Source organism: Rhinolophus ferrumequinum, chromosome 9, assembly GCF_004115265.2.
Source record: "Rhinolophus ferrumequinum isolate MPI-CBG mRhiFer1 chromosome 9, mRhiFer1_v1.p, whole genome shotgun sequence".
Taxonomy (NCBI): Eukaryota; Metazoa; Chordata; class Mammalia; order Chiroptera; family Rhinolophidae; genus Rhinolophus; species Rhinolophus ferrumequinum.
Window position 1 is genome coordinate 7,812,102 of NC_046292.1, and position 139,016 is coordinate 7,951,117.

Below are 139,016 nucleotides of genomic sequence, written 5' to 3' on the forward strand. Positions count from 1 at the left end.
TGAATGAGTGAATGACCCAGCAGTGCTCAGGGAGGAGAGAACCATGTTCACCTCAGGTCCTCCTCTCCTCTCACCCCTGGATGATGCCAGTCACATGCCCACAGAAGCAGCTTAGTACATACACATGGGATCTGTGTCTCCCTGTCTTTTATTTTGTGGCTGGTTAGATGTTTGGGACATCTTTTCCCAGCTATATCCATTTAGATTTTCTTGGAGCATCCAGTGGAGAGAGAACCACAGCCCCCAAGCCAAGCCGTGTTTGGGGATAGGGAATTGCTCAGTGCCACTGCTGCGACGGGCAAAAGGTCATGCACATCCATGACAAGCCACAGGAAGAGAAAGGATGGAAGGGAGACATCCAGGAGAGAAAATGGAAAAGGAGAAAATAAATGCCTGTGGTACTTATTTTTCATTGCACCTACGCTATAGCAAAAATAATGGAAATCAAAATAGAGGGTGAAAAAAAATCACCCACAATCCTAACACCCTCCACAAGTCATGCTGTGACATATTTATTTGTGGTGACAGGCCCTGGGCAGAGGCTATGGGCAGTGGTCCCAGGGACACAGAGCAGGGGATTGGGTCCCAGGACCACCTCTGAGTTCTCAGCCTCCCTGCAATGTGCCGAGTGAGTCAGAGCAGAAGCAAGACTGGCATCCTCTTAGGTCCCATCTGGAAAATGGGACAAAGCAGCCAGAGCCTGAAAAACACAGAAGCGGCACACCCAGGAAGAGGCAGATACTGAAGTGGGTGAGAGGGAGGCAGGGCGGGCAGGGGTTAGACCTGGGGTTTTGACACCAGACAGGGAGTCTATCTCAGCTCCACCCCTTCTTGGCTGTGTGAACTTGGGCAAGTTACTTAACTTCTCTGAGCCTCAGTTTGCAAAATGTGGATGCACTTACAAGGTTATTGTAGAGAGTAAATAATGTAATAGTTACACTTACATATTTAGATATATAGTATATATAAATACAGGGGTGCCAAAAAATGTATAAAGTGGACACTTTGGTCAACGTTGCTCAAGCAGTAGTTCGCCATCATCAGAAGTGTCTGGACACTGATGGGAACCACTTTGAGTGCCTCTTGCAATTGCAGAAGTCAAACGTGACTTGTTTCAACTTCTGTTATCGGAATATATTGAGTATTACAATTTTAATATAGTTTTTTTTCTTAAAATGTGTATACATTTTATTGGCACCCTCTGTATATATTTATGTATAACATATATATAATTTAGCACATCTGTATATCATTTTGCATATGGAATAAACCTTCTGTCAATGACAGCTGCTATTACTACTACTACTATACTATTATTGTTATTATTATTATGTGAAAGGGAATAGCAGAGCAAACAGGTGAAGGAAATCAAGAATGAAAATACTTTTCTTCCCCGTGCTTAACCATCGTTTTGAACCCAGGAGACAGGGGAGGGACCTTCTTTCGAACATATTCAAAGCACAAGAAAATGAGTGTTTTACAGAAGAAGAAAAAGCATTGTAACTTATCACACACGCACACAGATTTGCTTTAATGAAAATCAAACTAATGTGAACTCTAGCCTCCCAGTGCTGCTCCTGGCACATTTCCCTCTGCAGGGCTTTGCAGGCAGAACTCTCACCTTGGTCTAAAATCCGCCAAGTGGGGAACTGACAGTTCAGAAAATTGCGAACGCCCTGTGATTTAAGGAAACACACAACATGGGAGGTAAATAAGCTCCTGGTTCTCTCTGCCTTCCATTTCTTCAGCAGGTGCCACCGTTGAAGGAGCAGGCTGGCCCAAGGGAGCACCGCCGTGGGACGAAAGGCAGGCGGTGTGGAGGGCGGGTGGCACAGGCTCTGTGGTCCAAAGCCCACATCCTCACCTCCTGGATGTGTGTGACCCTGAACCGATCCCTCGACATCTCCAGGCCTCCATTCCCCCATCTGTAAATGGCACCACAAGAATCTCTACTTCCTAGGCTGCTGGTGTCACTAGTGAGCTAGTGTGTGTAAGGCAAGTAGCACAATGCCTGGCAGGTAAGATGCTCTCACAGTGAACGCTGTGAGGCGCCCCTCCAGGCCCACGGGCACCACCCCCTTCCTGCAAAAGCCAGTGGCTTCTGATTGCAGGTCCCTGACCCATGCTTCACTGCCTGCATGAGCTCTTCCAGATCTCACAGGCGTGTCCGACAAAGTTGGTGGAGAAATACCCAGCCCCTTTGCCCCTACCTAGGGCACCTTTGGGGGCTGCTCTATGAAGGCTCCCAGGTTCCCAGGGGAGTGAGCCCAGTTGCCCACAGTGCTCATCTGCTCATGAACACACCCTGTGTTGGCTTCCTTCCCTTACCTCTTTCAACTTCATTTCTTCCAACCAGCATTTCCTAGGATCACCTCCAAATACACTATTTGCACCCATGTCTCTGTCCCTGGGCCTGCCTCTGGGGACACTCAACCTCAGACAGTGCTCAATGTCAGCTATTAAAATAGTAAGAAGTGGGGTGGGCGGTTAGCTCAGCTGGTTAGAGCGTGGTGCTGATAACACCAAGGTTGCTGGTTTGATCCCCGCATGGGCCACTGTGAGCTGCAACCTCCTTAAAAAAAATAAATGGTAGGAAGAATGTGAGCAATAATGTAGTTATACCTTGAGCCTGAGGTCCCAACAGAACCTCTAGTCAATGTCCAATCTACAGCTCAAGAGAGAAGGCGAGAGAAGACAACTGGGGACTGTCCCCAGAGCCCAGATGGAGCTTTTCATTATTGTTTGGTTTTGATTTTCCAAAGATTTATAGAAGCTGAAATAAATTGGTCAGACGTTGGTTGGGGGTGGAAATGAAACCTATTTGAAGTGAACCTAAGCACATCTCTGAAAGTGTTGTAGACAGGAGGTCTTTAGAACGAGATCTGTAGTCAACTTTTCCTCCGTCTTTTGGGAGCTGTGTTTCCTAAGAACTACTGACTAGTTCCATTCCGAATCTGTCTGGTGCTTCCGGGCAGCTGCAGAAAGTCACTTTAAAGCTGATTCTTTAAGATATGGCTTTCTGGTTTGTTCTTGCTGGTGAAATCTTGATTGTACTGAGGGGGAACAACTTTCCCTGAAGGCCATCGAGATTTCAACAAGTTCTGAAGATGGTGCCCTCATTTCTGGCTGCAAGTCTTCACTAGGAATGTTATTGCTCGTTCACTATTTATCACATATTGATTTGGGGTCAAGGAGGGGATAGACATGGTGCTGGGGGCTTTTTGAGTGCCTGTCAGCCAGAGGAAGATGGTAGAGATTGGTTTCACTCGAATTTACAAGGGACTGTTGGGGAAGAAAAGAATGTGTCTGGGCAGATAGCTGGGAGCACAGACATTTGTAGGGTTGGTGGGGAAGAGAGAATCTGTGTAAAGGTTGAGAAGGAGCCAATCAGGAACTGGAAGGCATGCAGACAGAATGACTGGTAAAGTCAGAGGAGGAAGAAGAATTTCAAAGAGGTGGGGGGCAGGGTAGCGAGATTTTTCACTATAAAATTGGGTGGGGGAGTTAATGATTATACACACTGTTGATGAAGACATGAGGAAACAAACACTCTCTAACATGACTTGTGGATGTAATTTAATGTACTTTTTCTGGAGGGCAATTCAATAATATGTATCCATAGTCTTTAAAACATGTACACCCCTCTTGAGTAATTTTGTTCTCAGTCATTTATCATTAGATTTCGCTTCTAAGATGTCTTCCTAATTTTGTTTCCAATAGGGGAAAATTGGGAACAATTTACAGTTATTCTAAAAATAAAATAAAATAACCCCAACAATAGGCATTTGGTTCAATAAATTATGGTTTTATCAAGAATGCAAAATGCCAGGGAGCTGTGTACATTGATGGTGTGAATGTTTATTGATATGAGGGGAGTTCCAAGATGGTGGAGTAGATAAACACTGTGCCTGCCTCCTTCCATGAACGCATTTGAAATTATGTGATTATAGAACAATCAATCTGGAGAACCATCTAAAGTCTGGCTGAACAGATGTTTTATAACTAAGGATATAAAGAAGAAGTCACAGTGAAATTGGTAGGAGGGGTAGAGATACGGAACTGGCTAACCCTAAACCTCCACGTGGTGATTGAGAACCAGGAGGGATATCTCCCCTGCAGAGCTTCCCCCCCAGAGGAGCGAGGGACCCCAGCCCTACACCAGCCTCCCCAGCCCAGACTACTGGTGCTGGGAAGAGAAGTCCCCGCAACATCTGGCTGTGAAAAAACAGTGGGGATTCCTACCATCCAGGTGGATGGAAGGCAGTGGGAAACCCATGCATCCTCTTTAAGGATGCACAGACTCGCTCACTCTGAGGCACTCAACTTAGGCTCCAGCAAAGGGACAGTAACTCAGGGGGTGTCAGAGACATATGGGGGCAGACTGAGTTGTGTGGCTTCTGGACAAGGGTTGGAGGATATCGGCATTTTCCCTATAAGGGGTCCTGCTCCTGTGCAGGCAGCAGGCTGGTGCTATCTCTCCTGTGTTGAGTCCTCCTCCTACGCTATGGCCAAATCTGAATCTCATTTGTCTGGTGAGCTCTGAAGCTCTGCCCTGCTGACTCACTGAGACTGCACCCCACTCAACGCCTGAGGCACTTTCTCCAAGAGCAGCAAACCGCATCCAAATTGCACTCTTTCTTGGAAAACTATCAGAGTCCGACAGACACCAGGCAGGTGGCAACTGGCATCAATGTGCTCTGAGACTTTTGCTGAGTAGTTTCAGACTCAGCACTGGCACCAAAGCAAAATTTACATTATCCTGGCAACCACACTCTCCTACCACATACGGTCACCTGGCCAAGACTGAGGGACATAGCAGATTTACCTAATACACAGAAACACACAGAGTGGCAACCAAATTGAGGAAACAAAGCAATGCATCCCAAATGAAAGAACAGGAGAAAACTCCAAGAAAGAACTAAACGAAATGGAGGCAAGCAACCTACCAGACACAGAGTTCAAAACAATGGTTATAAGGATGCTCAAGGAACTTAGTGAGAACTTCAACAAAGAGATAGGAAGCATAAAAATGGACATAGAAACCATAAAAAAAGAAACAGTTAGAAGTGAAGAATATAATAACCGAAATGAAGAATGCACTAGAAGGAATCACCAGCAGACTAGATGAAGCAGAAGGTTGAATCAGTGATTTGGAAGACAAGGTAGCAGAAAACACCCAATCAGAACAGCAAAAAGAAAAAAGAATCAAAAAAAAAAAATGAGGATAGTTTAAGAGACCTCTGGGACAATATCAAGCATAGCAATATTTGCATCATAGGGGGACCAGAAGGAGAAGAGGGAAAGCAAAGGATTGAGAACATATTTAAAGACATAATGATTGAAAACTTTCCTAACCTGGCAAAGAAAATAGACATACAAGCCCAGGAAGTGCAGAGTCCCAAACAAGATGAACCAAATCAGGCCCACGTGAAGACATATTATAATTAGAATAGCAAAGGTTAAAGACAAAGAGAGAACTCGACAAGCAGCAAGAGAAAAGCAACTAGCAACTTATAAGGGAGCTCCTATAAGACTGTCAGCTCAGAAACTTTGCAGGCCAGAAGAAATTGGCACAAAATGTTCAAAGTGATGAAAAACAAAGACCTACAATGAAGATGACTCTACCCAGCAAAGCTATCATTTAGAATTGAAGGACAGATAAAGAGCTTTCCAGACAAGAAAAAGCTGAAGGAGTTCATCACCACCAAACCAGTATTACAAGGAATGTTAAAGGGACTTCTTTAAGATGGGGAAAAAAGATCAAAATTATGAATAATAAAATGGCAATAGCGGGCCAGCCTGGTGGCTCAGGTGGTTGGAGCCCTGTGCTCCTAACGCCAAGGTCGCCAGTTCAATTCCCACATGGGCCAGTGAGCTGTACCCTCTACAGCTAAGATTGTGAACAATGGCTTTCCCTGGAGCTGGGCTGCCCTGAGCAGCCGGAGGTTGGTGCTGGCTGCTGTGTGCTGCCGTGGGCTACCGTGTGCTGCCATGAGCCAGCGTGAGTGGCCAGCAGCCGGCGAGAGCTGCCATGAGCTGACCAACGACTGGAGACCGACTGCCTCAGCTGGGGGGAGCGCAAGGCTCATAATACCAGCATGGACCAGAGAGCTGTGTCCTGTACAACTAGACTGAGAAAAAACGGCTTGAACTGGAGTTGGGGGGAAGCGGAAGAAAGGGGGAAAAATGGCAATAGCTACATATCTATCAGCAATTACTTTCAATGTAAATTGATTAAATGCTCCATTCAAAAGACATAGGATGGCTGAGTGGATAAGAAAACAAGAACCTTACATATGCTGCCTACAAGAGACTCACATCAGATTGAAAGACACATGCAGAAGGAATGTAAAGTGATGAAAAAAGATATTTCATGACAATGGAAATGAAAACAAAACAAAACAAACAAAAAGCTGAGATGGAAATATTTATACCAGACAAAATAGACTATAAAACAAAGGCTAGAGGCCGGCCCAGTGGCTCAGGCGGTTAGAGCTCCATGCTCCTAACTCCAAAGGCTGCTGGTTCGATTCCCACATAGGCCAGTGGGAACTTCTTGAGTGTCGAAAGGGATGGTGGGTTCCACCCCCTGCAACTAAGATTGAACATGGCACCTTGAGCTGAGCTGCCGCTGAGCTCCCAGATGGCTCAGTAGGTTGGAGCGCATCCTCATCTCAACTACAAGGTTGCCGGTTCGACTCCCGCAAGGGATGGTAGGCTGCACCCCAAGCAACTAACAACAGCAACTGGACCTGGAGCTGAGCTGGGCTCTCCACAACTAAGACCGAAAGGACAACAACTTGACTTGGAAAAAAGTCCTGGAAGTACACATTGTTCCCCAATAAATTCCTATTAAAAAAAACACAAACAAACAAAGGCTATAACAAGAGACAAAAAAGGACCAAGTTATCCCACTTCAGGATATTTATCTGAAGAAACCTAAACTCTATTTTGAGAGACATGTGCATCCACATGTTCATTGCAGCATTGTTTACAATGGCCAAGATGTGGAGGCAGCTTGGGTGTCTGTTGATGGAAGAATGGATAAAGAGAAGGTGGTACATGTACGAGTATACAATGTAATATTGCTCAGCCAGGGAAGGGAATGGGTTCTTGCCATCTGCGACAACAAGGATGGACCTGGAGGGAACTGTGCTGAGTGGGGTGTCAGACAGAGAAAGACGGATGCAATGAGATTTCGCTTATATGTGGAATCTAAAGAACAAAATAAACAAACAAAACAAAAACATTCGTAGATACAGAGAATATTTTGAAGGTTGCCAGATGGGATGGGGGATGAGTGAAAAAGATAAAGGGATTAAGAAGTACAAATTAGTTGTTACACAGTAATCCTGGGGTTGTAGGGTGTAGCATAAGGAATATAGTCAATAATATTGTAATAATTATGTATCGTGTCATATTGGTACTAGATTTGCTGGGGTGATAGATGAGAAGGGGTTGGAGGGCAGGGTGTAAAAGATGGAGTAAGTACCGACTGATAATTACGATATAGTCATGGGGATGTAAAGGATAGGGAATATAGTCAATAATATGGTAAGAACTATGTAGAGTGCCAGGTGGGGACTAGACTAGTCTGGGGGATCATATCTTAAATTATCCAAATGTCTAGCCACTGTACACCTGAAATTAATATAAAATAATATTGATGTCAACTGTAATTGAAAATTTAAAAAGGGGGGGAAGGTGACAGGGAATAAGAGGTTCAAATAAAACAATAAGTCATGGGGATGTAGCGTACCACATAGGAAATATAGTCAATAATATTGTAATGGCATGGTATCAGATGGTTGCTGGACTTCTCACGGTGATCACTTCTTTAGGTATATAAATGTTGACTAACTATGGTGTACACCTAAAACTAATATAATGTTGTACGTTAGCTATATTTTAATAAAAATCTTTTTTTAATGTTTATTGACATGTGTGACAATATAGCAAATGGGAAAACAAGTCATGACTACAATCTCGATGTTTGTCTGCTTTTTTGTAGATACTGATTAAAAGTCTTCAAGAATTGCAACACCATAACTATAGGGGTTCCTCTTGGTGATGGATGGTGAGGGTGTCTTTGGTGGGGATCAGCTTTCATGTCCCTAATGCCACTTTCAGGTGATGCCCTCCCAGACGGTACCAGCATCCTCAACCTCCTTTTAATGTGCCTGCCTTCCTGCAGAGGTTGGAAAACCCAAGGAAAAATCACCGTGTTTGCCAGACTCCCTTGCAGCTCAGTAACCTCAGTGATCTTGCAATTAGTAAAATACTGCTATGGACTGAATTGTGTCCTCCCAAAAATCTTAGGTTGAAACCCTAATCCCTAATGTGATGGTGTTTGGAGAAAGGACATTTGGAAGGTGATTAGGTTTAGAGGAGGTCATGAGGGTGGGACCCTCATGATGAGATTAGTGCCTTTATAGGAAGAGACAGAAGCCAGTGTGCTCTCGAGCTCCCTTTCTGCCGTCTGAGGGCACAGCAAGAAGATGGCTGTCGGCAAGCCAGAAAGAGAGCCCTCACCAGGAAAGGAATCAGCCAGCACCTTGATCTTGGACTCCCCAGCCTCCAAAACTATGAGAAATAAATGTCTGATGTGTCACTGGCCCAGTCTATGGCATTTTGCTCTAGCAGCCTGAGCTGACGGATACAAATACATTTCTGTTTTCTACATGGCAAGCGAGACTTCTGATGTCCCATTCCCTTCTACTTCTTAAAGGTAAACTTCTCTTCTTGTCTAACCACTGACCTCCACAGGGCTTGGCTGCTTTGGCTATTGCTGTCTGGTGGCCATAGCCTCATTTATGGGGAGTTCCAGTGACCAGGAGTCGGAGGCAGGGCTCAGGGCCCCAGTGTTGCTGGTGTGGATGGTGACACCCACACCATTCTGATTCAGCAGCTGGGTCAGGGGGGCAGTGGTGCTGGTCAAGGTTGCAGTGGTGTGGATCTAGTACCAGCAACTGTAAGAGCAGCCCTTCCAGCTCCACAAGAGGCTTCCTGACCGTGGAAGTGACAGCCTTCCTGTTGGTGTGTGGCTGTATGAATCAATCCTGAAAGTTCAAACTGGAATCTGGGCCTTCAGCCCCCAACGACTCGCCAAACATCCCTTCTCCACTCCGAAATTGGCCTGAGCGTCCTCATCTCATTTTGTCTGGCAGAGGCGGGAAGAACGGGGCCCCTCCCTTCCTCTCTACCCCATCTATTTTTATGGCACAAACTCCAAATCCGGCTTCCCTTGGGACCTTCCCTTTTGAATCCAAAAATGTCACAGTCATGATTACTCCTGTCTCATTGTGTTCCAGCCATAATTAGTCCTAATGCCAGGGGATCCTTCTGCCTGACCAGGACGAGTTGTCTACAAGGGCCTGCGAATAGAGAAGGTCGCAAACATCTTATTTCAAAGATCCAGACCACCATATCTGGATTTTTCTGATATTTAGAAATGATCGTGTATTACTGATAGAATAAAAGAAATTTCAGAAATAAAGATGTAACGTGTAAAGACAAAATAAGAGGCAGCATGGGAAGCTGTGGTAGGGAGGGGAACATGAGAATAAACTCTACAAATGAGTTCACTGCAAAGAGGTAGTTGTGTTTGACCTCTGGGTCCTTGGTGAGTCCACTAGGTATGTGCCATCTGATGCCGTAGCCATTGGCCACACGTGGCTACTCAGCACTTGAAAGACGTTTAGTCCAAATCAAGATGTACTGTGAGTGTAAAATACACACCCGATTTCAGAGTTGGTACCAAAAAAATAAAAGAGAATGTGAAATATCCCATTAATAATTTTTATATTGATTACATGTTTCAGGCTGAAATGATAATACTTTGAATATATTGAGTTAAATGAAATATGTTATTAAAATCAATGTCACCTGTCTCTTTTTACTTTTTGCATGTGGCTGCTAAAAGGTTTTACATTCCGTATGTGGCTGGCATCCCATTTCTATCGGATGACAACTCCCTTGAGCATCTCAGGGGACAGAGAGGGGCTAACACCTGAATTTTGGGGTCAGGAAGTGAATATGTTAAGGGGAGATGAAGGTGGTGGGGAGAAAAGGTAGCTTTTTCAGAAATTGGCAGTAAATTAAAGAGAGAACGTGGTAAATGGTTTGAGAGGAAGAGATGGCCCAGAGAATATATTTTAGGGCAAGGAGCCTGGTGATGCTGGCTGAAAATTAGGCTCCCAAAAAGGGAAGGCAAATGTGCCAGAGAGAGGAAGAATATATGAGCCAGTGCAGAGTGGGGATGGATGTCGGGGAAACTCCACTGGGGGGGACATTTATGGGCATTATTCCCTTAACTGAAAGGCAGGCTGAATAAAACAATACAATGTGCGCAATATGTTATGTGGAATATCCGCACAGACAAAAGACTGGAAGTAAATCACCAAAACTGCTAGCACTGTCTGGGGAGCAAAATGGCCATTTCCCCCCAAGTGGGTTTTTCTGTGTCTTTCCCGTCTCCATTGTACAGGTATTGATCTTATAATTAGAAAGCTAATAATTTTTTTCTTTTAAGAATCCAAGAGGTCTGGGAAGCTTTTGGGTCAGAGGATACACAAATGGCAGTTATTCTGAGTGCCCTGGCATTCACCCCAGGCCCCACCCCGGCTTCTGGAATCCAAATCTTGGGGTGGGGGCTCCCCAGTGATTTTAAAGGGAGCTGGGCTCGGAGTCTTTGTGACCTTGCTGCATAGCCCATAAAGCTGCCTGGAGGCACACCGAGATTTTGTGATACACATGTGGGCTTTGGTTCCAGACCACGCTGCCATCCGTCTCTTAGATCAATGGCCCCTCCGGGCTTGCTGGCTCAGCAACCGGTTCTCAGGCAGTGGCAAAGAAGTGTGGGAGGGCTGCTGAGACTCAGAGCCTCCCAACCAGACCTGAGGCTGAGGGGATGGGCTCAGCCATCACTCTGGCAGGGCCCTGCACACCACAGGTGCCCCAGGATTGCTCGTTGCATTCAATTCCTCAAGCCCTCTGACCCCGATCCCCTGCTTCTTAGCAAGAGCTAATTTGGATCCTCATGGTCCACTTTGAGTTCAGGATAAAATGAGTTCACAACTAATTTAAGGAGAGCGAACTACCATGTTTCCCTGAAAATAAGACCGGGTCTTATATTCAGATTTGCTCCAAAAGACACATTAGGGCTTATGTCCAGGGGACGTCATCCTGAAAAAATCATGCGAGGGCTTATTCTCGGGTTAGGTCTTATTTTCGGGGAAACGCGGTATGTGCCCAGCATTGGGGAAGCACTGGATATGCCTCATCCCACTAAACCTTCACAATAAACTTCTAGATGCCTGTACCTATTACCATCCCATTTTACAGATGAGGAAACTGAGGCTCAGAGAAGGTAAGCCCCTTGCTTAATTCCACTTGCCCAAGAGAACGAAGGCCGAAGGCTGACAACTAAGTGGCAAAGTCAGAACTCAAAATGAGGGGTGTTCACTGCAAGGCCGATCCTGCTTTCTTACTTACCTGCCTCAGCCCTCAGTGTGCATATCTGAGAAGCAGTGTTTGGACTCAAGGGCAGAGCAGAATTTTGCATCTCTCTCTCCATCAGAAAGGTAGAGAGTGCCTGGAGCTGGCCTCCTGAAGAGAGAAGCTCAGGGGAGACCCTTTAAGGTAGGGATTCCTGAGAGGAAGCCCGGAAGGCACTGTGTTCAATACAGCATCATTTGCAACTTGTCAGAACTTGCCAAATGAAGTACAAAATAAAGCCCCAAATGACAGAATAATGAGCAATTCATTTGAAATGTAAAACAAATAGGTAAATCTCTGGTGAGAAGGCAGAATAAATGGCATTTGGATGACATTTGGTGATTAAATTAAACAGTAATGAACTTGCGAATAATGTGCCTAGAGATGGCTGGCAAGGGTGATTTGTTTTTTTCCCTAAAGCTGAGAACTTTGAGCCCCAGCTGTGCTCAGTTCTCCTGTCTAGAAGCCTAGCTGGAGGTCAGAGGCTCTGTGAGTTGGAGGTGGGCAACTGACTTATTCCACTAGAGACCCAGCCTGGAGAGCAGGGCAAGCCTTGTGCTTCAGGGAGCCAAGCCCAGGTCTGTCGGTGCCAGGGGAACCTTCGAGTTCACCTAGTCTACTTTTGTCATTTTATACCTTGGGAAGCTGAGACCTAGAAAGGTCAAGACACTTGTCCAAGGGTGACCAGCAAAACCAAGACCTTGGTCTTCTGACCCCCAGCACAGAGACCTGCCTACTACTATATCTCCTCGTAAGCCCTGTAGTAGCTTGTCTCCAGAGATGACCCCCGACCGAGTAAACCACACATTTCAATATTCACACCCTTGCGTGGTGCCTCCCCTTGAATCTGGGCTGGCCTGTGACTTGCGGTGGACCACCAGAATATGATGGAATTGATGCTGTGTGACTTTCAAAGCTAAGTCACAAAAGCCTTGTAACTTCTACCTAGGACTCTTAGAACACTCGCTCTGGGGAAAGCCAGCCACCATATAAGAAGTCCAGCTATCGTCCATGCTGTGAGGAGGCCCAAGCTAGCCACATGGAGAGGCTACATGAAGAGGGAGTAATTGCTGGGCAGCACCCAGCTCCTCTAGAATCTCAAATGAGGCACCAGACATGTGCATGAAGAAGCCATCTTGGAATCCAGCCCTGTCGAGCTTTCAGATGACTCCAGCCCCACCACCATCTGGCTGTAACCACATGAGAGACCCCAAGGGAGATCCACCCAGCTGAGTCTCGTCAACCCACGGAAGTGTGAGAGTTAATGATACATTGTTGTTTTAAGCTGCTGTGATAGTTAATTTTATGTGTCAAGTTCACTGGCCTAAAGATGCCCAGATAGCTGATAAAACATTACTTCTGAGTGTATCTGACCCACCAAGCTATAAAGTTGGGTGTGGACAGCAATACTCCATCATCAAATGGAAGTGGTATGTATGAGATCAGGCCTGAGCAGGCCCTGAAGGCACCAATGCTTATGGTCCCTACTCCTGCCACATGACTTCTCTCTCCCCACCTCCCTCCAAACTTATGGCCCCATGAGGAGTTCCTTACGATTAGCTGAAGAAAAGGAAGAACAAGGGGAAGATGGTGGAGTAGATAAACGTTGTGCTTGCCTTATCCCGTGAACGTATGAAAATTACAATTATAGAACAATCAACCTGGAGAACCATCTCAAGTCTAGATGAACAGAAGTTTTATAACTAAAGATATAAAGAAGAAGCCATGCTGAGACTAGTAGGAGGGGTGGAGACGCGACATGGGCTGGTCCTACACCCACCTGTGGCAGTTGAAAATTAGCAGAGACATCTTGATCACAGAGGTTCCCCACGGAGGAGCAAGGGACCCCAGCCCCACACCAGCCTCCCCGGCCCAGAGTACTGGTGCCAGGAAGAGGAGCCCCCACAACAACGGGCTGTGTAAAACGGTGGGGATTCCGACCATCCGGGTGGGATGGAAGACTTCAGGAAATGCAAACATCCTCTTACGGGTTCTGTGCAGGCACTCACCCTGGGCTCCCGTGTAAGGACGGTGACTCAGGGGGTGTTGGAAACATACGAGGAGAGACTGAGTTGTGTAACTGGAGGAGCAGTTGCCATTTTACCTGTGTGGGGTCCTTCTCCCATGCAGCTGGCAGGCAGGTGCCATCTTTCCTATGTTGAGCCCCTCCCCCATGCCTATGGCCAAAGCTGAATCTGATTGGCCTGCTGAGCTCTGCTCACCCCACCCCAGTGACTCACTGAGCCCCTGCCTCACCCAACTCTTTACCAAAGGAGGCTTTATCAGTGGCTAGAACTTACAGGAGCCTGCAGGAAGAAGCAGGCCTCAGGGTGTCGTGCCATTTTGCGGAGCTACTCCAGGCCACGTACTGGTGGCAGACATCCTTGGTTCACAGTGTGGCCTCTCCCACATGCCGCCAGGCACAGCATAGGCAGCGGCCAACCATGGCTCCTACCAGATACTCTCCGGCCAGTCACAGGCAGGGACTGATCAGTACCCCTCCTAAGAGGCCCTAGAATGAACATACTTGGAGACTGGCTTCAGACCACAGCGAAGCTCCATCCGATTAGCTCCATAAGCAGCACACCCAAAGGGTGGTCTCAACAGTCACCAGAGCCCACTGGGGCGAATCCCACTCCACAGGTAAGTGCCCTGCACAGCATCCTGTACATTGTGCTAGAGGGTGTTGTGCTGAGTGGAGTATGTCAGACAGAAAAAGACAGATGCAATGTGATTTCACTTATACGTGGAATCAAAAGAACATAATAAACAAACAAAACAGAAACAAACTCATGGATACAGAGAACATTTTGATGGTTGACAGATGGAAGGGGGATTCGAGGGGGTGGTAAAAAAGGGGAAGGGATTAAGAAATACAAATTGGTAGTTACAAAATAGTCATGGGGATGTAAAGAGAAGCATAGGGAACATAGTCAATAATATGGTAATAACTCTGCATAGTGCCAGGTGGGTACTAGTCAGGGGGATCACTTGTTAAATTACATAAACGTCTAACCAGTATGCTGTACACCTGAAATTCATATAAAATAATATTGAATGTCAGCTGTAACTGAAAAATTTAAAAAGAAGGGGAGGTGAAGGGCAATAGAGAAAAAGAAGGAAAAAAAGCATTTTTGGAGGAGAGAGATTTAAAAAAGGAAGAAAAGTCTCAGGCCTGGTTTAGAGATGGTTCAGCATCATATCCAGGTATCACCAAAAGAGGACGTCTGCAACACTCCAGCCCCTCTCTGGGACATCCCTAAAGGACAGTAGTGACATGAAATTCTCCCGAAGTGGGCAGAATTTGGGCAATGCACCTGGTTGTTCACTTTTCTTGGAAGGAGAAGTGGCCAGAAGTGGTTCATGGGCTGCAGCCAATGGCTTAACCGGATGGATGGACAGAACATAATTGGAAAACCGGTGACAATGCATTCTGAGGAAGAGATATGTGGATAGACCTCTGGGCAAAACAATGTGAAAATATCTATGTCCTATGTGAATGCTCACCTAAATATCACCCCAGCAGAAAATATTTTAATAGTGAAGTGGGTAGGATGACCCTTCTGTGAATACCAGTCGGCCTCTTTCCTCAGCCACTCGTGTCACCTCCCAGTGGGCTCATGAACAAAGTGGTCATGGTGGCAGAGATGGAGGTTATTTATGGGCTCAAGAAAATGGACTTCTACTCCCAAGGCCGACGTGGCTACTGCTGTGTGTCCAACTGCCAGAAGCAGAGACCCACACTGAGCCCCCAACATGGCACCATTTCCCTTGGAGATCAGCCAGCTACCTGGTGGCAGGTTGGTTACATTGGACTACTTCCATCATGGAAGGGGCAGTGTTTTGTCCTTACTGGAATAGACATGTACTCTGGATGTGGATTTGCCTTCCTTGCATGCAATGCTTCTACTCAAACTACCATGCATGGATTTACAGAATGCCACACCCACTGTCATGGTGTTCCACACGGCATTGTTTTTCACCAAAGAGCTCACTTCATAGCAAAACAAGTGCAGCCATGGGCTCAAGGGCACAGAATTCATTGGTCATGCCATGTTCCCCACCATCCTGAAGCAGCTGGTCTGATAGGACAGTAGAATGGCCTTTTGAAGATTCAATTACAGTGTCAGCAAGGTGGCTGTACCTTGCAAAGCTGGAGCAAGATTCTTGAGAAGGCTGGATATGTTCTGAATCGGCATCCAATATGTGTAGCTTTGTTTCCCCAATAGCCAGGATTCACGGTCCAGAAAACAAGGAGTGGGAATAGGCTCTTCCTGCCTCTGAGTTAACAAAGAAGGGAGTCAATTGATCCTGACTACCAAGGGGAAGTGGGACTGCTACCCCACAGCAGAGGTAAGGAAGAGGGTGTCTGGAGCACAGGAGATTCTTAGGATGTGTTACCATGCCCTGTGATTCAAGTCAATGACAAACTAAAACACCCCCGTTCAGTCAGGACTATGAATGGCCCAGACCCTTCAGGAATATGACCACGACCAGCTGAGGTGCTTGCTGAAGGCAAAGGGAATACAGAAGGGGTGGTAGAAGAAGGTACTTATAAACAATATCAGCTAGGACCACATGACCAGGTACTAAAAAAAGGACCGTAATTGTCATGAGTATTTCCTCCTTATTTATTATGAATACATGTGCATATATACATATTTAAGCAAGTATCTTTGTTTTCTTTCCTCTCTTATGCTCTTATCATGTAATATAAGATGTACTGACTTTTTGTCAGTATTCACGTATTATTCATTTTACATCATAGTATTTAAAATACTGTTTCACGGTATGATAGGATGTCAGGTAAAGAATAAATATCACTCAAGGACTTTATCTCCTCTTCTGAGGAAGGAGTTAGTGTGTTTCCAGTTGTACGCAGCATAGTTCTATCTTGTTAGGTGGAATTATGATCTTGTTATTGCCTTTATTTGGCAATTAATATGGTTTAAGGAGATACGAATGGGTGCCAAGTTGACAAGTGAACCTATTTTTTCTTCTATTTTTTCCCAAATTAATAGAGGACCTATCAAGTGTCTTCTTGCTGCCTACTTTGTAACCTGTCTCAACTGGATGGTCTCCAAGGCCCTGGAACGTAACAGCCCCAGTTTGCCTCCTCTCAGTGCCCCACCCCTTACGGCACTTATCCTGGCTTCCTAGCTCGCCAGTGGCTCCAGCATCCATGGGGACACAAAGAACTGGAAGAAGGGACAAGGGAGTAGGGAGAGTAGGCTTCCAGGACCCCAGAAGAAGAGGTGGACACCCCATATTTACAGCCCTCCAGGGTCCCTGGCAGCAGCTGCATCTCCCAGGCGGTTGCTGGGATCAGCTTCCTGATCCAGGAAACTAATTTCTCACTTGGAAATCAAGCAAGACCTCAGTTCTCATTTTGCCAGAAGCAGCAGCCAGATGGCCGCACCGGGCAGCAGTCACTCTGTGCTGTAGGAGCGAGGCAGCTCCAGGACGTCTGTGTTGGGCCAGCGATAAGTGGGTATTCATACTCCATCCGTTTTAACCACGACCCCTTACATTTGAAGCGAGACTCTTTCTGAAAACTTTCCAACCCCAGGAACACTTCTACTGTGTTTCCCTGAAATTAAGACCTGACTGGACCATCAGCCCTAATGCGTCTTTTGGAGCAAAAATTAATATAAGATCCAGTCTTATTTTACTATAATCTAAGACGCGATCTTTATAATATAATATAATATAATATAATATAATATAATATAATATAATATAATATAATATAATATAATATAATACTGTCTTATATTAATTTTTGCTCCAAAAGATGCATTAGAGCTCATTGTCCAGATAGGTCTTATTTTCGGGGAAACCTGGTAATCTTCCTCCCTGCCCCTTGTGACCACCCTCTTTGGACAGATGCTATTGGTACCTCACCCATGTCCCTCGGCACTCACCTCCATGTGCCAAAGCTGCTTACTGCAAACGCCTGCCACCCATTCCCCAAGTCCCGGGAAGCATAGCGAGCACTCCAACTGCACCCTGGGCACAGCCTCCACCAGGTATCTTTGGTGGGTCAGTGGAGGTGGGGTTAAACCTGAACTCTACATCTCCCATGAGAACCACCACTTCCCAAACCTTATCAACACTAACATACTCAGTCTCATGAACCTGACCCCGAAGCTCATAAACCAGGGCCAAAGTGGAGGCCATCTCTCTGTTCACTCATTCATTCATTTAAGACACTTTTACTGAGCACCTACTATATGCCTGGTAATGTTATGGGTACTGGGAATACAATAGTGAACAGTACACCCTCAATCCCTGTGCTTTCTATGTGAGCTCGAAGATGAGTGAGTGTAGCAGAGTCTGGTTAGGCGATTACCAATCTCCTTTCCTTTTCCTGGGCACACAGGAAAACTACATTTCCCAGCTCGCCTTGCAGTCGGGTTGGGGCCTAGTTGGAATCTGGCCAAAGAGATGCAGGCTGAGTGTTGGGTGCCACTTCGAGATCTAGCCATAAAACCCCCAGCGTTTTCATCTACATTTTCTCTCCCACTTCCTCACTGGCTTCAGAGGCACAAGTTTAAGACACAGTATCACGAATCAGAAGGAGCCAGGATGTTCTTATTTCCTGAGTGTAGAAGGGCAGCCAATGGGCATTGGCCAACCTACATGGACTGCAGCTCGAGTGAGAAATATGGCTTCCTTGTGTTAAAGCCACTGGGATTCAAGACAGAGCCTCACCCATTCTGACTATTAAAATAGACTGGTGGCTGAGTGTAGGAGGACATATTTTCCAAAGATGGATAAAATGATATCTCCCATCCCACATGATCTTCTTGTAATGTGACTTTGACACTCTTCCCATTGATCAATGGATTCTATGAGTTCTACTTCCTTGAGTCTGGAGGACTTTTATGACAGTTTCAACAGAAGCAATGTTATATGATTTCCAAATCTAGTTCATAAAAGGTGAGACAGCCTCCACCTGGTTCTCTTGGGTTGCGCACGCTTAGAATCCAGCCACCATGCTGTAAGAAACCCCAAGCAGGCTGTGGAGAGAGCCACATGGAGAGAAAACGAGGCCCTGGGCCCACCCCCAGGTGTCAGCCAGCACCAACGCATCAGGCACATAAGTAGCCCATCTTGAAGGTGGATGTTGCAGCCCTAGTCCAGCTTTCGCTGCTGATGCCACATAGAGCAGAGATAGACTGTCCCTGAGCCCTGCCCATATTGAACAAAATAAATGCTGTTATTTTAAACCACCACATTTTGGGGTGATTTTGTATGCAGCAAGAGATAACAGGAACACTGGAGACATGACCCCAGAAAACTCCCCACCTCACCACTTGAATTCCCCACGAAACCACCACAAACAAGTTACAGATTTTTTAAAATAATTAAAGCTGTTATTTGTTGAATCGTTACATGACAGGTCCTATGCAGGTGTTTTATATGTGGTTTCTTATTTAATCCTCCCAACAACCCCAAAGGTAGAGTGTATTATTATCCTTATCTTACAAAGGAAGAAACAGGCTCAGAGAAGGTCTGTAATTTGCCGAAGGGCACACAGCTACTGAGGGGGAGATCCTTAAATCCAGGACCCTCTCACACAACTCCAGAGCCTGTCTGCGAGTGGCTGCCCCTCACAGCCTCCCAATACAGGTAAAAATACGAAGCAGATGCTCTGAGATGGTCCTGATTTCATAGTATCGCATGCCTTTCAGTAAAGGCAATTGTGCAAATGTACAGATAAATTGATTTAATTTTTACATTTAACATACTTTTCCGTAAATCACTATCAAATACTATGACAGCTCTCTGGAGGCAGCCTGCATATGAATCCTGGCTGTGCCACTCACTAGCTGTGTGGTGATCATCTCTCCATGCCTCACTTTCCCCATCTGTAAAATGGAGATGATTGCGGTGCCAACCGCATAGGGTTGTGGTAAAATTAAATAAACAAGTAGTACATGCAAAGCCCTAGGACTGGCACGTTAGCAATTGTTTGACAAGCCCGGAGCCCAGGCTTCTTCCTGATGCACAGCCTGCCAGCTCGAGAGAGAGGCCAGCCTACGTGCCGTGGGAAAACCAGTTCCAGAGGCCCCTATAAGGAACAGCCGCACCCAGAGATGGCCAAGAAGAGGCAGCAGTCAAGGCCCGCTGATGAGTAACTGGGCTGGGAGCTCGGGCACAGACAGAGCGAGTGGTGCAGTCAGCCCGACAAGGGTTCAAATCCCTCCTCTGCCTCTTATTGAATGTGTAACCTTGGGCAAGTGCAAACTTCAATTTTCACTTCTATGAAATGGGGATAATAACATTCGTTTAAGAGACTGTGTGCAAAGTCTTTAGCACATAATGAGTGCCGTATTATTATTGCTGCTGCTGTTATTGGTGTTGGCCTAATGAGCCTAAAGGAGAGGTGGGCGCTGTCCCTGGTTGTGAATTTTGTCACTTGGAACAGCTGTCTCTCCCAGCCCAGGGACTCCATTGACTTGTGTCCAGCCTCCCACAGGATCTCTGACCCAGGGATGAGAAGACCAGGGTTGGAGGGGAGGCCAGCTGCAGATAGAGAGCCAAAGGCAGAAGCTTCTAGAGAGGCTTGGCCAGGGGGAAATAAGGACACTGAGTTTGGACAGCAGTTTCAAAGAGTCACAGTTACCAAGAGACAAAATAATGTTTTCTTCTGGGAAGCTGGGTAGCCCTTGTCCCCCAGCCCCTTTCCCCAGATGATGCACACGTTCATTCCTGCCCCCCACCCTCGCTGAGAACGTACCAGGAATGAGTCAAAGAGCTGCCTGGGCTTCTCCATTGAGACTCGGAGCCGACGGCGATCTCAGTTTTCCCAAAAAACCTAGAGGCTGCTGGGTAAGGAGGAAGAGCCAAAGCGGGGAGTTTGGGGCCTCTGACTGCAGGTCTGTCTCCACCCCCTGAAGTTGACATTCCTAAACTGGGGGTGCTGCTCCTGCCCCCCACCTCTAAGTGGGAATGTTGTGAGGCTACAATAACATAATTGGGGTGAAAGCCTCCTGGGGTGGAGGCGTTCCAGCCCTCTTAGGCAGTGTGGCATTGAGGTACCTTCTGCGATCATAGCTAACAACTCCATGAAGGCATTAGGCTCCTAAACAGAGCTATCACTAAGGCACTTTGTGTCACTGAACTTACCTTGCTCCCCTCCCCCCAATAATAGGAAGGGATTCCCGAGCAAACCCCTGGGGAGCTGAGAGTCCTGTCTGCAGAACGGTGGGACTCTCCTTTCCTCTTTCCCTAAAAGAGACTCTTGACCTCTCTACTCAGTGGCTCCTTCTTGAACCTAGAAATTATGGGAAAGGAAAAAAAAGCATTCCTGCTAGCCAATTTCCAAGCACCTTGCATGAATATGAGAAACAGGAAGATTCTTGCCTACTCTCATTAGGCCACAAATGTCTCTTTCCTGAAGTGCCATTAGCCGCCAGCACAGAGGGCTCTATGTTCTGACCTCAGGGCCTTTGCACATGCTTTCCGTCTGCCTGCATGCTCTTCCCCCAAGATATCCGCACAGCCGCTTACCTCTCATTCACTCAGGTCTCTATTCAAATGTCTCCTTAAAGAGACAGCCCCCAACCTCCCTCCTAAAACAATCTCCCCAGTGCTCTTTTTCTCCTTATCTCGCTTAATCTTTCTTCCTACTTCTCATCACTGTTTCTCCTTACATTATATATTCATTGGTTTGGTTATGGCTCATCTCACCCACTGAAGCCTAACTTCCCAGGGGGCAGGAACGTTGTCTCACTCGCGACTATTTCCAGCACCTAGAACAGAGCCAGGCACAGAGTAAGTGCCCAGCATATGTTTCTTAATGAATAGGTGAAATAGATATTTATGCTTTTTATTCTTTCCTCAAGAACTTCCTGAGCGGCCTCTGCCCAAAGCACTGGAGATATAACAGTAATAAGACCCACTTGTGCCCTCAGGGAGTTCACGGCTCAAAGCACGAGCACAAAGACGGGAAACTGGACCTACATTTAGCAACTAACACTCATATCTGCAGCCCTGACGTCTCTCTCGACTTCCAGTCTCCTATATCCAGCTGCCTGCTTGAAATTTTCAGTAGGCTGGGAATTCAAAACAGAAATCTCAATTTCCCTCTACACCTGCGCCATCCGTCCTTGTTCCCTGTTTCAGGTGCTCAGGCCACAAGGCCAGGCAGCAGCCTATATCCTCTCTTTGTCCCACCCCCTGCATCCAATTAGCACGTCCTGTCGGTTCTGTCTCCAAAATACACCAAAAGCAGTTCTGACTGCTTCTTCCTATATCTCTTTCCCTACATCCCTTTTCCAAGTTGACTCCCTAAATGCTTCCAGCTCCACTGTCCACCCAACAGCCAGAGGGATCCTTAAAAAAAACATACATCAGATGATGTGACTTGCCCCCCTTCAATGAAAACCCCCAATGGCTCCTGCACGTAAAAAAAAATTCAAACTCTTTGCCTGGTGAGCGCTCCGAGTCCACGCCACACAACATTCCATGTCACTTCCCACCCTCGGCCTCCACTGGCTCCCCTGACGCTCCCAAACACCCTGCTGTGCTGCTTCCACCTCAGGCCCTTTGCCCTGGCTATTTCCTCTGCCCAGAAAACTCTTCTCCAGGTCCTTGTAAAGCCAACTGTCTCATCTTTCAGCTCTCAGGTCTAATGTCGTGTTCTCAGGCAGCCTGCCCCTGACTACCAGACACGCCCCACCCCACAGCCAGCCACTTCTACCCCAAGACCCCGCTGGCTCCCGACGTCACATGGAACCCCATCTGAAAGGCTCATGTTGACCTGCGTGTTTAGAACGTGTGCATCTCTGCCAGGCACTGGGATGGGAAGCGGGGCAGAGCAACCAGGTGGTGGGGACGTTGTAGAAGGAAGATGGAGACTCCTGCGTGGCTTGGTTGAGTCTCAGGGAACTGGGGTTATCCAGGTTGGGAGGAGGCCCCGTGAGCAGGAGTCTGTGTGGGTGTGGAAGTCAGGGAAACTCAGTTTCTTCACCACATGGATTACAATGAGAGAGGGAGAGGAAGGGTCGGGGGAAGAGACAGAGAGGCAGAGACACAGAGAGACAGCGACAGAGAGAGAGGAAGGAGGAGGAGGAGACGGGAAGAGACGGGAGGAGATGAAATTTGTTGATATGTCTAAGTCTTATGGTCAGTTAACAGATTATAGACTCAGTGACATCTCTCCTGGGTAGGCAGGGGGGTGCAACCCCCAGAGGAAGGTCCAGGCCCCAAGAAGTAGCTTCCAGGAACTGTTGCCCCGCCCCGAGCCATCTGTACTCCATTTTACAGATGAGAAAGCTGAGTGAGAATCAGAGAATTTGAGTGCCTTGCCCAAGGTCACACATCCTTTACCTGTGGGAGGTAGTGTCTAGAGCCCAGGTTTCTGACTCAAAGTCCAGCATTCACTCAGGGGTGAGAGAAGGGATGGAGAGAGAACCTCTTGGGGTTATGATTTGAGGTGACCTGCTCTTGGCAGCCTAAGGCCCTGGACACTGTGGTCCCCACAGGGGCTGGGTCCCTTTGGTCTGTCCTGCAGCAGGTGCCACCTCTGTGTTAGAGTAAGTTAGAGAAAGGGGAAGTGGGACAGCATGATGGGAACCAGGAGGAGGTTCTGGCCTCACTTCCATCCTGTCTCCCTGTGTGACCTTGAATAGATCCCTTCCCTTCTCTGACAGTCAATCTTTCCAGCTGTAAAATGGGGAGATTTCATTAACAGACATCTTCTTGCTCTCAGACTTCAAAAAATGGTCCAATATCTTCAGTTGTCAAGGGAAGGACTGAGGCCCAGAGAGGGAAACTGTCTTATTCAGGGTCACACAGCTCTTAGTGGCAGAGCCAGTTGTGTATATTTTAGTTTCCAGCTGTCTGGAGTTTGCTGATTGCATCTTTCATGGTGTCATTGAACATGTCCCCTTGTCCCTACAAAGTGGCAGCTGATCTAGAGGCCTGAAAGGAGTCAGGTGAGATATTTCAGCAAGAACGTGTTGAAGCTCAGCACCTGGCTAATGGACTGAGGGTGTTCCCAGGAGGCGGACATTTCAGTCTTAAAGCCAGGACAGTCTTGGGCACATTGGGATGACATGGCACCGTACTTGTCACGAAGTGAGTGCTTATTAAATATTTATTGAATGCATTCACGCAAACTGGAGATAGGTATGTCTTGTTTGATCTACACAGCATATAATTGAACGTACTTTAATCAGATAAGTGTTACAAACCAGAGTATCGCATATAAAAATCTGGATTCCTGTTTTCTGGGGAAGTTCGATGACGTCACCACCTGGAGCCTACATTCCACACCGCTAGCCGTGAACCTGAGGGGTCCATGCTTGCTGCTCAGATTCCACTCATCTCCCTACCTGCTTGGACCTGGAAGGTGTTTGGTTTCTTTTTGGGGTCTGATGGCCTAGAGGTTGGTCACACAACCTTTTGAACCAGATAGACTTGGGTTCAGGTCGGGGCCAGGACACCTACCAGTTCTGAAACCTTGGCTGGTTTCCCTGATGCTGGACCAGAGATGGGCCACGAGTCCAGTCACAGGCATCCTTTCACAGACCAATTCTGAGACACCGCTGCACAGCCAGAGCCGGGCCAAACCCAACCCTCGGGTTTCTCCCAAGACCCTGTTTCTCCCCAATAAAGTCTGTGGCTTTATTCCCAACACTGCCCAGGCAGTGGGTTTGCAGCTGTGTTCCCAGACTCCAAATAGCTTTTCTTGATGGAGATGGCAACCAGCCCTGCAGAGGGACCTCGGGGACAGAATCAGAGGCACAGGAGGGGTCCCCCGCTGCTCCTTCTGTCTCCTCTATACACCTCTGCCTCCTTGTGGTAAGGGGTTACCTGTGGTGAAGGTGCTGGAATGGCCCTGGCTGAGGCTTCACCAACACCAGGAGCAGGCCCAAGACAAGAGGACTTTTAAAGCCGTCAATCATAGCGAAGTGCACCAACAGCTCAGATGGAATAGAACGTTTTCCCAACTATTTCTTAAAGGACTTTTATAATTTTGCTCTTGCAATTGTTTGGTTACCAGGAAATGATTGAACAGGCAGTAGGCTTTGTCTTCTCATGCATTCTCTTGCCTACCCCGGATTTCTTACGAAGGGAGAAAATGTAGCTGACAACTTACCACCATGGGTATCGACACCTTTCTGAATACCAAATGTGATAACTACTGCAGTTGACCTAATGTTACATTGTGTAGACATTTAACATGTATTCATTTCAATTTCACAGTTTTCTTTTCCCAGTTTGTAGCCAATAAATATTTTAAGGTCTCAGATATTTTTGTAGGATCCTTAAAAGTTCGTAGGCCCAAAGAGCCAGGGTGACCTTGAAAACAGGACTGAACCCCCTTGGGTCTCAGTTTCCCCCTCCTGCTCTGCAGGGGCCCTGCCAGCCATAGGTGAATCCTGCAAGAGCTGATCCGCCCCTGGGAGCGACATTTTAGACCCACACGTGGTCAGGCCAAGGCCAAAGCCAACAAAGCCTGCAGCCCCGGGATGGAGATGCTCAGATCCACATGAAGACAAAGACAAAGACCTCCCTCTCACCCATGAAGAGCAAAGCAATAAAAAATGTTATTTAGCCAGTCGGTTGATTTTCATTTGTGTGGTTTGGAGTGCATTTTCTAGTTAATGAACCTGCCACGTTTATGATCACCCTGATTCAACTCAATGGAGAGAAAGGGGGAAAAGAAAGAGGGAAAGGCTGCACTATTTCCCCAGCACAGCAGGCCGCTGACAGCTGCAGGTCTGGGCAGGGCAGGGCTGCACAGCTGGAGCCAGAACAGCCTGCCAAAGGGAAAGCTCCCTAGGGAAGCATTTGTGCATACGTGTAGCCTAAGCGCTCTGGGTTAGACGTCAGGAAAAAGTCCCTAGCACAGGGCATTTGCTGAAGGGAGGCCCCCTCCGACCCTCCAACCCCCAACTCCAGGTATCTTTCCTGGGTAAAGGTGACTGGGTCTGTCACCTCCTCTGCCAGGCAGGCTGGAGGATGCCAGCTGACAAGTGCTCTGTACCCTAGTTAAGTAGGTTTGGGGAAAAAGGCCAAAGAGACTGGGACATGCCCAGGGGAAGATGAGAAGAAGGGATGCCCTTGGGTCCTGAATGATCCATGACAAATGGGACCAGTGGCTCTGGCTACACACACACACACACACACACACACACACACACACACACGGTCCCTCTTCTTCCCCCACCCCAGCCCAGGAGGTAGGAACCCCAGGCCCCGACCTCTGGGGAGGACCTGGGCAACTGCCCCAGCAGTGGCCATCCCCACTACTGGTCATGATACTGGTTATGAGAAACTGCAAGGGCAGCAAACAGGAGGCGAATTTGGAAGGCCACTGTGGAGGTGGGCTTCGGCAAGCAAGCCCCTACCCAAGTTGGAGAAACCCCACTTCCTCTCTGAGTTCTCCCTTCAGCATCCCCACGCCCCTCTCACCTTACCCCAGCCCCAGCTAAACTATGCCGTGGTGCCTCATGTCTGCCTCCATCCATTCACACATATTTATTTGCATCTACTACATGCGGGCACCAGGTGGAAGGGAGACAACAGTGACCCAGGCAGACCTCAGCCCCTGAGCTCTGGGAACTCACAATGCTACTGGAGAAATAGCTAAGTAGGACAGTCCCAGAGAATGACCCAAGCTGTGATGAAGGGAATACAGGCTGCCCAGGAGCACAGTGAGTACGCCTCACCAGAGCTAGGGAGGGAGTGTTCAGGAAGACTTCTTGGAAGAGGGGACAGTTCAACTGGGAAGGGAGGAGGGGATTGAGAGGACGGTTCGGGCACAGCATGGTACCCCTCTCAGCTCCACCAGAGCGCAGGGCGGGCAGAGACTGCCACTGATGGACCGGGACGGGGACTCCAGAGCCCCAAAGGCTGCCTTGGACTGCAGCTCCTACATGGTCCGCGGGCATGAGGAGGGGAAACAACAGAGACAGTCTGGGTGCCCCATTGCAGGCTACCAGGGCCTCAAGTCTTCCCCTTTCCACTGCAGCATTAGAAACTGAAAACAGCCAGCAACCGGTCCTCCCAGGGATTTGCATTTTAAGAGGGATTAGAGCCTGAAAGGGAAGTAAGCTCCTGCTCTCTGTTCTCTACGCCAGGGAGTCTTGTGAGCCTTTCACCTCAAGCTTCCTCTGTCTTCCCCATTCTGGTCCAGACCAAGCACCCCCACACCCATCCTACGGGGTGATCACCATGGTAACCCCCACACTGGTTCTCCTGCCCCTGCCATTAGCCTGGAGCACACTGGGTCTTACACAGCAATCCGAGCCTTGGCTGAGCCAGCATGGAGCTCAGTATCCCCCAAAGGCTATGGTGGGGGCAGTGGGAGGGGGGACACTGGCCTTCCAGGGCCCAGCTCTCTGATTTGGAGGGTGGGGTCAGGAAAAGAGGAATAATGGATTAATATGTCCTCCAACCTGGTAAGACCTTCACATTGTAACAGAAGTGTCTAGAAACAACAACGCCTTAACCCTAAAGAGAGGAGAAGGAGGCAAAGTGAGGAAACTGAGACCCCGAGAGCTGGCGGGGAACCAGCCAAGGTTTCAGGACTGGTAGGTGTCCCGGCCCCAATCTGAACCCAAGTCTATCTGGTTCAAAAGGTTGTGTGACCGACCTCTGGGCCATCAGACCCCAAAAAGAAACCAAACACCTTCCAGGTCCAAGCAGGTAGGGAGATGAGTGGAATCTGAGCAGCAAGCACGGACCCATCTGCACAGACAGCCAAAAGTCTGCTTCAGGTTCACGGCTAGCGGTGTGGAATGTAGGCTCCAGGTGGTGACGTCATCGAACTTCCCCAGAAAGCAGGAATCCAGATTTTTATATGCGATACTCTGGTTTGTAACACTTATCTGATTAAAGTACGTTTAATTACATGCTGTGTAGATCAAACAAGACATACCTATCTCCAGTTTGCGTGAATGCATTCAATAAATATTTAATAAGCACCTACTTCGTGACAAGTACGGTGCCATGTCATCCCAATGTGCCCAAGACTGTCCTGGCTTTAAGACTGAAATGTCCGCCTCCTGGGAACCCCCTCAGTCCATTAGCCAGGTGCTGAGCTTCAACACGTTCTTGCTGAAATATCTCACCTGACTCCTTTCAGGCCTCTAGATCAGCTGCCACTTTGTAGGGACAAGGGGTCATGTTCAATGACACCATGAAAGATGCAATCAGCAAACTCCAGACAGCTGGAAACTAAAATATATACAAGTCAGTTTCTTCACCTCATCAATTACGAGGAGAGAGGGAGAGGAAGAGACAGAGAGACAGCGACAGAGAGAGAGGAAGGAGGAGGAGGAGACGGAGAGAGAGGAGTTACCTTCCCATAAGCCTTAGACATATCAACAAATTTCAACGTTTAGATTATCCTATTAAATTATTTCACAAACTAGTGACAAAATTTTAAAAGACATGTGACCCAGGGTTGCAACAGACGAGTCACTATGGGGAATTAAATTGAGATGCAGAATCGAGCTATGGAGAAGATCCTCCCGGGATGCAAAAGAAAAAGATCGGGAAGAGAACGATGAGAGAAGGGATTGATTAGACAAAGCATTACGTCTTTAACCTAAATATAACGTGTGTTCTCGAAGAAAACAGAACAAATGGGGCAGAAGTCATAATCAAGGATAAAGTAAAAGAATACTTAGTTGGACTAAGAAGCCACCTGAATCAAGATGGGCAGGACCCCACAGTGTTCCAAGTAAAAATACAATAGAAATAATCTGAAACATTGCTGTTAAAAAATGTATGGGGGGGCGGACGCGTGGCTCAGTTGGTTAGAGCGTGAGCTCTGGGCAATAGGGTTACCGGTTCGATTCCCACATGGGCCAGCGAGCTGCACCCTCTGCAACTAGAATGAAGACAACGAGCTGCTGCTGAGCTGCTACTGAGCTCCCAGGTGACCAGAGGGCTCAGTTGGTTGGAGAGCGTCCTCTCAACCACAAGGTTGCTGGTTTGACTCCTGCAAGGGATGGTGGGCTGTGCCCCTTGCAACTAAGATTGAACAATGGCAACTGGACTTGGAGCTGAGCTGCGCCCTCCACAACTAAGACTGAAAGGACAACAACTTGACCTGGAGCTGATAGGTCCTGGGAAAAACACACTGCTCCCCAATAAAGTCCTGTTCCCTTTCCCCAATAAAATCCTTTAACAAAAAAAATGTATGGGCCAGTGGGGGAAATTTGAACATTGACTAGATATGATATGAGGGAATTATTTCTTAGATGTGGTAATAGTATTTGTGGTTATGTTTTGGGGAAGAGTCTCTATTTTTTAGAGATAATGCTAAAAATATCTTCAGATTAAATAACAACATGTCTGCGTTTTGCTTCACAATAATATAGTGGAGAAGTAGGTAGGACTATACATAAAACGAGGCTGGTCATGAATCAATAATTGTTGCCTCTGAGTGATGGATAGAGGGGAGGTTTATTATTATATTGCCTGTCCTGTTGTGTCTGTTTGAAAGGTTTCCATAATAAAAAGTAAAAACAAGCAAACAAAATGGGATTTGGGTTGAGAACTTTCTAGGCGAAGGATATCAGCTATGACTAAGGCCCTGAAGCTGGTGTGACTTTGGCCACTTCCAGGAGGCCAGTGTGGCTGGAGCATAATGGATGATGGCTCAGAAAATCAGCAGGGGTCAGAGACACAGGTGTCTGACCATGCAGAGCCTCGGGGCCAGTGGAGAAGCGTGGCGTTCCCTCTACTTGCCGGAGGAGCCATCGAAGAGCCGTGGGCAGGACATGGTAGGGTCTGATCTAAGCCTCTAAAAGGTCCTTCTGACTAACAAGTGGGTTACACACACAATGGAATATTACTCAGCCATAAAAAGAAATGAAGTACTGGTATATCCTACAACATGGATGAACCTTGAAAACATGCTAAGTGAAAGAAACAACACTGAAAGAAACAACAGGGCTTACCCAAGTGCTAATCTGAATATAATCAACTGTCACTGAATTTATACAATGCTGACAATGGTGGCTGCATCCTGTCCAGGAAGATAGACAGCAGGGTGCCCTGGACTCATCCAGCAAAGCATCCCAGCAGAGACAGCAGGTTTCACCCTGAGTGTTTCAGGATGGAAAGAATGCAGCCTAATGAGGTAAAGGCAGGAAGACAGCAGCATGGTGGGGCGGGGGTGGTTACCTGAGGAGCTGAGAGTGGGTACCAGGACTCCCCCACGCCCACAAGAACTGCCCAGCTTCTCTGGGGTCTCCCAGGGACCCCTAGGAAGGCGATTCTAGTGGTTTCAGCCCTGCCACTCCTCATCTTTGGGGTAACGTCTTGACTCCAGAAGGCCCTGTTACAATGCACAGTTCTTACCAAAAAAGACAAAGTTGTTGACCTCTCACCTCTCACCCTTCTCAACACAGCAGAGAGACCAGGACCCTGGAAAGCTTGGGGTGATGGGCCACCACCATGAGGGTCTGACACCAAAGATCAAAATTAAATTACAACTTTGCCTCCAGCCTGGAGCAGAGTGGGGTTCCTTCACCAGCCCCTCGGCACCCTTCCCCTCACCCCATTACTCCCAGCCCCCACAACGGCCACCTGAGGCCAGTCACACACAGGCCACGGCCTCCTTCACTACACCCTCTGCAGGACCCACTCTGCCTCTAGGAAATCAGCGAGCCCCTGGCCCAGGGGCTCTGAATGCCAAGGAGGGGGCGATGGGCCCAGCTGGTGGGCATTTAACACCAGTACTTATGGCCACGGGCAGCCTAGGCGGCCCCACCTTCCCTCAGGGACAGAGATCCGATCCCAGCTGGAGGCTCTGACACTCAAGTGGAAATCGTTGCCATGAGAAAATCCCGGCGCCACCATTTCCTCGCTGCAGACCCTGCATGGATGGCTTCACAGCAGCTGCTGGCTAGAGTTGGCTGACTGGAAACAGGCAGAGTCAGGTTCAAATCCCAGCTCCACCATTATGAGGTGAATGACCTTGGGGAAGTTGCTTCAATTCTTCATGCCTCCATTCCCCACCTATGAGAAAGGGATAATAATAGTTCCTATCTTCCATCATTACCTGACCTGGCCTAAAAGAAGTGTTGAATACATGCTGATAAAATCAATAAAGGAATGGAAGCTGGTATGCCAGTCGGGCACTTTCCGTCACAAGCAACAACAGCCCAACCCAAGCTACTACATGGGGAATGGGTAGTGAGCAGCTCCAGTAACTGAAAAGTCCAGGCATGACAACACTGGCTTCAGACACGGCTGGATCCAGGGACGGATGTCCTTCAACCTCTTGGGTCTCTCTCTCTCTCCACATAGCAGGGAAGAATGAGTCGACAGGAAGCTCCAGCTTACATCATCTCAACAAGTGACTTTAGAGGAAAAAAAGGATGCAAAATCCCAGAGAGGAGCTCGGATTGGCTCAGCCTGGACCTCATGACTGTTTGTGTAAGCAGGAAGGGGTCCAGTGATGAAAAGCTTCCCACCACCAAACGGAGTGGACAGGGGGATGTTTCCTCAAAGGAGCGGGGTTCTGTCATCGGAAGAAGAGGGAGAAGTGATCCTGGGCAGATACAAACAATGGATACATCAGGGATTCCCAGCTGCATGACTGGGTCGCTGGCCAGGGCAGGGCTGCAGCCTGTGACCACAGGGGAGGAAAGGAGAAGGAGGAGAGGAAGAGAAGAGAAAGAAGTGGATAGGCAAAAACGGAAAGGGGGAGGTGCCTGGACCACACAGGCTAAACCTCTGAGCTCAGCATCCAAACAAGCCCCCAAAACACCCTGTTTGGAGGAGGCTAACCCACTCTAGGCCCAGTCCCCCTTGCCACAAGTAATCCCACGCCCCTTGCCACGTGGTTGGTTTAGAGAAACCAGGTCTGAGCTGATCTATTCATGTCATTCCCCTGGCCACAGGTTTTGGCTCTGAAGTGGGCACTTTTGCTGGAATTCTGGGCAGACATCGCACTCCTTCGGTACTAGGAAGCATGGAGGGAACAGTGCAGGCCTTTTGCCACCATGAGGGAAGCCATTCTCCCGTCAAAACTAACACCAGGAATAGAAAACAGTGGAGATGGGAAAACAATTGGGCAATTGATGACACATTGACCTGCTGAGCCAAACCACCCTCGAGACTGACTTTCCGCAGGACTCCGAGCAACGCAGCTGATAAATCCCCTTGATGGTTTAAGCTTCTTTGAGCTGCATTGTTTTATTCCATTTATGCAGCAGCAGCAGAAAAGCTGTGGGGAAACTGGAGACCAGCCACCATGCTCCCCCTGAGTTCTCTATCTGCTCTGCCTGATACCAAAGGCAGCCAATGGCTAACGGGCATCGTGTTAGTCAGAGATCGCCAGAGAAACAGAACCAATAGGATGTGTGTGCGTACATAGAAAGAGATTTATTTAAGGAATTGGCTCCCATAATTACGGAGGCTGGCGAGTCCAAAATCTGCAGGATGGGCCAGGAGGCTGGATGGAGACCCAGAGAAGAGCCCATGTTGCAGTTCAAGTTCAAAGCTGTCTGCTGCACAATTACCCTTTGCCTGGAGGAGGTTGGTCTTTTGTTCTAGTTAGACCTTCAACTGATTGGATGAGGCCCACCCACATTATGGAGGACAATCTGCTTTACTCAAAGTTCATTGATTTAAATACCAATCTCATCGAAAAATACCCTCACGAAAACATTCAGAATAATCTGGACACCATGGCCCAGCCAATTTGATACATAAAATAAATCATCACAGGGTCTCTAGATGCATCTCATTCAACTCCCTCATGTGTAGACAAAGAAACAGAGGTGCAGAGAAGCCCAGTGGTCTGTCCAAGGTCACACAGCAATGTAGCAGAAGAGTCTGGCTGCCTCTATCTTGACAGTCCCCTCACTCCTGTTGTGGCTCCTGGGAACCCAAGATCAGACGACAGCAGAAGCCTCAGGCAGACTAGCCACATTGCTGTCCCAACACACCTGAGTAATTGACCCAGGAAAACAAATGCTGGCTGGCGTGAAATTTGCATATTATTTACATGTTACTCCCTAAAGTTCAAAATATACAGACATTCTGCAGATGCACCTTTTTGCCTATGGCCTCCTACCTTCAGCTGCATCTGTTTGGAAGGACCCTAGAGAACATTGGTTCTTCTGGACTGGTCACCTGCCCACCTGCGCACTGTCCTTTCCCCCTCACCTCTCACATGTCTCCCGACCCCCACCAGGGGGCTGCATGGGCCACAAGGTCAAGAAGTCCTTTCTTTAACTGATCCAGGTCTCCCACTGCGTGGTAAATGCACCACTGCCCATGTGGGAGCATCTTCAGATGCTGCACACATGGACATTTTTTATTTTAATAGCCATGTATTCATTTTTATGTTGCTTTGAATTTATGACTCGGGATGCTGGTTTGCCACTTATGGCGGTGATATAAAGTTTCCCTTTAAACTAAATTTAAGTTTTTTTTTTTTAAGTGAGTCAATGGAAATAAAAATAGTAAGTAAATAATAGAACAGGCAGTATGGCCAAAACAGGGCTGAAAGGACAGATTTTAGAAACACTGAACTAATCCAAGTGTCTCCTGCCACCATGTCGACCCACGTCCATTTGGCCTGTCCTCAGTGGAGGTGAAGGCCAAGGGTTCATATTACCGTGTATTGGGAAGAAGTGTTGACTCCCCTACCTGTGTCTGGCTTTGAGACCCCTGACCCAGGCACGAGGGCATGCCGGCCACCTGGGCCCAGAATGCTGTAGGCCCTAGGGAAAATCTTCTGGGACCCAAGCAAGCATCTCTGCAGGACCCACTTCCTCTCAAGCCTCCCAGAAGCAGAGTCATGTTTCCCACTTAGACCCCCCACCAACATGGAAGGAAAACCATACATAAAAGCCTTCAAGGTAATTAACATCCTACTCATTTCACTCAGTTGCGCTACCCTCACCATTAAATAAGCTAGCTAAGAACTCCACTTGAAATTAATAACTTGCAAATGACCCAAGAGCCCTGGTTTCATACCTTCTTTAAAAAAAAAAAAAAAAAAAGAAAACTAAAAAAAACCCAGAATTTAAATGGAGAAGCAATTTTCATTTATAAGCCAGTATCATTATTCATAACTGGAGAATTGCAAGAAGTAAAAGTCTTTTCCACTTAATTAGAATCTTGAACATCCCAGGAAAAGGAGGAGACCATACGGAGCACAGGGGATAAGGAGACAAGAGGTAGGAATCAAAAGGGGAAAAACCCTCCCGTGCAGCGGCAGGTCTGCACAGCTGCGAGAGGAGCAGGACGCGGGGCCTGTGCATCCACGGCAGCCAGAGAATCCAGTGCTGGCATCACATCACGGGCGAGGATGGAAGGGGAGAAATATGCAAAGACGCCAGTGTGTCATATCCATGTCCTCAAGACACAAGCGATAAAAGCTTAGCTGCAAGGGAAGCCGGAAGGGAGAGCAGAGATAGCAAATGGAGATGCAAAGACCAAATTGCAAGCCTCACAAAATAACTGGGCAGCTCAGTGAAAGACAGTGCTAGGACTCAAATCTAGGTGTCCTGGCTCCCAGACTGGGATGCTTGCCACTGTGCTAAGTCGTCTTAGGAAACAGCAGGAAAGTCCCTGTAGCTCAGGGCTGGAGGCCGTGCTTGGCACAGGGCAGGACCTTCGTGGAGAAGTGTCGGATGGAAATGAAGAGTATTGAAAGGGGGACAGGTAATGCCTGTCTCTGCCCATCTCTCCCTGTTCCATCAGGTCCTGAGGGAACTTAGTCACACTGCTCTGTGCTACACATTCAAACACACACACAATATGGGTGGGGGTGTGACTGGACGGGCTGCCCCGCGTTCTCACCCCTCACCACAACCCCGCCTCCTCTTGGGACCTGTGAGTAACAAACCATGTTTTTAATAGCAATTGCCTCCTGATCTACTGGTCTCACAACACCTAAATAATAAAAAGCTATATTTTGAAACACCCCTGAACCTCAGTTTCCCCATTTATAACCTGGGTTGCCTTCACCCACCCTGCCTCACAGGGTCTCAGCGGGAGTCAGACATGATCAGGCTCTAAAAAGCCTTGAAACTACAGAGGGCCCTGCAGACGAGAGAAGGCATATCCGACCCTAAACACCACCATCGGAAGGCCTCCTGACCATACCTCTTTGGAACAGGTAGGGCCAGAAGAATCAACCCACTTTCCAGAAAGGGAAACTGAGGTACAGCAGGGTAAATGACTTACCTAACGAAGCACAGCCAGTTATCCAAAGATCCAGGACTGGAGATCAAGACCTGGGAGAAGATGTAATCCAGACCAGCTGGAGTTAAACAAGGAGAGGACTTTGGAAGAGATGGAGCAGTGGGCATACAGGCGCACGCTGCACACGTGCCCAGCATGTATGCACGCGCACGGGTCCACACCCTCTCTTTCTGCCAGCCCTGGCAGAATTAAGAATGCACTCAGTGTAGAGGACGGGCTATACAAGTACTGTGTCACTCCCACGCCCTCCTTGTCCTTGGACACAATTGGGAATCTCTTTTAGGTTCACGATTAGGCTCCTCCTCCAACTGGCATTGTTTCGGCGCCTCACCACGTCTCCTTCTCCCCAAGCTTTTCAGTCACAGCCGTCTCAGCCCAGTGAAGCCTGACAAGTCCTTCCAGCAACGTGTATGTCTCAGGCTGACCTCCCCAGATAAAATAAATACCTTTATGAAGTGATTCCAGGTGATTCAAAGAGTTCTGCTCACAGCAGCATTTCCGCCATCTGCTTTCTTCCGAGATCACAGACATTTCTTGTCTACAATAGCCATTCAGACCAAGTCCAACGACAGCCAGGGAAGCCCATTGGTCCAAAGACCCCAAACAACTGGACCACAATGATAAGACACCCCCACCTCCTTCCCACCTTAAGTGTGTTGGAGGTCACGGAAAAAAGACATCCGGTCTCTTGAGTGGACAGAGCAGAACAACACTTGTAGTAGAATTGTCAATACATGCCATTGCCACTTACTACGTGCCAGGCACATTTCTAAGCACTTCGCCTTTATTAGCTCACTTAGTCCTCACACCAACTCTGTGAGACAGTTATTATTACTGTGCCCATTTTACAGATGGGAGCACTTGCAAAGACTGAGACATCTGATAACCAGAATCAGCATCTTCACCTGGCAATGATCATGGGAGCAGAGAAATGGCTGCCCCTTTAGGTGGGACATGCACACTCCAGTTTGCCACAGTCTGCACCTCCCCCTGACTGCTTGGCTCATTTAAGTGACTTGCTCCACCCCTGCAGGTGTCTTGAGTTTTCAACCCTGACACGGTGTTGCCTCCTCCTATGTGCTTTCTCTATCCTCATCTGGTTCTTAAAGAGTCAGGATCTGAGACCAGCAGATCCACAAAATCTCCACCCTTCTTCTTCCTTCAGACTGACTCCTCCTCCTTGTTTCATCAACCCTGCTAATGCCTGGGCTGAAAGGATTCTGAGAGTTCATCTGGTCCTAACCCAGCAGGTACAGATAAAGGGACTGAGGCCCAGAGAGCCATGAAATGCTGCTCCCCCCTCACCCGGTCCTCAAGCCCTGTCCCACCAAGAAGGTCCCCACTCCCCTTCCTACCTGTGGTGGGGAAGGTAGGGTGGTACTGTTCTCATGCCCATTTTACAGACAAAGGAACTGAGGTAAGATGCTGGACTCTCTTTGTAACATATGAGGCCGCTGTCACTTCTAAGCCTGAGCACAAGCCAAACCTGGTTCCTTCTTATCATTCCTGACTCTCTTACTAGTCCTTGAGCTGCAGGACCAGGTCTGGGCGTCCTCACCTTCGCCTGGGCACAGGCCTCAGAGAGCCTGAGCCTGGTGCCCCCACTGACCCTCATCCTGAGATTCGGGCCCTTCATTCTGCCTCCTCCCCTTCACACCCACCCCAATGATTCTCTCCTTCTGACCCAGGCAGGGCACGGTTCTGCCCCTAATATCCCAGCTGAAGAAGGAGCATCAGAGAGGCTAAATGTGACCCAAAGTCATGGCTACTCCTGACAGAGCTGGGATCAGCACCTGACCCTGACCTCTGACCCCTCTTCACCGTGTTTCCAGCTTCACTCTGCATTGTCCCCCACGGAAGCCAAGAAGGAACTCTGTGATGTCACTGTGACCATTCCCTGCCGCGGACCCCCCTCCAGGGACCCTGACCACCTGGAAGCCATCTCCTTTTCTGGGTAGGCAGTGGAGTCTTAGACCCACGCCAAGATGGTCATTTTCTCAGCACCTTTCATATATAGGTCCTGGCAGATCCCTGAGCTCTCCCTCCTCTCCTTCCTAGGGCCCTGGCTATTTCTTGATACCCCCAATGCTGTCCGTACAGCTGTGCAGATTGTGCACGTACAGCACAGACACATGCTGCCGTCTTATTGTCACTCACTAGGCATCACCAAACGTCCTACATGGTGCAGCTGCCAGCTGCAGGAAGTGCTGCCGCAGCCTGCCACTCTGCAGACCAGAACGCCTCTCCTTCCCCTCCCCGGCACCCCGCCGCCCCCAGCCCCAGGGCCACTAAACTCTTTCAAGCAACCAGGGATGGACCTCTGGGACTGGCAGGAAAGGTCCCCAGAGCAGGGGAAACCTTGCTTGGCTGTAATTAAACTCTGCCACCATGCAGGCTGCAGAAAAAAGGGAACCCATAATGGGATTAGAATTGTCATAAATTAAAATCATAAATTCAATAAATGCCTTATCAGCCTCCCGCTGGAAACGGCTGGCCCACAGCAGCTGGCTTTGATAGGCATAATGGAGGGGCCGTGGGAAGGCCAGTCAGTGCAGCCAGGCTGCCTGCAGGGCTGGGAGACGGGCCCAGCTGCCAGCCCAAGCTGATGAGGCCAGGCCTGGGGGCCCTGCTCCAGAGAATGCTGCTGCAAGGGCAGACCATGACAGCTGGTAGTGCTCCAGAACCAGCTGTGGCTCCCTATCACCCCATGATTTAATCCAGCCTAGCTCTTCACCAACTTTCTGCCTTAAAATTGTTGACATATGCCTCTGCCACGCACCACATGGGCACCCATTAGGTGGCCTTTGGCCTCACATAGGGGGCATGGTGGAAGGACATACTTTGACACAGCAAAGTTCTGGGTTTGAATCCTAACCCAGCACATGAGAGTGCCACGACCTTGGACAGGTGTCTGTTCGGAAGCATTCACCTTCACTCCCATCATGAGCGTACCATCCATCCACCTTTCCATTCATCCTCACACTCTACCTGTCATAATGGAGTTCTGACTGAGTGCTAGATTGTGCTAACCATGGAGGGAAACAGCTGTGAGCAAGACACGCAAGGTCATGGAGCTGACAGTCCAGTGGGGAAATAGACATAAACAAGCACTTCCATGAATCATTGATTATAATGGCAGAGGGGCCACAAAGGAGAAGCCCCGGAGACCCACCCGAGCTGGGGAGGGGAAGATGCAATGTGAGAAGGTTTTCGTAAAGAATTAAAGCTCGAGTAGAGATCTGAAGGATGAGCCAAGAGAATAGCGTAAGGGAGGCATAAAGAGCTCTCAACATAGGGAAGAGTATGTGCAAAGGCCCTGGGGTGGGAGCAGCAAGGGATGATGCTAGTTTTATGGGACCTGAAGTTTATACAACTTGGGTGAGGGGAGGGGCTTTTTAAAACAGAATGCAAAATTGGACACGAAAGTTAGTGTTTACTTAGAATGAATTAAAGTTCTAAATAAAGTTTAGAATGAAATAAAGTTAATGTTTATTTAAATGAAAAAGTATTACAAATTACACATTTTTAAATCTGAAAAATAGCACAAACATCACAAAATCCAGGGGGGACATATAATTTTATAAACTGCCTGACACACCTCTACAATATTTTCTTCTTACATTTTTGACTGCATACTATTGGATTCCTTCTTCATATGTCAAAATTGTATAACATCATTTTCCTGAGAGAAGATAGAAAGATAATGCCCCCAGCATGATTACGTGAAATACACACACACACACACACACACACACACACACACCCATATATTAACCTACATACATATATAATACAGCCATATATAGTAAATTTTGTTATATGGGATGCATAAAACATGTGGCTTATATCCCATTTTGTTATATGGGATGCATAAAACATGTGGCTTCACACACAGACATGCTCATTGTCTGTAGAGCTGCTACAAGTTTGTGCCCTACTGGAGTCAGCAGAATAATGGTCCCCAAAGATGTCTGTGCCCTCACCCCAAGAACCTGTGAACATGTTAGGTTACATGGCAAAGGAAAATGAAGATTGCAGATAAAATTAAAATTGCTTATCAACTACAATAGGGAGATTATCCTGGATTATCCGAGTGGGCCCAATGTAATCACAAGGGCTCTTAAAAGTGGAAGAGAGGGGCCGGCCTGGTGGCTCGGGCGGTTACAGCTCCATGCTCCTAACTCTGAAGGCTGCCGGTTCGATTCCCACATGGGCCAGTGGGCTCTCAACCACAAGGTTACTGATTCGACGCCCGCAAGGGATGGTGGGCTGCGCTCCCTGCAACTAGCAACGGCAACTGGACCTGGAGCTGAGCTGCGCCCTCCACAGCTAAGACTGAAAGGACAACAACTTGACTTGGAAAAAAGTCCTAGAAGTACACACTGTTCCCTAATAAAGTCCTGTTCCCCTTCCCCCCCAAAAAAAAAACCCATGACTAATTTGTAAAAAAAAAAAGTGGAAGAGAGAGAGAGAAGAAGGAGAACCAGAGAGACGGCAGGCAGCAGAAGGACACAGCCTGAAATAGATGGAGGAAGGGGCCACAAGACAAGGAGAGCAGGTAGGCTCTAGAAGCTGGAGAAGGTGAGGAAAAACTGATTCTCTCCTTAAAGCCCCCCAAAAAGGAATGCAGCCCTTCCAACACCTTGATGTTAGCCCTTGGTTTGAGGCCATTTTGAATTTCTGATCCCCAGAACTTAAGATAATGGCTGTGTAATGTTTAAGCCACTAAGTTTGTGGTGATTTGTTACAGCAGCAACACGAAACTCATACACCTACAAACACAGGAATTCTGATCAATTCCATTTCACATGATTACCATTGAAAAAGAAACACACATACACAGTGTGTGTATCTGTATATGATGCATTCTCCCATATGCTCCTGACTGGAAAGTACTCCTGTTTAGACAAGGCCTCGATGAGAACCCAATCTTCCACTTAAAACTCTCCACATCCCATGACTGACTTCCCGCTCCGCACATGTCAAACCTTCTGGGCTGGGCACCGAAGGACACGCTCACTTCATGCATCCACCCCTGGCCCTGTGTCTTCATGTCGTGACCTTGGGTGGGTCAAGTGCAGCGGGAGGGAGTGCTCCTTAACTAGGCTCAGAGACAATGCACCACATCCATAAATCCCATTGAACCCACACTAAATAAATCCCCCCTCAGCTTTGCCTTAGATGGATTCTAAAACTGCCCATGGCCCCTCCAGCGCCCCTTGCCCCAAGGGCAGGGGAAAGGTGGAGAAGTCTGAGTGGAAAGAGAGAATGAGTTGCAATGAGCATCGTCTACATTCGAAAATTTTACAAATGCCCTTGACCATGTGGGCCCTGTGCTGGAGGAAGGGGCCTGTGCAATCAAAGGAGCCCTGAGCCTTGAGTGCCGGAGCTTGTGGCAAATCCACAGTTGCCCTGTTGAAATAACGGAAAACAGATATGGTACCTGAAGCACAGAGAGTCTAGAGGAATGATGGGGGCACCGGGTGGGCCTGGGGGCGGGCCAGACCAGGCAGTGCCTTGTAGCTCAAAGCAGGGCCTTGAACCCATTCAATCCACCAGTGGTGAGCAGGACAGTGTCAAAGTGAGCTCACCGCAGCTGCTGGGTGGTGAGCAGGCTGGAGGAGAAGGAGCTAGACATGGGAAGGTTACTGCAGGAAGAGCGCTATGCAGGCTATCGAGGGGCTGAGGGTGAGCACGAGGAAGGTGGGAGAACCACTTAGAAGGTAGCAGCCACAAAACTTTGGGACAGTGTGGAGGTGGAGCTTAAGGAAAAGGCAATGTCAGGGGTGACTCCAAATTTCTGGCGGAGAGATGGGAGGACTCGAAGGGGTGAGGGCTCCAGGAGCAGGGGCTGTGAGAGAGAAGAGGGGACTCTGTGTGCCCAACTCCCCTTCCCATTCTCAGCCCACAGGACAGAAAAGGGAGTCTCGCCTCACTTCCCCTGCAGCCACCAAACCACCACACTAGGACGAGACTAAGAACGCCCCGCCATGCTGCCATGTTAACCACAACCTCAGCCCAGGAGGCAGAGAAAAAAACTTGCAGAAATAGAAACGGGGTTCTTTTCTTGTAGACAACACTCTCACAGCCTCTTAGGACACCCCATTCCCAAGCACGGTGCTTCTCCCCCACCTCTCCGGCCCCCCCCTTAGCCCTCTGGGGGTCTCCATCTCCCATACCCCAACTCCCAAGCTAAGGCCAGAGTCATTGCCAACGCTTATTAAGCCACTAATTAATTGAATTTTTTCCCCTCATTGCATGCTGTTAATTAGTTTCTTGTAGTAACAGAGACTATTATTCTTGGAAGTAATAACTTGGTCCAGCAGGCAGTTTTAATGTTACTTATAATTGCTGGAGGAGGTGGGGTCCTGGGCTTGGGTAGGCAGAGCTAATTCAGGGAAGTCAACATGATTCTCTTACCTAAAAGATGACTTTTAGTTTGTCTTACTGTTGTTCTGCATTTTCCAAAGTCCCTCCACTGGAAAGAATTATTTTTATAATTATCAAAAGTAAAAAAAATAAATAAACAAATTTAAGGCAGGGAAGTGTTTAGGAACATTGTGCCTGGGAGAATGGAGCCATCTCGTGCTGGGCTTCCTGTCTCCGACAGCTTCTGTTCCAGGTTGTCCTTTCTGTTCCCGTTCCATGATCCCGCCGCTAGTAAATACCAAAACCAGGGTGCCAGATCAGGGCTGTGACTCCCAGCCAGGGACCTAATGCTGACCCAAGCTGAGTTTGAAAAGAAAACAGCTGGGAGTAACATCTCCCCCAGATCGGAAATCAGGAGGCCATGATGAGGGAAGGACTAGAAACATCTGAAGTTGCTAAGACCCTCTTGCCTCAGTTTCCCATCTTCACGGAGCTTGCATTCTAGGGAAAGAAACAAAGATAGAAACAGAAAATAAACAAAAAGAAAACTGTGGGTGCAGAGAAACGTACTATAGAGAGACTGGCCGGGATCTCCTGAGGAGATGACAGTTAAGCTGAGATCAAAAGGATGGGGGTTGGGGGCGCGAAATCCCAGGCATACAAAACGGGTATACTAGAGGAGGTGTCTGTGTTTGTCTCTGAGGTGGGGCCTCAGTGCACTACCCCACCCCATGGCCAGAGTCCTGCCTCATCCTCATAGCAACGCCAAAACTCTCACTCACACTAGTAAAAGCATTGATTGACCTTAAGTGAGACCCCAATTAGCTGAAAGGTCTTAACTCCATCCTTAGCCTGCATGTCGGGGGGCGGGGAGCAGAACCCAATCTGATTCCCAAAATGACCTGTGATGTTGAAAAGTGGCCAAACAGAAGCTGGAAACTCCTGACTCCCCAATGGGAATTTGTTTTGCTCCTCCTCAGTTCTCCCAGGGTGAAGCAGCTGCTACCCAGGAAGACGGACATCCTGGCTGCTCCAATATGTCCCCACCCTTTGCTGCTGCTCCAGAGGACAGTACTAAGTCAAAGCACTTAGGTACAATAAATGCCTAACAACCAGCTGTCCAAAAGGGGGAAGGCCTGAATTGTAGCATCTGCCAATTTCCATGGTGTAACTACTCCCACCGTGGCCAATTTCAAACTACCCATCTGACATCAGCGAAAACCAAGTTGGAAAGAGTCTGCCCAGCACAACACAGCGTTAGGCGTGACCCTGGGCCAATTGCCTCCTCTGTAAAGTGAGGCTCGAATGAGATAGTTGAGTAACCATCACCCCCAGGAAGGGCCCCACACAGGTTGGTGTGGATAAAGTAAAGGTTTCCTTCTCCCACCCAAGGAAAGCAGAGTTGGGAAATATCACCCGAGAATTTAGGGATTGACTGTCTTGTTTAACCATCTGAACATAGATGGGGTGGGGTGGGCTTGAGGGGAAGGGGACAGGACAGAGAATGTCGGAATGAATTCCTACCCCCAGCCAGTGCCTAGAGTGTCACCTACTGGGTGGCAGCAGAGGGATAGAGAATGTAATATGACTTAGTCTCTCCAGGGCAAAGCCCACGCCTGGCTGGTCCACCCCTGTATGTCCAGACCCCAGCCCATTGCATAATAGAAAACAGCAGATGCTTAATAAATGTGTCCCAAATGAATGAGTGAATAAGAGTCCTCTCCAAATGGAGGGTGGTAGCCTCCTCCTTCTTTCAGCCCGTGCACATGCACAACAGGCATGGGTCACCAGGCAAGCAGCCCCTGGGACACTGGGAAAGAGTCATAGGTCCTGCAGATGGGCCTGTGGAGCTGTTGACAGCAGCTTAGAGACAGCCCTGTGATTAATCGCAGCAAATGCCCAGGAAATAAATATCCCACTGCCCTAGCCCTTCCCATCTCAGTCTCTAATATCCTTTCCACGGGAAGAGGCCTTATTATTCAGTGCCCGTGGTGACAGCTAACGAGTAAATCAGTGGCCTGAAGATTACTCCCTGGGGAAATTGGAGGTAGCTTCTGGTGAAGGCCATTCTGCAAGGGCTGTGTGGGGAATAGGACAGGTCACTTTGGGGCAGGAGTGGGGGCAGGGGTTGGGTATGGAGAGAAACTCCCTGCCCCTCTTCCTGCTTCCCACGGAGCTCATCTGATTGGGAAGCCCACCCCCGCCCCATGCCTGTGCTGTCACTTCCCAGGCTTTCATCTGACTGGCAATGCCCTCACCCTACTGCCCAGGCTGTCACTTGCCTTCCTGAGACAGAACCAGCTCACAGGCGAAATACACAGAGGCACAATTCCCATGAAGCATTGTATAGTCTTCTGAGCACTAGTCCTTTCCAGAGCCTGCCCCCCTCCCCAGGCCCTAAATCCTGGTTCCAAATCCACCCTCTTGGGCTGGAGGGGGTGAAATCGTATCTACCAGTTACAATGATGAGATCACATCTGCTTTCCCAGTGCCGACACCTAATTCTTTACTATTTGCCTGGCACATACCAGCAAGCTCGATAAATATTTGTTGAGTGAATAGATGAATAACTGCAGGCACGAAGAAATGGTTACAGGACAGAACAGGCATGAGTGTGCATTTCTCATCTGTTTCTGTGCCTCGTCATGTTCTTATCTTTCCAAGGACGCACTTTTCCTCACAGCAGCAATTTCATTCATTGGATCGCACTAATTTCTCGTCTTGCTTCAAGCATTACTTGGCTGTGCTTCTCTCCCTCCTATGGACAGAAGGAAGTCCTCTTCTTCCCTCCAGATGATGGAAGTCATAAGCAAACTGGCCCCTAAGACCAGCATAATGTCTTCTACATCCCCAGGTGGCCCCCACGAGACAGCCTTCACGGTCAGAATTCCGATGCTGAGCCAGGCAAGGAGACACTTTGGGGGCAAGAAACCTGTTGCCCTGAAACTGCATAAGGAGCAAAGTTCTGGGGACGCATGTCTACAGGGTTTTACAGAGAATGAGAGCCATGAACTTGGAAAGGGTTAAAGGCCCAGTTCCAAGCCCTTCCCAAGGTCAGCAAGATACAGCAGCACCAACCCCGCGGCCTGCCACTCTGGCAAATCCGTTTCCTAATTATATCTGAATTATGCAAATCAATACCAATGTCGATATACGATTTCCTCTAATAAGTTGAGAAGATGCAAGAAGTGAAGACCTGGGGAGACAGAAACCCATCTAATTAGGAATGAGTTTCTCTGTTTTTCTCTTGGTGGAGGGGACAAATGGCTGCATGACAACCCCAGAGAAGAGATGGTCAGGGGACGCAGCAGACAGCGGGCAGATGGAACATGAGGATGAGGTGTGGGCTGGAGGGGGGTGGGAGGTGTGGTCCGGGGCCATGGTGACAGCAGGGTGGCTGTAATACCAGTCACAGAACAAATATGTGATCTTGGAAATCCTCTTTCCACTAAGCTGTTTAAAATCCCCCAGAGCTACATGTTGGTGGCCCAGGAACACAGAGCAGGCACAGTCTCTTCCCCCTGGACATGGGCTAAGAAGGAAATAATGAATGAATGAATGAATGATACAGCTATCATACATTGGACCTTTGCTATGTGCCTCTGTGAAGCACTATATTTCCATGCTTTCACTGAGTCCTCAACACTCCGAGTTAGAGTCTACTATGAACCCATTTCAAAGATGAAGAGAGTGAGTTCAGAGAGGTGACATGTCCTGCCAAGGTCCCATAGCTGTAAGTAGAGGACTGGACATCAGCCCTGGTTGCCCACTGTACCCCTCTGTTTCATGAAGTGCACCTAGGGGACCACAGGCAGAGCATGGACAGGCAGAGTGTTGTCTGTGGAGGGGTGGAAGAGGGTACAAGGACTCCCGCCTTGAAGCCATGGGTGCCTTGGGCACAGGGACCCCCTCCTGCAGGCCTCTCATGCAAGGAAGAATCGCCAGGTCTGAGCTCCAGCAACAGGAAGGTCATCACGGGGGCTGGCTTAACTCCCTTTGGAGTTTATACCCCATCTCCTCCCAAGACAGAGACAGAAACACACCTGAAAAGCTCTTCGTGTGTTCAATTAACAAACATTCTCTAAGTTGAGGGCCTGGCATGGGGCATGATAGCATAACGGTTAAAGCCTAGCCTCTAGAGGCAGACTGCCTCTATCCAAGTCCCAGCTCTGCCACGGGTAGCCATCTGGCTTATGACAGTTATTCTCCAGACCTCAGTTTTTCCATCTCTAAAATGGGACTGGTGACAGTCCTTGATATATAGTAGGTGCTCAATAAATGGTGCTATGATGATTGCTCAGGGCAGGGCACCAGGTCTCAATATGAATGAGGCTCCTTGAGGAGCTCGTAATATACGGAGAATGGAGAAAAGATAGCACTGTGGTAAGAAAAGTTAAGAAGGGAATAATGGTAAGTGGTAAGTCAGTTATGGAGGTGAGTGAAGAGGCTATGGGAGACAAAGAAGGTAGCACTTACTCTAGCTAAGTGCTTCGAGGAAGCATGGGGGCAGTCAGGGAAGGCTTCCTGCAGGTGATGACACCAGGGCTGAGTCATGAACGATAAGTGGTGCTCACCAGGTAGACAAGAAAAGCAATGGCTTTGCAGACAAAGGGCTCAGCCTGTGCAAAGTCTGGAGACGTTTAGGATGTCTGCAGCAGGCAGAGGCAGGAGCTGAAGCTGGAGTGGTGGGCAGGGCCTTGCCTTGAATGCCAGGCTAAGAGATTGGGATTTCATCGCAGAAGTGCCACGAGATCCCGAGGAGGGACAAAATGAGTCTTGCACTTTGGAAGGGTTGCTCTGAAGCTGAGTGGTGGATGGAGCAGAGGGGGTGAGGCAGGAGGCTGAATCCTGGAGCCCAAACCCCAAGCTCCCGCCTCCCAGCCAGACTCCCTCTGTGGTGGCTGCAGTAGGAGCCAGAGCTCAGTGGGACCGGAGAACTTATTAATCGCTCCACAATGCCTCAGGCCATGGTTCATTTGCTGCTTTTCTTAGTCTGTTTTGAAACTGTGAAATGAGACCTAGTCTTCAAGGCAACCATAATAACCATCCTGATTCTGACATTTAAATTACAGATGGCATTTTCAATTAAACAGGCGCTCTCAGCAGGTTTAATTTAGCTATCAGTTCTGGTCTGTTCTTTAACTGCTTTTTTAAAAAAAAGGCCAGCAGTGAATTCTAGATCTCCTTCCAGGAGGAGGGAGGGTCTCCAAGATGTGACACCAACTCTCACCGTCTGGCTCCCACGGAGACTCATGCAGCCTCTTGTAAACAGTCACAGTCCACTGAATTCACCCTCATGCATACGCGGTACCCAGAGGTACTCATAACCGCACATGCAAACACAGACCAGCCTCCCAGCTACAAATGGAGGAGGTCATCGTTGCCACAAGTGTGCAGAAGCTGTGCCTCTCCCATCCGATCAGAGAAACAGTAAGAGGTCCTGGAGCCAGAGAAACTTGAACTAAGGACCACGCTCTACTACTAACTAGCTGTGTGACCTGGAGCAGCTTACATAACCTTGCTGAGCCTCATTTTCTCCACTGTAAAATGAGAATAAAGACGAGGTCATATTGGAATAATGTATTAAAGTGTCCACTGGTGCTGGCTGACATAAGTGCCCAATAATTCTTGTGCCTCCGTCTCTCCTTCTCTTAGACTGTGTCACGCCTGTCAACTTAAAACTCTCCTGTTCAGGATTTCCACTCCTCGGGTCTCTGGTCTTAGAGGTCAGCGGGCTGCTGTCCGTGGTCCTGAACCACACCGATTGCTTCCTCTCAGTTCCAGAGGTTATCTCCCTGCCCCCAGCTTGGTCATCTTGCTCTGAGAATCTTATCTCACCCAAGGCAGCCACTGCAGATGACCTGAGTGACAAAAACCCAAATTTTCCCTGAAGGTTCTGCCTTCCCATATTTCAAAGTGACAAAATCCCGGTTGTGGGGCAGAGGCACCCAAAAAACAGCATGACTAGTCCCTGACCCCCAGCCCCTATTGACACAGCAAATTGCCAGCTCCAGCCAAGCAAAAGTCCACCTGCAAGGCTCTGGCAGGTTGTGCCTGAGGTTTTTGTTGTCCCAAGTTGATCCCTGCTTTCTTCTATGTTCTGGACAGGGAATAGAAGGGCTGCCTTCTCTGGCCACAGTGTTAGCTGGTTCCACTATTTCAGAAGAGGCTGGCTTTGGAGAAGTGCAGGTGATCAGTTAGGGTGGATTTGCATGGACTTCCTGGTCCTCAATGTCAGACCAAGTTCTGATCGGACGGAATTAGGGCTGAGAGAAGGAGAAAGCAGAGGTTGTCACCCCCACTTTACAGTCCAGCTAACAAAAGCCCAGAGAAAACCAGAAATCCACCCAGTGTGTCAGGGTAGGTCTAGAGCTCCAGTCTACCCTAAGACCAGCAGACTGGTGAATGTTTTCCCAAAGACATGAGCAATGGGGGCAGGGAGATGTGCGACGTGAGGCTGCAGCCCAGAATCTGGCTGAGTGTTTGAGGCATTGCTAGATCCCCAAAGGAGGGTTTCATAAGAGAGAAAACTGTTCGGCTCTGGCAGAACCTCTGCAGAACACATATGGTCACAGAACACTTTCTCCACCACTTGCCTCATTGGTTCTGGCAGCACTTCCGTGTGGTAAGTACTCTGATCCCATTTCACAGGGAAGGAAGCTGAGGTTCAGAGAAGTTGAGTAACTTGCCCAAGGCTACCCTGGGAGAAGGCAGCAGCACATGGACTTGAGCTCTAGACGTGGAAAGTCCCATTCTCCTTGTCCTTATGCCACAGGCCACTTTACTCGGGAGGGAAGAGGATTTGGCAAAAGACAGGCAGTGCCAATGCCCTCTCAGGGCAAAAATATGGGGTAAAACTGAAGCTACAGGGATTCTGGCCAGACCAAGGAGACAGGTGGGTGTGTGGACCCACACCCATATATACCTCCGCCCTACACACTTTCAAGACTGGTACACCTGATCTCAGGTAAGGCTGAAGCGCCGTCTTCCTAGGCAACCCATCTACCTTCACCCTCTTGCTGTCCTTTCCAATAGTTCTAATCCGAGTCTTTAACCTCTGTCCCCCAAGCCACAGCTTTTGGGGCAGCTGATGTGTGCCCAATGCTTTATGTAGAATAAACTTAACCCTGTTGGGTAGGCATTATTATGGCCATTTAAGAAAAAAACAACTTTATTGAGATGCAGAGAAGTAAATAACTTGCCCGAGGCCACCCAGCTTGCTAGTGGTAAAAATCAGATTTGAATCCAGGTCCTAGCTGCCCTTTTTCCAACCATGCCCACTGCTCCAGGCTGCTGGCTATGAGGTGGGGGCGGGGGGGGGTACAGAAAAGACAGAGGGAATTCTGGAAAGGCTTCCTGGAGGCAGAGCACCTCTGAATTCCCTCTGACCCAGTCTGCACTCTGCACCAGGTACCCCCAACCCCTCCTCAGGTCCATAAGCACTAAAGATGCTTCCATCCCCTATGTGCCCCCTCCCTTGGGGAATGAACAGGCTGAGGAGGGACTGGGAGAGGCACGATGGAGAGGCACAGAGGCAGGGGCTGGTCAGGGCAAGAGGCTGAGACACAGGGCAGTGGGGGAGGGAGACAGAGGGAGTAAAGCGAGGAACCACTAAGAAAGCCAGAAAAGGAGGGATCCCAGGCCACACTTTGAAAAGAAACTTCCATCCTCAGCAAGGGCTCAGAGAAGTCCAGGAAAGATGGGGAGGTTATCCCCACAAAGCACCCCCAGCTCTGCCATGCCCCTCTCCCTCCCCTCCACCCCTACCCTTCTTCTCACACTTCTGATATGCCCCCTCTACCTTCCTCAGGTGCCCTTGCCCAAAGTGAAAATGACTCCCTCTCTCTGGATAGCCCCCCAGATATCCAAGAGATGGTAACGGGGAGCCCAAGAGACAAGGTTTTCTTTCGCACAAGGTCCTAGATCTGGGGACAGACAAAGCACGGCCAGGGCTTGGCCTTGCTGCCTCTTCCCCAAACCTCCATGGGCCACAGGAGGAAGCCCTAGATGCCCTCACTCCCTGACCTTCACAGGGCCTCTTGACCTGGCCCCTCTCCAGAGGCCTGGAATAGCGTCTATGTCTTAGGGGTAAATACTAATAAAATCTAACATTTCTCTTGAGCGTCAGTGGTGCCGGGGGCCCCACTGAGTGCTTTACACATTCAGCATCCAATTTCACTCTCAGGACCGCCCAGCAAGGTAGGTGCAATCTTTCTCCTTATTTGACACATGAATAAACTGAAGCTCAGAGAGGTCTGGAGCCTTACTCAGAGTCACACAGCCAGGAAGGAATGGAGCTGGTCACTCTGCACCCAGGCCTCAGTGCTCTGCCACCTCTCAGAATCAGTCTCCAAGTCCATTGTCCATTGCTCTGTGTGTGTCAGCACCACTTCCTCTGGCTCCTGAGGTCCCGTGTCCCTGGTGGGCAGGGGTCAGACACCTGAGGACCCCTTAGAAGCCAGCTCTGCCCACTTCCTACCTGATTTCTTCCCTGGCTCCAGAGTCTTCTTGATGCTGGCACTCCCCTCCCCAGCCTGAGTTCTCCTCCAAGCCCTTCCTCTCCACCCAAAGGAAACAGGGGTGGGAATGCTGACCTCCCTCCTCACACCTGACCCCACAACCGAGGAGGCAGGACCCAGGAGAAGGCTGACTTTCAAGGAGGCACGTTCATTCCCTCCCCCAACATGGCCTCAGTTTCCTCATCCGTAACTGGAAAGGTGCGGGACAGGGGCTGGAGGGAAACCCCTAACACAGACCATGCCAGTGGTGCTCCACTCCGTGGTGGGTACAAAACGGGACACTCGTCTTCTCTATCCCCTCCTCTGCCCCTTCCTTGATCCCAGGGGCAGGTGGATCAGAAACTAGAGTAGAGTGGATCAGAATCTCCCAGATCGGGGTTGTAATATATACAAAGGCAAATGCAATATTATAACACGACTTTGTATTGGGGGGAAAATGAAACGATACCCAGTATTTCCATAATACAGCCTAGAGAGAATCAAGTATGGCAAAATTGTCTTGGCCAGGGCCAACTGAGAAGCGAGCAGTCAGTGCTACTGTAGGGTGAGCTCCTCGCAGCTCAGGGACACAGAGGCCCCAGCGCCCCTCCCCAGGCCCCCACACCTCTGTCCCTGGCCAGGCCTCCAGCCCCAGCAGAACTCCAGCCTGGGCCAGAAGCGACCCCCTCCCCAGCGACTCCCTGGGCCCTAGAGCATTAGCCCTGAAAACCTGCTCAAATCCAGGGCAGTTCTTTCCTCATCTCCCCACGCCGTTAGTGAAAGTGCAGCCTGGGCAGCTCCCAGGCTGTGTGGGGTAAGAACGCCCTCTCCCTGAGGACCTCTGGCCAGGCGGAAGGCTGAAGGCTGGGACCTGGCCTGGGGATGGGCTGGAGCAGCAAATGTAGTGGGAGACCATGAGGGAAGCAGGGCGAGTCCGGGCAGAGCCCTTGGTATCCTGCCCAGAGGACATTGCATCCCCCTCCATGAACACTGGAAGGGCCGCCGGGCCATGCTTGGCTGAGAGCTTGCCCTGTGCTAAGGCCTGTGCCAAACACCCCACATTCCTGCCCAAGTCCTGCGAGGAGGGAGACTCCATGTTAGGTTTTTATCCCAGCACCCAGTGCCCCTCCTTCACGCCCCACAGCACCTGCCCCCTTCTCTCAGCCTCTGGTTCCCACTGGGTGACTCCAGCCCAGGTCGTGCCTCTCGGAATACTTGCCATCCCTCTCACCGTGGTAGCTGGCTCAGAGGTGGGCATGGGAACCCACTGATTTAATGTTGGAAAGACAGATCTGGCAGTGCCTGGCCCCTTCTGGAGCGAGTCTGCCTGAGATGAAGTCACATAGAGCTGAGAGACACAAGAGAAAAACTGGAGCCTCTAGATCTAGCTATACTTGAAAGAGATTTATACCGGGCTTTTCTGTTATGTGAGCCCCAAATCTATTTTTGAATTAAACCACTTTGAATTGCACCTCTGTCATTTGTAGCTGACAGAGTGACAACCAGTACAAAGATTTTAGTAAACCCCATTTTTCAGATGAGGAAATCAAGGCCCAGAGAAGTTAAGCTACTTGCCCCAAGTCACACAGCTACGGATGGGCAGAACCAGTGCTCCAGAGTGAAAAGTTCCCAACCCCAACTTATTCCACCTGAGGACCCCTGGGGGAATGGGGGGTACGCTGAGGCCATCTTCAGCAGGACTCAGAAGACAAGGGACAGAAAGGTAACCCTGGTTACCATGTCACTGTGTAGCCTCAGACAAGCCCCCTCACCTCTCTGAGCCTCAGGCTGGAAACAAAATGTCTTACCCCTGCAGAGTGCAGGTGCTCCCTCAGGAATGGCTGCCTCTTGCCCCCCACCCCAGAGGCCTGTGAGCAGGGGGCTTCCCCAGTGGGAAACAGAGGCCTCGGTGGCTGTCAGACACCCCCACCAACACACACACTCCACCTGGTTTTAAATGTCTCTCAAAAACCAAATTCAATTTGGTATAACTCTGCAGCTCTGCAGTGCAGAATTCATCGGATGAGGGGCCTGCTTTTCAGAGAATAATTCATTTTCCCAGTGTCGGAGAGGAGAGTAATTGATCCAGGGGCTGACGTCTCCCTTCCCTCCCTCCCCAGGACCATCTGATTCCAAATGCAGCGCCGAGACTGTTAGGCCAAAGTCATATCAATAAATAGGAGGGGGGCTTCTGCTTTAATATATTGGATTATTCCACTCGGTGGTGACAAAAAACAAGATTTAATTCCCCGAGAAGGCCGGCCGAGAAAATCATTTCCCTGCCTGCTTCTCCCTTTCCTTTTTTTTTTTTTTCTTTTGGGTTTTTTCAGAGGCAGTTTTTTCAGAGCTATTTTTCAGACAGTTTTATGCGGGCTTTGCGGGTCTCGCTGTACCCTCCACCACTGGGGACGTCCCCGCACCTGCCCACCCATCTAGGGTCTTCTTCTGCTGTCCTGGGGAAGATTCAGGACCCTCTCCACCATCCCCCTCAAGCATGGATCCTTGAGGACAGAGATTTCTATTCAAACTCAGATACCACTACGGTGCTTAGCATATTGATAATTTATGACAATGAGCTCAGGAAAAGACCGGATAGTACCACAGCTCCGACGCACAGACAGGAAGCTAAGGACGCTTCCTGCACTAGGGTAGTAATTTACCTTCCTACCAACTACTCCTCAGGTCAAGTGTCTATTCACTGCCTCCTTCAGGAAGCTTTCCCTGATTAAGGTCCAGGTTAGATGCCCCTCCTTCTGGCTCCCAAAAATACAGGGGCTTCCCCCTCACAGCCCTTTTACTACGGGACTGTAGTTGCCCTGCTTGTTCATTTTATTTATTTAACTAACTCATATACAGCGCTTTCTACGTGCAGAGCCTAAGTACTTTGCAAATATTAATTCATTCGATCCTCATAACAACCCTCTGATCAGCAACAAACCTATGATCAGCCCCATTTTACAGATAAGGAAACTGAGGCACCACCTGGGTCAGTGACTTGGCCAAGGTCACACAGAGAGGGAGGGTCAGACTGGGAATCCAGAGCTGTGTCCCCCTTTAGTCTGTAAACTCCCAGAGGACAAGCACCACATTGGCTCACCGCTGTATCCTTGGATCTTAAGAAGGTGCCCGGTACACAGAAGGTGCTCAATAAATGCTTGAATGCTAAGTGCTTTCACATATGAACCACAGGTCTACCTGTGAGGCTGATTTAAATGTATGGTTTATGGGACACAGAAATCCTATTGGCTCCAACTGAACCCTGAGGCCCATGCCCTCCACCAACCCCACCCACCCCCTGAAGGGCTGGAATCTCCATGAAAGTCACATCATGCCGGGAGAACTACAGCTCTGGTGTGAGACAGACCTCAGGTGGACTACAGCCTTGCAAAGCCTAGCCGTGTGGCCTTGGAGGAAACCGCACTCTTCTGAGCCTCAGTTTTATCACAGCCTCTCAAATGGGGATGGTAATAGTACACAGGTGTGCTGGGAGAATTAAATAAAACCGCACGAGTAGCGATCTGAACACACCTCACACGCAGTGAGCACACAGTAGGTGTGGACGATAAAATGTGGACGATGGGGGATACTTTTGTCACGCTCAGAAAATAACAAAACCTTGTCAATCCAAGGAAATGAAGCAAGCTCTGAGATCTGGATGGAAGGGTGAATTTTTCTTAACAGTAGAGGTAGGATGGGTGAGTTGCCAAGAATCACCGAAAGGATTTTGCAAATCACACACAATCCATTTACTTCTAGGAGTTACCAAGATGTGGGAGAGTCTGAAACGGGGACTTCCTGGACCAGAAATAACACTTACGACTGTTTCATTCATTCAGCAAGTCCTACTGAATGCCTTTCATGTGCGTGAAGCAACGTGGAGTTAGGGAGATGCGCAAGCTTTGAGGCACCCTCGGACCCAGGCCCCGGCCCAGCTAGCTCTGCAGGTTACGGCTCTGTGACCTCAACCATGAGACCCTCGTCTCAGAGCCTCGGCTTCCTCTGTCATAAATTGGGATGGCAAAACGAAGCCTCCCCAGGGGCTGAGAGTGGGGAGTCGCTGAGATAATGTAGATGGGGAAGGAGATCAACAAATGTCAGTCCCTTCCCGCCTCTCAGCCCTCGCCGTGTAGCAGTGGGCCCAGCTGGTTAGCCCCCCACCTTGTGCAGCGAGCCTGGTAGACGTGAGGAGCTGTGTCTGGAACCGTGGGCACTTTAGCTCCTCAGAACAGCAAAGCAGGTTGGGGGGTGGGGCTGCAGGTCCCATTTTGCAGATGGGATGAGGAACAAAGCCAGGTGAAGCCCATGTGTTTGTATCTCAAAATCCATGCTCTTAACCCTGGATGTGTGGCCTCCCTGATTCCTGGGAGAGGAAGGGAAGAGGGAAAGCAGGCTGGGGAGGAGGCTGGAAACCCCTGCACGCAGGTTTGTTTATCACAGGTGACCCCGGAGACCGTGAGGCTGACACAGGTCACAGACACATCCGCTGGGGGAGGAAAGGCAGGGGAGGGTGCCAGGTGGCCTGGGACGGAGTTGGTCAGTGGTCTGGGGCCTCAGAGAGCAAATGCCCGGTAGGAAGGAACAAATGTCCAGAGAGCAAATGCCCAAGCAGGAAGTCAGGAAGTCCCATGGAGCTTCCCTTCATGTGTCACAAACATCACCTGGGTGGGTGATTCCACGCGCTTCACATTCCCTGCCTTGACTCCAGCCCCCTCCTTCATCTAGGCAGTTCTTCCTTTCATCTAACTGAAATCTTTCCTGCTGTATCACTAACAAACCCCAGCGGAAGCACTAGAGATGGCCCCAACCCTGCCTGCCCTGTCTGCAGAGCTTCGGCTCAAGACGTTAATCCTGCTGACAATTAATTGGCTTTTGTTGGAGGAGAATAAATACCATCTCATCTTAATCTTCCTCATTATTCTCCTTGTTCAGCAGAGTCAACACAAGATTAGGTTTAATTTATGGGGGAAAAAATAGCAAAGTCATTACTCACCAGGAGATCAGGATTGGATCTGCCTGGGTGTTCTGTGTTCACTGCAGCCCCCAGGGCTCTCCCGAGGTAGAGACAGACTTTGGGTTCTAGGCCCCAGACCTATTTGGGGCTGGATTTCTGGAGACCACCAGCCCTTCCTAGTCTTGTGGGAATTAAGCCTCAGAAGATCCAGCCTACTAAATGTTTCTCAGGAGCCTCTGTTATAAAATTAGCCCCAAAGTGAGGCAGGAGGCCCAGCTCCTGCAGACCCAGACTCAGCCCCAAGCAATGAAGAGAAATCAGGCTTTGGGTTCAAATTCCACCTGAGGCCCCTTCCTGTGCAGAGAACTCGGCGGGACCAGCCTATTTTGGATACTCCCTTAACAATGCTGCCACCTAGTGGTATATAGAGGAACTAGTCCTTCCTTCCCTCCTCCCTCTAGGTCCACAACTAAAACATACTATGTGTACAAAAACTCACATTTACAAAGAAAGTGAATCAGAAAGGGAAGGGGGACTTTTTCCCATTGCAAAATAGCGAAGGGATCCACCAAGAAGTCTAAAAGAAAATTCATCTTACCTCCCTGACACCTTAACCAAGATGGCCAGAAACACTGAGCGCGCCCTTTTTCTCCCGGGGCAATGATATGCATAGAAGCCCGGAACCCCACAGTCCTTCTCATCTTCATTTCACTCTTCCTCCTCACCTTAGAGCCCCTAGCTGCTGCGCCTGCTCTGTCCCCTGGCATGGCCCATCTTTGATCCTGTACCAGGGTCCTATACCACAAAGTGGCTAGGCCATGAGCTGGAAATCCAGCCTCAACTACGTACTCATTGTATGACCCTGACAAGTTACCCAGCATCTCTGAGTCTGAGCTCTTTCATCTGTAAAATAACAGTATCTGTATCTACCCGAGAGGGCTGTTGAGAAGATTAAATGAGCCTGTGTGCTTAGCACATGAACTGGCACCATAAGGCCGCCGCAAATGTCTGTTGTCACCAGCGTCACTGCCATTCTCACTGTTCATTCTGTTACTCTTGGAAATTTGATTTCATCAACTAGACTGTCAGCTGCTGGTGCCTAACCCCCGTTCCCAGCTCCTGCTAGACAGCAAAGCGTTTCCTTAAAGGACACCGATGTCTTAGCTGCCTCCGACAGCACTTCTACTTCAGGAGACTGAACACACATTCGGCGCTCCGGAAATGCAGCTTTGCCTGCCTACATATGCAACCTCATTTCAAACCACTTCCCCACTTGCTCACTGAGCTCCAGCCATGCTGGCTGGCTTTCTGATCTGGAAGTAAGTTCATTTCACCTCAGGGCCTTTGCACTTACTGCTCCTGCAATGCTTTCACCCAGATGTCTGCATGGCCGGTTCCTCATCATCACTCATATGTCACTTCCTCAGAGAGGTACTCCCTGTCACCTTGACCAAAACAGCACTCCCACCTTCACTCTCTACTTTGTTTACTATATTCTAGAGGTCAAGTGCCTAAGCGGCTAAGTAGAATTCCAGTTCCACCACTTAGTAGCGGTGCGGCCTCAGGCAAGTTTCTTAACGTCTCTATGCTTCAGTTTTCTCATCTGTAAAAATGGAAGTGATAATAGTTCCCATTTCATAGTTATTATGGTGAATCAATATGTATAAAACTCATTGAGCAGCACCTGGCATGCATATTAAGTGCTGTACCATGTTGGTTATTATCTTATTCTTTTATTTAGCTGCTTGTGTTTATACGTTTCTCCATCTAGATTGTATATTCCAGGAGAGGAGAGTCTTTGTCTGTTTTATCCCCGCCTGGCAGATAGTAGGTGCTCAATAAATATCTATTGATTAGAAAGGATCTTAGGGGACATGCAATCCTCTCCCTCCTTAGCGATGTTCGGTGGCATTGAGCGAAGGGCCTAACCCGTCCGTGTCTCTGACTTAGACCCTCCCCACTGTCCAGAGAGGAGCCTTCGGCGCCCCCTGCTGGACAGTGCGTAGGTTTTTCCCTTGGAGAAAGTTGGTACCTGCAGTCCTGTAACTGTGCATTCCGGGGGCCCAGTTTTACCCTCTAGAGAAGAGACTATATATTATAGCTAAGGGGTTAGGAGTACTTGGAGCCAGATGCACTCGGATTGAAACTTGCACTTCCCCAGTTATTTCCAGGAAAGTCTCCCATCCTCAGTTTCTTCATGTGAAAAAGGGGCACAACAATACTCTCCCCCTATCCCCCTCCAACTGGGTTACAGAGGCAGTGTGACAGGACGTACCCTGTGCACAGTGCGACTTGCATGCCCGCCTCCCCCTGCAGCGTCAGGTCTTTGAGGACAACTCAGGAGCAGCTGTTGAGTCTTCCCGAGCCAAATACCATCAGTGTATCCAATGTTCCCCCAGTGACAGTCACTCGGGGACATTGGATCTGGACCACCCCATTATTAGATCCCCAAGTCTCCTCTGCAGCCCCGTGCCCTGAGGAGAGAGAGAGAGACCACAGCTGCCTCAGGTTGGAGAAAATGGCCTCTGGGCTTCTTCTGGCTCTTTCTGCTGAGAGGAGGCAGGTGGCCTTGCTGGGCTTGCACAGTCTTACCCACCCCACCCCCACCTCCCTGGATGCTGTTTCCCCATCGTGGCCCCAGAGACCGAGGTTTCCCTAGGCCCTCTCCTGCTTCACTTCCACTTGTTCCCAGCCCTCACCAGTGGTGCCCGTGGCTTTGGCTACTGGCCACATACATTTCAACTCCATGTCTCCAGCCCAAAGCCCCAGAGCCCTCATGGTCCTCTTTCCTGAATGCCTCATGAGGGGAGCTCCCCCACCTGCAGCACATTCCATGCCCCCCAAATTCCTGCCCTGATATCCAGTCCTCACAGGCACCCGGACCCAGACTCCCTGCCTCTCACGCCCACTGCATCTCTCTGTCAGGCCTCCTCTCATAGCCCCAAAGGGCTCTGGTCCTCTTAACTCATCCCCAATTGGCTCCCACATGTCCATCCTAGCCCCTCACCCCAAGTTTCACCTTGCCTATTACTCCTTTAATTAAACATGGGAACTCACAGGGGGGACCTTCTTCTTTCGTGACTCCTCATCAATCTGGGCCCCCAGGGCAAAGCATCACTTCACTTGTCTGATTGGGACTCTGGTGGGTGTGGACAGTGCCCTACCCACCAGACTGTGGAATCCCCTAGAAAGAACTGCCCAAGGAGCAAGGGCTGTGCCTCCACCTCCAGACTGGGCATTCTCTGAGGTCAAGGGCTTTGCCTTCCTGTCACACTGAGGCTGTCCCTAGAGCAGGGACTATGCCTCCACCATTAGACTGGAGGCCCCTCAGGACAGTGGATATATCCCTTCCCACGGAGCGCCCTCCTCAATGTGGCTAGGCCGCTGACCCTTACTGGGACAGGGTCCTATCATTTCAGGGCCCTACACAGGACCTGCCCCAGGATGAGGGAGGGCTTCAGGAATCATGAGTGAATGAATGAGTGAATGGATGAACCAATCAACCAGTGCAGGCAGACTCCAGATTAAACCTTGCAATCTCACCTGACCAGCAGGTGGCATTAGGACTCAGAATCAAAGGAAAGCGGGAGGGGCCTGGAGATCTTATTGGTCACTATATCAGAGAGGAGAGATGTGTCAAGACCCTCCACCACCCAGGACCAGCAGCTGAGGGTCCTAGGGAGGTGCTGGGCTTGAGACCTGCTGGGGAGGCCAGAAAGCGACAACACTCTTCCCTCCTCCCCTCCGCTCAAACCAGTGCCAGGGGCCAGCCTCTGGGCAGGGCTTGGAAAATGACCAATGAGACCAGATGCTAATGACTCCTGTCCAATTCAACACCAGGCCAGAGAGAACAGCATGAAGTGGGCGTGCACTGAAGAGACCAAGCTGACCCATTCCGCGCTCCCACACCCCCACCTCCCATCCATCCCCTACTCCAGGTCACAGGCATCCATCCCTAGGCCCTAGATGAGGCGTTGCCATCACCTCCCAGTGCCTCAGAAAGGAATGGGGAGGGGGATCAAGAGAGGCCTGGAGGGCGGCCCCCCCACACACGCCCTGTTCTGGCCTCTGGACAGCTTGGGTGTCAGTCAGGCGCCAGGCCCAGCTCCCCGCTCCTTGGTCTCACAATCCCAGCCTTTGTCCAGTCAGCCCAGGCCTGGCCGGTTGCACACTGGTCCAATGGGCCCTGGAAACCAGAGCAGCTGGAGCCCCGCCAAGTATTTTTCCAGGCTAAGCCAAGGGCCCTCAGGAGACAGAGAACGATGCAAAGGAAGGGGGTGTTCATTCATCCGTTTGTTCATTCATTTCTTCCTTGGACAAATAATGTTTATTGAACACCCACTTTGTGGCAGGCACTGTGCTAGGTGTGGGGGATTCAGTGATAGGCCCAGCCCAAGCCCAAGCCCTCACCCATCTTATTTTTCAGATGCAAATATATGCCAACAAAACCCTTCTCTACCTGTGTGGGGACTGGGCGTGGAGTAAGGGGCGGGAGAGGAGTGCGTGAGGTGGGGAAAGTGTGGCTGCTACAGACTAAGGCCAATCTACCCCAGGCCTCTGCCGCTCTAGGGCAGCTGGGGGAAGCTGGAGGCGTGGTCAGTCAGGGCTCCACCCACACGCTGCTGTTGGTCACCCGGGCTCCGAACCAGCCCTTCCAGTAGACCGAGTCTTGTCCACTGTGCTCGAAGCGGACGAAGCGAACGCCGGGACCGTAGTCCGTGAAAGTGTGGGAGATCTGAGGGGTGAAGGGAAGGGTCAGGCTCGGGGCCCCAAGTCCTCTCCCAGCCACCCCACCTTAGGCACCGATCCGCCTCTAGCTAGCCCCGCTAGATTTCTCAGTCCTGGGTCCCTCCACACCTCTCGGTCCTTCTTGCCTGCCCCGCCCATGGGGCGGGGTTTCCACAAGCTCCGTCCATCGCACCCGCCGTGCCACCCCCTACCCCCCCAGCTCCTCCGTGCTCACCTCGATCCAGCCACCGTCGTCGCTGTCTTGCGGCACTGCCACCTGCCCGCTATTGAACTCGGCCAGCACATCCTCGTGCTCGGACAGCAGCTTCACCGTGAGCTCGTACAGGCAGCCGGCGTCGCTGCGGCCCGAGTACCTGCCCCAGGGAGGGAGAGAAAGCGGGGAAGAGGGGGGGCAGGGGACAGGGAAGAGGGACAGGCCTCAGCTTGGCTGAGCAGGTACCATGGGCCTGGTCTTCTACAAAAGGTAACTCTTCCAGCCCTACTGCCAGTGTCCCCATTTTACAGATAAGGAAACTGAGGCCAGAGAGAGAAAGTGTGTTGCCTTAGGTCCAAACCCAAGGGCTAAAACCCAGGTGGGCCAGACCCAACCTTGGGGCCAAAGCCAGCCCACAAAGACACGTTTTGTTTGGATTGCAGATGGATTAAAACAACAACAAAAAATTTTTGGCCAGCATTTAAACTCAGGAAGGGAGGTGGATTTCGCCTTCTCCTGGAGACGGTGGCCCACCTGGCCACAACCACTAGAGTTGGGAGGCAGCAGCCACTGAAGCAGAGTAGTAGCTTTAGTTCTCCCTGCCCAGCGCCCCGGGGCGCTCACCAGTCCTTCACCACGATGGCCGGCTGAGTGGTGTCCAGCAGCTCCTCCCAGTAGCCCTCAGCCTGCAGATCAATGACCTGCGCTTTACGACACCACCTGGGGGAAATGGAGTTAGGAAGGAGTGGAGGCCCCCTTCCCTTCCTTCCCCTCTCGATCCCCCCATCTGCTTACTCAAAGGAGGAGGCGAAGAACTTTTTTACGCTCTCATCGTGGATGAATTCCACCCCACAGTCTCCAGGCAGCTCTTCCACCCTCCAGCCGTCCCCACCGTGCTCCACGTCACACCAGCCCTCCAAATCCTCTGTAGGAACAAGGCAGACACCCCGTAATCACCCAGTCCCTGCTGAGCGCTGTCTGTGACCCCAGTAGTCGGAGATGGGCGAAATGGTACTTTGATGGTGCGGTTGAATGGGAGGCCCTTCCTGTTTGTTCCAGATTCTCTCTCCCTCCTGGGAGAGTCCTCTACGGGGCCTGTCTTGCCCCGCTCATAGGGAGTGGCAGGACCAGGCAAACCGGGAGATAATAATACAGTGTTTATTGGGGCTACTCTGTGCTTGGCATCATGCCAAGCGCTTTATCTCATTTAACCCTCAAAGCAAGCTAGCATTGTTATGGCCCATTTTCCAGGAGAGGAAGCTGAGCCCCCCAGCCTTGGTGTAAGAGGGCCTGTCCCTCACCTTCCCCGCACGGGTTGCGCAGCAGGTTTCGCCGCCTCTTGCTCAAAAAGTAGAACTGCTGCCAGTGGTCGCGCTCGTCCTCTGCGCCGCCCTCGGGCACCAGCCCCTCCTGCTGGCACTTAAGTAGCCACAGGGGGGCGCCGTCTACCAGCTCCTTCCAGCGCATACACACCAGGCGGCAGGCCTGCACGAGCTCTGCGGCCGGCAGCTCCGCCAGCACGCGCAGCAACAGCGGCTCGGGCAGCTCGTCCAGGTACGACGTCGCCTCCTCCTCCTCCTCCGGCCGCTCCTCCCCGGCGCTCGCCTCCTCCGCGCACGCCTCCTCCTGCTGTTCCTCCGGGCTCGCCTCCTCCGGCTGGCCCACGCTCTCTGCAGGCAGGTGGGCGGGAGGGGGACTGTGACTCCCCCCAGACTGTCCCCCTATAAGTCCTAGAACCCGCTATGTGTCTTTGGTATCCGCCCCCCACCCACCCTCGGACAATCCGCAGCTGGGGCCAGAGATTCTGTGACTAAGGCTGGTGCCCAGTGGAGGAGGCCCAAGGGAACCAGAGTCACAGACCAGCCCCAAATCCAAAGAGCGGGGCTCAGAGATCTCGGTTTCCCCTGCTGGACCAGTACACCCCATTCCTGAGCAGACAACAACTGATAATATTAACAGGGCTGCCTTTCACATACGAACTTCTTTAATCCTTCACCACCTTCTGATATCCCTGCTCCTGTCACTTGCTCATGGAAGCCCTCCCGGACTTCCCCGTTATATCCTCCCTCAGCCCAACTTCCGGTCCTTCCTAGATTTTGTCCTAAGATGTGATGATTTATAAACACCTTTCTCAGGGACTAGACTGAGGACATGAAGGCAGGAACCTGGCCTGAGAAACTCATTCCTTCATCCCTAGTATCTCGTATCTGGCACCCTGCCTGGCACTCTGTCAGCAGCTAATGTTTATTGGGCACTTAGCAAGTGTGGGCACTGTTCTGAGCATTTTAATTTTATTCACTCTTTAAAGCCGCAGCATCTTTTCAAAGTTGCTCCCATTGCTCTCCCTATTTCACTGATGATGAAACTGAGTCATGGAGAGGTGAAATGGCCCAGGATCACATGACAAATGAGTGGATGGAACCTGGATGTGAACCCAGGCAGCTGGCCCCACCACACCTCAATAAAACAATTCATTGAATTAGGAGGTACTGTTATGAATTTGATTCTGCAGATGAAAATGCTCAGGCTCAGAGATATGATGTGACTTCCCAGAGGTCACACTGCTAGGATTAGGGCAGGGGACATGCGGGTCTGAGGCCCGGGGAAGGGAAAGAGAACAGGGGTGTATGACTTGGGGATGGGGAAGAGGGGCTCGTTAAAAGAGATCCTGTGTCAGAGAGGATGTAATAAGTGCTTGGGAAAGGACGGTTTCTTCACTCCTCTGCCTATCCCTGGCCCTCAGTTTCCTCATCTATAAAATGGGGGGGATCCTAGTGCCAGGCCATTCAGATAGTGCTGAGGTCAAATCCCCAGAGGAGGGGGCAAGGGCATTCTAAATTGTAAGGAGGTGGACAGATGTCAGGAGCTGCCGGCTGGACTGGCTTCTGGATCCTTCGGCCTCAGCTAGGCCAGCAAAGCCTTGACTAAGCAGATACTAAGTGCCCAGTGTCTCTGGAGGACAGAGAGACAGTGGGGAGGAGACAGGGCCACTCTGGGTGATGGGGGAGGCCACAACTCTCAGACTTAGGATGGGGGTTTCCTAAGGGCTAGACCTTGGAAAGCAAAGATGGTGGTGGGAACGGGTAGGGCCTGGACCCAGGTCTGGGTGTTGCCAGGACCCCGCTTGCTGGCCCTTTATCTCCTCACGTGCAGCATTTGCTCCCCCTCCCCACAGTCAGACCCTTGAGAGCTAAATCAGGGTTTCTTCCCTCTTCGCCGCACAGTGAATCCTCAGTAGATCTTATTTAGTGAAACTTATTTTTCAGCCCAGCACGCTCCCCTCATTATCAGCTTTCTTTTTCTTTTGCCACATCTTTATGATGTAGGGCTTCCCCCCTCCCTTTTGGCCAAGAGAAATGTAAGGCTCAGAGAGGTTTCCGGGCTTCTCTCGAGTCACACTGCAGAACAGTGGGAAGGCAGAGAGGAAAATGCCAGTACCTGAAGCCACATCACCTGCCCATCCTACTGCCCTCAGCTCTCTGGGGAGCAGTGCCCAGTGTCCTCACCTCTCCACCCCTCCCCCTGCCCTGGCCCTGGTGGACACCTGATGCTCCCCCGAAAGGTGCACCTCGCCCAGTCCCCTCTCCTGGCCCCAGGCCTGGCACTTGAGGCCCTAGATCTGATTACAGGCCCCCCCCACCCCTGACCAAGCACACACAACTCCCCACATTGTTGCTGTCGGAAAGTTATCTGGCCCCTGGAAGCTGCCTCCAAGGCTGACTCACTCACCTGGATTGGGCCCTGGAGTCCAGGGACTAGGTAGGCCCTGGGAAAAAGCACGAGTCCATTCTGAGGCCATATAAAAGGTGTGGCCAGGGGGTCACGGAGTGGGAGTGGGAGCGGGAGCTGAAGAAGTGGGATTTTCAAGGCTGGGAGGGGGGCTTGGCTCCCTGAGCATGCATCAATCTGTTTCCCATTACCTCCCCCAAGCAATGCCCACCTCAGACGGGCCAGCTGAGGAATCTGCAGACAGGTTGTTCCCACCCTGACTCAGCAGGCAACCCCTATGGGCCTGGCCGGCTGGAGGGATGGGGAGGGGGGGTCTCTGGTGCCAGACAAGATGACTGGGCAGTCTCAGAGGGCTCTGAGCATCAGTGAGAGCTGGCGCCCTAACTCTACCTCACTGCTGGCCTGGTCCCCACTGGGCACCCGGCCGACCAGATGAAGGCGGCCCCTCCAGACCAAGGAGCCCAGGATGAAGGCTGGGATGGGGTGGGGAGAGTCCCATAACCCCAAGAAATCCATGGGGACTCAGGCAGCTCGCAAATAGAAGTTGATGGAAGAAAAAGACTTGCAAGCTTCCTCTACCCCAGATGCGTCCCAGACCCAGCCCGATAGACCCTCAGGAAGCTGGGAGACAGGAGCATGGGATTACTCCTATGCTATTTCCTGGGTAAACGAGACCCAGGAGTCCTCCCGCCCTGCCTGTCACCTCTCGAGGCCTTCCGCCAGACCAAGATACCAAACAGAGAACTATGCTCTTTTGAGACTGTCTCAAGGGCTTTGCTTGGGTGAAAGTTTGTGGCGCTGGGTCTGGGGTGGGGATTCTCTGATGTCCCCTCTGTGTAGCACTCGCCCGCCTGCCCCGGTCTCCCCTCCCGGGCTGAGTGAGGGGGTCAGGGGTCCGGGCGGCTGCGGCTACCTGGGTCACCGTCTCCGTCCATCGCTGCGGAGGGCGGTCGCGAGAGGAAGAGGAGGAGGAGCCGGAGCGCTGTGGGGCTGCCCAAGTCCCGAGACAGCGACGAGTCCAGGTGCTGCCCGCGTCTGGGTCGGGTCCGGCCCGCCGCGCCTCTTAAAGGCCCGGGCCTCCGCCCCCGCCCCGCCTTTGGCCCCGCGCCGGGACGCCCCGCAGTCCGAAGCCGTGGGCCGCAGGCCTGAGGCTGCAGGTTCCGCGGCGGACCCAGGAGGCCTGGAAAGGTCAAGAATTCTTTTTTTTTTTAATGGGGGGGGTGGTCCAATTTGAGGCTTCTCCCAGCTCTCTCCTGGAGTGGCTGCTGGGAGGAGGAGGCGAGGGGGCAGGGAAGTGTGGGTCATACAGAGGATGTGGGGAGCGCGGCCCAGGTGCGGGGCACAGAAGCTCCTCCCGGCACCAACCTCCGCCCCCCTCCCCCTCGGGTAATTTTCCTACTTTGCGGCGGGGGGCGAGAGGAGGGGAGAGGGGAGAGGAGGCGGGGCCGGGGCGGGGCCTGGCGGGCCGAGGCGGGGCCTCATCCATCCGTGATCGCTGGCGGAGACGCGCTCTGCTCCGGAGGCCAAGCAGGATCGCGCAGCGGCGGCTGAGCTCAGGTGACCGGCCGGAGTAGGCGCCCGAAGCGCCGCGGCGGGGCCGAGGGCGGGCGGGGGTCTGGTGGGCGGACTCGGCGGCTCCAGCCCCGCCGCAGTGCGTGGAGGGAGGCTCGGCGCAGACAAGTCCCAGGCCGCGGGGGCTGAGCGGTAGGGTCTCCTGCGGAGGCCCGGGCGGAAACCTGGGCGGAAACCTGGGCTGGGGTCGCCCTAGATGCGCAGCGTTCCGAGCCCCGACTTTGGGGGACATTTTAAAGTCAACGCAGGATGGGAGGCCGAAGACGCACAGGGGAAGTTGGGGCTGGAGCCCAGCCACGGGGATGGGGGTGGGGTATAAGATAGGCCTTTCCCCATCTCCCACCCCTTCTCCCGTCCTAGCTAGGCAGGTCATTTCCTCTAGTGTTGAGAAAGTCGCTTGAGCCTTTTGGACCTCCATCGGAGACAATAATTATCCCAGCCCCCACATTCCCTTTCCTCCTTTGTGAGGATGGGGGAGAGAATGGAGAAGGCACCGTACAGGCTGGAGCACTCTGCGGGGCTGCGCGTTGTTATTTCCACCCTTAAGACTGTCTGGCCTGTTGATAAAGGCTGACTCTAGAATCAGAGAAGACTCGGGCTCCTTCTCCGCTCTGCCCCTGTCTGTGTGACCTTGAACCGATCCTGCCACCTCCCTGAGCCTCCTTAGCCTCTGTTAGATGTTGCTGTGAGGTGCCAGTAAAAAAATAAAATAAAATTATAGCTCACCTTTTACTGAGCTTCTGCTGTGTCACAGGCCACTTTAACCCTCCCCAGGAGGTAACTACTGTTCCTGACCCCATTTCACAGAGAAGGAAACTGAGGCTCAGAAAGGCACAGTAACTTTCCTGAGACAGTAAATGGCAGACCTGGGATGGGAACTTCCACCACCATGGGGAGCTGCAAAAACCAGGTCCTGGGGAGAGGAGTAGGTCTGTAGTCTAGTTTTTCAATAATCACAGGAGAGTGTCCAGAAGCCAGGAGCTATGGCGGTGGAGAACATCAACGAGCTGCCTGAGAACATCCTGCTGGAGCTGTTCACGCATGTGCCCGCCCGCCAACTGCTGCTGCGCTGCCGCCTAGTCTGCAGCCTCTGGCGAGACCTCATCGACCTCGTGACCCTCTGGAAGCGCAAATGCCTGCGGGAAGGCTTCATCACCGAGGACTGGGACCAGCCTGTGGCCGACTGGAAGATCTTCTACTTCCTGCGAAGCCTCCACAGGAACCTCCTGCACAACCCATGTGCTGAAGGTGAAGTACAGAGTGGGTCTGGCATGCCCTGAACACACACATTGTCAAGAGGCCAGCTAACACTTATTAAGCACTTACTATGAGCCAGGCAGGTTGGATGGTTTCTGTTGTTTTGTTGTTGTACACACAGATATTTATTGTTCCCCAGGCTCCAGGATATTAAAGATGTAGGGCCAAGGGCTGGCAGGTTAAGAGGAGGCTGCTTCCTAGTTGTCCTTTTTATCATAGGGGCCAGCACCCTTGTAACCACTCACGTAGCCTGAGTTGTCAGTCACCTCTTCCTGTCCTGCGATGCCTTTGCCCTTGCCACACTCGTCAAAGCCCTCCTTGTGGGTGCCTGTGTACTTGCTGGTGTCTGTCAGCCGGCTCACCCCGCCCGTGGCTGTTGCTTTAGTAACACCAGTGGTAGCTGGACCCTTGCCCTCCACGTGTTCATAAATGTTCTCCAGGGCTTCATCTGGGTTCTTCCCCTTGAACAGCTTCTGGCTCCTTTCCTTCACTGCCTCCTGGAACTGTTGAAATGTGATGGCTCAGGCATGTTTGGCCTTGATTTTGCTGAACATGATGTCCACGTCAGTGGAGGTGACTGTCTTGCCATCCATGATGCCACAGTCTTTGCACAGCTTGGAGAAGTTCTTGTTCATTTCAGTGCCACTGCTTGATGACTCTCCAAAGCTAGCAAACCGCTGGGATGTTTTTTCTGCTTCTGATGCCAGTCACCTGGAGGTGGGGGAGGACAGTAGGAGTGGAGACTCGGGGGTGTGGGAGGAGGGGAAAGGAGGACAGGACCCTGGGAGCCCCTGAGTTGGAACTCCTGCTCCCTCAACATCCCCCTCACTCCCCTGGTTTAACTCCTTTAATCCTCTCACAATAACCCTAAAAGGTACGTACTGGTAGTAAATCCATTTTTCAGATGAGCAAACTGAGGCCAAGAGTGGCCTCAGTTTGCACTCTTAAGATTATTTCCCCAGTAACCTTTCCTAGGAGAGGGAATGTTTGCCAGTTAGGACTAATTATGCCTCAGACACAAGACCAGGAAGTCAGCCATATTTTGTTGGCCTCTTTCCCAGCTCCAGGACTAGGCCTCTTAGGATTGTCCCAGAGGGCAAAGGAAGTTTTGCTTATGGATGAATCAGTCCATAAGGAAGATCCAGTCTTCTTTCCAGCATATTACAAGTAAATCAAGACTTCTACAGTCAACCATAGCCCCCCTTTTCCCTTGCTATGTTATCATTCATCAGCTAGACACTGGGATGGGATGGGAACCTAATTCTCTATTATGTGGCCAAATTCTGGAGCAAAATGATGATAAAACAACTCCAGGCTGTCCAGAGCTTTCTGATGCCTGTCTCACTTGACTCCCCACGAACCATGTTCTTGACCAGCAGTTGGCACACTATGGTCCATGAGCCACATCTGGCCCAGGAGCTAAGAATAGTTTTTACAGTTTTAAAGCATTATTTAAAAAAAAAAAAAGACTGTGATAGAGACATTATGTAGCCCACAAAACCTAAAATATTTTGGCCCTTTACAGAAAAGTCCCTGTTCTTGACCCCAGTTTTCAGAGGACAACACCAAGGCTCAGAGAGGGAAAGCAGCTTGCCTAAGGTCACACAGCGTTGGTAGTGCTAGGACTAGTCCCAGAGTTGGCCAGCATCAGCATTCTCTATTACAGAAGGGGTCTAGTAGTTCATATCATCACATGTCTCAGGATTCCCAGTAGAAGTCACTTAACCGTGTGCCAGGAACATAGAAAGTATGTAATAAAATGTGGGCACTATTGATCTGTAGTGTGCCACAGCACGAGGCTTGAGGGCAACTGCCAAGATCTAGGGAGAAGAGCGGGAGGAAGGGTTCCTGGGAGAGGGTGACTACTGAGGGGCTTCATTTTAATGTGAACTCTGCTTTCCTGCCAGAGGGGTTTGAGTTCTGGAGCCTGGATGTGAATGGAGGTGATGAGTGGAAGGTGGAGGATCTCTCTGGAGACCAGAGGAAGGAATTCCCCAATGACCAGGTCAAGAAATACTTCGTGACTTCTTATTAGTAAGATACAAGCTCAGGGGGTCTTGGGGTTGGGGGTGTCCCAAGTCACTGCACCCTGGGGTCTCTCCTGTTCTGGGAGGGCAGTCCTAGCCTCCCAGTGCCCTAATGGTGAGCCCCAGCCCCTCCCACGCTCCGCCCACCCCCAGCACCTGCCTCAAGTCCCAGGTGGTGGACCTCAAGGCCGAAGGGTATTGGGAGGAGCTGATGGACACCACACGGCCGGACATCAAGGTCAAAGACTGGTGAGTGCCTGGGGCGAGGGTCTGGGGGGGGGCACTGCCAATCAGGCGCCCCACCCCCACCCTGCCCCCCATCTCCAAGGCCCTAACAGGCTTTTCCTCTCTGCCTGCAGGTTTGCAGCCAGGCCAGACTGCGGGTCCAAGTACCAGCTATGCGTTCAGCTCCTGTCGTCAGCACATGCGCCTCTGGGGACCTTCCAGCCAGACCCAGCAACAATCCAGCAGAAGAGCGATGCCAAGTGGAGGGAGGTATGTGGGGTTGGCAAGGGGGCAGGGGGCACACTGGCCAAGGCTGAGACTGCAGCCGGACAGGCCTGGGCTCAGATCCCACCTCTGCTGCTTCTCACCTGGCGTCAGTGGCTCTGAGCTCTGAAAGACGTCAGCGAAATGATGCTGGTAAAGCCATGTTCAAAAAGGTTCCCTATTATTAATTACTAATATTGGTTATTACTATTATCTAGACCAGGCGTCAGCCAACGTTTTCTTAAAAGGCAAGCTACAAACATTTCAGGCTTTGCAGGCTCTGTCACAACTACTCAGCTCTTCTTCACCTCTGTGGTTATGTTGTGAAAGCAGCTTTAGCAAATGGACATGGCTGTGTTCCACTAAAACTTTATTTACAAAAATAGGCAGTGGGCCCCTAGGCCATAGTTTGCCAACTCCTGATCTAGACCAGTGCTGTTCAATAGAACTTTCCACAGTGATAGAAATGGTCTGTCTGCACTGTCCAGTCTGGTAGCCTGTATAGCCACACATGACTATTGAACAGTTAGTACGAGCCAATGCCTAGTGTGACTGAGGCACTGAATTTTCAATTTTATCTAATTTTAATTAATTTTAACTTAAATAGCCACACGTGCCGTGATGACTGTATCGGACATCCTTTGGCAGCTCGAGAAGTTCCCTTCGGTTCCTCTGAACTGCACTTAGATAAACCTGTGGAGTGGACCCTGCAGGATTTTACTCCATTTTACAGATGAGGAAACTGAGGCATAGAGAGAGGAGGTGGAGGCGGTCTACCCAAATCACAGACTTAGAACTAGAACTTAGTTCTGCTGACTCCTGGTCCGGCTCTAAGATATCAGCCCCTATGGTCAGCTCCCCTGACCTGTCTCCCTCCCTCTGCCTGCCCCCTCCCAGGTCTCCCACACGTTCTCCAACTACCCACCCGGCGTCCGCTACATCTGGTTTCAGCACGGCGGCGTGGACACTCACTACTGGGCCGGCTGGTACGGCCCGAGGGTCACCAACAGCAGCATCACCATCGGGCCCCCCGCTGCCCTGACACCCCCAAACCCCCATCCGCAGAACCCTGACTGGTAAACTATCAGACAAAGGCTGGGCTTGGGAAGGGGAGGTGGACCAGGCTCCCCCAGACCTCCTAGTTCGTCCTTGCCCCCCCACCCCGTCACCTCTGTGGTGCCTCTCGGTTCATGCAGCCCTCAGCTGCTGTGGGCAGCCAGCTCACTGCCTGAGGACTCAACCTGAGTGATGGCAGGGGAGGCCTGTGTGGGCGCCTTTAAGAGATGGGGCGGGCCCCTGAGGTTAGAGAGGTACAGGGTATTCTCCGAAGCTCTTTCTCCAGACTCTGAGGGTGGGTCTCCAAGCTCAGATGGCAACCTGGATGTGTGTTTCTACCTTCCCCTGCTGTGCCCTTTCTCCCTGGCTTTTTTGAGGGTCCTCAGAGCAGGGACAGTCATGAAGACATCTGGCAAGCCTGTGGCTGCCCTGGATAGTACAGATGCTGGGAGGAGACTAAGTAGCTCAGACAGATGGCGGTGAAAGGAGGATTCTGCTGGCCTGGCCTCTGTCTCATTCTCTGCTGCTCCCAAGCTCTCGCTCTGCCCACCTGTTCAGAGAGGTGGCTTTGGCCCAGAGGTTCAGGCCTGGTCTGAGATGGGCAGGCCTCAGGTGGGATGGGGTCCACGCCAGGTCTGAAGTGTCCTCACCGTCAGTGAAGTCCTAGAACCAGATGGGGTGGGGTTCTCCCAAAGACCCCCGGAATCCTGTGCATGGTAACCCAGGGTAAGTGGGGGCAAGACTGGGCTCTGATTCTGAGAGCTAGGATATATGAGCACAGGATGTGTGGGGTGGGGGGTTTTCAGGGACCACCTGTCCACCTCCATGCCTGGGCCAGGTTCCCTGTGGTTTGGAGAGCATTTCAAGCCCCCACCCCACCCTTCGAACTGCCATTCCCAGGACCTACCCCCCCCACTCTAGCCCCACCCCCCTGCTGGAAGGACAACAGTGATCTGATCCTGCCCCTGCTGTATGTGGCCAAATAAAAGGTTCTCCCAGCCCAACTTGTGCCCTGTAGTTTCTGGGGGGAAATGGCAAACATCATGGGAGGCCCCAGACCTGCAGAAGGTACAACATGTGTGGCTTCTGTCCAAGGTACAGAGGAATTGACGTTTCAGGAGCCAGACCTTCACAGAAGCGGGGTCATGGGAAAGACTCCTCAATGAGTTGTAAACACCTCACCCCAGCAACCGTCCAGCCCTGCTAGCTTCCTCTGGGGCCTGGCCACAAGGCTGTGGGTGGGGGGTGGGGTTACCCCTGGGCAGCCCCTGCTTAGGGACACCTCATGCTGGGTCAGCAGTGACATCCCAGGCACTGCTTACTGGTGTTTCCCTTACTCTGCCGGAGTTTCACTGACATTAGATGAAGCCAAGACATTTAGAATGGTGTCTGGCACACAGTCGATGCTTAATAAACACTGTTAAATTTAATTATCTCATTCAACAGTGAGCTAGATTAGGGCCTCAGCCAGGGCAGGGACCACCACTCACTAGCTGTATGGCAAGTTAGCAAAGACAGACACCCTTCCTTGGAGAAGATGCAGCCCTGCGGAGTTCATGTGACCTGGGCCAGGCACCTTTATGCAGTGCACAGCCTGCACATAATTATCTGTTGAATGAAGAAAGGAATTAATGAATTTAATCCTGACCAAAAAAAATGCAGAGATTTTAATCTTTGAGTAAACTGAGGCCTGCCCTTGGTCACCCCCTAAGGAAAGTAGGAGCCAGACGAAGCCAGGCTCATTTTCAGCCATCACCTACCAGGAGGGGAAGTGGTCCTATCTCCCTTCCTCATCTAGGGAACAAACAGGTTACGTATGAGGTCTGAGAAGTGGCCCGCGCAGGTGCAGGGGGTGGGGGCATGGGAGTTGGTTAGAAGCAGCCTCGGGCTTCCCAGGAGGTGGGAGGAAGCAGCAGAGGGACGAGATGGGTTCCGGCTGCTGATCCGCCGACCGCCTGGTGGGGGAGGACTGAGAGACTCAGGAAAAGAGGTCTCGGGGTTCCCGTAGCGCGGCCCGGGGCCTACGGTTCCCAAGCTCCTGTTCCTTCGGCTGGGAGGCGACCCCGGCGTTGGCCCCGCGAGGCCGAGCTCGCCGTCCGCCGGGCCGCAGGGGCGGGCCGAGCGCGGCGCGTGACGCGGGCGCGGGGCGGGGCGGGGCGGGGCGGGGCGAGAGCGGACGGCGCCGCGGAGACCGCAGACTCCTGGGTGACGCAGAGCTCCGATCCCGCTGGGGCGCTGCGCCCCACGGCCAGGTCGTGGTGGGCAGGCGGGGGAGTCGCCGAGCGCGGGAGGGACTGAGTGTCTAGCTCCGCAGGAGCGGGGAGGGGACACCTGGGGCAATGACCGAACCCGCCGACGCTGCCTCGGGCAAGCTGGGGCTCCTGGGACCGCAGGGTGGGGTCCTGGGTGGGGCGGGGCAAGGGCTGCGTGGAATCCCGCGCCGCCCAGCCCTCACTCGGACTCCGGGCCTGGCCGGCGAGCCGCCCGAAAACAGGCTCGGCGTCCTCGACCACCGCAGCCACATCTCCCAGGCGACACCCCTGCCGGGGGGTCGATCTGGGACCTCCAGGCACGCTCTCGTGGCTTGGGGAAGGCGCCTGACTTTCCCACTACTCAGCTTCTGCTTTTCAGAAATGGGCACAGTAACAGCGCTTTGAGGGGGTCGTTGGTGGGGGCGGGGTTTGACGGGGAAAAGACCGACGCGTGACTCTGGGCCCGGCACTTGGGAAGCCCAATAAGTGCGAGGTGGCTTCTTAAGGCTGGCGTGGAGGTTTCCACCCCAGACGCCCGAGGATGGGCGTCACGCCCGCCCGCACCCCCACCCCGCGCAGTCAGGCTTCACGCTAGGCCCACGGAAGACGGAAACTAAGGGTGGAGGGAGGTGATTAACAGGCGACCAGAGCCAAAGACCCGCGTGAGGAGCTCTTGGTACCTACCTCAGCCCAGCGACTTTTGCCTAAAGAGTGTTTTTAGAAGTTGCCAACGTTTAAAAATTGACAGGTTTCATATTTTTAAAAAATGTTTAGAATTCCTCCTGAAAAATCGGAAGACCTAGCCACAACAGTTTTTTTTCCATCATAGTATGTCGCACAACGGACAAGTGCCTTATGTATGTTTGTTTTTTCTCTGCCGTGCTAAAATGCTCCGACCTGGGCAGGGGCCCGAGTGTGTGCCCACCCTCATTTCCACCCCCAGACAGGAGTTTTGAGAAGACTGAACTGCTTAGTCCAGTCTCTATAGAAAATGCGAAGTTTTCTTCCCAGTGCCTCTATATGAGGCAGAAGAATATTCCCTCGCTCCCCCACCCACTTGGGGGATCTGCTTAGTGATCTAGATTACCGGAACCCCCCCAAGCAAGATTCAGGCCTCAGTGGGTGGTGGCGCTGTAGATTCTCCAAAACCCTTGTGCAATTCAGATGTAGAGGGAGGACGGTGTTCTTGGGGCAGCTAGCTCTATGACTGTTGGTTTGGTTTTGGTTTTGGTTTTGGTTTTGCTCTAATGATAGAAGTGTTAGTGCTAAATGCTTTACTTGTACTAACTCAGCTGTCCCAGCCCTTCTGAGGTCGGCAGTTATCACCCCCTTCCCCCCCCCTTCCCAGCCAGTCACTGCAGGCCAGGATTCAAACCCAGGCAGTCTTGCTCGCGGGCCCTCTATCTGCTTTTCCATTTCTGGGCATTTCACAGGGGGCTCTAGCTTGACACTCACCCCAGAACTGGGAGGGGGCGGGGCTCCTCACTGGAGTGTTTTATCACATCTGCCTTCCAGGCCAAAGTAAACCATTTGGGGAGAGGAAGTAGGATCCTCAGCACTAGCCCCCCCACTTAATGAAATTGTGACATAGTCTGGGGGTGTCAAAGATTTTATAGCAGTGAATTCACAGCACTGAAATACCACTGCAAACCCTTCCAGAGCTTGCAGACAACAGCGTGGTCTTGGCAAAATGTTATTGTTCACCAGGCCCAATAAAGTTAAAATTAAGCAGTTATTTTTTTGTGGCAGGGGACAGCCCTTGAAAAAATTAGTCCCTAAAGATTTTAATACTTTTATTGCACTCTTTCAAATATGTGTGACATGCGACCACTCCATGTGATGAGGGCCTGCTATGTACTGGAAGGGTGCTCAAATGTTCCCTAACTCACCCCTTGGTTTACAGAAGCAGCTGGATTAGGAGTCCCTGGACCAGGTCCCTGGGAATCTGAGGGGTCCACCTCCTTGGTCAGGGCTCATAACCACTCTTGCCCCCCACAGACCTGTGTGTGCACCTCACCCCACCCCAGCCATGGCTCTGCTCAGCATCAATGAACTACCTGAGAACATCCTGCTGGAGGTATTCACGCATGTGCCTGCCTGCCAACTGCTGCGCTACCGCCCTGTCTGCAGCCTCTGGCGCGACCTCATTGATGTCGCGACCCTCTGGAAGCGCAAATGCCTGCGGGAGGGCTTCATCACGGAAGACTGGGATGAGCCTGTGGCCGACTGGAAGATCTTCTTCTTTCTGTGCAGCTTGCGCAGGAACCTCTTACGCAACCCATGTGCTGAAGGTGGGCTGCTCCCCTCACTTTCCAGAACCTCAGGACCTTTGCACTTGCTGTTCCCACACTACCTGGAGTGTTCTCTCCAACCCTAACATCCACCATGCTCCCTTGGTTCCTCCTCATTCTTGGGATCTCAGTGCAGAGACCTGCCCTGCTCCATCTAAAAACAGTGCTCCCTACCTCTGTCGTGCCACCCCCATTTAGTTTCTTCATAGCACTTTTCATAACCTGTAATTACCTTATTTATCTCGTTTTTTTCTCTGCCAAACGTCAAGTTCCAGAGGCCTAATGGATCTTGCGTGCCACTCTACAGTGTCCACAACCATGCCTTCACATAGCAGGTGCTCGAGAAACGTTTCCTGAAGGACTGAACTGCAGATCCACCTTCCCCCCTTTAGTTCAGTCCAAGCTGCCTAATGTTTATGGCGGGCTTCCTCTGTGCCAGGCACTAGTCTGAGGTCTTCCCAGATGTAATTTTCCTCCCAGCATCCCCATTATCCAGATGAAGAAAATGATTGAGAGGGGACTGCAATCACATAACATGATTTAGCCTAAAATGTTCTCATGTATTTGCCAGGGGTTTTTTTCCCTTCATTTAGCACCCATGTACCAGGCCCCATGCTTCCTGTTGGGGTTACAGCAGCAATTAAGAGGCATAGTTTATACGCTTAGAATCCCTTTTGTGTCTGTTTTCTTTCTCTGTCCTCACGTGGATTCTGGGAGGTGGCCAAATAAGTAGGGTTGGCTCCATTTGTGGGAGCGTTAGGCCCCAAGATGAGTGTCTTCCCCGAAGACCCAGAACTGCCCAGCTGCCAAAGGCCCTCTGCCCCTCGGAGGCCCCAGACAGCGCTCCAGACACTCAATCCCTCCACCTCCCCCAGATTCCACTCAGCACTGCCCAGCCGGGCCGCCAGCTCAGCTCACACAGCCCTACAGAGCCAACCTGCAGCCTTGCCTTGCACTGGGCCCTGGGCCCAGCAGTGGTTACCCCAGCCTTGCTCGGACCTCCCCTTGGGCCTGTACTCGGTGCAGCGCAGCTCCTGGTTTTCTGTATTACTCCTCCGGTTCTCTACTGGGGGACCCCGGGCACCTGGGGAATAGGTAAGGGCTCCTTGTAGAGGGAGCAAGGGAGTAATTTGGAAAAGCACCCCTGGTGATTGTTCTGGAAGGTCTTGGCGAGAAACACTGCTGTTTTCTAAGGTCCTCCCAGCTCAGTCTGAAGGGGGAGACCAGAACCTGCTGAGCCAACCTGGTGGGGATCCTCCCATGAATACGGAGTTACTATCCCACCACCAACCCAGAGGGTGTCCATTCTCCCAGTTGCTATCCCTCCCACCCTGGGCAGAGCTTCCCATGAACCATTAACAAACTAAATCGGTCTCTGGTACCCAGATCTGTTACATAGTTAGGATGTCAGTCTTCAAATAAACAGTCCGCCTTGGGAGAAACGCACCTTAGCCATTAGGAGCACAACTAGCATCATAGGCCCTTCATGATTTACTCCTCAGAGAACTGAACCGGGGGTACTTCCCAGAGCCCCGTCCCCCACCCCCACAGCACAAAAGGAAGGGAAGGTTGGTTTAGGATTTCTGGTAATACTTTTCCCAGCTTCGTTAGGAGTCATGTTAGTTAGGGCCAAAGTAGGAGGGCGAAGGTCCCAGATCAGAGCTGATATGGTGGGGACAGGTGGGAACGTGTTGGAAGAAGGGGGCTTTGTAGGGGCACTCCAAGCGCAGCTGGGGTGCTTGAGATCTGAGCATGAGCCTTTCCCCCTCCCTCCCAGGACCAGCCTATACGTTTGCACAGGGAGTTCACCTCGATTTGTTTTTCCTAGAGAATATGATGTCCTGGCGAATTGACTCCAATGGTGGGCACCGCTGGAAGGTGGAGAGCATCCCTGGAGACCATGGGACAAGTTTTCCAGACCCAAGAGTCAAGAAGTACTTTGTCACATCCTTTGAGTAAGACAAACTGAACCAAGCAGGCAGGGGGCGGCAGGGACACTTTTTGCAAATCCCACGCCTATGTCAGGACTTCTCTGTGAAGCTTCAGGGAGCTGATGTTCCAAAACCAGCTCAGAATCTACTGCTTCCGGGAGCAGGAATAAACAGTGGCCGGGTTTATAGGCAGTGGGGGTGGAGATCCACGTAAGGAGGCTGGGAGTGCCTGGGGCAGTTAGGGTAAGAGAGGTAAGAGAGGGTTGTCTACAGGCTGTTCCTAATCTAGGAACGGGAGTTCACAGGGGTGCCCTCCGTGGGGCCGCAGGGGACTGGGCCTATGGACAGGGATCAGATGCTGCCCAGTCTCATGGGGATCCAACTCCCTGCCTGTTTCTCATGGGCCTGCACTGAGGTAGGAGCCAGAGTTCCCACCAGCCAGTGGCTGTCCTAAGGCGGTCAGGGGAAACTGCTGGGTCCCCTGAGCCACCTGCCTGGGTCCAGGCCATGCAGAGCAGGCCTGGGAATGCAAGCCTTTCCTCCTGCTCCCCAGGTCATGCCTCAAGTCCCAGCTGGTAGACCTCAAAGCTGAGGGCTACTGGAAGGAGCTAATGGACACGGTCCGGCCTGACATCACAGTCACAGACTGGTGAGTGGGGCCATGGCCCGAGTCCCACCCTCTGCATCCTTCCCTCTTGTCTTCCTGAGAATCCCTGGGGAGAAGTGCCTACTCTGCCCAGCAGTGTCCTAGAGCAAGGACAGCCAGGCCAACCCAGCCCCACTCCCTGCTGACAGACTCAGCACTCAACCAGTACCACCCTCCCTGCCTCCCCACCACCCTGTGTCAGCAGATGTTAACCCCAGTTTACAGATGGGCAGACTGAGGCCTACAGATGAGTTGTCACGAAAAGGCACTGGAGCAAGAGACAGCCAAGACCCAGCCTTCCTGAACCTCCCAGATGCTCACATGCCTTCTTCTCTGCCTCCCCTGCCGCTTTTCACTATTCATCCCACATCTTGCTCAAGCTCCCCTCTGTGCAGAGCTGTGCCAGGCTCTGCCTTGGCCCACCACAGAAGCAGGACCCCAGTTCTAGCCAGGCCCCGGGACCACCACTCTGAGGGTGGAGAGGTGGGGTTTGAGGGGTGTGCAGAGCTGCGGGCAGGGGGCAGCATGGCTGAGCAGAGGGAGAGCTCTGCCGGTCCCCACCACACAGGTCACACCCCTTCAATCTCCATTGAATCCACAGCCTGGTCCATTGTAATGTACAGGTGACACAGCGCTGACAGCCCTGGCCTTTGTAGAGAGCCTTTTGCTTTTTAAGGTGACATCTTCAGAGCTACCCAAAAGGGTTGCCCCTTTTCTCAGATGGGGTGACAGGCCCAGCACAAATAGACTGTTTACTTGGGGGCACAGGTGGGCCTCGTGGGCAGGGCAGGAAAATGAAACTCGGAGCTCCAGTTTGGAGGCCTGCTGCGTGCCTGCCCACCTACCTCCAGGGCCACCCTATTGGGACACATAGTCTTGCGCCTCCCCCTCCCCCAGGTTTGCTGCCAGAGCAGACTGTGGCTGCATCTACACCATCCGAGTACAGCTGCTCTCAGCCGACTACATCGTCCTGGCCTCCTTCGAGCCCCCACCTGTGACCATCGAACAGTGGAGCGATGCTAGGTGGACAGAGGTGAGGCCTCACCTGCTTGCATGGCACCCACTTCTCCCAGGGCCAGCATGGCAGGCAACGGGTAGTCCCAGGGCCCAGAATGCCCCAGCTCTCCCGCCTGCCTTCTGGCCTGGGCAGCTCTCCCCTGCAGGACCCAGCTCCTTCCCTTTCTTCTCCACGTGAGTGGTCACCCCATCTCCTCCCCTCCCCCGTCCTGGTGGTCACCTCCTCTCCCCTCCCTCCAGGTCTCCCACACCTTCTCGGATTACCCTCCAGGCGTCCGCTATGTCCTCTTCCAGCACGGGGGCAAAGACACTCAGTACTGGGCAGGCTGGTACGGGCCCCGTGTCACCAACAGCAGCATCGTCATCAGTCCTAAGATGACCAGGAACGCAGCGCCCTCCACCACGCAGCCTGAGACCACGTAGGGGCAGGAGGCAGCTGCCCACTTGCCCTCTCCACATCATTTCTACCAGCCTTTCTGACAGTCTGTCATCTGACAGCCATTCCTCCGTCCTCTGTCTGGGTTAGCCTAGAGCCAAAGGTCCCCTCCAGGCAAGAGCTGAGCCTACAGTGGGCAGTGATAGCCCCTGTCCCAAGATCTGCCCAGTTCCAACTTTGACAAAGCTACCAGTTTGTGGTAATGCACTGTCACATAGCTGACCTTTTGTCATAATAAATGTTTTCAGTAAAACCAGCTTGGGGTTGGGTCTAGGAGTGGCGCGTAAGGGGGTCCCTGGCACTTTGGTAGAGAACCAGCCCCTTCCCCAGGTTAATTTGGCTGCACCTGTTCCCCCCACTCCAGTTACTGACGGCCCAGGTCAGCCCTTGGGGCCCCTTTATTGAAACAACTCACAGCATGATATTTGAGACAGACAGTGTTGGCCAGTTGAACCCCAAAAGGCTGAGAAATCGAGGTCCCAGCACCCTTCCTCCCTCCTGGGGAGAATTACTCCATGAAGACAACCAGACCTGAGCAGCCCCGGGCTGGAGGGTGGGCGGTCCATACACAGTGGCAATAAGAGCACTTGGAATCAGGGTGGCCCTGCAACACTCCCCTAGGCTGGGGGCCCCCAAAGTCCAAAAATTGTGGCATCCATGGGGAGCATACACCCTCAGCTGCTTTTATGAGCTCGTTCTTCCACGTACAGCTGCATCTAATGGACAGGAACAAACAACCATGTCAGGTGAACAGTCAGGGCACCTGTAAGGGGGCCCCACGAGCCCCTGACAGGGTGTGGTTGCATGGCCACAGCCAGGCATTAAGGAAAAGGGGAGAGGTGGGAGGAGCCTTAGCCAGGCATTCCTTGGTCGTTTCCCCCTTGCCTTGTCCACAAGCTCTCTGGCAAGGCCTCAGCAAACCCTGAATCAAGCTTACCCGGTCCCCATGCAGCTCACCTTTAATATGTCCGACGTCATGGTTTTTAGGGGTATCAGCCGGGGGTCATGCATGTGGACATCCTGCTCATCTGCCAGGATCCAGGGGAAGTCCTAGGAAGGAAATCAAGTGAGGAGATGAAAAGCGGCTGGAACCTGACCTGCTCTCAGGTTCCCCCTCCCCGTCCCCTTCCAGAGCTTTGAGGAGCATCAGAATCACGAGGGAAGTACAGATTCCCAGGCTCTTCCACTAGGCAGGCCAAGTCTGTAGGTCAGAGCTGGGCTGGCACCCTAAGTGATTTAACAAGCCCCAAGCACAGATTCTGAAACTAGTGGTCAAGGACCCCCTCCCTAGAGAACCCTCCGGTGCTGGCAGCCCCAGCATGTGGCCCCACCTGCGTCTCAGGGCTGAGTGCCCAGGTGGAGCAATGGCAGGTATGTGGCCACATACTTAACACACAACGAGAACCTACTGGGTGCCAGGTACTGCCATAAGCAACGTGTGAGTACACTGGCCAGGGGTAGCAGCCCTGCCCGCTCAAAACTGGAGGTCTGGCTTTCAGAGCCTCCCAGCTGTCTCCCTGCCCGCCCCCCCCCCCCAGACCAGTCTCATCTCACCTTGATGACCTGGATCTTCTCCATGTTTCGGGTGGCGGCTTCCCTTGTGTGCACCAAGACTGTGAAGGTACAGCCTGAGGAAGCCAGAGTTTGGTCCAGGCTGGACCACACCATGCCTGCCCCTGGGTACAGTGCCTTCCCACCTCTCTAGCTGGTTTGGCAGCCCCCCAGAGCAGAGTGGAAACCAAATGCTAAGGCAAAACACAGTCAACAGGGAGACTGAAGCCAGGGTGAAGTGAATCAGGGAAGCTTCCTGAAGGAGGTGAACTTTCAGAGGGGTTCTAAAAGGCAGGAAGGAAGAGACGAGGCTCGGGACAGCCAAACAGGAGCTTGAAAACACAGACCAACCCAAGGTAGCCATGGAAACACCCAGGGAGGGGGGGAGGGGGGAGCACACCTGGGGGGTTGTGGTCCAGGACAGCATCACACACACTGATCTTCAGGATGAAGGCTCGGAGAAGCTGTTCCACATGAGACAGCAGGGAGTCTGAGCTGGGAAGGAGAGGAGGAGGGTCTCCCATCACACTGGCGCACCCTTCTCACCAGCAGGCAATCAATCCTGGAAGGTGCTTCTGAGGGCTGGCTTCTTAAGGGCCCAGCTACCTATCTTGTCTACATCGTAACCCTCCCCCCTCCGGGGAGTTTAAAAACAATGCAGGGCCCCATCCCAGACTAAGTTAGGATGGGGGAAAAGGGGTGTAGGTAGACCCTGTAGGTGGTTCTAATGTGCTACGGCTCCCAGTCTGAGAACCAAGACCCCAAGCCAGAAGGGAAAGGATTTGTCCAAGGCCACACGACAAGTGGGGACAGATTCTATTGCCCTGACCTCACCACAGGAAGCCAGCAGCAGACTAGCCAACACACCTGCCCAAGGTCAACTTCTAATTGACTGGATTGCACCCCTGACCGGGAAGCCAGGACACTGAATCTGTCCTGGCTGTGCTACCATTTGGATGACATGTTTCTGGACCTTGGTTTCTCCATCTATAAGGTGAGGTTGGGTCTAGCCATTCACCAGTGCTGTCTGTGGTTTGCAGGTGTGACACAGGAGGCTAGGAGGCTCTCTGTGTAACCTGCGTGGTGTCCACAGAGACCACCTGGCGGCCAGCTGTGACTCAGCCACTAACTGATGGCCCTGATAGGTTGGCACACCTTGCATTTCTCCTGTCAGACCTTTACCGAGGTACTCAGGAGCTGCTTTAAAGGGGTGCAGGTCAGGGTATTACTACGGACCGCACACCAGTTAGCAGCTGGACAACTCACCTGATGGACAGCAGCGGGGGCTGGGTGATTTCAAAGACGAATTTCTCCACTGGGCGGTGCTCTTTGTCCAAAATTACCACCACCACTTTCTCCACATCATTCTGCAAGGACAGGAATCCCCTTCTCCAGAACCACTCCTCCCCCCCAGCCCTGCCCCCTCCCTGCCCAAGGATGGGAAAGGGAGCATTCACAGCCCTGGTCAGCCTCTAGGCTGAGTGAGGGTCTCTGAGAGCCCAGAGAGAGGTCTGAAAAGGTTCAAGGAGATACCCCAAGACAGGAGGGGTACAGGCTGAGGGCAGAGAATGCCTGCCCGGGAGGGTCCTGGACCTCTCGGAGAGCAGGACAAGATAGGAGGAGGAAACCCTGAGGGGCCAAGCCCAGACAGAACTTGGAGATGGGGAAGAGAAAACCAGATGTGAGAAGAATCCAGAACTGAGGTGTTCTCCAGGGTGCAGGGAATAGGCTTCTGGGTATTCGAGTCATGGTCCCTGCATGGTCTCAACATCACCCCGTCCCATATTGGAGGCCTGGTGCCCTCACCTTCTCCAGGAGTGGCTTCACACAGTGCAGCGTGTCCTGGATATACTGGTTCAGCTCTGGGTGGCAGGACATCTGCACACAACGCCATGATGGCTAGTGAGGCCCACAGCACCAATGGGGAAACCACCTGACACCCCCTCCAGGAGCCCAAGGCCAAGTCTGCCTCCAGAGAGAGGTCCAGAGTTTCCCTAAGGGCTCGCCCTTCCCATCATGGTGCTAAGAACTCGGAATTGTCCACAGGCAGGGAGAAGTTAGAAGAATTCAGTCTCAACATTGGCACTTAATATAGATTTGGGGTTCCTACTGTGGGGTCCATGGGCTCCTCCAGAGTCTGAGAAGTCCCTAAATTGTGTGCAATTGGGCATATGGGCATTTTTCCGGAGAAGGGACCCAGAAATTTAATCAATTTTCAAAAGTTAAGAATCTGGAACTAAGAGCTGTGTGGTCGCAGGCAAATTACTTCACTGAGCTTTAATAAACCTCGTCTGTGAAGTTCTCAAAAAAGTGAGGATTAAGTGAGTTAAGTACCTAGTACACAGTGGGTGCTCAGTAAGTGCTGTTTCTTTTTCCCCCTGTACATCCTTTAAGCTTCCACCACCTCCTGGTATTCAGTCATTCTAATGTTTATTGAGTGCCTTCCAAGGGGCAGGCACTTCTAGAGACTGCGGATAGAGTAGCTTATGGTTTTGTCTGCTTTTTAATCTATAATGAGGGTAAATGAGGGCAAAGCAAAGGTGCCTGAGGTTTACAGGAATCCTCTCCCCAAACCAACCATTCACTAGCATCTTTTAAAATATAGCCGTGACCCAGAGGACAACTGATGGAGGGACTGGTTGGTAACTTATGGAGGGAAACTCCCAGTTCAGAAGGGATGGAAGGAGCCACTGCAGTGAGGGGTAGGAGACTGTCAAGCTGTCAGCAGCTGCCAGCACCTGGAAGGCAAGGCCAGGCCGCTGGAGAATGAATGAGGGGGTGGGCCTGAAGGTGGAGGCGAGTTAAAAAAATCCACTCTGCTGGTGGCCATCATGAGTGGCCGGCAGCCGGAGAGAGCTGCCGTGAGGGGCTGTGAGCAGCCGACCAATGACTGGCTACCGACTGCCTCAGCCTGGGGAGGAGCGCAAGGCTCATAACATCAGCATGGGCCAGGGAGCTGTGCCCTACAACTAGACTGAGAAACAACTGACTTGAACCTGAGTGGGGGGAGTGGGGGCAAAGAAATCCACTCTCTACCGGCTCTGACGTGGGAGTGGCCCCAGCAGGGCTGTAGGGCTCACCTGGACGGGCACGTTGTACTTCTTACGCTTCTGGAAGATGCCCACCGGGTAGACCTCGCGCACGTAGAGGATTAGGTGTACGGCCACCTCCAGGAACTCGCAGAGCACGTCCGCCACCACTGCGAGGGGGCAGAGCCCGGTGCGCTCACGCAAGCCGGCCAGCACAGCCCTCCCTCGCCCCCCACCCCGGGTTGGCAGGTCCAGCCTCCCTACCTTGGCCAAAGTTGAGGTCCTGTCGCGTGAGCGTGGTCATCCTTCACGCCACCTAAGGGGTGGGACAGTACTGGGGGATAGTTCCAAAAGCCTAGGCAGCAGCTGGGCCCTCCCGCCTCCACAGGCCCTCCACTCCGCCTGCGAGGGGCATCGAGGCAGGACCGCCCCACCCCCGCACACAGAAGCATCGGAGCTGGGAAGGACCCCCCCACGTTGGCCTCATCGCTCAGGGGCATCATCTGCACCTCGATGAGGTTTTTGTCCACTGGCCCCCTCGCCCGTTGTCTCGGGAGGGGCTGGGGGCAGGAAAGGCCAGAGCTGGGCGGGCAAAAAGGGCCGCAGAGGGAACAGCTGGATGTGCAGGGCCGGAGCGTAAAGCGGCACACGCGGGAAGAGAAACTAGGCTGGAATAAGACTCCACCCCCTGCCTGGCTAGATCCCTCCCCGAAGGGAACCCCGCCACTCTCCTCCCCTGGTACCGGCTCTGGCCTCGGTTCCGGGCTCGGGGCCCGGCCCCGGCGCCAGGAACCACCAACCCAACCGCTTGCTCCTCCAGCTCAACCCGCGCGGCCAGGGCGCTGTTCTGGTGACGTCCGCCGCGCTGCGGCGGGTCCTAGCGCCCGCTCTCAGGCCACGCCCACTCCCACACGCCCCCCCCAGCGGGGTTTGGGAGGGGCGGGGCCTGGCCTAGGCGCTGGAGATCCCTGGGTCGGAGTGGGCTGAGACGGCGCCGCGCTGCCTTTCAGTGTTGGATGGGCGCGAGGAAAAAAACCCTTAGTCTCCACATCAGATCGCCACGAATCTTCCTCCCCGAGGTATTTCTCTCTCTTTAGGAGTCGCGGTACGGGGGTGGGTACGTGTTGCTGGTGAGGGCCAGGTGGAGGTCACAGCTGGGAACTAAGGACAGCGACATCTACTGCTAGCTTTGGAGTCACCGTCCCCGAACTCAGCTGCCCAACCGAAAGCGAATCCGCCGGCTCCGGGGCGGGGACAGGGGAGGACAAGGGTGCATCGGGGACGTCCCCACCCCCACCCGGAACCTAAACAGCCTGGCTTTCTTCCTAAGAAGATAAAGCCTCCGGGCCCATGCATCGTAATAGTTGGTTTTTATAAAGGTCCATCCATGTGCCAGGCACGGAGTTAAGTGTGTCCGTGGATTATCTTACTAAATGCTCAAAACAATTCTACGGGATAGTTACTATAATTGTCCCCATTTTAGGGATGAGCCAAATGAGGTTCAGAGGGGTGAAGTAAAATGTCCGAGTCACACAACTCAACTATTGGGGGAAGCGCGGGCAGAGGTGTCTCCACCACTATATTTACAGTTTTGGAGTTGTCCCCATGGACTGTGAAATGGCTGAGAGGCCCCGGGGAAATAATGATATTAATATTAAAATAATTACTAGCATGAATTGAGCACTTATTTTATGTCAAGCACTGATTTCTTTAATTCCCTCATTAAACTTAGGAGCTAAGCACCCATTTTACAGACCCACGTTATAGATGGTGAAACAGGTTCCGAGATGTTCCCTAATTTGCCAAAACCACACATTTGGAATACAAACCCAGTTCTGACTTCTATTCTGACTTCAGGTCTTCAACTTATTTTCAGCCCCTTTATTTTACAGGCGGTAAAACTAAGATTAGAGAAGCTGCTGTGAGTTATGGGAAACAAGTCAGAACCAGAAGTCAGGGGACCTTGTCGCTAGCCTCCGAAGACATTAAGAGCTTGTTAGGAATCACGTCTATCTGTGACTATCTGTGTCTAGCCAGAAATGTAGGAGACTTGCACCGCCCTTCACCCCAGAAGCCTTCAAACCTTCATTTACACATTTCCGTTGGGGTGGGGGCAGAGGAGGGAATAAGTGTCCTGGCCCATTAAGCCAGGAATGCCAGCAGAGCAGGTCACAAAAGCAGTCCTTGGAAATCTGCATCAGAATCCCTGGGGAGCCCATTAAATACTGGGAACCCAGGCCTCCCTGACCTACCAAATCAGTCAGGGTGCACAGCATGGTACTGGCCCTTTAACAAGCTCCCCCGGGGCCCTGATGGCCAAGAAAGTGTGGGAATTGCCACAAGCGATTTGGGCTGTTCCCTAGAAAAGTCTGCATTTCATAAAACTGCAACACTTAACCCAGAGAGATGGATGATTCAGGAATGGATGCACCTGGCAGCACATTTTGGGCACAGCAACTCTTCTCAAGACTTGGGAACCCTGCCCACGTCACGCCATGCCGGAGAAGACCATTTTCAAGCAGTCAGCCAAGCAGCTCACTGGCTTGTAGAAGGTGACCCCTGGCTCCTTGAGATTTAATCACTGTGATGCTTTGGCTACTGGGGAAAGCCAGGGTCCTTCTGTGCCTCTCTCTCAAGGCTGCTCAAGCAGCTTTTTTCACGGGTGACAGGAAATGGCAGTCTTAGGGGGGCACTTCTTTGTAAAATGTCCCTTAGGATTGGGGCCTGGGGTGGAGATGCTCAGAGCCCAGCTACTCCTGTGGGGTGGCCTCCAGGGCACAGTGTGGGCAACATGGGGGCACATGCCAGGCCCTCCTTCCAGGGGCCCCCAGCCCCAGCCCTCTGCCCTGAGAAGGCATAGTGCCAGCCACCCAATCATCTCCTGACACACAGGGCTAAAGAACTTCAGAGAAAGCTTGGAGAATTTACAATCCAACACTCATTCTTCCAGTGGGGAAATGGAGGTCCCAACAACCTTTGTTTAATACTGGGGTACCCTCCTTGTCAAAACTCCATAGATAAAAATGCCTAGGCTTGGGGCTTTGGGTTCAGAGCCAGCCACAAACAGAGGAAAGCAGGTGGGAGACAGACCTAACCCCAAAAAGGCCTCGTCTCCTCATTCGTGAAATAAATAGGCTGGACAGATGTTCCCTAAACCTCTGGTGTCCCCAGGTTCCATGGGAACCAAGAAGCTGGCGATGGGGCAGGGGCAGGGGGCCATCGGGGAGCTCTATGAAAATTCATCTGTCATTTCCATCCAGAGGGCTCTTGGCATCTGGTTTTTCATATCTTAATCTCATCAGCATGATGGATGGGCCAGGGACCCAGATTACATTATGGGGTTAATTTATTACATTTTTGAATACCCATTTGCTGGGAGCCAGTTTTTCAAAGTTATTTGCATATTTTTCACCATAATGACAATATGTAGGAGGGTGTCTGGGAGGGAAGGATGGATGTTTAGGAGGAGAGAGAGCTTATTTGCCAACTGGTGCATGTCCCTGAGGGTCTGCAATGAGGACAGAGAGAAAATAACTCCCAAGAAATATTTAAATTGAAAAGAAGAGAAAGCATGATGCAAGAAAGTCTTGCAAACAAAGGCCCAACAAAGACTAAGGCCTGTGTGGGCAAAAGAGCGTTCCTGAGGTTCTTTGAACAAGCACACAGTGAGTGAACTGGGAGAAACAACAGGCAACAGTATCCAGACCCCGAAGATGCTTTCAAAGCCCCTCCCATACCCACCAGGCTGATCACGGGCCCCATCATGGATCCCACCCCTGCCTAAGGTTCCCAGGACACCAAACACAGGAAGGTGAGGGGAGCCACAGAGTCAGCCACATATAGCCTGGTGACAATCCCAAGGATACCCCAATGCTCAGGGACCCAGCCAGCTGAAACAATCCCTAAGCAGAGACCCAGCCTCATTCATTCTTTTAGTCTAGCCCCTCACCCAGAGCCTGGCCAAATCCAGGTTCTCAATCAGTGTGTGTTAAATGAGTGAATGAAATAATGGAGGAATGAGGGCAGCCGGTTGGCTCAGTGGTTGGAGTGCAGTGCTCATAATACCAAGGTTGCCGGTTGGATTCCCACATGGGCCAGTGAGCTGCACCCTCCAAAACTAGATTGCAAAAAAAAAAACAACGACTTGACATGGAGCTGATGGGTCCTGGAAAAAAAAACTGTTCCCCAACAAAAATTAAAAGAAAAAAAGGAGTGGAGGAATGAAACAATGGCAGACAGTGGCTCATTGCTACTTGCCTGACTAGAATCCTAACAGTCTGAATAAGAAGCAAAGACCTCTGATTTCAGTGCTTGGGCTATAGGTGGTGGTGTGTAGTTTTCTTGCCTGTAAAATGGGATAATAGTAGTATCAATTCCATAGGGTTGAACAAGGAGTAAGTGAAATAATGTTTGTAAAAATATAAAGTGCACAATGCCTGGCACATAAATGTTCAGTTAGTGGCTATTATGACAATGATATTAAAATCCACACACTATCTAAAGCCCCTAGCACAAACACTCTGGACCAGCCATCATACTGTTCAAAACCTCATCAAAAACATCCTTAGCTCCGCCGTCCCCATTTTCATTGCCCAAAGCAGCAGGCAGCCCCCAAGGTGCCCTAAAGGAGGACAGGCATCCTCAGCCCAAGATCCCTAAGCAAGAGATTGCAGACAGTTCCTTTCCTCATCTGGGCTTCTGGTGTGAGGTCCAACCTGCACAGCTGCCCCAGATCCTTGGGTCCACTGCTGACCTTGAACCCAAGCCAAAGTCCTGACCTTAGCCAGTTATACTGGACGCTTCCGACACTTCAGCCAGGGCAGAGGCCACCTTGCCATTCCTCCCTGGGGTTCAGCTGACTCCCCAGTGTTGTTGACCCCTTGTTGGTCAGGGAGACCTTACAAATCATCCATCTCTTCTTAAACTTTGAACCTCTACCAAATGCACAGAGACACTAAATGTCTTCCACAATTTCAGGAATTTTCAGGCCCTCTGAAGTCATCCTGGACCATAGGGTAAAAACCCTTCATCCAGCTCAACTGCCACTTTTTAAAAATAACTGCTTTAGGGCCGGCCCGGTGGCTCAGGCAGTTAGAGCTCCGTGCTCCTAACTCCGAAGGCTGCTGGTTCAATTCCCACATGGGCCAGTTGACTCTCAACCACAAGGTTGCCGGTTTAACTCCTCGAGTCCCGCAAGGGATGGAGGGCAGCGCCCCCTGAAACTAAGATTGAACACGGCACCTTGAGCTGAGCTGCCGCTGAGCTCCTGGAATGTGGGCTGTGCCCCCTGCAACTAGAAATGGCAACTGGACCTGGAGCTGAGCTGCGCCCTCCTAACTAAGACTGAAAGGACAACAACTTGAAGCTGAACTGCACCCTCCACAACTAAGAAAGGACAATAACTTGACTTGGAAAAAAAGTCCTGGAAGTACACACTGTTCCCCAATAAAGTCCTGTTAAATAATAATAATAATAATAATAATAATAAAAATAAAAAAATTAAAAAAATAAAAATAACTGCTTTATTAAGACATAATTCACAAACCACAAAGTTCACCCTTTTGAAGTGTGCGATTCAGTGGTTTTTAGTATCATCACAAAGTTGTGTGTCAATCACCACTGTCTAACTCCAGAACATTTTCATCACTCCAAAAAGGAAAACCCTTTAGCAGTCACTCCCTAGTCTCCCCTCCCGTCAAACCCTGGCAACCAGTAATCTACCATTTCTCTGTATGGACTTGCCTGTTCTGAACATTTCATATAAACCCAATCGTACAACATGTGGCCTTTTATGTCTGGCTTTTATGTCTTAGCATAATGTTTCCAAGCTTCATCCAGATTATAGTGTGTATTGCTACTTCACTCCTTTTCATGGCCAAATAATAGTCCATCATATGAATCCGCCCCATGTGGTTTATCCATTCACCAGTTGATGGATAGTTGTTTCCACGTTGGCCATTGAACTACCACATTTTACAGATGGGGAAATTCAGGTCCAAATTCACCATAAGCTGATGGGATAGGAGTCCAGGCCTCCCCTAACATCTGCCTTTTCCTACTGCATTGCTCTGGGAGAACAGTGTCTAAGTTTAGCAAAAGATCACCCACTGATGAACAGCCACAGCAGCAGCATTCAATCCAGAGCCTCCAGGGTTTTGCTTCTGGTTCAGTGAATGCCCAGGCACAGCTTCATTCTTGAAAAGGAGAATCATGCCCCCTGTCCCCCTCCCAGACCCCCCCAGCCACCATCACCTCTTCTCTGACACAGTTCCTATCTGGTCTGCCTGCTTTTGTCCTTGCCCCACTCCAGTCTAAAGAATCCAAGTGAATCAGTGTTAAAACCTAAGTCAGATCACGTTTGTGCTCTGCTCCAAACCCTCCAATGAGTCCCATCTCACTCGGACGAAAAGCCAAAGTCCTTACCATGGCCTTTGCACGCTCCCATGATCCTCTCACTCTCTGACTTCATCTCACTCTGCTCCAGCCTTGCTGTCCTTCCTCAAACACACCAAGCACTCTCCTGCCTCAGGACCTTTGCACCGGCTCTTCCTTCTGCCTGCATCACTCTACTAGTCACAGCCACATGGCCCATTAGCTCATTTTCTTTGCTAAAAAGCTGCCTCACAAAAGAGTCCTTTCCTGGGAACCTTATGTCAAACACCTTTTCCCCTCCATGTTTTCTCCCCTTAATGTGCTTTTTTTTTCTCACAGCACTAATCACCACCTGATATTTATTATAGGTATTTGTTCACTTGCTTATTGTCTGTCTCCTTCACTGGAATGTAAGCTCCATCAGAGCAAGGAATCTGGCCTATGTTGTTCATGACTGTAGCCCCAGTGCCCAGAACAGAACTGGCACGTAGTAGGTGCTCAATAGGTATTTATGGGATGGAGGATTCAAACCTTCTAGTAAATAAGCAGTGTAGCCCCTTCACCAATCCATTCTGCTGTCCATTAGGCTGATATTACAATAACAATAGCAGTGAATTTTTCTAGAGCGTTTCCTATGGTTCCAACCTTAGGAACATTATCTCCTTACACAGTCCATGGCACTTAATCCTTGAACCCTGAGAGTTAGGGATGATAATGAGCTCAGAGAGGTTAAGCGACTTGCCCAGACAGACTGTGGAATGGCAGCAGAAGAGGAGCCCAGGCATTCAGCATGACTGCAGAGCTGAGCTCTTAAACCTCTGAGCCATAATTTCCCATACTCTGGAGAAAGCAGAAAATAGTCGAAAGGGAAGCCACGATTGAGCTCTGGGCGCCAGGCAAGACTTTGGCTTCCCGCGTGCCGGGTCCCGCCCCACCGCTCTTTGATCTTTGCAGCGCCGGTGGCCCCATTGACCCCGCTGTGAGTTATGGGGGCCGCGGGACCCATAACACAGCATTCCCGGACTCCCAGGGTCGGCAGGACACGGCGCCCCGCGCGGTGATGGATGAGCCAGCCTGGGGCACTGGCTTTGTCCGGGCTGGGGAGCATCAGACAGACTTTGAACAGGGAGTGGCTAGAGGAGGACAGAATGTTTGTGTGTGTTGGGTAGGATTGTCTTGCGTGTGTGTGTGTGTGTGTGTGTTGGGTAGGATTGTCTTGCTTGTGTTTGTGTGTGTGTGTGTGTGTTGGGTAGGATTGTCTTGCTTGTGTGTGTGTGTGTGTGTGTGTTGGGTAGGATTGTCTTGCGTGTGTGTGTGTGTGTTGGGTAGGATTGTCTTGCTTGTGTGTGTGTGTGTGTGTGTTGGGTAGGATTGTCTTGCTTCCTTTCCTGGGGTGGGTTGGGGGAGTACTTAGTGAGGCCATCAGCGCTCCGGAATATCACCAGGTAGCGTTCGAAGACCCCACGCCCCTACATCCAAGAGCGAGCTCTCCTAGAACCTCGCCCGCCACTTCACGTACTTTCGGAGGCTACAAAGGCCCCGCCGTGCCTCATCCCTCTTCCCTCGCACCGGGCATTTCTTCCGTCCCATTTGACAACCTAGGGCGGAATAATCCTTTTGGGGACCGGCCTGGCCCTACCCGGCCAGACGCGGCCGCAGCTGAGCGCTCAGCTCGGATCCATTGTTGGGGGTCGGCCAAGGACCCCCTGCCGTGTCCCTTTGTCGCCCGCTCCCGGCGGGGCGCTACAGATGTGCCACCGCTGCCCGCGCACCGCCCGTCCCACGCGCCCCGGGCCGCGCTGAGGTGGCTCTTACGCACCGGGAGGAGTGGGCCCGCCTCGCCCGATGCCCGCACGGCTGCCCGGCTGCGCCCGCCTTTGTCTGCCTCCTTTGTCTGCCCCGCGCCCTCGCGGCGGCGGCGGCTAGGCCTCTGGGGAGCGAGCCCGGAACGCCGAGTCCAGCTGGCCAGGGCGCGCGGGCCGGGAGCGCGCGGGGCCCGGGCCGGCCCGGGGCTGCCCCTCGGCGGGGGGCCGCCGAGCCCGCTCCCCGCTGCCCCTCCCCGCGCTCCCGCCCCCTTCCCCGCCCGCCCCCGCCCCCTTCCCTCCATCCCGGCGCAGCCTGGGCACATCCTCCTGCCGCCGCGCACCTCACCGCGCAGTCCCGTGTTCGCTGCTCGGCCCTCGGCTGCGTTCGGCTTCCGCAGGCGCTCGGCCCGGAGCCCCTCGGTCCCCGCCCCGCCGACCGGACAGGTAAGACCAGGCCTTGGTCCGCCCCCGGCCCCGCCCTCCCGCCTCACCTGGCTGCGCGCCAGGACAAAGGTGGGCTACCTGGCGCGCTCAGTGGCGGAGAGCGCGGGGGACTTAGGCTGGAGGTGAGGATGCTGCGTTCTTCCCTGACCTACCGGCCCTCGAACCCGTCCGTCCGTCCGCCTCTTCGGCTCCTCGCCGCCTCTCCCCTCGGCTCCTGGCTCTGCTCCCGGCCCCTCGTCCGCGCACCGTTCGCCGGACACTCACTTTTCCACGCTGACACTCTGCCTCGCACGCGCCCTCGCCGCCCTCTCGGGGTCGCGGCTCTCGCCCACTACCCTCCTCGGCACTGGCCTTCTCCCTCTAGTACCCGTTCTCTTTGTCTCTCTGTCTCTGAGTCTCCTGGTGGTCTCTCAGGCCAGGAACCCCAGTTCGCCACCGTTCGAAGAAGCTTCGAAGACTCCCTGAGCCCGGGTTTGCCCTCCTGCTCCTTTCGAGGCTTCCCAGGGGACTGGGGTGTGTTGCGGGGGGAAGGGGCCCTGGGGTGCGCCCCCCGTCGGCACCGCCATTGGCTCCGCGCCCTCGAATTAGGCCGGGACCAGTACCTCGCCCTAGCAACCCCGACGGCACTGAACACCCTTCTTTGGCTCCCACGCAGCCAGTCTCCCTCTCCAGTGCGAGCTTTTCTCCATCAGCGCGCTGGGGTTCTCAGCCGCCTGCGGGCGCCGGGTTTGCGACCAGAAGGTTCTTGGGTTTCCCGCCAAGTCTTCTTTAATTCCTCCACTGGGGCTCCCTCGGCCTTCGCCTCTGTCGGGTCTCTCCAGCTCAGCGCACTTCACGCTGCCCACCTCCCAGCCTGGTGGCACGCACAAAAGGTGCCCCGGTGTTGGTTTAGTACCATCCCTCTGGGGTCGGGCAGACAGGCTCTGGGAGTAACTTGGACAAAGGAACACATTTCGTTGAGCCTGTGACCCCTTCATAAACCGGCATCAAAATAACGCCTACCTACAGAAATGTGTTTGGAAACAAGGAAACAGCAGGCTGGATACCAGCACAGTACACTCACAGGGACTCGTGAAGGGAGTCTACAGCCCCCCGGGGGGGAGGGGGGACAAAATGGATCAAAAATTCAAGGCTTTGAGACACTGCAGAGAAACCTGACTGTAGCCCTCTTCCACATCACTACCACCCCCAAAAAAACCATACAGACATTTGCATTCTTACAGTCACTCTTCTTTCTCTCCCTCTCCCTCTGCTTGTTCTAAAATCAGAGTTTAAACATCAGGTGAAAAGGGTCTCTGCTTTCAAAATGAGATCAGTGTGGCTGTCGCTGTTGCCAACACCTGGTCATTTATCATGAGGCATCCAGGTGACTCATCCCCAGTTCTGAACCTCTGTCTTGCAATGATTTCTTTTTCAATGGCACTAGCTCACACACAAGCCCTTCCTTTTCCCCTGGGGGGATCTCCTTCCTGGACCCGGAACCTGCTGTATAATCTCCCAGACCCTCTGACCATCATTTACGTCGCCATAACAGGTAATACACCACCCCAGGAGTTTGCAGTGATGTGAGCTAAGTGGCTTAATGAGGCCAACTCCAGAAGAGGGAAACCTCCCACCTGGCGAGTTCCAGGTTCTCCTGGCTGAGTTTTTGTTTTCAGCCACAGCCAGGGCTGACATCTAGAGCCTTTCTCTTTAGGATGGCAAGAATGGGACTGGAGCACACACACCCCATTCAGCCTCCTGCTCAGGATCCTGCCTGGCAGACGGGACCAACTCGAGCAACCCAGGGCCTTCCACCATCTCTGCCCCTGCCTTCTCGTGCCATAGCCTTCCTCGGGGAAAGCCAGCTGAGCAGCCCCTGTGACCCCTAGGAACCTTATTCAGAGTGTCCTTGCTCCTCACCCACATGAAAATGAGGGTACCTTCTCTTCCTGCTCACCATTCAATCCACCCTTCTCCCCAGCCGTTATCCCCTCCATGGCTCTCGGTTGCCACTAAATTAACTGCCCTGCCTGCCTCCCACTACACTCCCATGCACAGCTGATCTAACTGTCTTCCTGCCCTGACTTCCTCTGAGTTTTTATAGGGCTCTTCCCTCTATCCGAAATGCCTCCCCTGCCCTGTGTGCAGTGGAAGTCTGCCCTCTTTGGTCAGATGTCCCTTCCTGTGGGAAGCCCTCCGGGTCCCCCTGCCTCCCTGTCTCGAGGTCTGCACTTCTCTGGGCGGGTCTGGGTCTTGTTCCACCTGTCATCCCCGGACCTGGCCCACAGTACGTGCTCTGCACACTTGTTCTAGTCAATGGAATGAGACAGGATTGAACTAAAACTTGTAAGCTGCAGGTTATCCCTGGGTGCTACTGGGTCCTGCTGGCCAGGCTTGGAGCAAAAGACAATGGCTGGGGAGAATGGAGGGGGAGCAAGCCGCCTGGAATATCCCTGTGGTTCTGGCGGCTCTGCATCCCTCTGGAAGGTGAGGATGATTTCTGTGACTGATTAGAGCAGAGGAAAAAGACTGGACGGGGAAGCGACTGCCCAAGTCCAGCAGAGTGGGTTTGAATCCCAGCTGATCGCTTAGCAACTATGTGCCTGGGAGGGAGTTCCTTCACTTGGCTCAGCCAGGACTGTGGCTGCCCTGGGATTTGCATCCTGACCTCCCTGTATCCACAGCCTAGGAAGAGGAGACGCTCCCAGCAGAGAAGAGTCCGGGGCGTGTTCCCAAGGAGTGCATCATACAAGCACCCCTATTCTGACCCTTTCAGGCCCACTGCTTGTCCTACCCCAGCCCTTCCTCTCAAGTGGGCCTCTGTGGCCAGTGGAGTACAGGCCTCCGAGAAGGTGACTGAATCCTTGCCACTAGAGACCCTGTCCCCTCTCCCGCCAGGTCCCAGCTTTGGCAGCCCCCACACCGCAACACCATGGCCTGGCACTGATCACCTGTACACATCCCTGGATGTGTGTGGGGGTGTGAAGGATGAGACCCCTGCTTAAAACCAGATCAGCTGGGATGAACTAATTTGAGAACCCACAAGTGTTTAAGGGCGCTCTTTGTGTCAGGCTCTGAATTAAGGCCCCCAGCATGTGTCATCCCTGCAGTCATGGCATCTGTCACTGAGTGTAGCACGAGGAATGGCCAAGACCCTGCCTTTGGAGTCAGATGGCCATGGGTACAAATCTCAGCTCTACCACTTACTCTACTGTGCAACCTTGGGCAAATCCTCCAGATCTTTGTCCCAATGTTGAGTCATTTTTGCTATTATTATCTGAAAAATATTGTCTACCTCACAGGGCTAAGTTAGATCATGCAGCTAAAGCTCTAGACCTAGCTTAGTAAATGCTCAATACATGATACGCAGACAAACATACTCATCTTTCAGATGTGGGACTGAAGCCCAGAGAGGTTAATTGACTTGCCCAGGGTCACGCAGCTATTAAGTGCTGGAGCCAGGATTCATACCCAGGCTTGTCTGACTCCAGGGGTCTTTCCACTCTACACTGGCCTCTGCCAGAGCTGACAGCCAGCATTTTGTCACTTGATGATTAAGTGATGGGTCTGACTAAACAGCAAGTGATGTTAAATTGTCTGAGAAGCAAGATAATGAAGTTTGGGGACTAGGTGGCCTGGAGAGGAGCCAGTACCTATAACATATAGCAGGAGGTAGGACTACGTCTCCGGAGGTGGGGGTGGGAAACTGGGGGAGAGGAGTACAAAGGTCCGGGTGGGTGGGGCCTCTGAGGAGCAACCCCCCCCAACAACATCCCTTCACAGGGAGGTGGGGGTGGGAATTCCCAAGGCTGCTGTTGGCAACAATGAAAGCAGATGGGGCTGCCCCGGTGGGGGAAGCCAAACCTCATTTGCCAAGACAATGGCCCCCCCCAGGCTGGCCTGGGCCTGTCCTGCCCTGCCCCATGGAAACCATCGATCAGCCCACCGAGGACTAAGGATGTGGCCACCTGCGCCTGCCCCCCTGCCCGCACAAATACACAGATGCTTCCAGGAGCCGCCTCCCCAACTCCTGCTCTCTCCCCTCCTCATACTAACAAGTTGCCGTTTGTTGCGCCCTTACTGGGTACCACTCACTTCACATAACTTACCTCCCCTCATCCTCACTCCCACCAGCGTCTTACAAGAGAGGACACTGAGGTTCAGAGAGGTTAGATGACTTGCCCAAGGTCACACAGCTCTTCTAATCTGCTGAGTGGGGCTCTCGCACGGCTCAGCTCAATGGGTTCGGGTTGACATCTGAGTGTTTGAATCAGTAATTGTTATGTCTGCTTGAATCCTTCATTAGACCTGTGGCCTCTGCCAGGTCAGAGTGGGGACACCTGGAGGGCAGGGACTGTGTCTTTGCCCCAGATTAAAAGCACCCTCCAGCAAAGAGGATGTTTTCCCTATTCTGGGAACTTCCGAGGCCAGAATTGTGTCTTTCCCGTCAGAATGGGAAACCCCTAAGAGCAGCAACAGTTTCTCCTCCTTTAGACTGGAGGCTTCCTAGGCAGGGGTTGCTGTTCTTGCTTAGTCTAAGAGTGCCCTGAGGGCAGGAGTGCCCTCTCTCTCTCTCTCTCTCTCTCTCTCACCAGTTTAGGAGTCCAAGGCAAGACCTGGCTCTTCCCTGTCACACTGGGACCTCCGCAGGGCCAGGGCTGTTTTCCCCAGTCAGACTGGCAATATCCAGGAGGAGGGACCCTGTGTCCCCCTTCAGATTAGAGCAGGTTCCCTTGCATGGCTTCCAGGTCCTGCACCTGGAGAAGCTCAGCAAATGGTGACCACCTGGCGTCACTCTCCCCAGCAGTTTCCATTGTAAAGAAGCACCTGGTGCTCCGCAGGTCGAGAGGCAGAGATCTGCACAATGTTCTGTGGAGGGGTTGGGGGTCTCTGAGACCTAGGGGGGGGCTGAGAGGTTCCTTCCTATTGGACAGGTGGCATTTTGGGGTGTGCAGAGCCTCAGGGAGGCAGAGAGATGGGTAGGGAATAGCTCATGACTGTCAAGACCCCAGCTGTCGACAAGCACCTCCCAGGGCAGCTTTTTCAAGTCTCACCTACCGCAACTACACTGCTTGGGCTCCATCCTTTCCCAGAACCACACACACAGCACACAGGAGTGTTGACTTCCTAAATAGTCAAATCTCACGACAGGCTAAGAATCCCATGTCACAGATAGGGTGTGATGGTGGGAGGGGATAGAGGGATAAAGTCTAGTCCCAAATTGCCTTGGAAAGAGCCCAGCCCGTGAATTTAGGATTCACCCACCTATCCCCCACTCTCATCTAGAATATATTTTGATTGAACAAGCAAAATTAGTACCCATTTTTCAGCCCTGGGGGAATAAGTTATCTCCCCCAAAAGAAGACAGGAATCTGCTCCCAAGGGGGCAGGAGCCCTGAAATCCTCCAACTGGAATTCCAGGTTTGTGGAGCTGACTGCAGTGTGGCCCCGCTCTTCTAAAAGTGGATGGAGGCCTGGGGATGGCGGGCTCCATCCTTTAATTCCAGCCATTCCAGGAAGTGTCCAATCAGACGACGATGAGGTGTCAAAGGGACGAGTCCGGCGGGTGAATTCCAACTTAGAGCATCCGTGAAATCTTCATGGAAGTGTGGGGATATAACATCACAGAGGATCTCTGCCTCTAACAAAATCTGCCCTGAGAACTAGAATCGGGGATCTGGGCATGCAATCGCGGCCCACAGACTCCCAGGCTTGGAGTGTGGAGGGCTGAGAGTGGGGTGACAGTTCTTTACATACGAAGGAGTTGTTCATCTTGTCTGCTGTGTGTGTCGTACGTATGTCCACTGAAGAGTTTTAAGCTGGAGAGCTAGTGATCAGATTTGTTCTGACCATGAAGCGGAGAATGTTTTGGTGAAAAGCAGGGGCCAAGGCAAAGAGCAGCCTAGGAAGCTGTTGCGTTACCTGAAGCACGCAGGGACCTCAGAGAGAGTTTTGTGACAAGGCGGCACCCACCTGGAGGCTGGTCCTGCCTGAGGCTGCTGCTCTGAAAGACAGATTTCAGCTTTTAGTGCCAAGTCCCTGGAAGGGAAGTTGTGAGGTGCTCAGCTATACCTGGCAGGCCAAGAAACCCCAGGTCCACGGAGAGCTCATCACCTGGGCCCGAGAAGATTGCTCCAGAGTCAGGCAGCCCAGGTGTTTGGGCTAAGTTTGGCTTTTCTTAAGGGAGCACCATCTCCTTGGAGCTGTTTCGTGGCCTCTCCGGAGTCAGAGGTCCCTTCGCATCCACGTTTCGCAGAGGGCGGCGGCCTTCAAGTTCCTTATGAGCTGGAGAGGGTTAGGGTATCTCCTGGGGAAGGATCATTTCAAGATCTGAGCTGTGGCCAGAGAAGTAGCAAAAATTAGGACCCCTCCCTGTTCAGCCCCCACCCCCACCCCTACTCCAGCACCCTGCATCCTTTTCTTAAGATCTTTTGCAAGACAGAAGTGCCCCAGTCAGGCCATCAGCCTGAGGGTCGGGCACAGAGAGACGAACAGAGAGCAAGGCAGGTGGGGGCGGGGCGTTGGCCCTGGAATGGGGTAGTTAATATGTGTTGTGTTTTATCTTTTAACATTCATGAATACGTCCTCTGAATTCATGCTGCCTCAATACATGTCTCTAGCCCCTGGGGACTCACTCCAGACCCTGGAGGATGGTATCTGTCATCCCTTCCCACAGGGGACTGTCAGCTGGACAGACAGACAGACGGAGGAGTCTCGTCCCAGTGGATCATGAATTCCCAGCTTCCCTTGGCACACATTAGGATCATCTAACCTAATGATCCAGTGGTCTCCTTCCTCTGTTCCCACTACCCCAAGTTTTTTGAGCCGTGCAGATGATTTCCCATGCAAATTTATCAATAATCCCAATACATAAAACCAATACAGGCAGCGTTTATGAGCCGTGTAGCACCCCACACCACCACCAATCTCTCCCCCAAATCACAATTTTCTCCATCTTCTGCAGATGTTCAGGTCCTACTTACAGTCAGACTCGAACTTCTACCTAGAGATGCTGTGTGACCCCTGTTTTGCCCTCAGTTTACAACATTGCCTTATTTTAAATCAATGAGAAAAAAAGAAGCTGTCCCCAGTGATGTAAAAGAATGCAATGGGTGTCGGTTGCACTTGTCGATAAAAGACGGAAACTCTAACTGGCCTTGATTACTCGTGTCCAGAAAATTCTGGAGCAGTAAGTGAGTAGTTGCAAATGGCAACAGTTCTTCTTTTAATCTGCTCACCTTGCGTCCCTGGAATATTCTTCACTGACCCAGGAGCAGCCTAAGTTATGGGGCTGTGCCCCTGTGAAAATTGGGTAGAGAATGCATTTGAGAGTGTGTTGTTTTTACTACAGTTTTCAAAATAGTTGAAAAACTATTTTTAAAAAGTGAGGTTAGAAGCAAATGCTTAGAGACCCCTGAAATATCTGTACCCAGTACAGTGGGTCAAACGTGTCCCTTTCACACAGGAGGAGACCCAGGGTTAGGAAAGGGGGTTGATGGGCCAGGTTCTCCCAGTGGGTGATTGTCTGGCTCACAGCCTGGACTGAGTACCATAATCAGCATCACTGATATCCCTGCCCCTGCCCCCGGATTCCCATCGGACTCCTCTCAGCCAGCCCTACTCCCACCTCCTGCCACCCCCACCCCCACCCCACCCATCATGCAGCAGGTGAGCTGATCAGCAAGGCAGGAATGCGGGACCTACAGCTGTCCTGGGATACCGGTGGCAGCTCCACTGTTGTCAGCCAGGCGGGTGGGGCAAGAGCCTCCCTAGTCTCGTGTACCCCCCACCCCAAATGCAAGGCTGTTGGGGGGAAGGGCTCAGGAACCAACGTGAGCTCCAGGCTGGATGAATTCCCTTAATTTGCGTGTGATGCTACTTCCTGGCGGCCTTCTGGATGGAGACAGCCCCGCAGCTCTACTCTCCCGCATTGTGTGGGGACAGATAAGGGCATGAGATACGCCCCTTTCCCTACTTTGGTCAGTTTCCCCTTCCCAGCTGCCAGTGGCTGGTCTCCCCTGCTGGGTCCTGCCTGCACGCTCCGCAATGACAGGAGAGTACATGGGGGAAGCAGGTGTCCCCTGTGCACTGGTGCAGAGAGAACCCAGGCTTTGCCACTCACCAGTCGTGTCACTGTGGATGTGTGGCCTACCCTCCAAGAGCCTCCTTGTAAAAAGGTGGAAAATGACCTGCCCTGCAGAGCAGTTGAAAGGATTCGATAAGAAATGGACAAAATAAGCGTGTAAGCCTGGGCTTCCCAGCTGCTCACCGAGTGGCGGCTCCTATTACTGATTTCCTTTGTTTTGCTTTGCTTTCAATGAGTCACTATTAGGTCTCAGTTGTGAGAGCACCGTCTCTGGGTTGTGGGTGGTCCTGAGGTCCCTTGACAACTCTTGTGGGGCAACTCCAAGCTGTTGATTGTCCCCAATGTGGGGAGTGCGGGGATCAGACCCAGCCCGAGAAGAGCGGGCTTCGTGAGCCAGCCACAGGCAGAACCATCCATGGCTGATGGGAGGTGGGGGGAGGAGGGGCGCCTGCTGCCCCTTTTCCCTTGGATGTTTGGCGCTTTGTGACGCAGTTTCCAACTGGCTTCCAGAGCGACAGAAATGGGTTGGAGCCCTTCATCACTGTGGATCCTTGGCACGACTTCTGTAGCAGCTCATGTTTTCTGAGTGGCTCTTTCCCAGACTTGCATCTTGGTGGCTGGGCTGTGCCAAGATCTGCGTAAGCCCCATGGACTTGGAGAGAGAGATCCAGGCATGCGTCAGGGCAAAGTGGTGCCAGGTCCCCCAGCCCTCACTCCAGCATTCTCTGTCTCTGTCTCTGTCTCTGTCACACACATACACTCTGAGAAGATATTTACGATCTTCTGCTCAGGTGTCAGTTCAAATGTACTCAATCTACCTCCATTCCGATCCGTAGTTATCAATGCCTATTATTTTCAGGGTCCTACAGATCTGATAGGAGCAGAGTAAAAAGTGGGACAGAGCCCCCTAGGATCTTCCTGTCTAGTCAGGGGCTTTAACAAAGGCTGATCGCCCAGCGTGAAATGGCACATGAGGTCTTCAAGAGCTGGGCAGAGCTGTGTGCGAGCACGGAGGAGGGAGCATATCTAATTGTGGGAGTGAACAAGGCTTCCTGTATGAGAGGACATTTGGGATGGGGCCCAGAAGATGGGCAGGATTTGGACACAGAGAGATGAGGGTGGAGGGGAGAGGTTTCCAGTCAGAGGGAACGGCCTAAGGGAGAATAGAAACAGGAAAGATGGGATGTGTTCGGGGGCCCAGGAAATTGTTTGTATTGGCTGTGAAGGGAAAGAAATAGAAGTCAGTGCTGCAAAGCTAGATTGGGGCCACATTATATAAGGTCTTAAGTGTCAAAGTGCGGAGTCGGTGGTTAAAAGGGAGGACCGTAGGGAGCCACCGACAGTTTTGAGCAGGAGCGGGTCATGATCAGAGTTATCTGGCAGCAGTGTGGTCTGGGTCTGGGGGAAGGATGTTACTAATAAACTCTGGGGGAGAGAGATGGCCCCCTCTGGGTGTACCAGCATTGCACACTGAAATCCCCTCTCCCCTGCCCCAGGCAGGCTGAATGCATGATTCATGGGATATGAAGGGCAGGAAGGAACAAAGATGGCCCAGCCTGGGCTTCCCAGGGTCCCAGGACACACCAGGCAGGGATAAAAGGAAGGCAGGGTAAACAGCGAGGAGGAGCGGGGTGTCGGGGGAGCTGTTTTCCATGTGTGAATGGAGCCATGGCCGTTGGCAGGGTCTTAGCGATAGGACTTCAATAGGAGAAAGAGAGACAGACGGCAAATTCAGGTGGGGTCGTGACAGGGGTGGGGGGTGGGCTGCATCTCCTGGCCCTGCAGGAGAGAAGCTGTCCTGAGACCAGTGCCCAGGCTGGTCACCGAGCTCAGAGGCTGGCTCTTGTGTGGCCACCGGGACAGCACGCTGCCTGTACACTCCCCAGGGTCTGCCCATTCCTCCCCCCTCTGCCAAATCTCTTGCCTGCACTTTTTGGGTGTCCTGCCTTGCTCCCCCTCACCCTAGGATGGGGATTCCATTCACTGGCCAACACCTCAAAAGTTCCCTGTTGATGGGGGCACTCTGGGGGTTTCTCCCAGGCGATGAGTGTCCCTGCAAGACAGAAGGACAGGGCTGGCTTGCGGACAGCATCAACAGACTCAGAGCCTTTCTCAGACACAGGGAGGGGAGGGTGAAACCTGGCAAATGCCAGCCTGCAGACTAGCCAGCACGTGACTCAGACCTGGAAACAGGGCTTGAGGGGTCCCTCGGAATGGAACAATGTTTGACTGACCACCCTGTAAAATGGGCCCCCTTCTCCTGGCCGGCCATCTCGGGAGTATGGGCCGGCTGCATGAGCCCCAGCCTCCGGAGTCCTCCTTACGGAAAGGCCAGAGGAGCCTCCTGTTGAGGGTGAAGTGGCCAGGAAAGTAGGCCAGGGCTGCAGAGTTAATCGTCTTAGGAATGCAAGGATGTGTGATGACACAGGGCTGTCACAGGCCCATCCCAGTGTCCCACACGGCTCCCTGAGGCTCACCAGGATGTGCGGTGGCTCCCGGGACAGGGGACAGGGGACAGGGAACGAGATGGGAAGTGATGGGACAGCGTCTTTGTCTCAATACATGGTTCTAGGAAGAACAGAGTGGAGGACAGTGGAGGCCAGAGCCTGGGCTTCCCAGGGTCCCAGGACACACCAGGCAGGGATAAAAGGAAAGCAGGGTAAACAGCTAGGAGGAGTGGGGGGTCGGGGGAGCTGTTTTCCTCCCTTCACCCCCCGCAGCCCTCTCAGAGTGGGTCAGCCTGTCTGGCCCCAGGCCCCCTCTCCCTCTTGCCCTCCCTGCCCATGTCAAGGCCCCTTAGTCAGGGTTGGCTAAAAGTGAGCCTGGGGTGTGATGGCCAAGTGAGAGGGCTGGAGGGAGATGTGGGAATCCTCACGGGCCCACCAACCTTTCCTCGGCCCTGGGCAATTACGTGGCCACAGATCACAAGGAAACGTTGTGTAAGCACTTTTGTGAGCCTCATGGAATACGCAGGAGGCCTCGGGGAGTCCATAAAATTCAATCAGCCTGGTGAACCTGGTGCCGAACTTGTCTGGATGCAGAGAGACAGGTGCAAGGGTGGGCACTGGGGGGTGGGGCTGCAGGGGATGGTCTCCAGAGTCCGGCAGACACCCCCACCATCCCCCAGCCGCAGGCCTCCTTAGTTCCAAAGTCATCTGGACCGGCCAAAGCTCCAATTCTTCCTCCGGTGTGAGAAGGGGGGAGAACAGTGGGTCTCCTGAGGAGGCCCCGATTCGGGTGAAGAATCGGGGGCTGTCAGCTCACCCTACCCTGCAGGGCCAGAGTCAAGCATCCAGAGTCCTTCAGCCCAGCAGGGACACTGCTGCATCAGAACCCTTGGAAGGAAAGAAAAGAGTGAGGACAAAACACGGCTGTCCCAGGACAGCCACTTAGGGTTCAGAGCACAGGCATAAAAATGACATGAATGCCACTTGCTCAGTGTGACTTCACCTCTCTGAGCCTTAACTTCCCCTTCAGAAAATAGTAGGAGCCACTCCAGAGAGTTGTTGAAAGGACTAAGTGATATAAATTCACAGAAAGCGCTGCACACGACTCCTGCCTGTGGCACGTGCTCAAACGCTATTATTCTGTTTGTTTGATTAGACTCTGAGTCAAGTCTTGGGGACTAGAGGCCTATTTCTGAGCTTGAAAGGACTCAGCTCATTCTAGGGGACTCAAAGGGCAGAGGTTTACGTGGAGAGAGGAATTCTAGGCTGATCTGGAAGCCGGATGCTGTTAGACTATTTAAACCAGGAGTTCTCAGCCTCAGCACGGTGGTCTTTCTGGGCAGGTGAGTCTGTGTCGTGGGGGGCTCCTCTGCATCTTAGGGTATTTAGCAGCAGCCCTGGCCTCCATCCAGCCGAGTCAGTCATGCTGCCCAGTTTTGACAACCAAACATGTCTGCAGACATTGCCAAATGTCCCCTGGGGACCCAAGTTCCTTTCTAGCCTTGTTGAGAAACACTGGGCTGTAATAATGGGAGTGAGGGGATTTGGGAGCAGGGAAGTGGGGGAGGAGGGCTGCCGAGCTGCCCCCTTATATGCTGCTTTCCCTTGCAGGGAGAAGCCCATGGCTGGGACCACCACCCACGTTGCCCCCATGCTGTTCCTCGCCCTCCTGGTGCTCCTGGAGCTGAGCCTGGCAGGCTCCCTGGGACCTGGAACCCCTGCTCGGAACGTCCCTGAGAATCACATCAACCTCCCGGGCCCAGCACTGTGGACGCCTCAGGCCAGCCACCACCCCCGGCGGGGCCTGGGCAAGAAGGAGCGGGGCTCCGGGATGCCTGGCCGGGCCCAGGAGGGGGCTGTGGTCACCTCCACAAGGCAGGCCTCCAGGCTGCCAGGGGCAGGGGCCCTGCTCCCTGGGAAGAGTCCTGCAGGCCTGCTGCAGGACAAGAATCTGCTCTTGGGGCTGGCACTGCCTTACCCTGAGAAGGAGAACCGGTCTCCAGGGTCAGAGAGAGTGAAGAAACGTGGCAGAGAGCACAAGAGACGCAGGGAGAGGTTGAAACTGCACAGAGGTAGCTGGAGGTCTGGGAGGGGCTGGGGTCCTACAATGGAAAGGAGGGGCAGGGGGTAGGAAGGGAGAGGGTTCAGATCCAAATAGCCAAGGGGATTTCAGGGGCAGGCTGGGAGTGTCAATGGCGTGAGGTCCCTGGGAGGACATCCAGAGGTCCAGAAGGAAGCAGGTAGTGGTCACCCAGAGGTTGCAGGGTGGGGAGGCTATCTCACAAAGTCAGAGGGATCTGGTAAAAGGAGGAGGCTGGGAATGACCTGGGAGTGGAGCGTGGGAGGAAGAGAGGGATATGTTGCAACAGAAGCTCGGTCTTATCAGGAGTTGATCCTCATAAGTTAGGAAGTTCTATTTTGTATCTGACCTAAATCCATCCACTGTAACTCCTGAGTAGAAATGGACCAGTTCAGTGCCCTGCAAGTGTATCACTTAATCAACTCTGACGCATAGAGCCGGGTCTGAGAGCTCAGACTCTGAAACCAGATGTGCCCAATTCAGATCCTGGCTCCACCACTTCCTAGCTGTGTGGCCCTGGGCAAGTCACCTTTCTGTGCCTCAGTTTCTCCCTCTACAAAATGAGGATAATGGCCCCGTCTACACTCAGTCTAGATTTGGAGACAACTTGATGTGTAGAGTGCTGAGAATGGTGCCTGGAGAGTGGCAGGGACAATGAGCAGTTGTTACCGATTAATTCTCAGCTTTCTCGCGATGCTGAACCAGTGTCCTCCAACCTGGACACGGATGTCCCAGGAGAGGCATCACATCCTTATTCTTCCTGCCTCTGCCCTGTTTGTTTCATGGGGTACTCCCCACCCCCCACAGCCCTCCTCATCTTCCTCTAAGTTTCCTCCACATTCTCAAATCCCTGTGAGCGTCTAGCTGCCCACTGGCCCCAGCCTCCCCCTCCCTTTGCCCGTTCAGCCTCTGAACAAACTGTCGCAGCAGCTCCACCCCGCTGGCTCCTCCCAGGTCTCACCTGGCCTGCAGCCCAGGTAGACAACCTCAATTTCCAAGACTCTTCATATGACAAGACTGCCTCTAGGGGCAGGTCTAGTGCTAAAAACGTGGATGAAGTGGGGGTTTTGCAGGAAGAGGGTGGTGGAGCCTCAGCCCCACTTCCTCTGCAAATAGCTGCAGCTCGCTTCCCTGCCAGGCCTACTCAGAACCCCCAAGTGGGCAGAATACAGTTGGCAGGTGGGGAGGGGGGTTAGCTTAGACTCTCAGCATCCCATTCCCTGGAGGTCATGTGTCAGGTTGGGGCGGGGAGCCTGGCATCCTTGAGGACAAACCAGAGGGCACACACGGAGCTGGACTCAATTCGGCTCAGCTCCAGCCACAGTGGGCAAGGGGAGGCGGGGACGTCAGAGGTCTGGAGGCCAAGCCCAGCCCCAGCCCTGCTGGCCAGTTGTGAAGCCTGGAAAATGAATGGAGCGGATTTGATGGTCCCTAAGTCCCCTTTTTATTCTCTGGGATTCATTTCTGGAGGGTGAGATGAGCCCAACTGACCCAACTAACCTTAAAGTCATATCTTATCTGAGAAAAAGAGGCAAGGATGAGCCCGGGCCCTCCAATTTCTCTCAAAGCCCCTTTGTTCCCGACTACCCCAACCCTGCCCAGACATACTCACCCTACCTCATGCCCATGTGTCTTGGAAGGTGGCAACGGTGATTAAAAGTATTGACTTTGCACTCAGGTGGACCTGAGTTCGAATTCAGACTTCAACACGCTCTAACTGTGTGCCCTCAGGCAAGTCACCTAATCTCTCTGTGCTTCAGTTTCCTCCCCTGTGGATAAGGCAGAACACCCACCTCCCAGAGCTCCTGCAAAGGTTAAATAAAATGACACTTGTAAAGCAGGATCAGACGTAGTACGACAGGGTTCTCACACAGCAGGTGCTCAGTACAGAGGGTGAGGCTTACCAGGACAGTAGGAAGCAGTCACTTGTGTGTCATAAGCTTGGCTCTCTCCTCCCAGCCTTTTCAAAGGCCACTCTCTCTGCAATGCCTCTCAGCTTCATCACATTGCTCCGCTACTCAGATTTCACCTCCTCCAGGAAGTCTTCCATAGTTATTCCTATTAGTTCCCGTTTGTTCCACTTAACACCCTGGCTGCGTTCAGCCAACCGAGACTTGGACTTCCTGGAATGTTACTTTAGAGGGAGAATCCTTGGGCTGTCTCCCCAGCAACACTGCAAATTCATCCAAGACATTCACCCACCTCCAGTCCCCCGTTTCCACCTCCCCAGGAGGGTAGGGAGCAGGGATGTTTGCTGGGCCAATGACTTGTCACAAGGTCCCTGCTACCCCTTTGTCTGCAGCAGGAAATGTAGGTTCTGCTTTGGGTGATGAGCGGTAGCAAACAGATAAAGCCCCTCTGTTTCCTGCTCTGTGTCTCAGGCCAAGGCTTGGTCCGAGGTCCCAGCTCCCTGAGGAAGAAGGTGGAGCTCTCCGAAGACCAGGTCCTGGATGCCGTGATGGAGGACTCCTCCACAAGCCTGGCCCCCACCATCCTCTACCTCACCACCTTTGAGGCAGCACCTGCCACGAAAGAATCCCCGATCCTGCCTGTCACGTCTCTGTGGCCCCAGGTAAGGGGCTTCAGAAGGACCTTGGAGCTAGAAGAGTCCTTGAGACCACATCATGTGGCACAGGAGTGGGATGGAATTGGTGAAAACCACCGGGATTGGCTGGATACCAGGTCTCCTAATGGCCGTCAGCCCAGGGGGGCGCTCTGTCCTAGAAGGGCTGCCACTGTCCCGGAGAAAGTGGTCCTGGGAGCTCACTCGAGGGGCAGCCAAGGAAGCCAGTGCCAGCTCAGCACACTGGGCTCTGCATCGAGAAGGCCCTTGGGGGAGAATTTTATACATACCAAAAAGTACAGAGAACAGCAATATAAAAAATTATGTCCCCAGGACCCAGAATTAACAAGCATTAGTTAACACTTAACATCTGTTTCACACCTTTAAAGGAGATGTAGGGAGACAGAGAAGGCGAGTAAGTGTGGCTTTGAAGTGTTTTTCTTTTTCAAAATAATATTTAAAATGATCAATAAAATATATATGTAGAAGGAAAAAAACATTATTTTTCAGCAGTAGATCTTTCTCATTGTCTTTCCGGGTCTTGCACCCCCCGAGGTTCTGATAAAACCTGTGGACCACTCCCAGAAACACATGGCTCTCCATGCTGTCGCAGACCCCCTGAAGTCCATCCGTGGGGCACCCAGCCCTGAATGTTGCCTGTGTTGCCCACTGGGCAGATCCAGCCCCAAGACGGCTGGCCAGGGCTGTGCGTGGAACTGAACCGTGGCCATGGCCACAATGGTGCCACGGAGAGCTGACAACTCCTTCAGGGGAGAGGAGGGACAAGGAAGTGTGCGGGTGGCGTCCTCCAACTCCCTCGCCTGGGTGTAGAGACCCTGAGCAAGCATGACTGTCTTCCCAGCCCCGCCCTCAGAGGGTTTGATGGACAACTCCTCCGTCTGGGTCGGTTACCTGAAGGCACCATCCTGGCGGGCTGGTGGGTGCACGGTGAGAAAATTGTCTGAGTGGCCACCGGAGCCTGCGCCTCAGTGTCCCGGGGCTGGGATTCTATCAGAGGATGAGCTGGCTTCGGAGGTCCCCCTCCTTTGCCCTCTGACCCAGGGGCCCCACATTCCAGCTTCCACTTGTTGGGAGCTGCAGGTTCCCTCCTCTCCACCCACCTTCCGCAGGCGCAGCCGAGGCCTGACGGGGAGGTGATGCCCACGCTGGACATGGCCTTATTTGACTGGACTGATTATGAAGACTTAAAACCTGACGTCTGGCCCTCTGCGAAAAAGAAAGGTACGTCGTCCTACCCCACCACTCCCGCGCTTGGGCTCCCTGCCTCCCTCCACCACCATCTGTTGGGTCAGCCCAGCCTGACCTACAGATACTCCAAGTGGTGGGGCAAGGCATTGAGTCTTCCCGAGAATGGACACCCCAAATGGAAATGCTGCTATCAAGAGCTTATCACATACCAAACCCTTTCATTTTACTCTAAAACAAAAACAAAACGGTATGTCTGTACTGCTGCGGATCCCGTTTTAGAGAAGCCATCAGTTGAAGCCGAGTGTCCTAGCCACACTGTGGGAGTGGCAGTGTGAACACTCTGACACCTGCATCCGCGAGCTTAATCTCTCTGCTCTGCTGGCCTCAGCATCTGACCACAGATCTTTTTGTCCCCAGAGAAAAGCCGGGGTAAACTCTCTGGTGATGGTAACGAAACATCACCAGCTGAAGGGGAACCATGTGACCATCACCAAGACTGCCTACCAGGTACCAAAGCAGAATCGTGTTCAAGGCTGGGTGCTGGGGGCCCTGGGTGGGGTGCGCTGGACCTCCCCAGGTCCGTGAGGACGGCCTGCAGGTCCATGACCCTCTACGGATATGTAAGGAATAACGACTCCAGCTACCACTTTACTGAGAGCTGCTGTCGAACTTTATTGAATCCTCATAGTAACCCAGAGAAAGAGACCCTGTCACCCCCAGTGTGCAAGCCAGGAAACAGCCTCAGAGAGGCTGTGTCTCAGCCAAGGTCACATAGCTGGGAAGTGGCCCAAACCTGAGCCTGCCTGGTTCTTAACCACTGCCCCACGCTGCCTTTAGTCCGGGTGGCACTTCTCTTGACTTCTTCCTCCTAAAACCTGGTTGGGCTTAATTCTGTCCTTGTCCCATCATGACACTCCTGGGCTTTCTAGGGAGGTTTTTGATGACATACTCAGCAAGCGACCTGATGTTTTGTCTGATGCCCTGACCTGCTGGCCGTGGTTGGGTCAGTCTGGACCCCTGGGAAGCAGATACTGAAGAGGTGTTAGATGACAGGTTTATTCTAGGGGAGGGGAGGTAAGGCCTGTGAACAATAAAAGGGGGAGAAAGCAGAAATTAACGGGGAACACTGTGATGCAGTCTCGGCCGGCCAGTGGGGAGCTCAGAGCAAAGATTACCTCCAAGGGGAGACCCACCTTGGGCAGAGATGGCCAGGCCCTGGTACCCCGATTGGCTGGGGCTGCTCAGGGACATTGTGACTTTGGCCCAGGTGGCTCCTGAAGGTGCTGACAACTAGAGGCCATCAGCTAACTGTTCTCTTTGCTGCTGGGCAGCAAATGCCTTGGAGGGAGGTCTGAGTGACACACCTTTGTGGCACCATGCTTGTTAATCGGGTAGCCAGAATATTCTACGAAACAGCAATCGAACCAGCATTTGGCATTGTGTAAGCCAGACCACCAGCCAGACCACCAGCTCCCTGACAGGCTGTTTTCTTTCCAAACCATTGTTTTCACCCTGAGCAGAAAGAAAAGGCTAGAGTTTGGGCCAACTGGACGGTCACTCTGAGAGCTGGCTCTGTGGTGGGTGAGGCCCCGCCTTAAGCCTGCTTTGGAAAATCTCACTGCTTCTGGGAGGGGAGAGGGGCTTTAGTTTCCCCATCTGTCAAAAGAGGACGTTGGTGTCAATGATCCCTAAGGCTCCCCCACTCCACCCCACCCCCGCTCCAAGCTGACTCTACACCTGGCAGCCCCCAGCTGTTCTACCCGCTTTCCCTGAGAAGTGATCCCACACCACCTTTGCCCCTCCCGTGACCGATCAATAGCCCATCTGGGGCAGCTGGGGTCTCTGCCACATGCCCCCAGGGGCCTCAGCCTCGGCATCCATCGGTGGTTCCGGCTGGGAGTCTTGCACACCAGATGGCCCACCCTACTGGGGCACGGCCCTGCCACAGAGATGATGGATCTCCTGTCCAGTGGGACCGTGTGCAGCGTGGCAGGGAGGGTCCACTCAGCTTGGCTGACCATGTGTGCTTGCTGTGTTGGCAGGGACCTGCTGCGACCTGCGGGAGCATCTCTGCACACCCCATAACCGGGGCCTCAACAACAAATGCTTCGACGATTGCATGTGTGTGGAAGGTGAGCCTGGACTCCCAGGGGGTCCCTTGTGCTCTGAGAATCACGAAACCTCCCTTTCTCCTTGAAGCTGGTTCTGCACTGAGTGGGGGACACGATTTCCTGGCAGAGGGTGGACTGTGGGGCCTCCAGCGAAGGAGAGGATGGGAGAATCCCTTGGGAGCTGAAGCCGTGAGCAAGAACAGCTTTGCTCAGGGCCTTCCCAATCTGTGAACTCATTTAGTCTTGATGCTGGCATCGTTTCTCAGATTTGCTTTTCTCACCTCATGAAATACAAGCTGGCATGATTTCCCATGATCTGGAGGGAAGGGAGGAAAGAGGAGCCTATCTCTTTAAATAAGATCAAATCTGAGAAGGCTGGTGCTTCCAGGCCAGAATTCTATCTCAGGGGAGGCATTCCAAGTGTGATAACAGGGCTGGGGGGTGGATTTCCCAGCATGTCCCAGGGAAGGATGCACTTGGCTGGTTACCTCTTTAACTCCTCCGAGCTCCCACCTGGAGCAGCAGGTGCCTCCTGCCCAGGTGTGCCCAGGTATGCCAGGCTCTGTGCTAAGCATTTTCCTCCCATGGTCTCCTTAAATCTTCACAGCCATCCCAGGAAGGGAGCTATTATGATCCCCATTTTACATGTCAGCAAACTGAGGTTAAGTGACTTGCCCAAACTCACACAGCTAGAAAAGTAGGGGAATGTTTTTAATTTTGTATTCTGAAACATTTCAAATATATGCTAAGTAGTTAGAATAGTACTCAGAATAATGAACCCCCATTTTCCATCACCCAGCTTAAATAATTACCAACTCAGCACCAATCTGTGGCGTCTCTCCCCTTCCCTGTTCCCCCATTTCAATTTGACTTTGAAAGAACTCCTGAGAGTTTAGTGATATTTCGTCTATGAACATTTCAGTATATGTCTCTAAAAGATATCTACTCTTTTAAAAACAATACCAAAAATAAACAATAATTACTCAACAGCATTCAATATCCAATTAGTGTTCACATCTCCTACATGAGAGAATATCGTCTCAGTCCCTTTCTTAACCGTCCTGAGATGCGTGCCCTATTTTTGCTTATATTAGCCTCAGATATTATCTGCTATGAAAGCAATAAAGTAACATAGGTCTGATTATTCATTCATCCAGTCAGTCAAGAAATATTTGTTGAATGCCTACTATATGTCAGGTACTGTCCTGGACACTGGAGATTCAGCAGTGAAAAGAGCCGGCAAGTTTTGCACCCAAGGAGTCCATTCTAGTGAGATGAGTAGATAATAAGCAAATAAATAGATGTCTTCAGGAAGTAATAGGGCTGTAAAGAATGTAATCCAAAGGTCTGGGAGTTGTTTCAGAAGGGATGGACAGGAGTGGACAGTGGAACCAGCTACCTCAAGATGGGGAGTCTGGGGGCGGTGGTGGGGGGAGTCCCAGGCAAGAGGCAGGAACAAAGCAAGGACCTCGGGCAGGAACAAAGCTGGTGTGTTGAGTGGGCCTGGCACACAGTGGCCATGGGGAAGTGGCACAAGGGGAGGTGGGAGAAGCTGGTCAGAGACCTTGTCAGCCTTGTTTGATTTGTGATTGGAAACTGCAGGCAGATTTTAAGCAGGGGAGTGACATGCTCTGACTTAGAAGTTTAAAAGTTCTCTCCGGCTGCAGGGCTGTGGGGGGTAGCAATGGAGACAGAGGACCAGCTGGGAGGTGAGAGGGGATAGAGGCAGGCAGGGGCGGAAGGCGGGATGGATGCTGGCAAGTGGCCTTCTGGTACCTGTGTGCAGGGCCACGGCCCCATTTCACAGAGGAGGAGACTGAGGTACACAACAGGCGGGAGGCACTCCAGGAGGGAGCCCAGAACAGGGTTGGGACCAAACCTGTCCTTGGCCTCTAGGCCCAGCCTGCCCAAATGCAGGGGACGTGGCCCTACTGAGCTGTACACACCCAGTTGGTGCCTGGCTGGACACAGTGGGTGGCCCAGGAATCCTTCCTTCCGCCCCTGGGCTTCAGGTGGGAGGGGGCAGCTTTCAAGGCATCCAGAGGGTATGTTGGCAACCAAATCCCCATCTGCTCATTTCAGCTGATCCCTCTCACAATGGTTGGTTCCAAAACTCTTGCTTCCTCCCTGGAGACTCAGGCTCAAAAAAAAAAAAAAAAAAAAAATGAAGAGTAGAAGTGACAGCTCAGGCAGCTCATTAAAATGGTCCAGGAGGAGGGGAAGTTGTCACCAAAATGCCACACCACAGATCTGTGGGATGCCAGGAACCGTCGTGAGGACCAGGGCTCTTGAAGACGCCTGAGATATCCCAGAATATTGAACACAGGGCTTAGCGCTGAAGTCCAGCAGTCAGGGCCAGCCTGGATTCTGGGGGGTTCCGGAAGGGCTTCTGTGGCTACCAACCACTCCTGCTCATGAATCCCCTGTCCCCTCCCAAATGTCACTTATGTGGCCACAGGTCTAAAAGCCCACTAACCCAGGTGTCAATTCTAGACCACCAAGCACATACTTCACAGCAGCCCCTTTGTTCTCGTGACAGTGACATAACTGGATCTTAAAGTAGCAATGTCTTCTCTCTGTGATCACTCCTAACCTGAAATGTAGGATTTGCTCAGGCCACGCTGACATCGCTTTCCCCCACCATCCAGAGGATGTGGCCTTGAATGAAAAGTGTACCTCCCCATGTATCTTAGGGGGTGCCTGTCTGAGGCCATCATGGAGACACAGCCAGGAAACCCTTCCCAGGATGGGCCAGCAGGGCCACACCTACTTTCATTAGGGTGGCCAGGGTGGGTCTCTGAGAGCTGAAGGCCATGAAGGAGCCACCTATGCAAAGAGCTTGGGGAAGGGAATTCTGGCAGAGAGAACAGCAAGTGCAATGGTCCTGAGGCAGGAAATGGCTGGGGTATGAGGCAGAGCAGGAAGACTGTTATCAGATTTCCTTTTGAGTACAATGGGGGAGCCATGGGGGTTTTATGGGGAGAGGGCAGAATTTGTGTCTCTTTACAAAGTCTTTAATACACTTTTTTTAGAGCAGTTCTGGGTTTACAAAAAAAAAAAATGTGCAGAAAATACATTTCTCACATACCCTCTCTGGCCCTCCAGTTTCCTCATTATTATCTTGCGTTAGTGCGGTACACCTTTTTACAATTGGCAACCCAATTTTGAAACATTATTATTATTAGTGAATTAAAGTCCATCGTTTACGTTAGGGTTCATGCTTCGTGTGGTACATTCTGTGGTTTTTGATAAATGCGTAATGACCGGCATCCGCCATTGCAGTGTCACGTAGCATAGTTTCACGGCCCTAAATATCCCCTGTGCTCCGTCTGTTCATCCTTCCTTTCTTCCCCATTCAGGCTGCGGTGCAAAGGATGGGTTGGCTGTAAGGCAGTAAAAAGAAGGGGGTGAAAGTGAGAGGGTGCAGGGGTAGGATGGGGAGAGGACTGGCTGGCATACCCCAATCCTGTCTCCCTTGCCTAGGGCTGCGCTGCTATGCCAAGTTCCACCGGAACCGCAGGGTCACACGGAGGAAGGGGCGCTGCGTGGAGCCCGAGACGGCCAACGGCGACCAGGGATCCTTCATCAATGTCTAGCTGCCCCACGCAAGGCGCCTCCCCACCGGCCTGGGGACTGAGGGCGGAAGGTTTGCAGAAGTGGGCAATTTGTTTATAACTAGCAGTGGGAGAGCACATGGGAGACCAGATGACAGGCTGCAAGCTTCGGCCCAGGACACTCCCCCCGGGAAGGGAGCTCTGGGAAACTGCCTGCCCAGGAGCGGAGCAGCAGGACACCTGCACCCACCGCCCCTCCCCTGGGGAACCCACACTAGCGGCGCATCCCTGCGCGGGGGTTCTCAGCCATGGAAATGGCGAGAGTGCCCTCTACTGTCCTACCGCAGCACTGCACCAGCTTCAAGTTGAAAAAAGAAGAGGGTGTTGAGCGGAAAAGAAATGGCAACTCCCTGAGAGATAGGGAACCCAAGGGCGGGAGATGAACACGGAACACCTCTTATGTACCAGGCACTGTGCGAAACTCGTGGCATCCGTTACCCCACTTAGTTATCACAACCTAAAGTAAACATTATCACCATTTACAGGTGAGGAAACTGAGGCACAGCTGAGTCGTATGACTTATATAGGGTCTCATCTCCGTGCTCCTCAAACCTTAACCTGTGTACGAATCCCCTGCGGTCTGGTGAAAATGCAGATTCTGACTCAGTTGATTCTGCCTTTCTAACAAACCCACCGCCTCTCTGTGCTGCTGGTCCTGGGACCCCACTGAGAGCACCCAAGCCCCAGGGAGTAAACGTGGATCCGGGTTACGAACCTGGGCCGAGGTTGTGGGCCTCCACAGGCCACGTTCTTGCTCCTCCACAGCTAGGGACTTATCCCAGCTTCTCCATGGTAGTTCCTTTTGCTAGAGTAAAGCTGCAATAACTGAGTGCTCTTTTCCTTCCCTGGACAAAGGTGTACCATCTTCAAAACAAAACCAAACCTGCAGGAAGCACCTGCTTGCTTGTAAGGCACGAGAGGAACGGATGGGCCTGCCTGGGAACTGGCATTCTGAACTATGATGGGTTCCATAGATCCCTACGGCCTCGCTCACCCGGTCCTGGGCCATATACTTTGGAGTTGTCCTGACAGCTTCCACCTCAGGGGTTCTTTACCTTTTGTACTTAATGCCCTTTGAGAATCTATCGCACACATGGACTGAAGAAACCCACACATTTGCCCATGGGCACCCACATTGTTTCATCTTGAGGTTCCCAGGCCTCGCAGAAGACCATGTCAGGAACCCCATCCCATACTTCTGCAGCAGAGCCCACTGAGGAGTTGGGGTGCTGCGGAAGTCAAGGTGCCACCTGGAGCTAACTGCCCCCCCCCCCGGCCAGACCCATGATGCCCACCCAGACCGTCTCTCCCAACAGAGCTGGTTCTAGAGTCTAGAGGTCACCTCCGGAGTGCCACTTGAATTCCCCCCTGGCATCTGGTCCAGGGCAAACCAGGTTGCAAATGACAAGCCTTCCCCATCCAAATCCCTTGCAGCCTGGACACCTGCCTGAGGGAGGGACCACGCCCACGGATGCCAGAGCTGTTTACTCCCTTGGGAGACATCAGTCGAGGTCAGGGGTCTGGCACCAAGGAAAGCAGACAGATCTAGGAGAAACCAAATATGCTTGCCCATTTCTCCTATTCAAGTTCAATGGGCCTGGGAATATCGGGAGGTGGGGCAGGGGGACTGAAAGAGATCAAAGCCGGCTCTTTGGAAATCAAATCCGCCGGCAGTTTTGTCTATTTGAGAGCAGACAACGCCCGCGCTGTGTGTGCCTCACAGGGGTGGCTGATTGAGACTGATGGAGCCCTCGGGGTGTGGCTGCAGGCAGGAAACCCAGCACGGTTTAGGTCTGGGGGGGCAGCAGTTAGACAACCCCGGACATCAGCAATGGAAAACAGAAGGTCAGGACAAAGCTAAGAGGACCCACAGAACTGTCACTGCCCACCAGAGTATTCCACGGTTGGAAATTCAGGGCCTATTTGCACTAGCTACCTCCATTTGGCATTTGCAATGGGGGCTGGGAGTGGAATCCTCTTAACTCCAGAGTTAGGGACCTCCAACCCCCCTCAGTGTTTAGGTTTTTCCTTAGGTCTATCTTAAATTTCTTCTGCTAGTACAGAAGCCAATTTCCTCTAATCCAGGGTTTGCCCAACTTTACCATGGGGGCGCCAGAGAAATATTTTAGGCTGTGTTCCAATAAAACTATTTATGGACAGTGAGATTTGAACTTCATATAATTTTCACATGTCACCAATTCTTACTTGGCTCTTGAGTTTCTAAAACACATTAAAGAATGTAAAAACCTCTCTTAACTTGTAGACTAGACAAAAATAGGCAGGGGGTTGGATTTGGCTCACAGGTTGCCGTTTGCAGATAGATGCCTGTTCTAATCTGCTAATCTCAACCTTGGCTGCACATTAGAATAAGCTGAGGAATATTTAAAGGCCCTGATGCCCACCTGCAAAGATTCTGTTTAATTGGACCAGGTTGTGTCTGGGTTTCATGTGTTTTCAAAGCTCTTCAGGTGACCCTAATGTGCACCTGGGTCTGAGGGCTGCTCTCGTCCCACCGACTGTGGGAATGCACCTGGTGACAAAAGGCCTGCTCCACCTCTCACCATCTTTATGACCTTAGAAAAGTTCCTTGAGGTCTCTGTGCCTTGATTTCTTCATCTGTAAAATGGGGATAATAACTCTTCCTTCATAGAGGTGTTGTGGGAAGTAATCACGAAAAACCTTTTTATATGCTTCAAACAGTGCCCGGCACATAATAAGCCCCCAGTGTTAGCTAATTTATTTTCGAGGATAATTTTGGTAGGTGTCCTGTTCTTTGACAATGATCCATTGCATATTCAAAGATTCATTTCTAAGTCACCGTTCAGGCTTCTTGCCCAAACTGTTACCCCTGGAACACTGGGGCCACGAGATGCTCCATTAGAAAGTAAGTGTGGATCAAAGAGGTTTGGAAAACTGCTCTGGACTCAGCCTGAGGCAGCATGCACAGATTCCGGGCACTGAGGCAGAGCTGGATGTGTGGGTGGCTTTGTGATAACAGGTTCATGAGTTTTTAAAAATATATCCTGGGGAGGGGGAGCTGAGCAGGGGGCCAAGTGGAAACCAATAGCTGCGGGACAGTCACCTGTGGCCTCCTGCATTCCTCCTGTGGAGCCTTGCAGCCATTCCCCAGAGATACTCACCGTTCCCACGAGGCTGCCTTTCTGTGATTTGTCTGGCATCGCCAAGAGTGGTTCCCAAGCCTACTGGGAGTGTGCCGAGGGTCAGAGGACATGAGGGCCAAGTCTCATGGGAACGTGACAGCTTCACTGGCCCTTTGGGTAGTAACAGACAAGAGAAATCGCAAAGCCATGGCCCCCTTCCTCTGCTCAGGTGCTCAGGTGAATCCTTCCTTCAAGCCATATTCAACATACCCCATAAAATCAAATGTCCAGTAATGGGCATCCAGCTCCCCAGAATGGGATTCACTTTGCAGCTGGAGAGACAGTGGTGATACATGTGCCCTGCAAAGAACATGTTTTATAAAACACAGAACAGTAAGGAAAAGTGCATGCTGGGAGAGACAGTGGGAAGGGCCAACAAAGCAAACCATTTAGGCTCCTCCTTAGGGGTTTCACGGGGCTGGAAGGAACACCTACACCTGTATGATGACCTTCACTCTCGTGTGAGATTGTGAGGAGGGTGTGTGGAGTGTGTGCGTGGGCTGGGGAGGGGACGGCAGGAACTAACTGGCAGCTTGCAGAACGAAGGGCGTACATTGCAGGGAGTGTATTTTCTGTATCCTACGTCAGGACGGCTGATGTGATTTAGGATCCATGACCTCTTCTGGGTGCAAGAGGCTTTCTAGTCCCTCCTTACTCCCAGCGTACTCCAGAACCGGTATCACCTGGCTGCTTGGTAGAAACGCAAGACCCCACCTGCTAAATCAGAATCTCTGGGGGTGGGGCCCAGTCATGTGGGTTTTAACAAGTTCTCCAGGCCATTTTTTTCTGCAGGAGAAAGTGAGAGACAGGTCTAGGACCTGGAACTGTTGGGCCAGGGGCATTGGGATGATTCAGGGGCATTTGCATTCAGGTGTGAGTTGGCGAATCTGAGATTTCCCCAGTTAATAACCAGCAATGACGAATTCGCAGGCTCTGAGACCGGCCTCCGGGATTGGAACTGGTCTTTATTTTGAGAGGAGATCAAGTGGATCACCTGGGCCTGGGGCCCTCAGTCATTGGGTGTTCGTCCTCTTAGGAATGTCCCTGGGGGGCTGTGGTTCCTCTTTAAAGTGTGGGGCAACAGGGGGAGGGGGCGGTGCTATGCCCTTGTAGTCCTGTGATGGCGTGTTGCATGTGCTCTCTTGAGCTGTAAATAAAGAGATGATGGTTGATAAGCTGACTTGTTGTCTCTCTCTGCCCCCCCAGGAGATGGGCTGTGAGCAGTGTCAGGGCATTTGGAGGGGACGCGAAGCCTAGTATTTCCCCTGCCATCTCTCTTTCATTCACTCACGCTTTTGAGCATTTGCTCTGAGCTAAGCAGTAAACAGGGCAGCCTCTGCCCTCACCTCGATGTCATCACGGTCCTTTAACCAGACCTCTTGGACGGGAGTTTCGGCTTTTTACCTCCCTCCCTATTTTAGGGTTGAGGCAGCTAAGGTCCCAGAGAAATTAAGAGGCTGGTCACAGCAGACTGGCCTCCAGCAGTTCCATTCCAGGCCTGGGTGGCCGAGTGCAGAGAAAAGCAGGCGCCGACTTGGGCAAGATGGGGGAGAACAAAGCATCGCTGCCTGAAGCCGGGCATGGGCGGGCACAGGTGCCGTCTTGTGAAAGGACATGAACTGACAAGAGGGTGGCCTGGCTTAGCACCAGGAAAGACATCTCGTCTCAGTGGCAGCTCCAGCCAGCAGCACCCAGCTCTGCTGACCAGGCCCTACCAGGCCGGCCGATCAGAGCAAGGCTCTCAGTGGCTCTGTGTATTAAAGCCAAAGCAGGGTCCAGACTTTCCTGGTGGCCAGGGTCACCACAGATACGGGCTGCCCTTACGGGCCTGGTGTCTCTGTGGGGAGCTCCCTGCCCAGACACCACTGAGGGGCTGTCTCCTGCAGCCTGAATGGGGGGAAAACCCTAACCCAGGGTGTCAGGCAGGGTCACAGCTCCTGCTCCCCACATAAGAACGCAGGACATGGTGAGGCCAAAAAGGAACACCCACGGAGCCATGATACGGGAGTTATACCACCGTATTCTTGCTAGCAGCTGTGTTGGAGACACAAGAAGCAGGAGCCACACGATCTGCAACCTGCTGTCCGCTTCTCTGCCAACCAACCAACCCCACTTGCTAGCTGCAATCCGCCATGCTAACTGCAATCTACGCTTGCTAGCTTAGCCCCCATCTTCTTGCTAGCCCCCATTTTCTGCTAGCGTAGCCACGGCAGTTGTATTAGTGGCCAACGGCTCACTGGTTACAGCTGACGGCCAACTAGCCACAGCTGATGGCCATCCAGTCACAGTCGATGGCCATTTACTACCCGAGTGAGCACCTTTCCACGTGAGGCCGAGAGCCTGGAAACTGCACTCCTGGCTCTGTCCCCACACAGGGTTTCCCAAAAATGTGGGCCTGAGGCTCCCAGCATCAGGATTGAATGAGGAACAAACCCAGCTGTTTCAGCCCCACCTGGGCCCCTCTCTCGGGGTGGGCTTGGAAATCTGTATGTTTGATGAGCTCCCCACCCCAGGTATGAGAACTACCACACCAAACCTTCCCGAGAACTCACTTCCTCCCTGCTCGGGCCCCAGGTAGCTGACGAACCTTCCACGGGGGATGGTTCTCAAGAATCAAGCCCAGACGGTCCCCTTCCCTATAGCCTTTGCAAGTCATACCAGCTCTGTCCTAGCTGCTCAGCTCTGCATTGTAGTGTAAAAGTAGCCACAGATGACACGGAAATGGAAGGGTGCAAACAGACGAGGAAGGCTAAGTACCAGTGAAACTTCGTTTATATAAAAGGGCAGTGGGCTGGCTCTGTCCACGGGCTGTAGTTTACCAGTCTCTAATGTACACTGCAGACCCATAGGTCAATGGTGACAGAAAGGCATGCTGGGGCTTCTGAAAACCCCTTCTGTCCTGAGATGTCAACTCCAACCATTTCTACTAACAGGGGTCAGAGCAGGGCTGAAGTGAGGGGTCAAGACCTGTCGAACAGAAGACCACAGGGATTTCGGCTTTCTGCTGGCAGCCTGGGTGCTGCCCTCAGGGGCCCAGGTGGCTGGATTTGGGGTGTATCAGCCAGGGTTCTCCAGAGAAACAGAACCAACAGGGTATTTATTTTTATATATCTTTAAATGTCTATGTATTTCTGTATCTCTTCTTTATATACGTATTTATATAGATTTATTTTAAGGAATTGGCTCACACTATTGTAAGGGCCAGCCAAGTGTGAACTCTGAAGGGCAGTCCAGCAGGTGAGAAACTCGGGCAGGAGTTGATGTTGAGTCTTGAGGCTGCATTTCTTCTTCAAAATCTCAGCTTTTGCTCTTATGGCCTTCAACTGATTGGATGAGGCCCTCCCACACGAGGGAGGGTAATTTCCTTTATTTGAAGTCGACTGTTTGTAGATGTTGACAAATCTACAAAATGCCTTCACACAACATCTAGGTTAGTGTGTCATTAAAGCCTTATGTACCATGGCCTGGCCAAGTTGACAAAGAAAACTGACCATCACAGGGGCCTGGGGGGCCAGGCATGGCTCCCGGGCTTCAGCCCTAGACCACAGCACCTGGGCATGTGGCAGACTTGTCTTTGGCATATTGTGAGCTCTGGGTTTCCTCACTCCTTTGCCAGCTTGAGCGTCAGGTGGCAGCAGTAGCTGCCATCTGTCATGTACATGTGCATGCGTGCCCTGGTGTGCCCAAACGAGTGTCTACTCAATGTCAGAACATGAAATCTCGGAGTGGGGTGTCCGTGTGAATGGACATATGACCGGGTAGGCAAGTGGCTAAACAGAGGTGCCCGTGTCCCTTCGTTGTATGCCCCCGACCATGAGGCCCAGGTGTATCCTGAACCCCACGCTTGTGCCTGGGAGACCGTGGCAGGAAACCTGGGCTCCATCCGCCCTGGCGATTGGTCAGTGCAGTGGGGCAAGTTGGTCAGCTCTGCACATTGTGGTCCTGGGCTGTTGTCTCTCCCTGTCCTCAGCCTTGGTCTTGTGTCAGCGCCTGGCACAGAGTGGAATACAGTCGTCCCCCTTATCCACGGTTTTGCTTTCCATGGTTTCAGTTCACTGCAGTCAACCATAGCCTAAAAACATTACATGGAAAATTCCAGAAATAAACAATTCATAGGTTTCAAATTGCAAGCCCTTCTGAGGAGCGTGATGAAATCTCGAGCTGCCCCACTCTGTCCCACCCAGGATGTGAATCATCCCTTTGTCCAGTGTCTCCATGCTGTACATGACACCTCCCCTGTTAGTTACTTAGTAGCCATCTCAGTTATCAGAGCTACTGTTGTGGTGTCGCAGTGTTGTGTTCAAGTCACCCTTATTTTACTTAATAATGTTTCATTCACCTCCCTTCATCTCATCACGTAGACTATTATCTCACATCATCACAAGAAGGAGTCCAGTACAGTAAGATATTTTGAGACAGAGACCATATTCACATAAGTTTTATTGCAGTATATTTTTGTAATTGTTCTATTTTATTAGTTATTATTCATCTTTTGTGCTTAATTTAAAAATTAAACTTTCCCAGTATGTATGTATAGGAAAAAACATAGTATACAGGGTTTGGTACTATCCGTGGTTTCGGGCATCCACTGGGGGTCTAAGGGAGGGGAGGGTGGGTGGATAAGGGGGGACTATTGTATATGTTTAGAGAGGAAATGCATTCATTTGAACACAGCCCTGGCCTCTGTTTATTGAGCTATTTATTGAGGCACCCATCCTCTCGTATAGCGGAAATTGTTGGACCCCATTTTGCAGAGGAGGAAAACTAAGGCACCGAGAAATAAAGGCCACTCGTCAAAGTCGGGCAGTAGTGACAGTGCCAGGGGACTTACCCAGGTCTCTCTGACTCCAAAACCTGATTATGTCCACTGACCCCATGTTGTCTCCCAAATGCCTCAAGTTTATTGAGCACCTACTAGGAACCAGTCACCTATCCTTGCACCCCCACCCACCCACTGCCCAGCTCACAGAAGCTGTGCGGCTCATCCAGCCATCACCAAGGCTGCTGTCAGGGCCGGTAGGGGATAAGACCTCTGCTAGGCAGGCCCCAGCCCTGGGCTTCCAGAACCAAAGGTCATGCACTCACCTCCGGCTGCCTCCTGGAGGAGCCTCTCAGGGAGGACGGGGATCAGGTTTCCTCCCAGGGACTTCCCAACTGGTGGAACCTGTGGAGGCACCCCGCCCGACCCCACCATCTGTTTCCTCATTCTTCTCTTATCTCTCCCTCTGCCCGAGCACAGGCTCCCTGACTGCCTGCCCCCCACTCAAAGGGAGGTGCGACCTCATGGAGCCTGTGCAGAGGCAGGCGAGGAGCCGTCTGCAGTGAGTCAGCCCAGCAGCAAAGGGTGAAAGCAAACACCAGGACCCAACCCATGACAGATAGGCATCTTGGAGGCTCTGGGGCTCAGCCGCCATACCCGGTCTTGTTTGTGTGTCTGAGCATCTCTAAGGCGCGGCCAGAGCCCTCAGATGCCTCCCTTGGAATTCCAACCCCATCCCCACGGAGAGAAGGTCAGGCTGGACAAAGAGAAGGAGGTGGCAGCCTGAACTTGGACAGAAGGAGAGAACCAGGACAGGCAGTGAGAGGCGGGAGGCAGTCAGCACACATTTAATGAAGACCTGCATGTGTGCGCATACACGTGTGTGTGCACATATGACATAAAGAGGATTGCTGCAGAAGGATAAGGGGAAGGAAAAAATGCCATAGGACAGAGTTAGAGAGCTGCTGTCTTGGGCAACAGCCTCTTAAATCCGCTCTTTCTGGCTGGTGTCTAACACAAGCAGTTTCCTAGAATCCAACAGGGCCCAGGCAGTCTCCTTTTCTGCTTTTCCCACACTCACCAAGGGGTCCACAGGGTGTTCTGATGGGTTCTCTGATGCCTGATTTGAGTGCAAGGGTCTCTGGAGGGACAGGGGAGGATCACTAAGTGTTTGGTGAGGGCTTGCCAGGATGGGGCAATAATTTGCATAGGACCCTGATGAGATGGCAAAACAAAAAGGAACATCAGGGATCACTGGCTGCAGTCTATGGCTCAGGGAGAAGGAGTCAAGACGCTTGGTTGGGCCTTTAAAAATCAGCGATGGAGGCTGCTGTAAGTTTGAATTCTATGCCATTGGGACAAACAGTTCCAAATCAGCACCGCCCCCCCCCTTTGTTTTGGCTAGTCACAAAGACAGGTGTCCCCTCTGGAGAAAGGGGGCTCCCACACCTCCCAGCGATGTCCAGGTGCCTCCAGAAAACCCAGGAACTGGGCAGTAGCAGCCCGTCCACCCTGAACGATAGTATGGGCACGGTGACTTTACCAACAAGTCATACTGGCCTCGATACCTTCAGAATCTTGGCATCAACCAGAGCCTGTGCTGAAGAACAGAGGATGAAGTCTGGGAGCCCCGGAGAGCCACCCCGACTCCAGTCCACAGGGTTCTATTCTGTTCTTTCACTTCTGCCCATTTCTGCTGTCTCTGCTCCCAGCAGCTGGCATCAGAGGGAGAAGATCCCGTCCACAGATACAAAGAACAGCACCGACCAACAAAACACCAGGCCTTCCACAACCCTGCCAGAACTTAGGCCAGAAACACAGCCGGTGTGTTTGTGACAAGCTGAGCAGAAATGCTGGAGGATAGGACACCAGATCAAATCTCAGTGACATTCCCTGTGCCACCAAGGGCCACACCCTATCTTCCAGAACCTTCTCTGATGTGCTTTTGTGGACGGCCCTGCATTCTCATAGGCACACGTGCCTTTCAGACAGTGTTTTGGTTCTTTTCTCTGTCGGTTCCAGTTTGATTTACACAGTTGGGAAAGGAAGGGGCCGGGCCACCTAAGAATTGTTGGGTGTCCAGGACTCTGAAGACCAAAGGACAATTGGAAACCATTTCAAAGCCTTTCATATGGGAAGCCTCCTTTGTGCTTCACACAGCCCCGGGGTTGACTATTACTGTCCCCATTTTCTAGATATGCAGAAAAAATTTCACAGACTAAGTGGTGACTAACCCAAAGTCACACAGATGTCAAGGTCAGTGCTGGGGGTCGAGGTTGCTCAAATGCTAAGGCCTGGCTCCCAGGCTTTGCACATAGGAAAGGGGGATGGGTGGAATCTTCTCTCCATCAAAGGGGCCTTTTCCAGCTGCTTCAATCCTGGTATTTATTGTGCGCCAGGAGATGCTGAGAGGCGCTGAAAGATGCTGCGTGTTTTTTCACAGCAGCAGGGCAGCTATTCGCTTCCTGAATGTTTACAAAGTGCCAGGAGCTGTGCCAGGGATGCTATGTAAATGATCCCACGTGATCCCCACAATCACCCTGAGGCTAAATAACTTGCCCAAGATCACTCTGCAAGGAGGAGGCAAGACAGGGATCCAAAACATACCTTTACCTAAAGGACACAGGCAATCATAGGAAAGACATGGCTGTGGCTGCTTCATCAGCCATTTCCATAACCAGTGGCACTTACCAAGTGCCGTCCTCAGCAGAGCCTGGACTATCCGTGGCATCCTGAGGACAAGCAGGGAATTGGGTGGCAGGTCTTCCAGGTGATGGGAGGAAGGGGTGCACACAAATTTGTTCAGTGGATGTACCTCGGTTCATTCCCTGAGCACCCAGCATGCCCCAGGCCAGTGTTGAGGTTCCAAGACCCTCCTAGGATTTGCAGTCTAGGTGGGGGTGGGGCAGACAATAAACAAGTAAACAAGTAAATTGATAGGTCAATACCTTCACATATTGGTAAGTGCTATGAAGAAATTACAATAGGACAGTACAACCAACTTGGAAAACAGTTTGGCAATTTCTTAAAAAGCCAAATATACACCCGTCATATATGGTCCAGCCATTCCACTCCTAGATATTTACCCAAGTAGGTGTTCAATAACTATTCTCTGAATGAATGAATGAATGAATGAATGAACGAATCTATTCTGCATGTCAGATTCTTTGTTGAAGGTACAAAGATAAAACTTGGCCGAGACAGACAGGATTGGTCAGGGACATGAAAACTTTAAACTTGGGGCGGCAGGATGGCTCAGTTGGTTAGAGTGCGAGCTCTCAACAACAAGGTTGCCGGTTCAATTCCTCACATGGGATGGTGGGCTGCGCCCCCTGCAACTAAAGATTGAAAACGGCGACTGGACTTGGAGCTGAGCTGCACCCTCCACAACTAGACTGAAGAACAACGACTTGGAGCTGATGGGCCCTGAAGAAACATACTGTTCTCCAACATTCCCCAATAAAATTTATAAGAGAAAAATTTAAACTTGACTTACAAAAGTATGACCCCAAAGCCTTGTGGAATATGCTTTGTGGGGGTCCATTTGACCTTCCATAGTTACAACTGGGTCACGGCAGGAACTCTGACTCCTTTAAGAATAGTTTTACTTTCTTGTGTTCCCTCCCCACCCCAGCCAACTGGGTCTGTCCCCACTTCCCCAGCTGGTCAGGATGAATACAGCTCTCAACCACAAGGTTGCCGGTTCGACTCCTCGACTCCCACAAGGGATGGTGGGCTGTGCCCCCTGCAACTAACAACGGCAACTGGACCTGGAGCTGAGCTGCGCCCTCCACAACTAAGACTGAAAGGACAACAACTTGACTTGGAAAAAGACCTGGAAGTCCATGCTGTTCCCCAATAAAGTCCTGTTCCCCTTCCCCAATAAAATCTTTTTTAAAAAAATACCCACCACTTATTGAGGAATTACTCTTTTCTATGTACTCTACTGACAACAATAATTAACACTAATACACTAATAATTATTAATAAAAGTACAGCCAATCCTGACTAAGTGCTTACTGTCTGCCAGACACTGTCCTAAATGTTTTTCATGTATTAATAAATCCTAACAACGCTTTGGAGGAAGCCACTGTTATTATCCTCATTTTACAGATGAGAAAACTGAAGCACCGAGAGGCAAAGTGACTTACCCAAGTTCAACCAGTAAGTGGACAAAGCCAGGACTCAAACTCTGTTGCTCTGTTCTAGCGCAGTTCCCCTGTGCTTTAAATCCCCAAAAATCAAGCTAAATGAGCTGTACCCATTGGGCTGGTCTCTAAAGATCACCAGCTCTCAGTTACAATGGCAGATGCTATGCTGCTCTACCCCTGGGCTGGAGGGCTTTGTCTCTGAATGGGGCATTAAATTAGGTCAGTGGGTACTGCAGGTCCTGCAGTCTTTCCTTTGTGTTGGAGAGAGTATATGTCTTGATATGATCTCAGGACCCACCCAGGCAGTTTCGCAGGTTCCCACATGGTCTCTCCTGTCCTGGAGACACGAACAAGTTGTCAGACAGACCGTAGGGGACCCTCTAAATAAAGTTTTCTCTGGTCATGGGTGAAGGATGGGGTACAGGGGAGGATGGCGGTAGTGGGGATTTACATTCCTGTTGGGAGGTGGTCAACAGCCTTTGAGACGGCAGGTGAGACAGCTCTCTCTTTCCTCAATTTCTTCCATTCTTGGTTAAGAGGCAAACAGGTGTCTTGACAGACTCTTTCTTCACTGGTCTGCTTTTTTCTGGAAACAGGTGTGTCCTACAGGTTTTCTGCTGGTCTTCCAGATGGATTTTTCTACAGCTTTTAGTTTGTTCATTCAAGTGGCCCCTTGTGTGTTGATAACAACAATATTTTCTATGTACTGCTCATCGAGTAAGTGCCAGGCACTTTTCTAGGCACTTTCCTTTGACAAAAACTCTATCCTTGACCAAACTTTAGTTAGGCTCATGAGGCTTCTCCTCAAACTCGGCCTCAGCCTGGCCTCGGTGTGCAACCTGTTCTTGCTGGGCCTGCATAGCCCAGTTTTAGCAAGAATCCCCCTGCCCTGGATAACTGAACACCCTCCACATCTGATCAAGTTCCTCACCTGCCCTCCCTCACCTTTTGATGTCTACGTCCTTGGCCTGCCTTTAGCAAGAATCTTGTTAGGTTGGTTTAGCAAGAATCCCCCCAGCCTTTAGTGTCTCCTCTTAGTAATTTTCCATCTACTGAGCCCTCACTCTGCTGCTTCGCTATAAAACCCCACTTGTCCTTGCTGTTCATAGTTAAGCTTGATTTTTCTCCCCTCCTGCAACATCCCTATTGCAATAGTGTTGGGTGAAGTCTTCCCTACCATTTTAACAAATGTCAGAATAAATTTTTCTTTAACAAAATGGATTCGTTCATTTATCCTCACAAGGGTCCTCTGAGGTAGGTACCGTCAATGTCTCTAACACTGGAAGGTCGAGAGGAGAGAGGATTTCCTGAAGGATGAGATAGCAGCTGTTGCCACATCCTCACTTTGCACCTGGACATACCCCCAAGTTCTCCTGGCTGCAGGTGGTCCCGTCAGTCCACCTGCTGGGATATTAACCAGGCAAGATATTGCTCCCTTTGCGGCAAAAGTCCTGATGTTCTCCAGCCGCCCCCGGGAACTCCCTGAGCAACGTGTGGACGGAGCTGGGAGCCAGCGGGAAGCGGGTGCTGGCCGACGCCGTCCCCTGGCAAACGGGCAGTGGTCATGTGACCCGAGTCACGTGGCCGGGAGCTGAGCTGGGGTTAGAGCCCAGGCAGCAGGGCTGGCTGGTGCTGGCAAGTTTGCTTCCCGAGTTCCAAGACCCCGCGGCTGTCGCACAGGTGCCTTCCGCCTAGGTCGGGATGGAGCTGCCAGCCGTGAACCTGAAGGTGGCGACGGGCGGGGCGGGGGTGGCCACGCCGCAGGCGGGCGGGCGCGGGGCGGGTCTCCGGGAGTGTGGGGGCCGTTTGCGCTTTTAAAGTAGGATTTTGGAGGTGAGAAGGCCGGGAGTTTGGGAAAGAAAAGGCGTAAGGAGAAAGAAAAGATACAGACCCCTGGTGAGAAGGAGGCGGGCAGACAAACCAAGGCCGGGAGAGAGATCCAGGAAAAGGCCAGGAGGGAAAACCGAGGGAAAGGGCCGCCCCCTCCGGCAGTCGGATCCCTGCCACTGGGAGCACCCGGCCCTGGAGGATTGCTGTGGCCTACGCCACCAGAATTCCCCTGGGGAAAGAGGAAGGCGCGGGGGAGGGACTAAGACCCGGAGTGGGGCTTGGAGGCGGACACCTCCCCTCCACCTAGAGGGAGAGAGGGAGGGCGGAGGAGGGAGACGGAGAGAGGTGTTAGACCTTTCACCTGGCCTCCCATAACTTCAAGGTAGCCTCCTTTGTTTGCTAAATCCGGTTAAGAAAAGTAGATGTGCCCGGACTGGTGGTTTACAAAATGTATCAACCCTGCGTCCTTATTTCCCAAGAAACACGAACTCCAGTAGAAGTTGCTTAACGCCAGAAAACCACAACTTGGTGCACTTAGTAAAACACTGCAGGGCTTCCTGGGATGTCTTCATTTCCTGAGCGGCTCTCCTGAGCTCCTCAGGATGCCACTGGCGGAGGTTCATTTTCTCCCGCCACACCCCAGCCCGCTGTGCTTCTTGGCTGGGTTTGCGACAGAGGGGCTGTGGCCTTTTTAGCTTTGGTCAGGAGGGGGTGAACCTTCCGCCAAACCTGCCATTTTGGGTCTCGGTGCAGTCTCCTTTGAGACTGGATCCAGGAATGCCCTTTTACTCACTGGTGACAAAGCATTTAGCAGCCATGGTGTCCGGTACTAAAGGAACCCAAAAGATAGATGACTACAAAACAGCACATCATTCATATTTGGGTTATGAGACCTGCTCTGTGCTATGACTTCATACAGGCAGACTTCCAGTAATCACGCTCGCTGGGACCAACCTCCCTGAAGCTTCTAGTCAACAGCTGCGTGGAGAGATGTCTGGAGCAAGAGAATGGGCTTGGGTTGAAGGTTTATCTGGGAAGAAATTGCCATGAGGGAAACATCCATACTCACTCTGTTCCAGGCAGTGTGGGGTTAATGCCAACTGCCTTTTCTCTAGCGATTTGCCTAAAACAATGCTAAGAGAAAATCAGGTGAAGGACAAAGCTGCAGGAGTTGAGAAGGAAGAAAACTCTCATTCCTGGGGCATCTGTGGTGTGCCAGGTTATTTGTTTAATCACAACAGCCTTCCGGGAAAGCTGATATTGTCATCTTTTACGGATGAGCAAACCTTGGCTCAGATCAGATAAATAATTTGCCAAAGTCCCACAGGGATTAAGTGGCAGAGTCAGGATTTGAACCCACCAGGGTCAGACTTCAAAGCCAGCCTGAGACCTTGCCTGGTCACCAGTTAGGGCTGACTTCTGCCTTGATAGTTTATGTCCATCAGGGGGACTTAAGTCTGTTTGGGGCTTTTTTGCAGCAACTTATTGGCCTGACAGACCAAGCACTACCATGGGTGTGAGCTGTGCTGGCTTTCGGTGCCCAGAATGAAACTCTGGTCCTTCCCTTGATTTGGGAAAAAAGACCCTCTGTCTCTATATAGGTCTTCCGCTGTTACTAGTCAGAGACAAGTAAGTGTCAGGAGGCCCTGAGGGACCAGGGTTGCCAGGTAACATATAGGATATCCAGTTGAATTTGAATTTCAGATCAGCAATGAATAATTTTTTATCATACGTATATTCCAGGCAATATTTGGGACATACTAACAAATTATGCATTATCTGAAATTTGAAATGAAGTGTGCCGTATTGTTAAATCTGGCCTTCCTATGGAGGGTAGCTGTTGACCCCGGGTTCACAGGCACTTTCGTGGGTTGTTCCGAGATCAGGGCCCCGAGGGGGCTGGGGAAATGCAGCCCGTGGGCCTGCCCTCCCTCCCCACTCCCTTATTTCATACATTCTTTGGGAATTGGCCGAATGCCAGCTTGTGCCCAGCCAGAGTGGGCAGTGGTACCCGGTTAAAAGAAATAGCTGCTCTAGGCCCTTTGCACAAAAGGTAGTCCCTAGCTGAGCCCCATCCCTGAGGCAAGTCTTGAGCCAGAGGGATGACACTGTGACAAGCTTAGAAAGGACTAGACTTGGGTTCATGACGTCTTGTGGAAAGAGGCCCTTGTGGGAAGAGGGTGGGGGTGGGGCGGGTAGTGGAGCATTTGGGTTGAGAACTCAGGAAGCTGACTTCCTATGGTAAGGAGGACAGCTTCGTATCAAGGGCTGCTTACCTGGCAGGCACTGTGTTGAGTATTCACATACCTCTCCACTTCCCTGTACCACTAGATCCGCACAACCCTACGAAACAGGCATATTGTCCCTACTTTACGGAAGAGCAAGCTGCAGTTCTGAGAAGTCAAGTAACTTGCACAAGGTCACACAGCTTCTGCAGCATGGAGCCAGGATCAGCTATCTGGCTGCAGCGCTCATGCAGTTAACCACTGCCTGACTCCGCCTCCCCTCTAGGGCAGCCCTGATTTGTGTCCCTCAGCCCTAGCCACCCTCTGGGATCTCACCACCTCAGATAACAAGTCATGGAGTGTTTGCACGGGACTGGTAGGACTATATTTCATATGTCGACCTGTGTGTTGATCTGAGAGGTCAGCGCACCACCTGTGGGGAAATCCCCCCCCACCCCCACTCTCGCATCCCTCATGGGCTTCTGGTGGCAAAGTAGTCTAAGTCCACAGGACCCCTTGGTTTCCCCTTAGCCTTCCCTTCTCCAGGTTAAACGCCATTTCCATCCGCTTTTCCAAACCCTGACAGTATAACATGGATAGAGCACAGGCCTTGGGGCCAGACATTCAAGGCTGGGCTTTGCTACTTATTCACCGTGACTTTGAGCAGGTTTCTTAACCTGTCAGTATCAGTGTCCTCACTGTAAAAGAGGACAAAAATAAACCCTATCTTCTAGGGTGATAAGAGGAGGAGCTAGTGGTCCAGGAGGTGGTGTAGCTTTACATTTTTACTGGCATAAAACCTCAGACCAGATAGACCATCTGAGATCTGCACCTGGCCTCTCTTATTTGTCGGTGTTACAGTGTGGGCCAGTTTACCCTCTCACAGCCTCCGTTTCTTCATAAGTAAAGCGAGATTAAGACTCTCCCCCGTATACCGGTGGGTGCAAGGATGACAGGGGTCAAGTGTTCAAGGCAGTGTAGACACTGGCAGGCAGGGCTTCATCAGCAGCAGGAGTTGCTTTTGCTGTTCACGGTTATAGGATACCTGTCCTACATAGGTACTCATGGTTATGAAGCAGACACAGACATTGACTGTCCAGATGCCTGTGTCTCTGCAGTTGAGGCACCCCTAGGGGACATACAGGTGATAGGTATTGCCTCCATTTCACAGAGAAGGAACATAGGGCTCAGACACAGAGGGACATGGCTCCTAGACCACAACCAGGTCTCCTATGTCTAACCCAGCATCCTGCTACCCTGTGTTGCCTTGACTCACAAGCCCTCTCCTCCCTCGGTCTTCTGACACATTGGTCACCATCTGGAAGAGAGCCCAGCAGCCCCCCTGGACCATGCATTATATGAAGAGTCTAGTTCAGGTCTTTCTTTCCTCTTGTCCATCCAGGAAAGTGCTTGGGCCACCAGACACATTCTCAGGTCCCGCCCCCCTCCCTCCCCGCTTCTCTGTGGCGGTACCTGAGAAGCCCAGGTCTCCCATTGATTACTGGAAGTCTCCCCCAGAGCCAGCAGACAAGACGGTCCCTTTGTGCCGAGATGAGTCACTGTTCCCTCTTCCAGGACTCTGGGGAAGGGCAGTTCCTGTGGCCCAGTTTCTTGTTGGAGCTTTCCTGGACATTAGACATTTTTAGGCCTGGGTGGGTGTGTCCTCCCATTACAAAGATGGGGAACCTGAGGCAGAGGAGGCTGTCTTCAGTGGGTTTCTTTTCCCAGTGGCTTAAGAGAAGTGATCAGATAGTGCTAAGTTTCTTATATATGAGGACTGACAATTAAGTTTGTGAACTTACTGCAATGGTGTTGCTAACCTTTTTTGCTGTCAGAGGGATTATTCATTATGAATTTTTTTTTTTTTACAGTGCCTGGTTAAATTATTATTATTATTTTCCCCCTTCTTCCGCCTCCCCCGCTCCCACTTCGGTTCAAGCCTTTGTTTCTCAGTCTAGTTGTGTAGGACACAGCTCCCTGGCCCATGCTGGTATCATGAGCCTTGCGCTCCCCCCGGCTGAAGGCAGTTGGTCGCCTGTCGCCGGTTGTCCACTCACACAAGCTCACGGCAGCTCTCGCCGGCTGCCAGCCGCTCTCAGAGCCCACGGCCCCTCGTACTGACTGCCAGCCCCTCACGCTGGCTGCTGGCCACTCACGCTGGCCACCAGCCGCTCATGGCGGCACTCGGTAGCCTGTGGCGGTTCATGGCAGCTCATGCTGACCTCCAGCTGCTTATGGCAGCCCAGTTCCAGGAAGAGCCGTTGTTCACAATCTTAGCTGTAGAGGGCGCAGCTCACTGCCCATGTGGGATTCGAACCGGCAACCTCAGCGTTAGGAGCACGGCACTCCAACCACCTGAGCCACTGGGCCGGCCCGAATTTTTTTTTAAAGGCTTTTTTAAAAAAACAAACTTTTATTTATTTCAATGTGTTTTTCCAGGACCCATCAGCTCCAAGTCAAGTAGTTGTTTTAATCTAGTTGTGGAGGGTGCAGTTCACAGTGGCCCATGTGGGGATCGAACCGGCAATGCTAAGAGCACTGTGCTCTAACCAACCGAGCTAACTGGCTGCCCTCATTATGAATTTGTACCAACTAGACAAACAGTTAACCAAATTTATTATTTGGAAGTGCTGGAAAGGTTGCGTGAAAAAGTTAGACCACCTGAAATTTTGCCAGTATTTCATGGCTCTTGCATCACGACAATACACCAGCTCACACGGCACTGTCTGTGAGGGAGTTTTTAGCCAGTAAACAAATAACTGTATTGGAACACCCTCCCTACTCACCTGATCTGGCCCCCAATGACTTCTTTCTTTACCCAAGATAAAGGAAATATTGAAAGGAAGACACTTTGATGACATTCAGGACATCAAGGGTAATTCGATAACAGCTCTGATGGCCATTCCAGACAAAGAGTTCCAAAATTGTTTTGAAGGGTGGACTAGGCACTGGCATCGGTGCATAGCTTCCCAAGGGGAGTACTTCGAAGGTGACCGTAGTGATATCAGCAATGAGAGATGTAGCAGTTTTTCTAGGATAAGTTCAAGAACTTAATTGTCTGACCTCGTATTTATAAAACAAAAATGATGTCACACGGCAGAGACTGTATGTCTTTTGAGGACCTGCAATATTTCCAAGTTACACTCTTTTCTTCCCAGTTGACGGCATGTTTTTAAACTTTGTCCAGGTGCTCATTCGTCTTCCAGAACTTTCTGGCTCTAGGAAAAGTCTTTATCTCCCAGGTTATGTAGAGTGATTTCCCCACAGGCTTCCCTGCAGATCAGCGTCCCCTGTGGCTCAGCCTTTCATGTCACCCTCATAAAGCCGTGCTCTGCAGGGCCATTTGTTCAAGACCTATTATGTGCACAGTCTAGATGTCGTAACCAAAGCACTGGGAAATAAAGACCCTGAAAGAGAAGACAACGGTGGGAAGGATCAGGTGTTCTTTTCAGGAGGAAGACGGTGATGTGAGCTGCCTCACCAGTGCCTCTTTGCTCCATGTCTTCTCTTAGCCTCAAAGCTGGACACCAGGACGACTGTAGCTGCCCACTCAGCTTGGTCGTTGGCAGATCCCCTCCCCTCTGAGGGCAGGATTTCCTGTTAGAGAGGATTGTGGTTGGCTCTTAAGATAAAAATCAGAATTCTTCCCCATCAGTTTCTGGGGAGAATCAGAATTCTCCCCAGGCCCAGCCCAGCCCTGCCCTCCCCCAGCTTCCTGTCCCTCCTCCACTCTCTTATCTTCTACTCCAGTCACACTGGCTTCTTTTCAGTTTCCAGAATGTTCCGTGCTCCCTGCTGCCACACAGCAGGCGATGTCCCTTCGGTTTGAAATGCTCTGCTTTTCTCTCTGCCCCTATTTCACCTTCTGCTCACCACTTTCATCTTCGCTTACATATCATTCTCTCAGAGAAGCCTTCTAAGCAGCTCACTCCCCCACTGCCCCTGATGTAGAATGAGGTTCCTTTTTCTCGGCTGTAACTTTCCTTCAAAATGGTGTCTCACTGGCTCCCTCGTTCCTAAAGTGCCTACCGGATGAGCCAGTGTCTCCTGCTGGGGAGAACAGGGCAGTACCACATCTGCTCTACTCACCATTGAATCCCCAGGGTGGCTGCCAAGCTGGTTTCAGGAATGGTGGGTTACACTGTAAATGTTGAAGCAACGTGGGGCCATCTGATCGCTTCTCTTAAGCCTCTGGGAAAAGACACCCATGGAAGACTAAGCCTCCGCTGCTTCCGTTTCCCCATCTTTGTATTGGGGAGAACACATCCACCCAGGCCCAGAGAGCCTAATGGGCATGGCTGAATCCTGGCTGCGCTCCTGATCCGCTGTGTGACCTTAGGCAAGTCACTTACCCCTGAGCCTCAGTTTCCTCAACTATAAAATGGTACCTCAGAGGATCTGAAGAATTAAATGAGTTCATGTGCAGGTACCCGACACATAGGAAGAGCTCAGAGCTCAGGCACACACCAAGGTAGAGACGACCGTGAAGATTCCTTCTAGAGCTAGAAGATGCCTTCTGTGATGTACAGCCTGCCTTTTTCAGAGTCTCGGGACCTCCCTAAAGTTGGGAAGTCCTCACATCAGTCCTTACAGAATATTTTCCTAGTCTTCTGAGTTTTGGGGGGCTGGGGAGCCACAGCCCTTTCGGCTCACTCGCATTTGGCACCAGGGTGAAGGCGGGGTGTCCCAGGCTTCTGCTCCAGACTGCCTCCCCCCTACGTGTGGAAAATGCCCACATCTTTCGCGCGGCCTCCAGTGTGAAGGTCAGACGCACAGGTTCTGGAGTCGACTTAAATTCTAGCTTTTCCACTTGCCATCGGTGGCGTCTTGATCAACTTCATTTACTTCTGAGCCCAACTCTCTCATCTCTAAGGTGGGAAGGATAACAGGGTCTGTCCCAGAGGCTATTGGGAGGCCCAGAGAAGGTCGTGGAGGCGTTTGGTGCAGGGCCTGTCCCATAGCAGCTGTGCATTAATTAAACAGTAACGCTGCTTTTCCCTCCTCGGCCAGAGTTCTTTATTGCAGGGGGCAACTTCTCCTGCCCTTTCACGGGACCAGGAACCGGGGCCTTTCGCAGCAAACCCGTGCTGTGTCTGCCCTCTCTCTCTGGGCCTGGCATACTGCCCCTGCCCTAGGCTCTTGGCATGCCCCCTCCCAGCTTAACTCCTCCAAGGGCCCCTTGATGCTCCTGACTTGGGGCTCCTGGCCTCCCATCGTCTCGGTGCCCCCCCACCCCTCAGCCATTGCCACACCCTCCTCCTCCTCAAGGCTCTGGGTCCTGCCTCCTGCCTGCACTTCCATGCCCCGCCCCCAACACCTCACTCTCCCTCCCCTCTGCCTGGCTGATCCCCACTCATCCATTAGCACCCTCCTTCTTTGGAAGCTCTGGCTGATAGCTGCGCTGCCCTCCCCTCCCGGTAGCATCTGCTCCTTCCTTCTTTGTTTGCTCTCCAGTCAGGACCCTTTCGATTGCCAGGAGTAGAGACCAGTTCCAGACAAGGGGGCTGTTATTTTAAGGACTCCTGGGGCAGTTAAAAGGGTGGAGTATCATAGAAGCCTAGAAAGAAGCCAGAGGGATTTTTTTCCTAAACATGAATCAGGCCAAGTGATTTCCTTGCAGAAGAGCCTCCGGCGGCTTCCCTCAGTGCACTTAGGATGAGATCCACGCCCGTGACCGAGCCCACCGTGACCCAGCCCAGCGCCACCACCCCGGCCACTTCCCCTGAGGCCTCCTCTGATTCCAGAGCAGATTGCCAGGTTCCCCAAAGGAGCCTCCAGCCTTTGGAAGCAGGAAGGGGTGTGGGTGTCACCTGCCCCCAAGGTTATGGGGAGTAGTGACGTGGCAGCGTCCCCTGGCCTGTGATCGACCTCCTCCTCTACCCCTAATTCACTTGCCGTTGCTGATGTTTCTTTTCATCAGACCTTGGTGGAGCCCTCTTAGGTGCTAAGCAGGGGCCTCCTGTGTTTTCTGGCTTCCACACCTTCCCTACCTCCCACCCCCATGGTCGCATTCACAGATGTCTTCTTCCATCCCCTACCCCCATTTTGTGCCATAGATGATCCTCCTGGTTCACTGGCTGCTGACGACCTGGTGAGTGACTCCACCGTGTCTGGTTCTGTATCCACCTGGGATCTGGGTCCCTGTGTCTCCTGGGGTCTTGTCCACCTGCCTCCCAGCCGGGTCCATCACTGAGTAGCACCTTCGTCAACAGCATCGTTAGCAAGCTCCCCACGTCCCAAGCTCCGGGCATTTCCCAGAGGTCTGTGTCATCACTGCCTCCTAGGCGCTTTGAGCCCTCATCCTAGGGGAGGTGGCCAGCCCAGGGCAGTGCTGACAGCTCAGATCCTCCTCCAGATACTGCGCAAGCCTTCTGGGGCTTGGCGTGACTCTGCTTCCTCCCCGAGGCCTCTGCATCCGAGAGGCCTGAGGTGCTGCAGCCAGGGGGCCGGTCTCATATGCCAAGCTGCGTTCCCCGAGGCAGGTAGGGTGGACATCAGGTAGAGCTCTGTGTGTCTGTGATCTTAGTTGAGTCACTTAAACTCCCTGAGTTTCTCATCTTTAAAATAAGAGCGTCACTACCCCTCCCATTTATCTCGTAAGGTCATTGAAAGGTGAAAGCACGATTATAAAAATAACTGCTTATATGTGTGGAGGATTTCCAGGTGCCAGCCGCCGGGCTGAGCTCCTTGCCCTCTGTGGGTTAGCTCAGCAGCTCAGCAAGTAGACACACAATGAACCTGACACAGGGGTGAGGTCACTTGCTTAGGGGTGGACCCTCACTCATGTCACACCCCCTGCCCACAGACAGCAGACTCGGGATTCCGTGGACCCTGATCATGGCCTGGCTCTGGCATGTTCCAGCCAGGCCATCGCAAACGACTCCACCTCTTGGGGCCTTGGTTTCCTTCTGTAAAATGGGTACGAGGCCAGCACACTCCTCAGGAGCCGTGAGGGAGAAGCCTGGCCTGCTCACCCGACACTGCCCAGGGCCTGCCACAAAGGGCTGCTGGCTGGAGGATTGCAGGACTGACTCATCATTACTGTCTGTTTTATCTGTTGAGCCTCTGGGGAGATTTCTCTGCCAAACCACGAGCAGAAGCCTTGGAGTTCACGTTGTGCACTTTGTAGGCTTTGAAGAGCAGTGCACGTGTAAACGGTTGTGAATAATGTGCACAGTGATACTCATGGTTAATGGCCTTGGGAAGCGAAGTCAAATACAGATTTCCCAGTCACACTCCCCAGCTTCTCAGTCTGGGCTGGGGCCCCAGCACTTGCTTCCTTAAAACCCCAAAATGAGATTATTTAAAGACCATGGAGCCTAGTTATACTCTATCCTCAACTGCTTTGCACGTGTTTTCCGTGTGGTCTACATCAGTGAATGTCATTTAAGTTTATGAAGTGCATCACTGCATGCTGGGGCGATCTAGGCCCAGTGAAAATAGTAAGAGCGAACATGGCCTCTTGAGCCAGACTGCCAGGGTTCAAATCCTAGCTCTGCCACTTAGCAGCTGTGGGATCTTGGGCAAGTTCCTTGACCTCTCTGCCTCACCTGTAAAATGAGGAGCACAGTAGTGTCCCCCTCCCGGAGTTATGAACACAAATGCACAGAAATTAGTTAATTTAAAGCATTTAGAATTGTGCCAGATTCTAGGAAGGCCTCTGTGTTAACGATTATTTTCATTGGCTTGACAAGCAAACATATCAGTACCCTAAAAAATTAAATGGGGGGGGTGGGCATTGTGTTAGAAAGGGACGAGGTGGTACTTCAAATTGGGTCGTCAGGAAAGGAGTCTTGGAGTTAGTTAACATTTGAGCTGAGACTAAACTGACGAAAAGGGGCCAGGTGTTCAGGGTAGAGGGAACAGCACAAGCAGTGGCCTGGAGGGAAAGGAGGGTTGTGTCACGGTGACTCTCACAGGGCCCCTTAGGCCACGGGGAAGAGTCTGTTTTCTTCCAAGTGGGAGAGAAAACTGTTTGAGGATTTTCAGGAGTGACATCCCTGGACATTACTGGTTGCTATTTAGAGAAAGGCCTGGAGGGGGCAGGAGTGGAAGTCAGGAGACCAGTGGGGGAGGCTGCGGTGGTAAATCCAGCCAAAGACAGTTTGGACCTGGAGGGATCCGATTGGGAAGCAGAGCCAATGGGATTTCCTGACATTTCTGGGGCACAGCGGGGGAGGAGAACAAGTACCCCGTGGCCTGGAAGACTTTGGCCTCTTCTCAGAGGGGACCCTGAGACCCTGCTGTGCAAGGGAGGTGACCTGTGGGACGGGGTGGGCAGCTGTGGGGCAGACACCACCTGACCTGACTCAGGCGCATCTTCCCACAGGGGCTGCCTCGTGTTCTTGGGCCCCTATGCCTGGGCCAACTTCACCATCCTGGCCTTGGGGGTGTGGGCCGTTGCTCAGCGGGACTCCATCGACGCCATAAGCATGGTGAGCTGCGAAGCAGCACGGGAACGGGCTTCAGGGTGCTCCATGGCCCCTGTTCTGTCTTCCCCTCAGCCATCCCAGTCTTCTCTCTTTTCCTTGTGTCCTCATTTTCCATTTCCTACAGCCTTGCAGATAAGCCCACCCAACCTGCCAGCCCACGTGTGTTTTCACTGGCCTGGCCTGCCTCTCTACTTGCCTGGCTCGGAGCCCAGAGTCTGCTCATTGTCTTCCCCAAGAAAGGTGTGGGGTGGGGTCCCACCAGTGCCCCAGACTGGTCACTCGCCGAGGGGAGTGGGGCATGTACCCAGTAACCCCCCCTCTAGGGCCTTCTTTTTGGAGGGAGGGATGTGGCTGGGAGACCCGCAAAGAGGGAACTCCATGACTTTGTGAGGTCAAAGTGGACACAGCCCAGCTGCGCTCTGCCTTGGAGGAGCTTCCCGACACCCACTTAGCCCCAGGGGGCAGTGAGCGCTCCAGCACCAGCCTCTCAGCGTGACTGAGGCTGGGGGCCTCCAGGATGACAGAGAAGGGATTTCCTTGGTGGTGGAGGCAGGTTGGGTGAACTCTGGGGGACCTTCCATCTCAGGGGTCCTGGAACCAAGTTGTGTGCCTCGTCATGGTCTCAAGGGTGATAGGAGATGGGTGGGGGGCTCGACCTAGCCCCCGAATCCCTGCTCCAGCCCTGCCGACGTCAGGCATCTCCTCCGCAGGGTCCTGCTTGCTTGCTTGCTTCATCTGTTTTCCATCAACCCCTAAGGGCACAGTAGGGCACAAATGGAGCTTCCAGACTGGTATATGTGGAGGGGGAGTGATGGGGGCGTGAGGGGGCATCGCTGAGCTCGTAAACTCCAATGACGTGACGCGCCGGCCTGTCTTGCAGTTTCTGGGTGGCTTGGTGGCCACCATCTTCCTGGACATCATCCACATTAGCATCTTCTACCCACAGCACAACCTCACAGACACAGTGCACTTCGGCGCCGGCATGGCCATCCTCAACCTGCTCC

The 139,016-nt window shown here is 51.9% G+C and overlaps 6 protein-coding genes and 1 pseudogene across 16 annotated transcripts in view; 4 read left to right on the top strand and 3 right to left on the bottom strand.

Moving 5' to 3' along the window:
- Positions 1–58,796: 58,796 nt before the first annotated feature.
- On the bottom strand, positions 58,797–64,233 carry FBXO2 (F-box protein 2). The gene is made up of 6 exons (XM_033114800.1): positions 64,101–64,233; positions 60,760–61,128; positions 60,254–60,383; positions 60,083–60,178; positions 59,480–59,618; positions 58,797–59,251 (listed from the first exon to the last, which is right to left on the bottom strand). The coding sequence occupies exons 1-6, from the start codon at positions 64,120–64,122 to the stop codon at positions 59,117–59,119; spliced, it is 891 nt and encodes a 296-aa protein (XP_032970691.1). The 5' UTR covers positions 64,123–64,233; the 3' UTR covers positions 58,797–59,116.
- Positions 64,234–64,237: 4 nt separating this feature from the next.
- On the top strand, positions 64,238–70,584 carry FBXO44 (F-box protein 44). 4 transcript variants are annotated; one of them, XM_033114802.1, is made up of 6 exons: positions 64,238–64,375; positions 65,719–66,007; positions 67,924–68,050; positions 68,197–68,292; positions 68,403–68,538; positions 69,430–70,584. In XM_033114802.1, the coding sequence occupies exons 2-6, from the start codon at positions 65,743–65,745 to the stop codon at positions 69,610–69,612; spliced, it is 807 nt and encodes a 268-aa protein (XP_032970693.1). In that variant the 5' UTR covers positions 64,238–64,375; positions 65,719–65,742; the 3' UTR covers positions 69,613–70,584. The 4 variants fall into 4 exon arrangements, with proteins under 4 accessions (XP_032970693.1, XP_032970692.1, XP_032970694.1 ...); XM_033114801.1 differs by lacking the exon at positions 64,238–64,375 and adding an exon at positions 64,604–64,744; XM_033114803.1 differs by lacking the exon at positions 64,238–64,375 and adding an exon at positions 64,604–64,744 and having other exon boundaries at positions 67,924–68,021.
- Positions 66,049–66,717, bottom strand: LOC117027249 (tubulin polymerization-promoting protein family member 2-like; annotated as a pseudogene).
- A 1,162-nt stretch (positions 70,585–71,746) lies between the features above and the next one.
- LOC117027036 (F-box only protein 6) lies at positions 71,747–78,417 on the top strand. Of its 3 annotated transcripts, none has more exons than XM_033114454.1 (6): positions 71,747–71,840; positions 73,839–74,131; positions 75,960–76,086; positions 76,616–76,711; positions 77,606–77,741; positions 77,966–78,417. In XM_033114454.1, the coding sequence occupies exons 2-6, from the start codon at positions 73,870–73,872 to the stop codon at positions 78,146–78,148; spliced, it is 804 nt and encodes a 267-aa protein (XP_032970345.1). In that variant the 5' UTR covers positions 71,747–71,840; positions 73,839–73,869; the 3' UTR covers positions 78,149–78,417. The 3 variants fall into 3 exon arrangements, with proteins under 3 accessions (XP_032970345.1, XP_032970346.1, XP_032970347.1); XM_033114455.1 differs by having other exon boundaries at positions 71,750–71,843; XM_033114456.1 differs by lacking the exon at positions 71,747–71,840 and adding an exon at positions 71,853–71,955.
- A 120-nt stretch (positions 78,418–78,537) lies between these two features.
- Positions 78,538–91,144, bottom strand: MAD2L2 (mitotic arrest deficient 2 like 2). 3 transcript variants are annotated; one of them, XM_033114460.1, is made up of 9 exons: positions 90,933–91,144; positions 83,006–83,057; positions 82,793–82,911; positions 81,519–81,590; positions 80,979–81,079; positions 80,113–80,207; positions 79,716–79,789; positions 79,119–79,211; positions 78,538–78,877 (listed from the first exon to the last, which is right to left on the bottom strand). In XM_033114460.1, exons 2-9 carry the CDS (start codon positions 83,043–83,045, stop codon positions 78,836–78,838), a joined length of 636 nt encoding a protein of 211 aa, XP_032970351.1. In that variant the 5' UTR covers positions 83,046–83,057; positions 90,933–91,144; the 3' UTR covers positions 78,538–78,835. The 3 variants fall into 3 exon arrangements, with proteins under 3 accessions (XP_032970351.1, XP_032970348.1, XP_032970350.1); XM_033114457.1 differs by lacking the exon at positions 90,933–91,144 and adding an exon at positions 83,485–83,655; XM_033114459.1 differs by lacking the exon at positions 90,933–91,144 and adding an exon at positions 83,251–83,445.
- On the top strand, positions 83,697–117,776 carry DRAXIN (dorsal inhibitory axon guidance protein). Of its 2 annotated transcripts, none has more exons than XM_033114453.1 (7): positions 83,697–83,820; positions 103,489–103,949; positions 106,339–106,529; positions 107,651–107,762; positions 108,147–108,236; positions 109,772–109,861; positions 113,324–117,776. In XM_033114453.1, the coding sequence occupies exons 2-7, from the start codon at positions 103,499–103,501 to the stop codon at positions 113,434–113,436; spliced, it is 1,047 nt and encodes a 348-aa protein (XP_032970344.1). In that variant the 5' UTR covers positions 83,697–83,820; positions 103,489–103,498; the 3' UTR covers positions 113,437–117,776. The 2 variants fall into 2 exon arrangements, with proteins under 2 accessions (XP_032970344.1, XP_032970343.1); XM_033114452.1 differs by lacking the exon at positions 83,697–83,820 and adding an exon at positions 91,275–91,362.
- Positions 117,777–127,097: 9,321 nt separating this feature from the next.
- AGTRAP (angiotensin II receptor associated protein) overlaps positions 127,098–139,016 on the top strand; it is a 14,093-nt gene continuing 2,174 nt past the window's right edge. The window contains exons 1-4 of one of the 3 annotated variants that reach the window (XM_033115526.1): positions 127,098–127,253; positions 135,637–135,671; positions 137,910–138,015; positions 138,893–139,016. The exon at positions 138,893–139,016 is cut by the window's right edge and continues 72 nt beyond it. In XM_033115526.1, the coding sequence (XP_032971417.1) occupies positions 127,227–127,253; positions 135,637–135,671; positions 137,910–138,015; positions 138,893–139,016 (292 nt within the window). In that variant the 5' untranslated portion in view covers positions 127,098–127,226. Of the gene's footprint in view, positions 127,254–135,636; positions 135,672–135,935; positions 136,063–137,909; positions 138,016–138,892 lie in introns of those variants that run through there. The other 2 variants (XM_033115528.1, XM_033115527.1) reach the window with 2 other exon arrangements.

Bases quoted from the DNA above. Each gene is read 5' to 3' on its own strand.
- LOC117027036 (XM_033114454.1), top strand. From the start codon at position 73,870: ATGGCTCTGCTCAGCATCAATGAACTACCTGAGAACATCCTGCTGGAG. The intron at 76,087-76,615 runs GTAAGACAAACT...CCTGCTCCCCAG, and splicing joins TACTTTGTCACATCCTTTGA to GTCATGCCTCAAGTCCCAGC. The intron at 77,742-77,965 runs GTGAGGCCTCAC...CCCTCCCTCCAG, and splicing joins GCGATGCTAGGTGGACAGAG to GTCTCCCACACCTTCTCGGA.
- FBXO2 (XM_033114800.1), bottom strand. From the start codon at position 64,122: ATGGACGGAGACGGTGACCCAG. The intron at 61,129-64,100 runs GTAGCCGCAGCC...ACCTGCCTGCAG, and splicing joins GGACGGAGACGGTGACCCAG to AGAGCGTGGGCCAGCCGGAG. The intron at 59,252-59,479 runs GTGAGCACGGAG...TTCACCCCTCAG, and splicing joins ACGACGGTGGCTGGATCGAG to ATCTCCCACACTTTCACGGA.
- MAD2L2 (XM_033114460.1), bottom strand. From the start codon at position 83,045: ATGACCACGCTCACGCGACAGGACCTCAACTTTGGCCAAG. The intron at 82,912-83,005 runs GTAGGGAGGCTG...GCCCCCTCGCAG, and splicing joins GGACCTCAACTTTGGCCAAG to TGGTGGCGGACGTGCTCTGC. The intron at 81,591-82,792 runs GTGAGCCCTACA...CGTTGTGTGCAG, and splicing joins AGTACAACGTGCCCGTCCAG to ATGTCCTGCCACCCAGAGCT.
- DRAXIN (XM_033114453.1), top strand. From the start codon at position 103,499: ATGGCTGGGACCACCACCCACGTTGCCCCCATGCTGTTCCTCGCCCTC. The intron at 108,237-109,771 runs GTACCAAAGCAG...CTGTGTTGGCAG, and splicing joins TCACCAAGACTGCCTACCAG to GGACCTGCTGCGACCTGCGG. The intron at 109,862-113,323 runs GTGAGCCTGGAC...TCCCTTGCCTAG, and splicing joins CGATTGCATGTGTGTGGAAG to GGCTGCGCTGCTATGCCAAG.
- FBXO44 (XM_033114802.1), top strand. From the start codon at position 65,743: ATGGCGGTGGAGAACATCAACGAGCTGCCTGAGAACATCCTGCTGGAG. The intron at 68,293-68,402 runs GTGAGTGCCTGG...CTCTGCCTGCAG, and splicing joins GACATCAAGGTCAAAGACTG to GTTTGCAGCCAGGCCAGACT. The intron at 68,539-69,429 runs GTATGTGGGGTT...GCCCCCTCCCAG, and splicing joins GCGATGCCAAGTGGAGGGAG to GTCTCCCACACGTTCTCCAA.